This window comes from Salvelinus fontinalis, chromosome 2 (assembly GCF_029448725.1).
Source record: "Salvelinus fontinalis isolate EN_2023a chromosome 2, ASM2944872v1, whole genome shotgun sequence".
Lineage (NCBI taxonomy): Eukaryota > Metazoa > Chordata > Actinopteri > Salmoniformes > Salmonidae > Salvelinus > Salvelinus fontinalis.
In genome coordinates, this window is record NC_074666.1 from 31,683,516 (window position 1) to 31,788,656 (window position 105,141).

A 105,141-nucleotide genomic window follows, 5' to 3' on the forward strand; every position below is an offset into this window, starting at 1 on the left:
TTGCTAACTGGTTGATCGCCTCAAACCATAGTTTTTCAATAAACGTTATTCAAATCCAACCACCGACTGTTTGCTGATTGCTGTTGCTCTAAAACGGAGAAGAAGCGAAGTGAGAGGTTTCACTTTAGCCTAAATCTGTACTAAATAAGCCCAATGCGTTTCTATGGGCTTATTTTGGAACGAAGCTTGTGGACCTTGGCAAATCGATGTAGGCCACTTGACTATCATCATCGTCATCATCATCATCTCGCCCATTGTATCGTAGGCATTAAAAATAGTCTCATGCACTCATTGACAGAATGCGCTCTCAAGCGGTCCAGACGGACAGAAATTCTGGCCATTCAGAGGTGAGAATTAGGTATGACCTAATTTCCTGTTTATGTGCCTGTAGCTTCACGCTAATAAGGATATTTTTGATACCTCCACCCAGAAACGGGGAAGACAAAAAATGTCTACAAAGACATTAATATGAATAGCAAAAGGATATAGCGCTTAAACTGCTTATTTAACTATTTAACGTGTTCTTTATTCAATGAGAACGTATTTTGACAACGGTAACGTTACTGGTACGGAAATCAAAATGCCTTGCAAAATCAGCAGCTGAACAACACTGACAGTCATGAGCACGCGGCAATAAGCAGCACCAAGCATGTTCGGTTTAATAGCTGCGGCAACAGCGTCCTGCCAGAATCGCATAGAGATGCAGAGGTCTCTGAAACTTGAGATCATGTGTTCAACAATGAACTACCGAGGAAGACTGGACCACAATTAAAACTGCTTCCTTTGAATGACCAAATACGAGAATTACAGACCATCATTAGAGACAAGTGAGTAATCTTTTGTCAATACATAATAATACCACAGAGTGCGTGTCTCGCACTGGGTATTGATCTGTATTATTATGCACCAGACGATGACTGTTTGATAATGTGGAAATTACACATTGTATACCAAGTGAATGGCCAATCGACACCATGTTACTATTTATAACTGTCATATTACACTGGACTTATAGTACCTGGACTTATAGTAAAAGTTTGGACACACCTACTCATTCAAGGGTTTTTCTTTATTTTTACAATTTTCTACATTGTAGAATAATAGTGAAGACATCAAAACTATGAAATAACATATGGAATCATGTAGTCACCAAAAAAGTTTTAAACAAATCAAAATATATTTGAGATTTGAGATTCTTCAAAGTAGCCACACTTTGCCTTAATGATAGCTTTGCACACTCTTGGCATTCTCTCAACCACCTTCATGAGGAATGCTTTTCCAGCAGTCTTGAAGGAGTTCCCATATATGCTGAGCACTTGTTGGCTGCTTTTCCTTCACTCTGCGGTCCAACTGATCCCAAACCATCTAATTTGGGTTGAGGTTGGGTGATTGTGGAGGCCAGGTCATCTGATACAGCATTCCATCACTCTTCTTCTTGGTAAAATAGCCCTTAAACAGCCTCGAGGTGTGTTTTGGGTCATTGTCCAACTTTCAAAAAAGATGATCAACTTTCAAAAAAGAAACCTGTAGGCCTATTCGTGGTATCACCTTACAACAGCTTGTTATTCAAAATGGAAACTCAAATTGTGATTATTGCAATCATTTAATGTTCAGTTATCAGTATAGTGTTGATTGTTCTGTAAGGTCTAACATTATTTGTATTAGAAACCTTGTGCTATATAGTTTTTCTTTATTTGTACTATTTTCTGCATTGTAGAATAATAGTGAAGACATCAAAACTATAAATAACACATATGGAATCATGTAGTCACCAAAAAAAGTGTTAAACAAATCAATATATATTTTATATTTGAGATTCTTCAAAGTAGCCACCCTTTGCCTTGATGACAGCTGTGCACACTCTTGGCATTCTCTCAACCAGCTTCATGAGGTAGTCACCTGAAATGCGTTTCAATTAACAGGTGTGCCTTGTTAAGTTAATTTGTGGAATTTCTTTCCTTAATGCATTTGAGCCAATCAGTTGTGTTGTGACAACGTAGGGGTGGTATACAGAAGAGTGCCCAATTTGGTAAAAGACCAAGTCCATATTATGGAAAGAACTGCTCAAATAAGCGAAGAGAAATGACAGTCCATCATTAATTAATGTATCCTCTGCATCAGAGGTAAATGGGTCTTCCTTTCCTGGGGCGGTCCTCATGAGAGCCAGTTTCATCATAGCGCTTGATGGTTTTTACGACTGCACTTGAAGAAACTTTCAAAGTTCTTGAAATGTTCCAGATTGACTGACCTTCATGTCTTAAACTCGAGTTAACTGCACCTCAGATTGCAGCCCAAATAAACGCTTCACAGAGTTCAAGTAACAGACACATCTCAACATCAACTGTTCAGAATAGACTGCGTAAATCTGGCCTTCATGGTCGAATTGCTGCAAAGAAACCACTACTAAAGGACACCAATAAGAAGAAGAGAATTGCTTGTTCCAAGAAACATAAGCAATGAACATTAGATTGGTGGAAATCTGTCCTTTGGTCTGATGAGTCCAAATTTGCGATTTTAAGCTCCAACCGCCGTGTCTTTGTGAGACGCAGAGTAGGTGAACGGATGATCTCCACATGTGGTTCCCACCATGAAGCATGGAGGAGGAGGTGTGATGATGTGGCGGTGCATTGCTGGTGACACTGTCAGTGATTTATTTAGAATTCAAGGCACACCACTTAACCAGAATGGCTACCACAGCATTCTGCAGCGATACGCCATCCCATCTGGTTTGCACTTTGTGGGACTATCATTTGTTTTTCAACAGGACAATGACCCAAAACACACCTCGAGGCAGTTTAAGGGCTATTTTTAGAGTCGTCACTAGTTTTAGAGAAACAGAGTTTAATAGTCACATGTACAGGGTTGCATATGTAGTTACAGGACACAGTGGAATTTCTGAGCTCCAACAATGCAGTACACAGTTAAATAAAACAATAAAAATAATAAAAATAGATCATACACATAATAATATATAGCGATGATAAATGGGAATGTCCATAGGAGGAGCAGAAGAGGGGAGGAAGTCCGGAGGGGGGGTGGGGTGTATCTGACTAGTGGTGGCTATTCAGCAGCCTGATTGTCTGGGCGAAGAAGCTATTGGCCAGTCTTTCAGTTTTTGCCATGATGCTCTTATACTGTCCTGAGTGATGGAAACAGGGATAATATTTATGGCTAGGGTGAAGGCTGTAAAGCCGAAATGTCTGTGTACGCTATGCTATCCCTGATGCAGTAAAAAAAAAAAAAAATTGAATAATGAAGTAAGCTTCAATTGTGCGTTCAGCTGAGCGTACCACCCTCTGTAGCGCCTTGCACTCAGCGGCCGTACCAGGCTGTGATACAGCCTGACATTATGCTCTCGATGGTGCTCCTGTGGAACACTGAGGGCCCTTGGAGACAGGCCGATTTCTTCAGCATCCTGAGGTTGCCTTCTTCACCACAGTGTCCATGTGGTTTGACCATTTCAGCTCCTCGAAGATGTGTACGCCGAGGAACTTGAAGTTTTCGACCGTCTCCATCATGGGCCCATTGATGAGGATAGGGGTGTGCCCAGCCTGGTTCCTCCTGAAGTTCACAATCAGCTCTTTTGTTTTGCTGACATTGAGGAAGAGGTTGTTTCCCTGGCACCATGCCGTGAGAGTGCCTACCTCCTCCCTGTAGGCCATCTCGTTGTTTTTGGTAATCAGGCCTACTACTGTCGTGTCGTCAGCGAACTTGATGGAGTTGGAACTGTGTGAGGCCACGCAGTCGTGTGTATACAGGGAGTACAGGAGGGGACTGAGGACATACCCTTGTGGGGCCCCTTTGTTGAGAATCCGTGTACAGGACGTAATGTCACCACCTGGGGGGCGGCCCGTCAGGATGTCCAGGACCCAGTTGCATAGGGCGGAGTTCAGGGCCGTGAGCTTAGAGGGCACTATGGTATTGAAGGCCGAGCTGTAGTTGATAAACAGCATCCTCACATATGCATTCCTTTTGTCCAGGTGGGTGAGGGTAGTGTGCAGTGCAATGGCGATTGTGTCATTCGTGGATCTGTCAGGGTGGTAGGCAATTGGAGCGGGTCGAGTGTGTCGGTGAGGGAGGAGGTGATGTGGTCTTTGTCTAGCCTCTCGAAGCACTTCATGACTACGGAAGTGAGTGCTGTGGGTCGGTAGTCATTCAGCTCAGTTACTTTACCTTTCTTGGGCACAGGGATGATAATGGACATCCTGAAGCAGGTGGGGATATCAGCCTGTGCTAGAGAGAGATTGAACATGTAAAAAAACAGGGGTTGGGACCAAATAATTTTCCGATAGTTTTGTTTTGAACAGAACCACAATTTTTTTGTTACGTTCCACTGTTTCCCACTGTTACGTTCCAAAGTTCAGAACCGGTTCGAACCCCAAAGAGTACTGGTTTATATTGTTCCTTTCGGTTCCTTTTTTTAACCTGTGAAATCAGTTTTTTTGATTTTGCTCATTAAGATACTTCACCAGTCAGTGTGGATAGAACAGGCAATCTAGTTGTTTACATGTGTGGTGGACAGATAAGGGTAGCCTATGGTGCAAGATGTGACAAACATTTTACGAGTGGAGAGAAAGCGAGAGAAGGTTGAGGAGCAGGCTTGAAGCACTAGGCATCTTGTTATGATATGCATTATCTGAATTAGGTCCACAGAATTATACCAAAGTGATAACTAGGCCTATAGTATCCTTAACTAGCATTGAAAAAGTTCATCCATTCATCTGTAGCTAATGAAAAAAAATCGAGCCCTATTTTCTCATGCTTCTAATGTCAGTAAAGTAGCCTATGCTTCAGAGGGGGGAGGGGCAGGTAGCCTAAACACGCACACACAGTGGCAAAGATTTTCAGCTTGCAGGCAGATGCTGGAGTACCTTTTCGAATGACAGAGTGAGGGCTTTGCATAGTTGCTATGTTGTGTTTTTTGTGGGACTAGAAAAAAATGCCTGGAACGTAAAATAATGTTATTAACCGGTTTACTTTCTTTTAAAATAACGGTTCTGTTCCAGAACAGTATAGATAATTTTCGTTCCCGGTTCCGTTTCTGTTCCTTGGATAAAATTATTTTACTGTTCCCTGAACCAGTTCCAACACCTGACAAAAACACAACAGGCAACTGGTTAAACATGTTCTGAGGGCGCGGCTAGGGATGTTGTCTGGCCTTGCAAGGGCTAACACGTATGTCCTACATGGAGACCGTAACCACGAAGACCTCGTTGTCCTCAGGGGCTCTCTTCGGCTGCTAGTCATCGATGTACTCGAAGCATTAGAAAAAGCTGCTTACATGACACCTTTCTAGATACCCAAATCTCTTTACAGTTTAATAGGAAACTCACCACCCTAACTCCACTTATATACAAAAGTAACTTTGTTTTACATTTTGTGTTTTGAATTAGAGGGTGATGCCTCTGAAATATATGCACTGATTTAGTAGGTAAAGTTATTGAGATTGAACACCTTTTAGAGAGATGGTGAGAGAGACAATTCCTCAGTTTAGGGTTCTTTAATATTAATTGGAAATTAACAATGTTTGAAATTCTGTGCAACGTCACTCAGCTGTGATTATCCAATTAACTGTCCATTTATCCATGCAAGATGTGGTAGTTTTGGTATTCACGCACAGTGATGAATAAATTGGTCAGAAAGGAAATAATGTCCAAAACTGACATTTGTGTTCACAGCAGTACAGTGGTTCTTCTTTCAAAGTTCTAAGCTTATGCTGCGACCGTTAGTGGTAGATGGTGGCATTCTTTCATTGCACCACACTATCACAAGGGGGAGTTGGAACGCTATCGGTAGTCTAAACTGTGGCACAAATTGACTATCTGTTCGTAATTAATGAAAATGTGTTTTCAGTCTGATAGACTTTAATAAATACATGTTAGACTGCTCAAGTTAATCTGCTAATGTTGTGTGTGTTCGATTATTTGGGACATTGTGGTTACAATGAAGAATGTAAACAAAATAAATCATATTCATTTTGAATAATCAGATGTGTGTTGCAAGCTTTATTTTTCCTTGTTTATTTTATCTCCAGCGCCCGCATCACTCTCCGCCTCAAACTGCACCATATATTACATATTGGATCACAAAAAAGTATAACTTTTACATTACCATGTAGTTAACCAATAAAATGGACTGACGGGGATGTGGACATACTCGGTATACATATCCCGAAAGAAAGAAATGATCTCACTCCAATAAATTGTAATAGACAGTTAGCAAAAATAGTATAAAAAATAACGTTCCCAGGGTAAACGGACTATTTCTCAGGTCTAGATCGTAGAATATGCATATAATTTACAGATTAGGATAGAAAACACTCCAAAGTTTCCAAAACTGAGGCGAAAACCGGAGAAAATCTAACCGGGGAAGTGATATTTTTGTAAAAGAATCTGTTTCCTGGCCTGTCTTTCTTCCATTTAAAGGGGTATCAACCAGATTCCTTTTCCAATGGCTTCCTCAGGCTGTGACCAGGCTTTAGACATAGTTTCAGGCTTTTATTGAATTTTTTATTTTGAAAAATGAGCTAGATTTTTCAAAAGTAGTCAGGTGTCCTCTGAATAGTTCCTACGCGCGAGAGGGGAGTTCTCCATTTTCTTTTTCTCTCTTATTGAATAGGTTACGGTCCGGTTGAAATATTATTTATTTTATTTTATTTATTTCACCTTTATTTAACCAGGTAGGCAAATTGAGAACACGTTCTCATTTACAATTGCGACCTGGCCAAGATAAAGCAAAGCAGTTCGACACATACAACCACACATAGTTACACATGGAGTAAAACAAACATACAGTCAATAATACAGTGAAAAATAAGTCTATATACAATATGAGCAAGTGAGGTGAGATAAGGGAGTTGAAGGCAAACAAAATATATATATAAATAAATAAAAATATAAAAAGGCCATGGTGGCGAAGTAAATACAATATAGCAAGTAAAAAAAAGTAAAAAAAGTAGAGATAGTAGAGATAGAAAAAAGTAGAGATAGAAATAATGGGGTGCAAAGGAGCAAAATAAATAAATAAATAAATACAGTAGGTAAAGAGGTAGTTGTTTGGGCTAAATTATAGATGGGCTATGTACAGGTGCAGTAATCTATGAGCTGCTCTGACAGCTGGTGCTTAAAGCTAGTGAGGGAGATAAGTGTTTCCAGTTTCAGAGATTTTTGTAGTTCGTTCCAGTCATTGGCAGCAGAGAACTGGAAGGAGAGGCGGCCAAAGGAAGAATTGGTTTTGGGGGTGACCAGAGAGATATACCTGCTGGAGCGCGTGCTACAGGTAGGTGCTGCTATGGTGACCAGCGAGCTGAGATAAGGGGGGACTTCACCTAGCAGGGTCTTGTAGATGACCTGGAGCCAGTGGGTTTGACGACGAGTATGAAGCGAGGGCCAGCCAACGAGAGTGTACAGGTCGCAGTGGTGGGTAGTATATGGGGCTTTGGTGACAAAACGGATGGCACTGTGATAGACTGCATCCAATTTATTGAGTAGGGTTTTCTAGGCTATTTTGTAAATGACATCACCGAAGTCGAGGATTGGTAGGATGGTCAGTTTATTATCGATTATGTTTGTTAAAAACAACCTGAGGATTGATTATAAAAACATTTGACATGTTTCTACGGCCATTACGGATACTTTTTGGACTGTTCGTAGAACGGAACGAGGCTGTAGTTTTCTGAACATAACGTGCAACCCAAACAGCGTTTTTTTCTTATAAAAAGTAATATTTATCGAACAAAAAGAACATTTGTTGTGTAACTGGGAGTCTCGTGAGTGCAAACATCCGAAGATTATCAAAGGTAAGCGATTAATTTTATTGCTTTTCTGACTTTCGTGACCAAGCTAACCAAGCTAATATAAGGCTAACTGTTCTAGCATTGATTGATACACTCACAAAAGCTTAGATTGCTTTCGTTGCAAAGCATATTATCAAATTCTGACACGATAGGTGGATTAACAACAAGCTAAGCTGTGTTTTGGTATATTTCACTTGTGATTGCATGATTATAAATATTTTTTGTAATATTTTTGAATCTGATACATCTGGGAATTTTTCTTCTGCCTTTCAGCACCGGAACGAGGCTGTAGTTTTCTGAACATAACACGCAACCCAAATGGCGTTTTTTTGTTATAAAAGTAATATTTATCGAACAAAAAGAACATTTATTGTGTAACTGGGAGTCTCGTGAGTGCAAACATCCGAAGATTATCAAAGGTAGGCGATTAATTCTATTGCTTTTCTGACTTTCGTGACCATGCTAATTTGGGGCTAGCTGTTCTAGCATTGATTGATACACTCACAAAAGCTTGGATTTCTTTCTCTGTAAAGCATATTTTCAAAATCTGACACGATGGGTGGATTAACAACAAGCTACGCTGTGTTTTGGTATATTTTACTTGTGATTGCATGATTATAAATATTTTTAGCAACATTTTGCGCCCTGCAATTCAGCGGTTTAGGAAAATGATCCCGTAAAAGGGATCCGTGCACAGAGAAGTTAAGATCCTGTCTATTTGTGGAAAAATCACCCTGCTTAACTCTTTGAATTCAAATTACATATTTCTTCCCCGGTAGATGCTGTGTTTTTGGTTGATGGCCAATATTAAAAACAGTCAAATGCATTTTCTCCGTTTCCCACACGCACTTTAAACATTTGGATAATAAGGCATTTAAAGGCTGACATTGGCTGATTTTAATACTTCTGACAGCCGAAATTCTAATATACACTGCTCAAAAAAATAAAGGGAACACTTAACCTGTTTGGGCTGCAAACCCGATGTCGGAACGAAAATGACAACAGCTGCAGGGCGCGAAATTCAAAATCTATTTTTTAAAAATATTTAACTTTCACACATTAACAAGTCCAATACAGCATTTGAAAGATAAACATCTTGTCAATCCAGCCAACATGTCCGATTTTTTAAATGTTTTACAGAGAAAACACCACATATATTTATGTTAGCTCACCACCAAATACAAAAGTGGACAGACACGTATGATTATGATTATGATGTATGAATTATGATTCAAGTAGCATGCACAAGCCAACCGAAATAACCTAAAACCAACCTAAAGAACCCAGAAAAAACTACCTCAGATGACAGTCCTATAACATGTTACACAATAAATCTATGTTTTGTTCATAAAATGTGCATATTTTAGCTATAAATCAGTTTTACATTGATGCTACCATCATTGCTACAGCATAGCTACAGTCTGAAATCAGACGGGAGTAGCCAGAGAAAATACAGACACCAACGTCAACTACTAATTACACCTCATAAAACATTTCAGAAAAACATATGGTGGATAGCTAATGAAAGACAGATATCGTGTGAATAGAGCCAATATTTCCGATTTTTGAAGTGTTTTACAGCGAAAACACAATATATCGTTATATTAGCTAACAACATAAGCTAGCATACGGCAGCATTGATTCTAGTCAAGCGCTAGCGTAGCACAGTTAGCACAGTTAGCATAGCACAGTTCGACAGATATATGAAAAAGCATCCCAAATTGGGTCCTTATCTTTGTTGATATTCCATCAGAATGTTGTAACGGGGTCCAATGTCCAGTACAGTCTTTAGTTGGGTTCCAGAACGAAATATTTCCCTCTTTGGTTAGCAAGCACCACGGCTGTGCGGCGCTAATCTTTCTGTCTTCAAAAAATTCTTCCAAAACATCACGTCTAAAGTCCAGAATAAATTGCAATAATATAATTAAAGTATATTGAAAAAACATACTTTAGGATGATTTTGTGACATGTATCAAATAATATCGTAGCAAGAGATCATATTCACCATTATCGAGCTTCTTCCAGGAGCCGAGTCCAAATTCTGCGTCCCGCCCGGAAAAAGTGTTTCTACGGTCCTAAGTGTCATGCCCTTTTATAGACAAGGTCTTAAAGAGACACATCGCATTTTGGAAATCTCAATTCGGCTGGGAAAATGGCTGTAAAAATAGTTCTGTTCGACTTAGAGAAATAATTCAAATCTTTTTAGAAACTATAGACTGTTATCTATCCAACAGTAGTAAATATATGCATATTGTAAAATCAAAAATTTCTTAAGAGGCCGTTTGAAAATGTGCACATATTTTCCAGTTTTTTCAATATTCACCCTGCAGCCTGAAGAAGTTAAACAACACAATGTAACTCCAAGTCAATCACACTTCTGTGAAATCAAACTGTCCACTTAGGAAGCAACACTGATTGACAAATTTCACATGCTGTTGTGCAAATGGAATAGACAAAAGGTGGAAATTATAGGGAATTAGCAAGACACCCCCCAAAACAGGAGTGATTCTGCAGGTGGTGACCACAGACCACTTCTCATTCCTATGCTTCCTGGCTGATGTTTTGGTCACTTTTGAATGCTGGCGGTGCTCTCACTCTAGTGGTAGCATGAGACGGAGTCTACAACCCACACAAGTGGCTCAGGTAGTGCAGTTCATCCAGGATGGCACATCAATGCGAACTGTGGCAAAAAGGTTTGCTGTGTCTGTCAGCGTAGTGTCCAGAGCATGCAGGCGCTACCAGGAGACAGGCCAGTACATCAGGCACATTTGTGGCCTGCTGGAGGTCATTTTGCAGGGCGCTGGCAGTGCACCTCCTTGCACAAAGGCGGAGGTAGCGGTCCTGCTGCTGGGTTGTTGCCCTCCTACGGCCTCCTCCACGTCTCCTGATGTACTGGCCTGTCTCCTGGTAGCGCCTGCATGCTCTGGACACTACGCTGACAGACACAGCAAACCTTTTTGCCACAGTTCGCATTGATGGGCCATCCTGGATGAACTGCACTACCTGAGCCACTTGTGTGGGTTGTAGACTCCGTCTCATGCTACCACTAGAGTGAGAGCACCGCCAGCATTCAAAAGTGACCAAAACATCAGCCAGGAAGCATAGGAACTGAGAAGTGGTCTGTGGTCACCACCTGCAGAATCACTCCTGTTTTGGGGGGTGTCTTGCTAATTGCCTATAATTTCCACCTTTTGTCTATTCCATTTGCACAACAGCATGTGAAATTTATTGTCAATCAGTGTTGCTTCCTAAGTGGACAGTTTGATTTCACAGAAGTGTGATTGACTTGGAGTTACATTGTGTTGTTTAAGTGTTCCCTTTATTTTTTTGAGCAGTGTATATATATATATATATATATATATATATATATATATATATATATGAGTAAAGACCAGTAGTTGATTTATTTAAGCAATATTTTTAGCATTTTCCGGCCTACTTTACAATGTTGTAGCCTACACAGGCGAATAGAAGTGTGCGTGACCATAATCCTCAAGCACCTTTTTGCGCTGCTCTGAGACAAGCATGGGGACTGGTCTTATTTTCATCTCCGTTTGGGTATTGGTTAGACTACAATTAGGATGTGGAAATGTTAGGATTATTTTGCTCTTCACTCGCAGTCACTTAGTAGCTACTCCCGACCGGTCCCTAATGGAAACTCTGAGCGTTTCGTTTTTTGTTTTTCTTGGAATAGAAACACCATAATATTAATCAAATTAATTAAGCAAAATTTCTTTAAATCAATCCCATATACTACGTTCTTACAAAAAAAGGTTTTAAATTCTCTAGTACAGCCAATATTAAAAACAGTCAAATGCTTCTCAAAGATGCCCTCTGGTGGTCAAACGAGCACTACAGCATTAATGGCAACAATGGCTGACACTTAAAATAACGTGCCATAGAATTCTGCGGCAGCCTGCAAGCTGTGCTGCAGTAGGACTCAACGTTTAAAGAAAGAACCACTGTAGGTGGCAAGCTGCACTTGGTAATGAACTAAACACTCTACCAGCTTGTGATATCTGTGACGTCATCACTGAGTTCTTAAAGGGACAGGCTTTTTTACACAGCCGCCCCAAATGTCTGCTATGACATTCAAACCAGATGGAAAGTCTGTTCTAGGTGACAGGTTCTTCTGCATTGTCATCAAGGATGGCTGGGAGCTGCACCAGCCGAGCCACTGGTCGTAGCTAAGTCCAACCCTTGACCAGGATAGAAGCAGTCCAAATATGTCCATCAGCTCCGGGGGAAGCCTTCCCAACTGGCCAGAAAGCTTGAGGGAGCTGAGGGTCCACGATGAGAACCACTTGATCCACAGTAAGTTCCCTTCCATCCTTCCTACACTTGTCCTTCCTGTAGACTTGGCAAGTAATAGCGAACGAACTGGGACCAAAAGTGATCGGCAAGGACTTGGCTATGCCTCCAGCGGTGTTTCCCTAGGATGTTACTGGAGTCATACAAAACCTGAGGAAGAGATACATCATAGCGTCCCATGAGTAGGAGGCTCAGTGTGACGGGATCTGGGTCCGTGACATTGGAGGAGATGTTCCCGGGGGGTTTTGCGTTCAAGATTCCCTCTACTTCTGTAAGCACAGTGCAGAGCACGGTTTCAGTGACGATCTGTTCCTTGAGTATGACCTTGAGAGCAGTCTTCAATGATTTCACCTCTCCCACGTTCCACCAAAGTGAGGAGCGCTTGGTGGGTTGAATTGGAATGTTATCCTCTGTCCTTCAGGTGGGGGGGAATTGCTTTGAAGGTCTGTCACAGTTCTCGGTCTCCTCCAACAAAGTTCGTACCACTGTCCGAAAGAAGCTCGATTGGCTTGCCTCGAAGTGCAATTAAGCGTTTTAGAGACATCAGGAAGGCATCGGCATCCAGATTCTCCAAAACATTTAAAGAATTTTTGCCAATTAATAGAAATGAAATACAGAAATATCTAATTTATATAAGTATTCACACCCCAATGTCAATACTTTGTAGAAGCACCTTTGGCAGTGATTGCAGCTGAGTCTTCCTGTGTAAGTCTAACATGCTGACCACACCGCTCACATCGCGTGCGCAAGCATTGCTAAATAAATGTACACATACATGTTATTTAATCATTGCACCCACACTGCTTGCGAGCGTCTGTGTAGCCAGGCGCTAAAATAGAACATTGTTTTGTTGTGACGCTTAACGCGATGCAAGTCCTGCCTCTCCCATCTCCTCATTGGTTTTTAGGAGCATATACCCACGTGGGTGATTGAAAGATGAACTGAGGTCCACACTCCAGGCCAGTCGGTAGTGGTAATGCACCTTAAAGTTGGTTGCCAACCCCCATATGACAAACTTTTACCCTTTTATCTGTGAATTAATTGTCGGAGTAGAGGAGCTTGTGCGTTTCAGGTAAAATAACAACCCAATGTTTATATCCCATGACAAATTAGCTAGCAACAGCAAGCTAGCTGGCTAAATTGCCATAAATGTTTAATGCTTTTTGACCTGTTCCCAAATTAATATAGTCGTTTCAGAGTTTGGTTTAATATTTCAACCTGTTTCCTGATCGTGTCTGGTGTGGGGGACAAAATCAACATGCGTGCGGTCTGGTCAGCATGTACGAGCTTTCCACACCTGGATTGTGCAACATTATTCTTTTCAAAGTTCTTCAAGCGCCGTCAAATTGGTTGTGATCATTGCTAAGGAGGGGAGCAACTGCTGCCCCTCATGATGAGTTCAGATTTTTTTGTGGCCCCCACCCCCCATCAATGTTGCCCATCCCTGTAACTCAGCCACATTCACGGTCTTCTTGTTAAGCAACTCCAGTGTAGATTAGGTCTTGTGTTTTAGGTTATTGTCCTGCTGAAAGGTGAAATTATCTCCCAGTGTCTGGTGGAAAGGATTTTTGCCCGTTCTTAACTCAATTCCGTAAAAGAAAATTACCTGAAAAACTCCCCAGTCCTTAATGAATAGAAGCATACCCATAACATTAGGCAGCTACCACTATGCTTGAAAATATAGAGAGTGGTACTCAGTAATGTGTTGTATTGGATTTGCCCCAAACATAAAACGTAGTATTCAGGACAAAAAGGGAATTGTATATTATATTTTTTAAATATTAGTTTAGTGCCTTGTTACAAACAGGATGCAAGTTTTGGAATATTTCATTCTTTTCACTCTGTCAATTAGGTTAGTATTGTGGAGTAACTACAATGTTGTTGGTCCATCCTCAGTTTTCTCCTATCAGCCATTAAACTATGTAACTGTTTTAAAGTCTCCATTGGCCTCATGGTGAAATCCCTGAGCGGTTTCCTTCCTCTCCGGCAACTGAGTTAGGAAGGACGCCTGTATCTTTGTAGTGACTGGGTGTATTGATGCACCATCCAAAGTGTAATTAAGAACTTCACCATGCTCAAAGGAATATTCAATGTCTGCTTTTATTTTTTTTACCATTTACCAATAGGTGCCCTTCTTTGTGAGGCATTGGAAAACCTCCCTGGTCTTTGTGGTTGACTCTGTCTTTGAAATTCACTGCTCGACTGATGGACCTTACAGATAATTAATTGAATCAATTTTAAATTCAGGATGTATGGCAACAAAATATGGAAAAAGTAAAGGGGTGTGAATACTTTCTGAAGGCACTGTATGAATGAATTACATTTTATTTTGTCAAATAGTCAGTTGGCAACCCATCCCTTATGTGATTAATTGACAAACAAACTTCACAATAATTCACTGTGATAATTCAGTGATAATTCTTCTTCCAGTGTTCTCTGCCGTGTGCATCGCATAAAGAGTGATGTGCACCACGTCATTGCTCACTCTCTCGCTCTGCTTTGTGTGTATTTTTCTAGCTGTCACTCAAAATGGTGAGGAGCTGAAGCTCATTGGTTAGAACTCTAATTGCTAAGGGGCTGGCCCACATTGGGGAAAATGGTGCAGCACAGCTTCCAGAAAAACAGTCGCTTTCAAACTAGAGATTTTGTGAGTGACTCATTTGTATAATGCACACTGTATTGTTTTGACCCACTCTGTTTTTCCACAGATGAGAGTAGTGGTTGAAGAGGGATTCAATCAGCTGCCATACAGCGAGTGTACAGTGACCACTCCCACAGGTTAGACATATTGAGTGAAATTCGTTTGAAATTATAGAAATTGGGCAAATACTATGCATTACTGTAAAATGTCTCACCAAGACTAGAACTGACTATTTTCAATCTCTCTCTCTCTCCCAACTCTTCCTGTTGATGGCGTGAAGTTTGAGAAAGGCAACTGCGGTGTCAGCATTATGAGAAGCGGTAAGACACTGATTATATAGGAGATTAAAGGAAAAATACATCTGAATTGGTCTCTGACTAGAACTCCTGACTGGTAGATTTGCCTATAAGCACCTGACATACATAGCATTATCCAATTACTGTTTGACTTATCAGTTGCTCATCATTACTACGTCTTCTATGAGGTTTCATTTGAATGAACTGCGTGGAATTCAACATCTATCCATTTCTGTGTGTGTGTGTAGGCGAGGCCATGGAGCAGGGACTCAGAGACTGCTGCCGGTCCAACCGTATCGGTAAGATCCTCATCCAGAGTGACGAGGACACTCAGAAGACCAAAGTTTACAACGCCAAGTTCCCCCTAGATATCAACAGGAGGAAAGTCCTCCTAATGTATCCCCTTCTCACTAAGTATGTATCATCATGTCAAGTATGGATCATCAACAGACTCAATACAGTACTAACTCCTCCTCAGGACAAAGAGTTCATGTGAAGTGTCGCTCTGCCCTGGGCCCAAGGAACTGTGCTGTAAAAGTCACTTTTTGAAATGACCAGAAATTAGGACTAAATTGCTCCCGTTAGCAAGGCAATAGTGTAGTAGTCATGGGCATCCCCTGTTTTTATGAAGAACACTTGACAGTGAGACTTTTCCACTTGATTTGCTCTCTGCAACACGATTTCTGTTAAATTACACCTTCCAGCTAAGATAATTGTGGGAAGGTGTCTTTTATTCGGCTCTGAAAATGACCTTGGTAGGTAGCGTGCTTCATATTTTTCAGCATCATTTACCCCAGGCAGATAATTACACGTTTCTGAGGGAAACCATAAAGAGCTCACTGGACGGCAATGAAAATTATGAATAGGCCAAATGAAACCACTGAGAGTGAAGTAATGGTCATCTTTTTGTCCTCTAACTAGCATCCCTCCCTGGGTGGATGAAGACCTGCCTTGAGACAGATCAAAATGACATGTTCTTTTATAGAAAGTATCAGCAGATGAGTCATAGATGATCACTCAAGGCTAGTACTAAGGACAGACTTTTCTTCAAGACTTCATTAATGTTGCCTGTTCCTCAGTCAAGTCACTGTGATGTCTGTCCTGTTTTTATGCTATCTAATATACATATGTTCTGCCTTCAGGTATAGGTAACATATAAAATAAAATTGATTGATTAACACAGTGATTGAGGCTGTGAGAGTTCTGACTGAACATGGTCTCTGGGCCAAACATATCCTCCTGAGCCACTTCTCCACTCCTCACAGTACGCCTCACCTATATAACACTGCCTCACCTATAGTCCCTAGCTTAATATGGAAGTAGACTCCATAAGGTTCAACATTCTAGGGTTTCATACTACACCCTGTTTTCCATTCATTCAGGGCTCTATTTGTAACTGCGCAAGTGTGAAGCGCGTGTTAGTTTGCAATTTCGTCATGCAAAACTGACACAGTGGCATTTTCCAGCCTTAACGCCAGGTTCGGCAATTTACCCGTTTAACATCAGCTTGCTTGCGCTAAGGTGGGAGGGGTGGCCATATTTGAGGCTTGTTTTTAAAGACACCTCAAATATGGCCATCGGGCGAGGGGCACTCTATGAAAATAGGGATGGATAGCCTACTTGAACAAGCCAAATGCAGGCATGTGAATTGTGAATAATTAAGAAGCATTAGAGCAAAAACCCTCCAAAATATTTCAAAGCACTCGCAGTAGACCATTTATACCCCCTTTTATTTATAGGCTACTTTTGGCTAATGGCCAGGACTTAAAGACACACCTATGCGTTGCTGCTAAACCAGTCTTGATTAAGGGGGAGGGCAGACTATGCTTGGCTTTTAATCAAATTAAATGAAATGGGGGGGGAAACCAATAGTATTTTTATGTTTCTAATTACGAGATTCACCAGCACAAAAGGCACACGTCTCCTTCCATGGGCACTGTGCTTTTAAAACTTCTTATTTACGCTGCTTGAAATTGTAACTTTTGTGCTTGTTTTTAAGGACATACCTGCTCAAGCGCAATGCTTTTATCATGTTGCTGTCGGTTGTCATGCACACCTGTCTGTCTTCGTGTGTCTTTGAGACCCTGGGCTATTGTTTCACTGGTATGGTCATCGGGGAAGTATGACGTCTTGAGGCATACATTAAGCAATGTCTATTTTTCATCTATATAGTGGACTGTCAAGCTTAGGTATGGCTCCGACATTCTGCTCGACCATAGATCGGTTGTGGTGGAAAAGACACATTAGCCAGCTTCTCAGTGACTCTTTGGCGGGTAGCAATGTATAACTGCGGTAGCTGATATTTGGGGTCAATTGTGTTTAGCAGCTTTTTGAAGCCAGGCTTCTCCACTGTATAGATCGGGACCATATCTTTTGCTATATGATAGGTCACCGCATCTGTTATCTCCTTCCACCTCAAACTGTTCTTGTCATATGGGATGATGTTTGAAAATTATGCAGCTATGGTATATTTAAGCAATAAGGCCCGAGGCTAAAGGCTGTTCTTATGAACGACACAAAATAAATGTACATGTTATTCAATAATTTCATCCAAACTGCTTGCGAGCGTCTGCGTAACCAGGCACTAAAATGCAGCTTGGTTCTATTTTTTATTCTTGACGCGCCGCAAGTCCCGCCTCTCCCATATCCTCATTAGTTTTTAGGAGCATATACCCACAAGGGTGATTTTAAATCTGAACTGAGGTCCAGACTCCAGCCCAGTTGGTGGTGGTAATGCACCTTAAAGTTGGTTGCCAACTGTCATATAAAGTCAGAAAAAGAAGAAAGAGACTGAAGGAGGAGAGATGACTAAAAACGAACTAAGTATCTGTGGATTAATTGTCGGAGTAGAGGACCTTGTGCATTTCAGGTAAAATATCAACCCAACATTTATATCCCAGGACAAATTAGCTAGCAAAAGCAAGCTTGCTAAATGGCCATGAATGTTTAATGCGTTTCGACCTATTCCAAAATAAATATAGGTGGTTCAAACTTCGTTTTGATATTTCAACCTGCGCGTCCTGATCACATCTGATGTGGATGGACAAAATCAACATGCGCACGATGGCATGCGTGCTCGGTTTAGTCAGCATGTTAGCTGTGCTGCCATATTGCGTAGCAATTGTCTTTCGACACACTTTGCACAGGACATTGGTTTGCTGAACATGTAACTTCTCAAACTTGAACCACTTCCTTATAATAGAACAAACATTGCTACCCTTTTTGGGAATGATTTCATTCTCACGAGAGGCTGAGCTGGCTTCCTCATTGTAGAATGCCTGCCGCTACACTTCATGGGCATGGTTACAACTTGGGGAAAGGCTGTCCAGGATTGTGATTTGTGGACAACTTTTGTGCATGTGTTGTGACACCGTTGGGGCATGGTTCGGTTCACTATGGGTTGACAGAGCAAGATGACGCATTTGCCAATGTTATAACTCAAACCCTCGTAAAAACAACAAAACCTTGATTCTTGCCATACAGCCATTTGGTATATTGCACAAAAACATACAGTACCAGTCAAATATATTGATTTAATTTGAATGTACAGTACCAGTCAAAAGTTTGGACACCTACTTATTCAAGGGTTTTTCTTTATTTTTTACTATTTTCTACATTGTAGAATAATAGTGAAGACATCAAAACTATAAAATAACACATATGGAATCATGTAGTAACCAAAAAGTGTTAAACAAATCAAAATGTATTTTATATTTGAGATTCTTCAAAGTAGCCACCCTTTGCCTCTATGGCAGCGTTGCACACTCTTGGCATTCTCTCAACCACCTTCCTGAGGTAGTCACCTGGAATGCATTTAATTTAACAGGTGTGCCTTGTTAAGTTAATTTGTGGAATTTCTTTCCTTCTTAATGTGTTTGAGACAATCAGTTATGTTGTGACAAAGTAGGGGTGGTATACAGAAGAGTGCCCAATTTGGTAAAAGACCAAGTCCATATTATGGCAAGAACAGCTCAAATAAGCAAAGAGAAAACAAGAGTCCACCATTACTTTAAGACATGAAGGTCAGTCAATACGGAACATTTCAAGAACTTTGAAAGTTTCTTCAAGTGCAGTCGCAAAAACCATCGAGCGTTATGACGAAACTGGCTCTCATGAGGACTACCACAAGAAAGGAAGACCCAGAGTTATCTCTGCCGCAGAGGATAAGTTCAATAGAGTTACCAGCCTCAGAAATTGCAAATAAATGCTTCACTGAGTTCAAGTAACAGACATCTCACCATCAACTGTTCAGAGGAGACTTCATGAATCAGGCCTTCATGGTCGAATTGCTGCAAAGAAACCACTACTAAAGGACACCAATAAGAAGAGACTTTCTTGGGCCAAGAAACACGAGCAATGGACATTAGACCAGTGGAAATCTGTCCTTTGGTCTGCTGGTTCCAACCACCGTGTCTTTGTGAGACGCAGAGTAGGTGAACGGATGATCTCCGCATGTGTGGTTCACACCGTAAAACATGGAGGAGGTGGTGTTTTGGTGTGTGGGTGCTTTACTGGTGACACTGTGATTTGTTTAGAATTCAAGGCACACTTAACCAGCATGGCTACCACAGCATTCTGCAGCGATACGCAATTCCATCTGGTTTGGGCTTAGTGGGACTATCATTTGTTTTTCAACAGGATAATGACCCAACACACCTCCGCTGTGTAAGGGCTATTTTACCAAGAAGAGGAGTGATGAGTGCTGCATCAGATGACCTGGCCTCCACAATCCCCCGACCTCAACCAAATTGAGATGGTTTGGGATGAGCGCTCAGCGTATGTGGGAACTCATTCAAGACTGTTGGAAAAGCATTCCAGGTGAAGCTGGTTGAGATAATGCCAAGCGTGTGCAAAGTTGTCTTCAAGACAAAGGGTGGCTATTTGAAGAACCTCAAATATAAAACAGATTTTGATTTGTTTAACACTTTTTTGGTTACTACATGATTCCATATATGTTATTTCATAGTTTTGATGTCTTTGCTATTATTCTACAATGTAGAAAATAGTCAAAATAAAGAAAAACCCTTGAATGAGTAGGTGTTCTAAAACATTTGACCGGTAGTGTATTTAGCCATTGAGCATGTTCTGATTTGCCAGTGAGGGGCCAAGCATTGACAAAAGCCTTGACACACCCACAACTTGTTTATCAAAACCCAGCCCTTTCGTGCCATCACTAGCTACTGCACCCTTAATTCCAGTTGTGAAAATAGCAATTATTACTGACACACTCCCAAACCTATGACGTTACTGCCAGCGCTAAGATTTACCATGGCATTATGTTTGTTAAAATAGAGCCCTCAACTCTAATGGTTGTGTCCATCATTCAAGAGTTCCCAGAGATCACCATACTGACCACCGAGGTGTACCCTGTGGCTCCCACACACTTTGGCCAGAGGTACTTTGGGACAGACTAGTCAGCCCTCCAGGGCCATTCATTGGGATACGATACTATGAGAACCAACCATTGAATGGTCCCTCTCTCTGTCCGATGTAAATTTGTCCACTTATTTCAAAAGGACTTGTTACCCTGCTGAAGAATGCAGCTTTGCTCTGTACGCCGCCTTAACCTGTGCTCCTCAGTCTGACACAAACAATGCAAAGATTATCCTGGAAACAAGAAAAGCACATTCCATGCAGGTCTTTTAGGAACTAGTCTAGCGAGCTTGCATGTTTTTTTATTTTATTTATTTTATTTCACCTTTATTTAACCAGGTAGGCTAGTTGAGAACAAGTTCTCATTTGCAACTGCGAACTGGCCAAGATAAAGCATAGCAGTGTGAACAGACAACAACACAGAGTTACACATGGAGTAAACAATAAACAAGTCAATAACATGGTAGAAAAAAGAGAATCTATATACAATGTGTGCAAAAGGCATGAGGTAGGCAATAAATCGAATAATTACAATTTAGCAGATTAACACTGGAGTGATAAATCATCAGATGATCATGTGCAAGAAGAGATACTGGTGTGCAAAAGAGCAGAAAAGTAAATAAATAAAAGCAGTATGGGGGTGAGGTAGGTCAATTGGGTGGGTAGTTTACAGATGGACTATGTACAGCTGCAGCGATCAGTTAGCTGCTCGGATAGCAGATTTTTAAAGTTGTTGAGGGAGATAAAAGTCTCCAACTTCAGAGATTTTTGCAATTCGTTCCAGTCGCAGGCAGCAGAGAACTGGAAGGAAAGGCGTCCAAATTAGGTTTTGGCTTTAGGGATGATCAGTGAGATACACCTGCTGGAGCGCGTGCTACGGGTGGGTGTAGCCATCGTGACCAGTGAACTGAGATAAGGCGGCACTTTACCTAGCATAGCCTTGTAGATGACCTGGAGCCAGTGGGTCTGACGACAAACATGTAGCGAGGGCCAGCCGACTAGGGCATACAGGTCGCAGTGGTGGGTCGTATAAGGTGCTTTAGTAACAAAATAGATGGCACTGTGATAAACTGCATCCAGTTTGCTGAGTAGAGTATTGGAAGCTATTTTGTAGATGACATCGCCGAAGTCGAGGATCGGTAGGATAGTCAGTTTTACTAGGGTAAGTTTGGCGGCGTGAGTGAAGGAGGCTTTGTTCCGGAATAGAAAGCCGACTCTAGATTTGATTTTGGATTGGAGATGTTTGATATGAGTCTGGAAGGAGAGTTTGCAGTCTAGCCAGACACCTAGGTACTTATAGATGTCCACATATTCTAGGTCGGAACCGTCCAGGGTGGTGATGCTAGTCGGGCGTGCGGGTGCAGGCAGCTGCTGTACTGCTGCCATTTTATTTATTCAGTTATGGTAGTTCATTCTAGGTTGTTTTCTCTCAACAGAAAGTCTAAAAAAGTCAAATAATTAAAATATATATTTTCAATGTATTCTATTGTCGTCATTATTATTGCCACAAACTGTTTTAATGTATCATAAAACTCAGAAGAAACAAACCACTCGAGAAACGCTGACCAGATTTAAAGTGGAATTTGATGGTATGCACAATTTGGACATTTCAGAGTGGAAAAGTTGAAAAAGAAGCTCAGACATACATTTCCCGTTTGACAAGGAATACACAGATAAAACCCATAGAAATACAACAGTGAATGATTAACTACATTCTGACAAAATTCTTCAGTCTATTGGATGTATTGACAATGCATGCCCCTTTTCTTTCAGAGCAGGTTTGAGGATGGAATATATCATATTTGTAGAGGATCTTCATATACAGTGCTGTGAAAAAGTATATGCCCCCTTCCGGATTTCTTATTTTTTTGCACATTTGGTACACTTAAATGTTTCAGATCATCAAACAAATTTTAATATTACACAAAGATAACCCAAGTAAACACAAAATGCAGTTAAGTGATACTTTTATTTATTAAGGGAAAAAAGCTATCCGAACCTTCATGGCCCTATATGACAAAGTAATTGCCCCCCCCCCTCCCCCCCTTGTTAAATCATGAATTTACTGTGGTTAATCACATTTTTTGGAAAGTTGAGTTCAATTTCACTAGCCACACCGAGGCCTGATTACTGCGAGACCTGTTGAATCAAGAAATCACTTAAATAGAACCTTTCTGACAAAATGAAGTAGGCCAAAAGATCTCAAAAAGCAAGACATCATACCGCGATCCAAAGAAATTCAGGAACAGATAAGAAACAAAGTAATTGACATCTATCAGTCTGGAAAGGGTTACAAAGCCATTTCTAAAGATTTGGGACTCCAGTGAACCATGGTGAGAGCCATTATCCACAAATTGAGAAAATTTGGAAGAGTGGTGAACCTTCCCAGAAGTGGCGGGCCTACCAAAATTACCCCAAGAGCGCAGTGACGACTCATCCAAGATGACACAAAAGAACCCACAACAATATCTAAAGAACTGCAGGCCTCACTTGCCTTAGTTAAGGTTAGTGTTCATGACTCAACCATAAGAAAGAGACTGGGAAAAAATGGCATCCATGGCAGAGTTCCAAGGCGAAAACCACTGCTGACCAAAAATAACATAAAGGCTCGTCTCACTTTTGGCAAAAAACATCTTGATGATCCCCAAGATTTTGGGAAAATATTCTGTGGACTTACGAAGCAAAAGTTGAACTTTTTGGAAGGTGTGCGTCAAGTTACACCTGGCGTAAAAGTAACACAGCATTTCATAAAAAGAACATCATACCAACAGTCATATGGTGGTGGTAGAGTGATGGTCTGGGGCTGCTTTGCTGCTTCAGGACCTAAATGACTTGCTGTGATTGATGGAACCATGAACTCTACTCTCTACCAAAAAATCCTGAAGGAGAATGTCCAGCCATCAGTTCGTGACCTCAAGCTGAAGCGCACTTGGGTTCTGCAGCAGGACAATGATCCAAAACACACCAGCAAGTCCTCCTCTGAATGGCTTAAAAAACCCAAAATTAAGGTTTTGGAGTGGCCTAGTCAAAGTCCGGACTTGAATCCGATTGAGATGCTGTGGCGTGACCTTAAAAAGCCGGTTCATGCTCGAAAACCCTCCAATGTGGCTGAATTAAAACAATTCTGCAAAGAAGAGTGGGCCAAAATTCCTCCACAGCAATGTGAAAGACTCATTGCCAGTTATCGCAAACGCTTGATTGCAGTTGTTGCTGCTGAGGGTGGCACACCCAGTTATTAGGTTTAGGGGGCAATTACTTTTTCACATAGGGCCATGAAGGTTCGGATAGCTTTTTCCCCTTAATAAATAAAATGATCACTTAAACCGCATTGTGTTTACTTGTGTTATCTTTGTGTAATATTTAATTTAGTTTGATGATTTGAAACATTTAAGTGTGACATGTGCAAAAAATAAATCAGCAAGGGGACAAATACTTTTTCATAGCACTGTATGCCTGGCTGAAATTCTGTTGAGACAACACAAACAGAAGTTACTACTAGCTAAGAACTAAAAATAAGTAAAGGTTTTGAACATATTCCTCATCATGCAAATACTTTTTATTTTTAAGTACACTATTTTTAATTACACTGATACAGAGGAGTGAAGTCATCAGATTCTACCTCATGGAATGTCTCTCCCTAGGATGTCGGGGAGGTCTCTTGAGCTGAAATCACGCAATAAATCAAATTAAATGTCAACACGGCAAACACCGACAGAAACAATACCTCTGCTCTGCAAACACATTCACTGGGGCTCTCATGAAAATGTTCAGAAACATAATAATACTAATAAGTGCTCAACGTGATAAACCCTCTGGCCACTAGGTGGCACTGCATCCTTTCTGGTGCACTGGCATGATTTTCAGGCACATTAATTACATTGTGGTGAATGTAATTCTAAAGTGTGTTAAGTGGCAAGGATAGGGAGCATGTTTGATTTCAAACAGTCACCAGTTTATCATGCATTCTGCCAGTGGAATATAGTGAGGGAAAAGGAACCACTATTAATTTGAACAGTCAATCAAATCTAAGAAGATTAATATTGGGAAATATGATTAAATTCCATATCCATGAAGAGCTTAGAGAGCGAAAGCTGTCTTGTCCACAGGCCTTTAGCAAGGCTGCCTGCCTGTCATCATACTAACCAACCTAACCTATTTCCGGACTGCTATGACATGTAGATGACCAATTGGTACACCAGTGAACGAACATGTGTGGTGTCTTGACAATGATTGAGTGAGTACCTCTAATTAGTGCAAATCAATATGTACAGTGGCTTGCGAAAGTATTCACCCCCCTTGGCATTTTTCCTATTTTGTTGCCTTACAACCTGGAATTAGATTAGATTTTTTGGGGTTTGTATCATTTGATTTACACAACATGCCTACGACTTTGAAGATGCAAAATATGTTTTATTGCGAAACTCGGTATCTTGTTAAATACGATGGATAACCCCCGATTTTTACTTGTCCACTGACTTGCCGCAGAAAGAAACCGCGGAAAAAGGTTGCAGACGCACATCCACCAGACGTCACACAAAAGTGTTAAATCAAAATATATTTTATATTTGAGATTCTTCAAAGTAGACACCCTTTGGTTTGATGACAGTTCAGCTGGAATGCTTTTCTAACAGTCTTGAAGGAGTTCCCACATATTCTGAGCACTTGTTGGCTGCTTTTCCTTCACTCTGCAGTCCAACTCATCCCAAACCATCTGTTTTTGTCAAATACTTTATCTGTTTGGAATTACTGCAGTCAATTTGCAGTGTACAAATTATTTAACTATGTTCTGGCCTTCCGACCATCCACTCAAGGAAATATTGGCCCACGGCTGAATGTAATTTGTGACTCATGTCCTACATTATTTGCACACTGGCAGCCTTTAAACTATCAAGAGTTGCATGTGTTCTTAGTGTGGCTCCAGTATTCAAGCCATTTCAATACATCTTTATTTGTCCCCTTAGGGCAAGGGTGGGGGACGTCTGGCCTCCGGGTCTTATACGGCCTTCAAGACCGTTTAATCAGGCCCCGAGCTAATTCCTAAATACATGTTTTATATAAATATATATATAAAAAAGCTATAGACATCGTTTTTCCACAAAAAATTATTTTTACAAATCCATCCACCTCCCCTAAAGCCTTGGCGCTACCAGACAGCTCATCGAGCACCTGTACATCAGAAAAATGGCTACAGTAAAGAAAAGTAAATGCAGAGCGTAACGTTTTCCAAGACAAATTAATATGGAAAGGCAAACCTGTATGCCTAGTTTGTGGGGATGCACTTGCAGTAATGAAAAAGGCAAATTTGGAGTCATTACAGCTCGAAACATGCTAAACTGAATGAGTTGCAAGGACAACTTTTTGTGGATAAAGTCATTGCTCTTCAGCTGGGTTTGGGTGCCCAACAAGCCGCCTTTACAAAACCTCATTTGGATGGGGAAAATGTTATGCAAGCAAGTTGTGGTGAGTGAACTTATCGCAAAGAAACTGAAGCCTCATTCGGAAGGAGAATTTGTAAGAGTCTCCTTGCCACTGGCACAAAACATTGGAGGACTTCGCAAGAAATTGAGTTTCTCTTTGGCATGTGATGAAACAACTGACGTAGAAAATAATGCCCAATTTGCCATTTTTGTGCGTGGAATTACAGCGGAGTTTGACACAAGGGATGAATTGCTGTCTTTGGAAGCCATGCATCACACCACCAGAGGTGAGGACTTGTCTCGGCTATGAGCAAATTTGAGCTACAGTTTGAAAACTTAAGTGGCCTTAATACAGATGGAGCGACAGCCATGGTTGGCTCGAAAAAGGGGTTAACCGTAACACGGAAACCAAACTGGCTGCGCGCGTGCGCTATCGTGCATACATATATTTTGCCCCCTGTTGATAAAACGTTTACTGGAGACAGGAGATCAAGTGGAGACATAGGACATGATGGATATTTGTATAATAAGGCCGATTAATCACATGTAAAAATATCTTAGTAAATCGTGCACCTTCTGTCTGATTCGTATGGAATCGTCAGGAAAGAGGCTCTCTAAACAGTTGTACAGCTTTATATATGCATTGAATGAAGTAGGTTGATCTGGTAGTCTGGCCTTTTGATTGGTCGATCTGGGTCGTGGGTAGTCCTGATCAGGCCTGGTGTCAACGTTCCATTGGTTCTTGAGATAGTTCTTTGTCTTGTGCTCCAACCTTGAATATAGTGTGTGTGTGTGGAGTTGTTTTAACAGAGACTTGTCCATGGGGGAGGGGAGTTGTGTGTGTCTTTGGTTGGTGTCTAATGAGACCAGCATATGTCCAAGGGAAAAGGGGGGTGTGTGTATTTTGTATAAAAGATGGCTTATGTTGAGAAGTTGTTATTACAAGTTTCCAGTATCTATTACAATTTCTTACACCCCCTACACCAAACGCGATCACGACACGCAGGTTAAAATATCAAAACAAACTCTGAACCAATGACATTAACTTGGGGACAGGTCGAAAAGCATTAAACATCTATGGCAATTTAGCTAGTTAGCTTGCACTTGCTAGCTAATTTGTCCTATTTAGCTAGCTTGCTGTTGCTAGCTAATTTGTCCTTGGATATAAACATTGAGTTGTTATTTTACCTGAACTGCACAAGGTCCTCTACTCCGACAAATTAACCCACACATAAAACGGCCAACCGAATCGTTTCTAGTCATCTCTCCTCCTTTCAGGCTTTTTTTTATCGTTGAACTTATATGGTGATCGCATCTAAACTTTCGTAGTATTACCACGACTACCGGCAAAACAGTTCGTCTTTCAATCACCCACGTGGGTATAACCAATGAGGAGATGGTACATGGGTACCTGCTTCTATAAACCAATGAGGAGATGGGAGAGGCAGGACTTTCAGCGCGATCTGCGTCAGAAATAGGAAGGAGTTCTATTTTAGCCCTTGGCAACGCAGACACTCGTTGGCGTGCGCGAGCAGTGTGGGTGCAATAATTGAATAAAATGGATTTCTACATTTATTTTGCGAAGCTCGAGCACGTGACGTGTCCGGTCAGCATGTTAGTGAAAAAAAATAATAAGTTGTCTCAGTCTTGATCCAAGTGATTTAATTGTATGCAACTACATCATACATCAAGAAAGTCTGTGTGCACAGTCGCTGAAGTGGAACAATGTAATGGCAACTGTAGTGTCGACCATCAATTTTATCAAAAGCAAAGGGCTGAACCGCCAGTTTAAGGAGCTACTGAGTGATCTTGAATCGGAGTATGGTGATCTGGTTTACCACTGTGAGGTGCGATGGTTGAGCCGTGGAAACATGCTTGCACGGTGAAGGGGGAAACCTGTTGTGGAACTGAGTGATGACAAGCGGATGTGTGATTTGGCCTTCATGGTGGACATAACCAAGTATCTGTCTGACTTGAACTTCAAACTCCAAAGGCCGAACCAGCTTCTCAGCGATTTGCTGTCAAACATGAAATCGTTCGAAGCTAAATTAAAGCCGTGGCAAGTCCAACTAGAAAGGGGTAACACAGTACATTTTTCTACTCTGCAAGGACAAGAGCCTGAGATTACGTCAGAATATGCTGGTGAGTGTGGAAAGCTCGCAAAAAGAATTTTGTGAGCAGTTTAAGGATGTGAAAAGTAAACTGGAGTTGAACATATTTGCAACCCCGTTTAACGTCAAACCAGCAGATGTGCCGGATGGCCTACAACACGAAGTCATTGAGCTGCAAAGCAATGACAAGCTCAAACCCAGGTACAACAACCGCCCTCTCCTTGAGTTCAATGTACGTTAGCGCTGAGCATTTTCCTGTTCTGAGGAGACATGCGCTTAAATTCGCATCTGTGTTCGGGATGACCTAAACTGACTCTTGCAAAGACTCGATTCCACTCAAAACTGTCTGACACAAACCTGGAAAACCAGCTGCGAGTAGCGTCATCTTCACTGCCAGCTGACATCAAACGCCTCGTCAAAGATAAGCCGTTTCAGCCATCGCAGTAGAGGTGAGTTTGAACAAGTAATCATAACATTATTTACAATACTAATATTTATTTAAATAGGACTAGCACTTTTCAAAATACTCAAGGACACATCATAAAAGTCATATTTAAACTATAAAACCAATGTCAGTGATTAAAGTCACATTAAAACATGAATAAAGCAGAAAATAGCTCATGTTAATAATATGGCCCCCGAATTAATTTATAAATATCCAAATGGCCCTTGATGGCAAAAAGGTTCCCCACCCCTGGCTTAGGGCAGTTACTATAGCCGTGTAACATGGCCTGGGTGATGACAGACAGGAGGAAAATGGGGCGGACGATACTGATGTCTTTCAGTGTCCCAGACTCTTTGCTGATGGCCACGATGGCCCATATGGGGATCTACAGACAACAGGTGGCACCCATGCACACAGCCAGCTCCTTGCCCCAGCGGTATACACATAGGCACCATAGTGCAGCTGGGTGTTGTACATCTCAATGAAGATATAGGTCAGGATGAACAGGGACACAGAAACAGAGAGGTGGGGTGAAACAAAGGCAACAGAAATGAAAACATCAGCAATAAGACTTTGCTCATAAAATACACATATCAGACATACTGAGGGGTGATTGAAAAGAAGCCCATAGAGAACACAGCCGGGGTGAAAGGGGATAGATGTCAGTTTCTTTCAATTATTCACCACTGAGGGTGCAACAATGTGTGGATTTAAGACACAGGGATGCTTTCCCAGAGATATAATGTAAAGGTCAAGGGTCAAATAAATCTACCTGACTCGCCAGTAGGAGAAATGGGGTGCAGAATACTCAGCATGCTTTGAAGTAGAGCAGCACTTTGCGGCACCAGGAAGGACAGAGACAGATCATTGCAATGATGTCCTGGCAAAACTGGTTCACTCATGTGAATATTAAGGAATGCAGACACTTATTAGTCAAAGTATCTGAATAGACTAATGACATACAGTAAGTGTGTGGCATGTCTGAATAGTGGTTAGTATGTGAAATGTAGCATGCAGGGTATGGAGTTAGAGGTGCATGTTGCTGTGTACCATAGAAGAAGGAGATGCCCATGAAGAGGGTAATGAGGCCGAAGCTAGTGGTGAATGAGTCGTTGAGGGTGAACCAGTAAATCCCTCCCCATGGAGAGACGGACACCAGCACTAACACAAACACACCCCTTCCTCACTAATACACACGTGATCAACAGCAGTCCCATTAGACAGAAGCCGAAACACAGAAGTCCCAGGAACAGAGACTTCTCCTTCATGTTAGCTCTGAGCTGTGGGAACTCATCCAGCATGGCCATGGTGATACCCTCCATGTCACCAAACTACAGGGATGAGGGCCAGAGAAACAGGGAGCGGGATGTTATATGTCTGTGTTTGGTGAGTTTAAAGCACTGTGGTTCAATACAGAACAAAACTGTGGTTTACCAGAGTGTCGACCCCCAGCATGAAAAAGAAGAGGATCGACCAAAACACAGAGCCTGGCAGTCAAGCAAGAGGTTCTGAGTATGCCACAAACGCCAAACCGGGACCTGGCGGAAGAACAATAATGAGCTTATATTTGCCATAAAATTACTTTATTGCCATGATAATAACTGGATGTATTGTGATTACCATGTCATAAACATAAATAAATGTATTGTTAAAACAAGAGTGATTTGCTCATTGTGAGCTACCAGTGTCTTCCACCTCTCTAACAGGCACTCCCTTCCTTCAAGCCATGTGACCCAGGATTGAGAATATGGCGAAGCCCACAAAGAGGCTGGTGATGGAGTTCCCTATGGTGATGACCAGACAGTCCCTGAAAGCAGAACAATATTAGAATTGACTCCATTTCCCAGCATGCCTGTAGCCTCATAGTGCATAGAAGAGTACTACTGACCTAATGACATTGTTATCAAACTTATTATAGGAGGCCGTGGAGAGCAGCCCCCCCAACACCAATCCCCAATGAGTAGAAGATTTGGGAGGAGCATCGTTCCACACCTACATGGTAATGGTGACAGATAAGGCATGCTGTTTACTTTGTTGGCCAGCAGCAAGGACCTTGACACACATCATTAAAGGTAGGCACACACACACAAGCACACAGCCTATACTTGAATCTAGATATACCAGCCTGTATCCACTACGGGACATACCTGTGCACTGGTCAGCCGACCCCAGTCAGGGGTCAGGTAGAAGGCTGAAGTGACCCCTCCGGTGTAGCACCTCTGATGATCAAAACGATCAGCACTAAGTCACGTAAACCAGTCACGTAAACCACCTACAAAGTTAGAGTAACAGCTCTTAAGTACATAGCTGTTTTCAACTCTCAACTCTCCCTACCTGCTATTTCGACCTCTGAATGCCCGGCTATGAAAAGCCAAGTGACATTTACTCCTGATGTACTGACCTGTTGCACCCTCTACAACCACTGTGATTATTATTTGACCCTCTTGGTCATCTATGAACGTTCAAACATCTTGGAGAACAATCTGGCCTTAACGGCCATGTCCTGTTATAATCTTCACCCGGCACAGCCAGAAGGGGACTGGCCACCCCTCAGAGCCTGGTTCCTCTAGGTTTCTTCCTAGGTTCCGCCTTTCTAGGGAGTTTTTCCTAGCAACCGTGCTTTTACATCTGCATTGCTTGCTGTTTGGGGTTGTAGGCTGGGGAAACTGGATAATTCAAGCGGAGACATTCCTCATTCGTTTGATTGTTTATACACTGAGCTGATGCACGTATACACGGCATGTAAGGACAGTTCCTACAAACAGCACTATGGCTTTATAATCACTTACTACATCTGGAATGCTGCCAGCCAACACAAGAGGATTCATTGTTCAACTATTGAAGCATCAGCATGTACTAGCTTCACATGGAGAGCTGAAGGAGACACAGTAGACTGACTAAGATGTGTTTGCGGTAGCAGAGGTAGGGAAACCTCCACACGTTCCCCAGTCCCACACAGTAGCCGATACAGGAGAGCAGAAACTCATACTTCCCACCCCACTGCTCTCTACTGAGAATATTTGGGTCTGGTGCGGGTGTAGGGGGCGGGACTCAAACTGTGGCTGGGATGAGGGATTGGTGACATCATGAGTTAAATTAAAACCATTCAGCTGTGCTGGACTCTAGAACAGATATAACACATTTAAAACTGTCAGACAGATCCTATAACGGTGTCATGCCTTGATTTCGAAAAGTATAATTCCATGTCACAAGTGAAGTACTCCCTCTCCATTTGAACTTGTATGAGACACTGGGACTGCACATTGTTTAGGGTTAATACAGTCAGTGACAATGGTAGGAATTGCTATGTAGTCCAGATTAACAGATATGGGTGTGGTTCACACATCAGGAAATGTGAGTGAGTGAGTTGTCAGTGGACCAGTAAAAAGACAGCAAAGAGATTAATTTAGGACAAGAAGTGGAAGTAGGTCTGGTTAAAAATGGTAGTTCAGTTTTTGGAACAGCAAATCGTTTGATTTAGGCCACTACCATCTGCCTCCCTTCGTCAACATCATGACACATTGTAAGTCATACAAGGTGAATAAAGAGTACCCTACAGGTAGTTGATATAAAATGTTTTAAAAAACAAGAGCTGCACACTAGGAGCTCAGATGCAAAAATATTTATGTCCAACGGTGACAGACAAGCTGTCTTCATCAGGGTATAATGACAAACACTGCAGGATGACTCATTTATATAGTGTCAAAAGACACACAGGTGTCTCTAATCATGGCCGGGTGTGGCCTGATATCATTGGTTAATTTTCATATTAAAATAACATACAAAAAACTACTAGGCCACTACCATCTGCCCCCCTTCATTATCAACATCATGACATATTGTATGTCATACAAGGGGAATAAAGAGTACCCTACAGGTAGTTGATATAAAATGGGCTATAATATGTTATGTAAAACTAACATACGAGAGCATAGAACGTTAAATATGTCTTTGAAATAAAAATATCTTTGGATTGTCGATAGTTCCATAGTAATCTATGTGGTTTGGATATTTTCGTCAATGATGATTGAAATGGGCACTTTTGGTAATGACCGGGAAATTACAGTTGAGCACAGGTAGTCTTGCTAACGTCAGCCAAGCTAGAGCGCAGGTGCAGTCATTGAACATTTAAAATATATATATATAAAAAAATAAACACGCCCTCTTTGTACAGACTCACCTTTACCGTTGGTGCACCCAATATCTGTGACTTCGGGACAAGTCTCTGATTGTCCTTGAGTGGACCAGCCCGATTCCAGACTTGAACCCGATCGAACATCTCTGGAGAGACCTGAAAATAGCTGTGCAGCGACGCTCCCCATTCAACCTGGCAAAGCTTGAGAGGATCTGCAGAGAAGAATGGGAGAAACTCCCCAAATGGTAATGACCGGGAAATTACAGTTGAGCACAGGTAGTCTTGCTAACGTCACCCAAGCTAGAGCGCAGGTGCAGTCATTGAACATTTAAAATATATATATATAAAAAAATAAACACGCCCTCTTTGTACAGACTCACCTTTACCGTTGGTGCACCCAATATCTGTGACTTCGGGACAAGTCTCTGATTGTCCTTGAGTGGCCCAGCCCGATTCCAGACTTGAACCCAATCGAACATCTCTGGAGAGACCTGAAAATAGCTGTGCAGCGACGCTCCCCATTCAACCTGACAAAGCTTGAGAGGATCTGCAGAGAATAATGGGAGAAACTCCCCAAATACAGGTGTGCCAAGCTTGTAGCGTCGTACTCGGCTGTAATCGCTGCCAAAGATGCATCAACAAAGTACCGAGTAAAGAGTCTGAATACTTATGTAAATGTGATACTTATGTAAATACTTAATACTTATGTAAAACTGTTTTTGCTTTGTAATTATGGGGTATAGTGTGTAGTTTGAGGGAAAAAACGAATACATTTTACAATAAGGCTGTTACGAAACAAAATGTGGAAAAAGTCAAGGGGTCTTGCGGTCATATGATTTGTAATTATGTTCTGCCCTCTGACCATCTGCTGAAGAAAAAATTGGCCCGCGGCTGAATCTTGTTGATGATCCCTGTTTTACGAGTCTGTAACCTCTTTTGGGGACATCCAGCAGATGAAGATGAAAAGCCCAAGAATGACCTAGCAGCAAACTGTTGAGCCTGAGCTCATGACCAGATAAGACTTGCCTAATCCAAATAGCCCAGGACAGGAAGAGATGGGGAGACATTGTGGAAGATATGCTTATGAAGGTTATAATATATTTATATTAGTACTTTATATTATCAAGTTGTATTGTACCTTCATCATAAAATTACACTGTTCCCAATTCATAGTGTGGATATAATGTTTCGTTTCAAAGGGTTCAACAGGGTATTGAAACAAACAGCAGAGGGTGCTATAGCCTATCTTTCTTTTGCACATGGACTGACTGCCATTTTTAATAAACTGTTCATTTTGTCAAAACAAGGAGGAGCAATGCAGTCACTTTGTGAGTTTTTTTTATTAACCATAACCACATTGTCTATCGTAATATACCCATTTTTTAGATAGAATAACAAATAATCTAACAATTCATGTATTTGCTGTGAAACATTTTAAAGGAGTCTTGTGCAAAGGTGAATACCGGTATATTGTTCAAGAATTTAACTTATTAAAATTGTTTTATGGTCCTCTTACTGTAACATGTCCTCTAAGAAATGTCTCTGAGCATTCATCATCCTTGATCAGTCAGTATTGTAAAGAGTAGGTTGATGATGTAGTCTTATTCAGTGTTTGCCAAACAAAGCCAACCAACCCACAAAGCAAATGACCTAGTTTACGTTTCAAAATATCCCGCCAGATTTTGTTTATGGTGACAGCTGACTGGAACACGGAAACTAAGGAGAACAAGCCGCTGTAATTGGTTTAACCAAAGATTATGGATAAACTGACAAGATACGAATGGGAGTCGTTGTCCACAAAACGGCACGGTGGGTGTCTAGCGCCCGCCTATAATTTCTTTGGATTGGTGGATACATCTCATTATTGTAAACCGTCTGTATTCCATGGAGAGATCCTATCCTACTAGCCTCATGCCATGAATATGCTGCAGAATGTCACGTGTTCTACTTATATCAGTACACTTGTAACAATTTAAGCATTACGAAACTTATTTTTGATCAAATAAACATAACGTAGAAAATAAGCCATTCATTTTTTTGTTGAATAAATTCGACACTCATTGACCTCCATACAACAGCTCCTTGCTTGGTCGACGAAAAAAATACCACTTGCTGGAGGGAGACAGATTTTCCGCCGAGTTGGGCCTCCAAAGATGTTTATAACCAACCATTGTTCTGTGGCCTCGTTCTTCCTCTGATTGGCTACACATTTTGTGCCAAAAGAGTTTGTGGCGGGTTGTTTAAGTTATTCGCGCTTTATCCTCCTCATTTGAAGTCAGCGGCGGTTGCTAGCGTGAAATACTGTGTCATTGTACCGCTACATTCTAAGCTATATACAGTATTAGTGTTATTCTTATATTTCACACTTCCTCTGGAAAGAAAACAACCCTTGTCAACATGCATGTGATAAAGCGAGGTAGGTCCTTTATAGTAGGAAGGATAGCAAGTTAACGTTACTGTACTTGTCATTTGCCTGTGTCTTGATCTCATGTTTCTTCGTACAAGCAAGCTTGAGTATTTTGCTGTAGTTAGTATATACTTTCAAATTAATTACGTTGAATGACTTCGCCTAGTTAGGTTGCTAGCTACTGTCAGCTGGTTGGCTAATCTAGTTTTCTGCGTAACTATAATGCTAACCTAGTTAGCAAAGGTTAGTTAGACAACAACTTTACATGTGTTATATTATAGCTAACAGTAGTTAATACATGTCAGTTATATTGAAAATACTTTTTGAAGACCACGTAACTAATTTAGTTGCTAAGGTAACGTCACGCACCAATTCAGAAATTGAACTGTTACCAAATGTGATTGAACGCGTTAACTAGATCAAGACAGGAATGTTCAGGCTTTGTCAAACTTGGCGCCTAATTGTTTAAACTTTTGTTTAGCTAACCTCTACATATGTAATTTGATTGGAAGTGATTTATTATCCCATCAATTAAGTAGTCATATATACAGTAACTAACATTTTCAAGTATTTCAATTTTGTTACTTTTTCCCCAAACAGCTTTCTGGTTTACAAAACAGGACGTTAGCTGGCTGAACAAACATAAACGCAACATGTAAAGTGTTATAATATAAGGTTCCAGAAAATGTACATATGCACAAACATTTTATTTCTCTCAAATTTTGTGCACAAATGTGTTACCATCCCTGTTAGTTTTGCAGAAGTGTGCAATTGGCATGCTGACTGCAGGAATGTCCACCAGAGTTGTTGCCAGAGAATTGAATGTTCACTTCTCTACCAAAAGCCACCTTCAACGTCGTTTTAAAGGATATGGCAGTACATCCAACTGGCCTCACAACAGCAGACAATGTGTATGGCGTGTGGGTGAGCGGTTTGCCTGTGTCAACGTTGTGAACAAGGTGCCCCATGGTGGGGTTATGGTATGGGCAGGCATAAGCTACTGACAATAAACACAATTGCATTTTATCAATGGCAATTTGAATGCACAGAGGTACCGTGACGAGATCCTGAGGCCCATTTTCGTGCCATTCATCGGCACCATCACCGTGTTTCAGCATGATAATGCACAGCCCCAGCCCCAGGAGATATCGCGCTGCATGAGGCAAATGGTGGTCACACCAGAAACCGACTGGTTTTCTGATCCAGGCCCCTACTTTTATTTTTTTTAGGTATTTGACTTACGAATGCATATTTGTATTCCCAGTCATGTGAAATCCATAGATTAGGGCCTAATGAAGTTATTTCAATTGACTGATTTTCCTTATGAACAGTATCCCAGTAAAATCTTTGAAATTGTTGCATTTTATATATTTTTGTTCTGCATAGACACTAGTCACTAGTTTTAAAGCTTTGGGGAAATATGACTGACATTTACTTCAATGTTCTTTTCCCATGGCACACATTCATGTTATTGAAGTGATTTCTGACTAACACTTCAGTCTTTACATAATTTTCAGATGGGCGCCAAGAGCGTGTCATGTTTGACAAGATTACCTCCCGCATCCAGAAGCTGTGCTATGGACTCAACTCTGACTTTGTCGATCCAGTAAGTTGACATGTTATGTTCAACGTATTTCTATTGTTTGTCAATTGTAGTGTTTTCTGTGTGCACCATAACCCTGTATTCTGCCTGTTACACCTTTCAGACCCAGATCACTATGAAGGTCATCCAAGGTCTGTACAATGGGGTCACCACAGTGGAGCTGGACACGCTGGCTGCAGAGATCGCTGCCACACTCACCACCAAACACCCCGACTATGCCATCCTGGCTGCCCGCATTGCAGTCTCCAACCTGCACAAGGAGACCAAGAAGGTTTTCAGCGGTAAGTCTCTCTCGCACTTGCTCTCTCTCAAACTGTAATTCTTCTGACCTTTGTTCTAAAAGTTATGCATACTGCTCAGTTATCAGGCTCGGTCAAAGTAGCCTATTTTAAGCCACCACATTCACTGGCTCAGATGTCCAACATGCCAGTGAGCTGACAATCTCACTTTGGTTATTAAAAAACATGGTGTGTAAAAGTAATGTCTAAGCCATGGGTGTGTCCTGGGTGTATCTGCTTATTTCATGGAAGAGTGAAAAAAAGCTCTGACCAGATACACATCTTTTGTTCACAAATTGACTTTTATTTTGTCAGGAGGTAAGCAGAGGGGGCGACGGTATATAACAGATCCATGTTTGGAAAGTCGGTTTAATAATATGCTCATTTAGATATTGACTCAAATTCCCTGCACCATATTGCTCAACAATCCTGCCCACAGGCACAATTGAAATTGAATTGTATTTAATTTCTGGCTTCCCACTGACTGTTTTTGTGAAACCCAATACAATTGAAACCAATGCTAGTGTATGTACAGTGCATTCGGAAAGTATTCAGACGCCTTGACTTTTTCAAAATGTTGTTATGTTACAGCCTTGAATGAATACCTTTTTCCCCTTGTCGATCTACAAACAATACCCCATAATGACAAAGTGAAAACAGGTTTTTGGAAATTTTTGCTAAATAAATAAACTGATATACCTTATGTAAATAAGTATTCAGACACTTTGCTACAGTATGTGACTCGGAATTGAGCTCAGGTGCATCCTGTTTCCATTGATCACCATTGATGTTTCTACAACCTGTGGTAAATTCAATTGATTTGACATGATTTGGAAAGACATACACTTGTAAATATAAGGTTCCACAGTTGACAGTGCATGTCAGAGCAAAAACCAAACCATGAGGTCGAAGGAATTGTCTGTAGAGCTCCAAGACATGATTGTGTTGAGGCACATATCTGAGGAAGGGTACCAAAATATTTCTGCAAAATTGAAGGTCCCAAAGAACACATTGGCCACATTCTTAAATGGAAGAAGTTTGGAACCACCAAGACTCTTCCTAGAGCTGGCCGCCTGGCCAAACTGAGCAATCGGGGGAGAAGGGCATTGGTCAGGGAGGTTACCAAGAACCCGATCGTCACTCTTACAGAGCTCCAGAGTTCCTCTGTGGAGATGGGAGAACCTCCCAGAAGGACAACCATCTCTACAGCACTCCACCTATTAGGCCTTTATGGTAGTGGCCAGACTGAAGCAACTCTTCAGTCAAAGGCTCATGACAGCCCGCTTAGAGTTTGCCAAAAGCTATGTAAAGGACTCTCAGACCATGAGAAAACAAGATTAAACTATTTTTCATGAACGCTAAGTGTCACCTCTGGAGGAAACCTGCCACCATCCCTACGGTGAAGTGTGGTGGTGGCAGCATCATGCTGTGGGGATGTTTTTCAGCAGCAGTGACTGGGAGACTAGTCAGGATCGAAGGAAAGATGAACGGAGCAAAGTACAAAGAGATCCTTGATGAAAACCTGTTCCAGAGCACTGAGGACCTCAGACTGGGGCAAAGGTTCACCTTCCAATAGGACAACCACCCTAAGCACATAGCCAAGACAATGCAGGAGTGGCTTCGGGAGAAGTCTCTGAATGTCCTTGAGTGGCCAGGCAAGTTCCCGGACTTGAACCTGTTTGAACATCTCTGGAGAGATATGAAAATAACTGTGCAGTGACACTCCCCATCCAACCTACTTGAGAGGATCTGCAGAGAAGAATGGGAGAAACTCCCCAAATACAGGTGTGCCAAGCTTGTAGCGTCATACTCAGCTGTAATCACTAAGAAAGGTAACTTCAACAATGTACTGAGTAAACAGTCTGAATACTTATGTAAATGTGATATTGTTTTTAATAAAAAAATTGTAATTTAGAAATTTTTTTTTTGTCATTGTGGGGTATTGTGTGTAGATTGAAGGGGGGAAATGATTTCATTTTAGAATAAGGCTGTAATGTAACAACATTTGGAAAAAGTTAAGGGGTCTGAATACTTTCCGAATGCACTGTAAATACACCCGCGTTGCTAGAAGCACCTAAGAGTCCCAATGGCTGAAGTCAGGCCTAGTGCTCAAGTCCTGGTCCAAGTGCTCAAGTCTGAGTCACTGGGTCTGAGTTTAACAACGGAGCAAAGTATATTGGAGCAAAAACATATTATATTGGAGCAAAAACAACGGAGCAAAAATATATTGGTTTACCAACTTTTTATGTTCTTTAGACATTTGGTATTTTGGTTAGGCCTACTGCTGTTTAATTTTTTTGCTTGCTTGTTTGCTGGCTCGATGATCGTCTGTTGCTAGATTTGCGCCTGTATTGATTTGGCAGAAATCTGTCTGTCAACAACTAGTGACGGGATGATTTTTCATGTGAGCATTTCACAATGGTCATAATTGCCTGAAATATGCAATAGCCTATGGAGAAAAAAAAAGTCCCTAATACACGTTCTCACACACATTTTAATACAATGTTAAATAGTTATGTCAAATTTGTACAGGTGTTTTGACGGGATGAAATGTTCTCTAGACTGAATTGGCTATTTCTCCTGTCAGATTGATCAGATTATTATTTGCAATAATTGTAACGGGCTACTTTTTTTTGTGATAACTCACAAATATTTCTATTTTTTTCATGTTTATTCCAAAGTGTGAACTAAAGGGAGACATGGGAAAGTGGGAGCGTAGAGACACTACACATTCAAAGACGGCCTACTTTTCAATACTTATGGGAAGAGACTTTTACTTTTAAACTAAAGAAACAAACTGCTTTATGAAATGTAAAACAATAGTATTAACTAGGCAATGCTAAATAGTAGGCTGGTGGTTACAGGGACGTGAGTTGCTTGCGTAATGTCTCGCCTAAGATTGGTGGCGGAGTGGAGCCTGTCTGCCCACACTCATCGCTTGCGTCTCCGAAGCTCACCTTCTGATATGGGCTGCGTGTGCCGGTGTGGCGCATCAGTCCCATTACTAGCTAGAGAACAACCCTCGCTGCTCTGCGTACCCGGTGCTGCTAATATTCTGCTTATCATAGTAGCCTATCCAGTCCAAGTGCAAATGCAAGTCCGATTCACCAATGGTAGTCAAAAGTCATGAAAATCGAATCTCGAGTTAGTCCTGGGCTTGCGTACTACAGCACTGCAAACTACTTTTATCCGAAAAATCTTTTTAACCATCTTATTTTCTTCGTCAATGCTGTTGCAGATGTGGTGGAGGATCTATACAACTATGTCAACCCGCTAAACAAACAGCACTCTCCCATGGTCGCCAAGGAAACACTCGACATTGTCCTAGAAAACAAGGACCGCCTCAACTCGGCCATTATCTTTGACCGGGACTTCTCCTATAACTTCTTTGGATTCAAGGTCATTTTTACAGTACATGGTTTATGAGCAATAGCAATTTAAGTCAATTCTGCAATGGTAGGAGAGTAAACAAATTTGTATTTTTCTACATAGACACTTGAGCGGTCCTACTTGCTGAAAATTGATGGGAAAGGTGAGTTGCCTCATGGATACATTACCTCCCTGTCAGAAATTACATCTTTTCATGACATGAACATATGCTACATTGGATTAGGGCTCATCACCAGTGGCACCTGGTCAAACAGACACATTATCGGAGCAGCTTTTTTATGTGGAAATATGTAGTTCAGATGAGCTGTATCCGTCATGTTGATCTGTCCTGTTCCTGTGTAGTTGCTGAGCGACCACAGCACATGCTCATGAGGGTGGCAGTTGGGATTCATAAGACTGACATTGATGCTGCCATCGAGACTTACAACCTGCTGTCAGAGAAGTGGTTCACCCACGCTTCCCCCACACTCTTCAACGCTGGCACCAACCGCCCACAGCTGTCTAGGTAAGCGCTTACTAACAGCCATCCTACTATAAGCCATTCCTCAGTGTAATGGCTATGATTACTGAATTATAAACTCAGCAAAAAAAGGAACTTCCCTTTTTCAGGACCCTGTCTTTCAAAGATAATTTGTAAAAATTTAAAATAACTTCACAGATCTTCATTGTAAAGGGTTTAAACACTGTTTCCCATGCTTGTTCAATGAACCATAAACAATGAATGAACATGCACCAGTGGAACGGTTGTTAAGACACTAACAGCTTACAGATGGTAGGCAATTAAGGTCACAGTTCTGAAAAGTTAGGACACTAAAGAGGCCTTTCTACTGTTTCTGAAAAACACCAAAATAAAGATGCCCTGGGTTCCTGCTCATCTGCCTGAACATGCCTTAGGCATGCTGCAAGGAGGCATGAGGACTGCAGATGTGGCCAGGGCAATAAATTGCAATGTCCGTACTGTGAGACGTCTAAGACAGCGCTACAGGGAGACAGGACAGACAGCTGATCGTCCTCGCAGTGGCAGACCACGTGTAACAACATCGGTACATCTGAACATCTCACCTGCAGGACAGGTACAGGATGGCAACAGCTGCCCAAGTTACACCAGGAACTCACAATCCCTCCATCAGTGCTCAGACTGTCTTTAATAGGCTGAGAGAGGCTGGACTGAGGGCTTGTAGGCCTGTAGTAAGGCAGGTCCTCAACAGACATCACCGGCAACAATGTTGCGTATGGGCACAAACTCACCGTAGCTGGACCAGACAGGACTGGCAAAAAGTGCTCTTCACTGACGAGTTGCGGTTTTGTCTCACCAGGGGTGATGGTCGGATTCGCGTTTATCATCGAAGGAATGAGCGTTACACAGAGGCCTGTACTCTGGAGCGGGATCGATTTGGAGGTGGAGGGTCCGTCATAGTCTGGGGCGGTGTGTCACAGTCATCGGACTGAGCTTGTTGTCATTGCAGGCAATCTCAACGCTGTGCGTCACAGAGAAGACCTCCTCCCTCATGTGGTACCCTTCCTGCAGGCTCATTCTGATATGACCCTCCAGCATGACAATGCCACCAGCCATACTGCTTGTTCTGTGCATGATTTCCTGCAAGACCGGAATGTCAGTTCTGCCATGGCCAGCGACGAGCCCGGATCTCAATCCCATTGAGCACGTCTGGGACCTGTTGGATCAGAGGGTGAGGCCTAGGGCCACCCCCCCCCCCCCCCAGAAATGTCCGGGAACTTGCAGGTGCCTTGGTGGAAGAGTGGGGTAACATCTCACAGCAAGAACCGGCAAATCTGGTGCCGTCCATGAGAAGGAGATGCAGTGCTTAATGCAGCTGGTGGCCACACCAGATACTTACTGTTTGATTTTGACCCCCCCCCCTTTGTTCAGGGAAACATGTATGTGACTAACAGAAATTGAATAATGTCTGTGGAACCTGTTCAGTTTGTCTCAATTGTTGAATCTTATGTTCATTCAAATATTTACGCATGTTAAGTTAGCTGAAAGTAAAGTTTAGAAACTATAGACATTGACCGTTCCAGGTGCAAACCAGAAAAGTGCTTGATGTGTTTTATATGGGTTGTCCTTCTTGATTTTCAGCTGTTTCCTGCTGGCCATGAAGGACGACAGCATCGAGGGCATCTACGACACCCTGAAGCAATGTGCCCTAATCTCAAAATCAGCAGGGGGCATCGGAGTGGCAGTCAGCTGCATCAGAGCCACGGGCAGCTACATCGCTGGGGTGAGGATCACACGGTCGCGTTTATAAATAAGACTGCCCCTTGAGGCGTTGCAGTCTGACTGTAAGTGTCGAGCCTGTGTCATGAGGGGCAGAGAATGATGGCTATGTCTACTCCAACGACCCAGAACAGTGGACGATTGATTGCTCCGACATGGTGGGGGAAAGCGTTTTATAAATAATCAAAGATGCCTTTTCATTGTAACGCTTGGCAAGTCTCATTGACTGAGGCTTTTTACATTATTTTTTTTCAGACAAATGGAAATTCCAATGGGCTTGTTCCCATGCTCCGAGTGTACAACAACACAGCACGCTATGTGGACCAGGGAGGCAACAAGGTGAGAATGAAATGAGATTAGCTAGAGGTTGTGTTATTGACTCTGGCTACAGGATGACCTCACAGATGTGCATTAGTGTTCTGCGCAGAGATGACCCACCCTCTACACCCAAGGCTGATGGCTCTGAGAACATGCATTTCAGACTCTGTGGCCTGTGTTTACTGTACATTCATCAGACAGTTAACGCCCGCTCTCATTCCCCTCTCCTCAGAGACCTGGTGCGTTTGCCATGTACTTGGAGCCGTGGCACTTTGATGTGTTTGACTTCTTGGACCTGAAGAAGAACACGGGGAAGGAAGAGCAGAGGGCCAGAGATCTGTTCTACGGCATGTGGATCCCTGATCTCTTTATGAAGAGAGTGGAGAGCAACCAGGTATGCAGCAACATCTGTGTACAAACTGAATTGTTCAAACGAGATATGGAATTTAGTGATAAAGAAAGGAATATGGAATGGTTTTATTTCAATGTGTATCTTCAAGATATCAGTACTCATGGTGTATTGTACCCACAGGACTGGTCCCTGATGTGCCCCAGTGACTGCCCTGGACTGGATGAGTGCTGGGGGGAGGAGTTTGAGAATCTCTATACCAGGTAAGACTGGTGCTCCTGAGCCTGTATAACACAGCTACATACCAGTCTCAGCTTTGTGTGCAGTCTCACTGGTCCTGTCTCACCCCAGGTATGAGCAAGAGGGTTGTGTGAAGCGGGTGGTAAAGGCCCAGCAGGTGTGGCACGCCATCATTGAGTCCCAGACTGAGACGGGCACCCCCTACATGCTCTACAAGGACGCCTGCAACAGGAAAAGTAACCATCAGAACCTGGGAACCATCAAGTCCAGTAACCTCTGTACTGAGATTGTAGAGTACACCAGCCATGATGAGGTGAGGGAAACGGATTACCTAAACGGTTGGAACTACTGAGGCTGTGTCCAAAATGTCACAATATCAACTAGAAATCGACCGATTAATCGGCATGGCCGATTAATTAGGGCCGATTTTCAAGTTTTGATAATAATCGGTCATCTGCATTTTTGGATGCCGATTATATTATATTTCATTCCACGAGGAAATTGTGTGGAAGGCTTGACCACCTGTTACACGAGTGCAGCAAGGAGCCAAGGTAAGTTGATAGCTAGCATTAAACTTATCTTAGAAAAAACAATCAATCTTCACAATCACTAGTTAACTACACATGGTTGATATTACTAGGTTAACTAGCTTGTCCTGCGTTGCATATAATCAATGCGGTTCCTGTTAATTTATCATCGAATCACAGCCTACTTCGCCAAACGGGGGATGATTTAACAAAACACATTCGCGAAAAAAGCATAATCGTTGCACGAATGTACCTAACCATAAACATCAATGCCTTTCTTAAAATCAATACACAGAAGAATATATTTTTAAACCTGCATATTTAGTTTTTTAAAAATCATGTTAACAGGCAATATTAACTCGGGAAATGGTCACTTCTCTTGTGTTCATTGCACGCATAGTCAGGGTATATGCAACAGTTTGGGCCTCCTGGCTCATTGCGAACTAATTTGGCAGAATTTTACATAATTATGACAACATTGAAGGTTGTGCAATGTAACGGCAATATTTAGACTTAGGGTTGCCGCCCGTTCGGTATTTCACTGAAAGAATATACGTTTTGTTTTCAAAATGATAGTTTCCGGATTTTACCATTTATTAATGACTGTGTTTATATTATAATAAAGTCTATGATTTGATAGCACAGTCTGACTGAGCGGTGGTAGGCAGCAGCGGGCTCATAAGCATCCATTCAAGCCTATCAACTCCTGAGATTAGGCTAGCAATACTAAAGTGCCTATTAGAACATCCAATAGTCAAAGGTATATGAAATACAAATGGTATAGAGAAATAGTCGACACGTCATAATTCCTATAATAACTACAACCTAAAACTTCTTAACTGGGAATATTGAACCACCAGCTTTCATATGTTCTGAGCAAGGAACTTAAACGTTAGCTTTTTTACATGGCACATGTTGCACTTTTACTTCTCTAATACTGTTTTTGCATTATTTAAACCAAATTGAGCATGTTTCATTATTTTTTTCAGACTAAATAGATTTTATTTATGTATTATATTAAGTTAAAATAAGTGTTCATTCAGTATTGTTGTAGTTGTCATTATTATATAATATCAACGGCGGTACCGATTTATTGGAGGACCAAAAAAAGCCGATACCGATTAATCGGACAATGCTTTTAAAAAATTATTATATTTTTTTTTTATATGAATATATATATACACACACACACACACAGTTGAAGTTTATATACACCTTAGCCAAATACATTTAAACTCAGTTTTTCACAATTCCTGACATTTAATCCTAGTAAAAATGTCCTGTTTTAGGTCAGTTAGGATCACCACTTTATTTTATGAATGTGAAATGTCAAATTAATAGTAGAGAATGATTTATTTCAGCTTTTATTTTATCACATTCCCAGTGGGTCAGAAGTTTACATACACTCAATTAGTATTTGGTTGCATTGCCTTTACATTGTTTAACTTTGGTCCAACGTTTTGGGTAGCCTTCCACAAGCTTCCCACAATAAGTTGGGTGAATCTTGACCCATTCCTCTTGACAGAGCTGGTGTAACTGGGTCAGGTTTGTAGGCCTCCTTGCTCGTACACACTTTTTCAGTTCTGCCCACAAATGTTCTATATAGGATTAAGGTCAGGGCTTTGTAATGTCCACTCCAATACCTTGACTTTGTTGTCCTTAAGCCATTTTGCCACAACTTTGGAAGTATGCTTGAGGTCATTGTCCATTTGGAAGACCCGTTTGCGACCAAGCTTTAACTTCCTGACTGATGTCTTGAGATGTTGCTTCAGTATATCCACATAATTTTCCTACCTCATGATGCCATCTATTTTGTGAAGTGCACCAGCCCCTCCTGCAGCAATGCACCCCCACAACATGATGCTGCCACCCCCGTGCTTCACGGTTGGGATGGTGTTCTTCGGCTTGCAAGCTTCCCCCTTTTTTCTCCATTATGGCCAAACAGTTATATTTTTGTTTCATCAGACCAGAGGACATTTCTCCAAAAAGTATGATCTTTGTTCCCATGTGCAGTTGCAAACCGTAGTCTGGCTTTTTTATGGCGGTTTTGGAGCAGCGGCTTCTTCCTTGCTGAGCGGCCTTTCAGGTTATGTCGATATAGGACTTGTTTTACTGTGAATATAGATACTTTTGTACCTGTTTCCTCCAGCATCTTCACAAGGTCCTTTGCTGCTGTTCTGGGATTGATTTGCACATTTCGCACCAAAGTACGTTAATCTCTAGGAAACAGAACACGTCTCCTTCATAAGCGGTGTGACGGCTGCGTGGTCCCATGGTGTTTATACTTGCGTACTATTGTTTGTACAGATGAATGAGGTACCTTCATGCATTTGGAAATTGCTCCCAAAGATGAACCAGACTTGTGGAGGTCTACAATGTTTTTTTCTGAAGTCTTGGCTGATTTCTTTTTAATTTCCCATGATATCAAGCAAAGAGGCACTGAGTATGAAGGTAGGCCTTGAAATACATCCACAGGTACACCTCCAATTGACTCAAATTATGTCAATTAGCCTATCAGAAGCTTCTAAAGCCATTACATCCTTTTCTGTAATTTTCCAAGCTGTTTAAAGGCACAGTCAACTTAGTGTATGTAAACTTCTGACCCACTGGAATTGTGATACAGTGCATGATATGTGAAATAATCTGTCTGTAAACAATTGTTGGCAAAAATACTTGTGTCATGCACAAAGTAGATGTCCTAACCGACTTGCGAAAACTAGTTTGTTAACAAGAAATTTGTGGAGTGGTTGAAAAAACACGTTTTTTAATGACTCCAACCTATGTGTATGTGAACTTCCGACTTCAACTGTGTGTATGTGTGTTATGTATATACTTATATATAAAAATCGTCCGATTAATCGGTATCGGCTTTTTTTGGTCCTCCAATCGGTTTCGGTGGTGAAAAATCATATTGTTCAAGCTCTAATATCAACTACCCATTTGCGCTATATTTTTCGTGGCGTCATTACGTCATCTACCTACGTTATATAGGTATGTATGTCATTTTAGCGAATATCTTCTGATATGCTTACGATATATCGAGCATCCCTAATAAATACTGACCGTATTTTCAGACTCATTAAGCATGCCTGTATGCATACCAGTGTTTCCGTTAGGAAAATGTGGCTCCGTATGTTTTGAAAAGTTGACCTATTCTATTGGTCAGCTTGTCGAATGAAATAGCCTATTCCAAACAGACTCTGCGACAGTTGTGGTATGATGGATCGCAAATTCATACAACCAGTAGGCCTAGGCTACATACAAAATGTAACTTTAAAAAGCAATGAGTCTGATGCAACCGATCAGAATGTTTAGCCTAATGTTGATAAACTATTTATTCACTTAAGTGCAGCAATGCGCACAAGGCAGTAGGCTATGCGTGAATGTTTGTTCCATAATGCAATTAGAGGAAAACCTTTCAAAAACGTACACACATGCGAGTGGTTTCATGTGACCAAGATGAAAATAGTCATTAGAAATTTTGAAAAATGGGCGATCTAATATGCAACAACTAGCATGGGCTGCTAATATGACGAGGATTGTGCCTTTGGCTACTGGACAATGAAATACATTTTAGCAAATTTCCACCATGGATATGGTCTGATTTTGGCTACACTACTTTGAAGCAAGGTAAGACATGCCTCATATGTAGTAAAAATGTTCAGTTGTCTGATGAAGCCTGCCTTCGTTGCCTATGCATTTGCTGTTTGAGATGCTGTAGCACCAGCTCTCGCACTGTCTTAAAGATTTTCCGCTCAAAGGCTCTGTATGCGTGTGATAAATAAAATACATAACAAATATACAGAATGTGCGACAATTTTAATTCCACTAATTTCTGCAAATTAACCTATAGACCGATATTCATAACCAGTAAAATATATTTCCATCAATGAATAGGCTCAAAAGCATTATTTCGCAATGTGATTTATATATATTTTTTCTCCTGGACAATTGGCCGGTGCCAATATTATTCATCAGCTTTTTAAAATTATTATTATCCTCAAAAGCTGGCTATTACCGGCTAATGGAAACCTTTAAGAGCTGGAATCCTTCAGTGAATGTCATGTAAAGGTACTAGGTGATGTGTGTATGTATATGATAGAGGGTGCGTGTTGTGTATTTTGTTGGGGCAGCATGTTTGCCTACTTGCCAAATGTGGCCTTAATTCATCACCATGCAGTGTTCAAAGTGGAATTGTTAATCTATTTTGAAAATTCAAATGAACTGGCAGAGTAAACTAAATTGAATATCTGTATATCTAAAAGAAGACCGATTTTTAGTTTGTAACCAAAAAACTAGACATATTGAACCCCGTTTAAAATTATCACTCTTTAAGACTAACTGTTCCAGGCACGAGATGCGCATCACTTCGCAAGTGCAGCTTTTTCATTTGGAAAAATATTCTGTTCTATTTTATTACATGTTTTAAAAAATATATATAAAATAGGTGTCTTGACTAAGGGCTCGTGAAATAAGAGCGTCTTGTCTGGTAAAAGAACAAAACAAGACTATGCCTTTGTACAACAATAGGCTTTTGCATGTAACCGCCACAGTCATGATATAATCAGTTGCTATTACGGTTTCAATCAAATCTTAAATGGCACTTGCTTTTTCTTGAAACAGTGCTTGAGAGGATCTGCAGAGAAGAATGGGAGAAACTCCCCAAATATAGGTGTGCCAAGCTTGTAGCGACATTCCCAAGAAGACTTATGCAAATGTCATATTTTTTATAATTTTGCAAACTTTTCTAAAACCTGTTTTTGTTTTGTCATTATGGGGTATTGTGTGTAGTTTGATGAGAAATATTTAATCCAATTTAGAATAAGGCAATAACATAACAAAATGTGGAAAATGTTAAGGTCAGAATACTTTCCGAATGCACTGTAGATTTTATGTATTTGTTTTGCTCTAGTACTCTGAAAAGAATTATGCGAGTACTCAGTCAAAAATGTAAAATGCCCATCCCTACTATCTATCACCCAAGGCTGATGGCTTTCTGAGAATATCCATACTTAATCCCAAAACATTTTGAATGACATCCTTCGATTTGTATATTGTAGAAAATCAATGTTGATCACACATACCAGCTGTTTTTAAAGTGTGATGCTAATCTATCTGGCTCCTGTTTCTCAATCTCAGGTGGCAGTGTGTAACCTGGCGTCAATCGCCCTCAACATGTACGTCACCCCAGAGAAAACATTTGACTTCAACAAGCTGGCCTATGTCACCAAGGTCATTGTTAGGAACCTCAACAAGATCATCGAGATCAACTACTACCCTGTGATCGAGGTATGGTCTATAATTAAATGTAGTGGTACTAATAATGTTCAGCAAGACAGATGATTCTACAAGTTATGTCTTCATGTTGACCTGTAACTGATTTCCCATGCCGGTTATTCTTTCTAACCAGGCTGAGAACTCCAACAAGCGCCACAGGCCCATTGGTATTGGTGTCCAGGGTCTGGCTGATGCCTTCATTCTGATGCGTTTCCCCTTTGAGAGTGCTGAGGCCCAGAAGCTCAACACTCAGATATTTGAGACCATCTACTACGCTTCCCTGGAGTCCAGCTGTGAGCTGGCTGCTGAGCTTGGTGCCTACCAAACCTACACAGGCTCCCCCGTCAGCAAAGGAGTGAGTACCACCACGCTAAAACCTAACTGGGATGTTAGATATTGTGTGTAGGATTTCTGTTTTTGGCTAACTTGTTAATTTCAGGCCTTCCTGGTTGGTGTCTTGCGCTTAAACTGTTTTTCCTCAGATCCTTCAGTATGACATGTGGGACAAAACCCCAACTGACCTGTGGGACTGGAAACTTCTCAAGGAAAAGATTGCCAAGTAAGTTGTCAACCGTGTCCTCCATTTTACCAATGCAACTACAGTTAGTCTCAACACATACATTACCAACCAAGCCCTCCATGTGGATTTATATGTCCTAGCCTTTGTCTCATCACCACTTCACTCCCCCCCCCCCCCCTTCTCCAGGCATGGTGTCAGGAACAGTTTGCTGCTGGCCCCTATGCCCACGGCCTCCACAGCCCAGATCCTAGGCAACAACGAGTCCATCGAGCCCTACACCAGTAACATCTACACCCGCAGAGTCCTCTCTGGGGAGTTCCAGGTCAGTATCACTCTCTGGGGGTTCCACAGACACTTAGACCTCTGCTGACATACACAGCATACTCAAACACTTGAAGGGTTTGAGTAGGGGGGGTGTGTGAGCGCTAATGTTTTGGTTTTGTGTCACCTGCAGATTGTGAACCCCCACCTGTTGAAGGACCTAACAGAGCGAGGGCTGTGGAACGAGGCGATGAAAAACCAGCTGATTGGTCAGAACGGATCCGTCCAGGTGAGAACCCAGACCCATCACATTACAGCTCTAATCAATGAAGAGCAATTGGAGTGCAATTATGCCCTATTTGACTGAATGTTATGTCATGTGTGACTTTCTGTTAGATTTTAAGTGTTATCCTTTTCAGTAGTCATTGTTCTAATTCCTTTGTTACTTGTCTTTAGGGCATTGCTGAGATCCCAGATGACCTGAAGGAGCTGTATAAGACTGTGTGGGAGATCTCCCAGAAGACTATTCTGAAGATGGCTGCTGACCGCGGTGCCTTCATAGACCAGAGCCAGTCCCTCAACATCCACATCGCTGAGCCCAACTATGGCAAGCTCACCAGCATGCACTTCTACGGCTGGAAGCAGGTGAGTCTACTTTACTATTGAAATCTATAGAACACTACGTGGTCCCAGCCCAGGGCTATCCTCAACCATTGGGCTAAAATGGCTGCTCGAGGCGTTGCAGTCTTACTAAGTGTCGAGACTGTGTCATGGGTGACAGGCCTACATCTACGCCGAGGACCCTGGACAGCTGGCACTTGGAGTGATTGATAACACTTACAAAAGAGACGGGTGGGCTGGCTAGGGAGAATCAAAGCAGTGCTAAATATAAACCGAATGCCGCTGTTCATCAAGATAAAGCATTAACCTCTTTTCTCAGGGTCTGAAGACAGGCATGTACTACCTGAGGACCAAGCCTGCAGCCAACCCCATCCAGTTCACCTTGAACAAGGAGAAGCTGAAAGAGTCTCAGTCGGTTAAGAACGAGGAGGAGATCAAGGAGATCAACAGAGCCGCTATGGTGTGTTCCCTGGAGAACCGTGACGACTGCCTAATGTGTGGCTCTTAGACCGGCCCCTAACTCCTCCTATCCTCGCTCTTAGTTAATTAACCATTGCGGTGGACCACTGAACTCCTCAATATCATTGAACCCCACTCTGATTGTCTTTAGGCCAGTTAATGTCATAGTTATCTGCCCTGATGTCAGATCATAGGCTCACGCTTGGGGTTGATAGATCAGGCTATTATGGTTGTTTTGTGGGCGTGCTACTGTAGCCTAAGTAGTGCTGTACATGGTGCGCTTCTGTCTGCCTTATCACAGATTATTAACTGTAGGCAGTTTTCTATTTATCTTGGGTACACTGTTTGATTTGTATAGAATTCAGTGTTTCATTTTTTTTAAAGTGTGAACTCCATTGTTAATATGTAAATCTAAGGATTTCATCATTTAAATTTCATTCAAGAAGTTAACCTCAATGGTGTATTCTTTGTATTTTACCTGTGTGGTGGGTGCTTTGTAATTAAGTTTTGACATTCATGCAATGTCCTGTTGTACTTATGGTAAAGTATACAGTAGTTCGTTGGCCATTTTAGCATGTAAATCTTGGAAGGGCAAAAAAAACTAGATAACAATACATTTAATTGGACTATAACGGTGCCCACAAACTGTTAGGGGCTATATAAAGCTGCCCCCGCAGCAGTCCCAACATCTTACCACTGCTACACCTAGCTATCAGCGGAGCCTTGTTTGGCAGCGAAACCGTTCATTCAGCCACATTTACTGCCTTTACACAAGTCAGCTATGTTTTTTTTTTATTTTTTATTTTTATTTTTTACAAATGTGGGTTCTACTTACAATTGAGATGTACAAATAATGGCATAAGGGGACAACGATCGGATAAGAGGCTATCCATAATTTCGATTAAGACAATGAACAAGCTAGGATGGACGTAGTCAATCTATTTGCTCAGCACTTTTTGAAATTTACAGCGACAGAACTCAAAACATGGGCCGTTCTTAGTGTTCTCCCTGTGCACCAAGTCAGAACCGTAGGATAAATAAAGGGGACATATAAGTAGACCATAAACTCTTACAATCTTTGATTACATTACTCTAAAACAGGCTATAGGCTACATGTGCACCACCAAGTCTGAACTGTAGGCTAAGGGACCAAATTATTAGGGTGAGAAACATGGGCTACTAACAGCTTACTACACAACATACTGTAGCTAAGAAAGTAATACTATCTCCCTGACATATTACATTTATGCAGCGGTATACAATACATTTTTGGACTCACCTTATTGTACTGTGCTCACTTGAACAGAAAGGTGGCGTGGCGGTCCTTCGTGGGCAAATTGTGTCAAACTTTGTTATAAGTATGGCATTCTCTGGATTTATGGTGCTTTCAAAACAACTGGGAATAAAACAAGGTCGAATCATGGCGTTAGTGGTCTTCAGATCTGAGCTCTAGAAAGAGATTTCCCAGTTCTGAGTTTCCAGTTTTGAAAGCGGCAGGAGTCATGATGGAATGACAGCATGGCCAATGTTGAATGTTTATCCTTATTAAGATTGGAAAAGAGACCCATAAACCCAGACTTGGACCACATCCACTCCACTGAATAGCATGTTAGTGATTGCTGTGCAATGCTTGCAGTTAGCCAATGATTCCTTCCAAACCACTCATTGTTGAATTTGCGATTTCTAACTTGTTTAATGTTTATGGCCGATGAGCACTGATACGTTTTATCTATAATTTCTCTTCATATGACAAGGATTGAAAAGGATTTGCCAGTAGATTGTCGACTTGATTCAAGATGACTGCTAGCTTGCTAGTTAAGATTTTGAAAGTATGATGTTGACATGATCAGTCCAATCAAACCTACTGTAGATATGTAATTTTATCTGTGGCCAATGACCTTGAGCCATCTTGGATGGGCACTTCTAATGTAACTCTGGCAGCACCCAAGGGGCTTGCTTGAATATTCGAGCTCTCCCTGTAGATTTTGCAGTGACGTAGTGTCCCTATGAGTGACAGAACACTGAGCCAATCACGGCGCAACTAGAGAACATTACCAACTCATACGCTCTGTATTTTCCTCTGGCTGCCCACCACCACAGCAGGCACGGTATGCTGAAACACCTGCATTTTGTAGCTGCCTTACTCAAGAAAGCAAAGAGACCATGTTTGTATGCAGCTTCATTAACTCAATATTTTTATTTTATTTTTTGCATTATTTGCAAACTGATATGTGACATGTATTAATGCCAAAATAACATGCGAAACAGGTAACAAGAAAATAAAATGAATTTTTATTATTATTTATTACTCTAGCTAAATGGGTAGGGCTCTGCCCTGAATGACGGCAGTAGTTAAGCAATACCAGTACATGGGCACAAGGTGACTATTTTGTACTTGATAGGCATTGCATTAGGAAGATGGGGCTTCTTTCACTCTGGATCTTCTAATCCTAAATCCAGAATTGTTATGGTGAGTGTTGGGTCCAATCCCAAATGGACCCCTATGCACTTGTGGAGATCTGAGAATTTTTATTGGTATTAGAAATGTAGTGGGGAAATTCTTACACCGGGACACTCAAAGTCAATCGTAAATAAATAATTGTCAGCGTGCTGGAGAGGTTCCAACCAACTCAATGCACCATAGTACACGTCTGTCAGAAGCTCTTCCTGGGTAGACCCAGCAGTTGTCTTCTATACGGCTATAAACGGACAAGTTATATTTGCATGTGATGGGATCAGATTTCTGAACTTTAAATATTATTAATCATTAGTTATGTTAGATACATGAGCGGTGCCATAGGGTTTACACCAGATGGTTATCTGTAGGAGGAATGTTTATGGTGGGTGCAATTAAGCTTGGAATGTGCTAAGTGCAGGGAAAAGGATCACATGTGGCAGCACTGATAAGGGGAGAGAGCCGTGGATTAGTGAGGAAGGGGGTAGCGGTAAGGGAGAAGGAACAGTTTATTGCCTGTATAACAATTTCCTGCCTAGTAATAAAGCTGTAGTGTTTAAAGAGGAGACCACTCAAATTGGGGTATATCTTACCACTGATGGAGATATGTCTTTGTCTGTTCAGCTGTTCGATCCTTTAGGGTGAATAAACTTGGTTTAAGCTTTCATAGTGTCTGTAGAGTTCTTACTCTGATATTTAGAACCTAACACATGATTTAGCATAATTAATTGATCATAACCGTTTTGTTTCATTCATGCGACCGACAAATACTGTTTCATAACATGTGAGTTTGTTCTCAAAACAAGGTTTGGGCGTACTGCCAAATTGCAGCTACTGATAAGAGGATTTGTTCAGTCAACCACTTGCATGAACACAGAAATTGGTTCATAGAACAGCACTTAAATAGAACACAGAAATGAGTGATCAGAGAAGCACAAACATTAAAATTCCCATGACAGAAATATGGCAAAACTTCCACCTAGAATATCAGCGCAAGTTGGAGCTATTACTATATTGCTTACACTAATCAAATCCTCTGATCTTCACATGTGGTTAGGGATCCATTTGGGATTGGGCATTAATTTCTATGACAAACCCCTAACAAAGGTATTCAAATAACTATCAAGCACATGTATTTTTTAATTTTTTAAATGCAGTTTAAAGTGCTTAGCAAAAGTAAAAAGTGAAACCATTTCTAGACAAATATTCAATTAAGAAAAAATATACAACTGGACCTTAGAGACCAATGCAGCAATAAAGATAAACATGGATTAAGTAGATAATGGCTAAGACAACAAAGCACCATAGGTAAAAGAATTGTGAATTGTGTGAGACATTCTACAAGTGAGACTCAACAGAATGTACAGATGGCAGCATCTCCTAGAAATGTATAGTAAGATGCCCTATTGGTTGGAAATTATGTATACATCCGCATATGAAGGCCTATAATAATTTGATACATAGTAGTGCAAGTGCTGATCAAATCTAGGGAGGGTCTAGATGTTTAGCTAGAGCTCCTAGATGGGAACAGTGGGATGATATCACCCCGTCCCTGATGCTACATCAGCCTACTGTGCCACTGGGAGCTAAAGCCAAGGTGGGTTTTTTTCCACAGTAGAGGAACTCCGGTGTTGTGTGAAGCCTGGGGACAGGAGGGAATGTGATGCTCCAGGTGATGAATTAATGAGCTGCTGCGGCAACCTCTGGGGAGAGGAAGGTGTTCTGCAAGCTGAGACCTGCGCATAGCAACATAAAGATACAAACAGACTAACACATCCTGATGAGGGGGCAAGGGGGACTGAGGAAAGATTAATCATCTTTACCAACAGGGAAGAGACTGTCAGAGCTGTATACAGTGCATTCGGAAAGTTTTCAGACCCCTTGACCTTTTACACATTTTGTTTCGTTCCAGCCATATTCTAAAATTGATTAAATCATTTCCCCCTCAAACTACACACAATACGTCATATTTACAAAGCAAAAACTAACTGAAATATCACATTTACATAAGTATTCTGAGCCTTTACTCAGTACTCAGCACCTTTGGCAGCGATTACAGCCTCGAGTCTTCTTGGATATGATATTACAAGCTTGGCACACCTGTATTTGGGGAGTTTCTCCCATTCTTCTCTGCAGATCCTCTCAAGCTCTGTCACATTGTTAGGGGAGCAGTGCTGCACAGCTATTTTCATGTCTCTCCAGAGTTGTTTGATCGGGTTCAAGTCCGGGCTTTGGCTAGGACACTCAAGAACATTCAGCGACTTGTCTTGAAGCCACTCCTGGTGTTGTCTTGGCTGTGTGCTTAAGGTCATTCGTCCTGTTGGAAGGTGAACCTTTGCCCCAGTCTGAGGTCCTGAGCGCTCTGGAGCAGGTTTTCATCAAGGATCTCTGTACTTTGCGCCATTCATCTTTCCCTCCATCCTGACTTACTTACTGACTTTATTGTTCTCGTGGGGAAATTGTGTTGCAGTGTCATGTGGCGTTTAAATACAAAACAAAAATGACAATTCAACTTACTGGCTAGTCTTCCTGCCACTGAAAACATCCCCACAGCATGATGCTGCCACCACCATGCTTCACCGTAGGGATGGTGCGAGGTTTCCTCCAGACGTGACGGTTGGCAGTCTGGCCAATTTACCATAAAGGCCTGATTGGTGAAGTGCTGCAGAGATGGTTGTCTTTCTGGAAGGTTCTGCCATCTCCACAGAGGAGCTCTGTCAGAGTGACCATCGGGTTCTTGGTCACCTCCCTGACCAAGGCCATTCTCCCCCGAATGCTCTAGGTAGAGTTGGTGTTACCAACCTTATTCCATTAAAGGATGATGGAGGCCATTGTGTTCTTGGGGACATTCAATGCTGCAGACATTTTTTGGTCCCCTTCCCCAGATCTGTGCCTCGACCCAATCCTGTCTCGGGCGCTCTATGGTTAATTCGTTCGACCTCATGGCTTGGTTTTTGATCTGACATGCACTGTCAACTGGGATCTTACATAGACAGATGTGTGCCTTTCCAAATTATGTCCAATCAATTTAATTTAACACAGGTGGACTCCAATCAAGTTGAAGAAACATCTCAAGGATGATCAATGGAAACAGGATGCACCTGTGCTCAATTTCGAGTCTCATAGCAAAGGGTCTGAATACTTATGTAAATAAGGTGTTTCTGTTTTTTATTTTTAATACATTTGCAAACATGTCTAAAAACCTATTATGGTGTATTGTGTGTAGATAACGTAACAATGTGGATAAAGTCAAGGGGCCTGAATACTTCCCGAATGCACTGTAGCCAGTCTTCCTGAAATAATTTACTTTATATAATGAACACACAAGGACACAATGTATATTTTGGGTATTTTAATATTGGTTTGAAAAGTTGCATTTAAAGTGAGATAACTTTTTGTAATAAATACTGAACCAAAATCTAAACGCAACATGCAACTATTTCAAGGATTTTACTGAGTTAGAGTTCATATAAGGAAATCAGTCAAAGGAAATAAATTCATTAGGCCCTAATCTATGGATTTCACATGACTGGGCTGGGTGCAGCCATGGGTGGGCCTGGAAGGGCATAAGCCTACCCACTTGGGAGCCAGGCACAGCCAATCAGACTGAGTTTTTCTCCCTCAAAAGGGCTTTATTACAGACAGAAATACTCCTCAGTTTCATCAGTTGTCGGGGTGGCTGGTCTCAGACGATCCCGCAGGTGAAGAAGCCAGATGTGGAGGTCCTGGGCTGGCGTGGTTAAACATGGTCTGCGGTTGTGAGGCTGGTTGGACGTACTGCCAAATTCTATAAAACGATGTTGGAGGCGGCTTATGGTAGAGAAATGAACATTCAACACTTTACATGTTGCGTTTATATTTTTGTTCATTATACATGCCTTCGAATGGTTTGTACCTCCTTTTACAGCAAAATGTTCCTATGCTACCAACTGCAAGTGTATATTGCTGCGTTGATGTAAAGCATCTCCTGTGGTCAACCAATTACTGTACTATGGATTTGACTGAAACAATGCTAACTGGCTGACACCTCTAATCTGGAGATGATGCACTCAGATATGCGGGTCTCATTGGTCCTCCATTGATGGACCCCTCCCCTTCCTGTGAGCCGAAGCCAGTGTCCTGTGAGCTGCTGCTGCCGGACGGGGAAGGAACAACCTTCTCCCCCAGGATATTCACCCCAGCCCTGGCAGTATTCTCAACCACCACCATGCCAGCCTTGGCAGCCTTCTTCTCAGTCACATTCTCCTCCACTGCCCTCCCCTCCCCCTTATCCCACCTCTCTGCCACGTTGATCTTCCCCACCACTCTTTTCTCCTTTAGTTCCATCGCTTTGACCTTCCTCTCTACCTCTTTCACATCTTCCAGTCCCATGTCTACTTTACCTTCATTCCCACATCCTCCCATTTCATTAACTGTTTTGTCACCTCCTACAACTCCTTTGTCCCTGATTGTATTATCCACACTGCTATCTACCTTTTTCCCTTTGTCTTTCACTTCCATCCTTACTTCTGCCTTACCCGGACTGGCCTCTCCCTCCACCCTTTTCTCCACCATCTCATTGGTGCGTGCCTTATTTATCCCCTTCTCCCCCTTCCCGTCACTGTCTCCTCTCCTTTCCATCTTGTGCTCTGTCTCCTTTACCATTTCTTCCACTCTTACCTCTCCTCCATTTTCCATGTTCTGCTCTGACTCCTTCACTACCTCCTCTGCCCTTCTCTCTCCCTTCCTTCCATCAGCTCTCCCCTCCTCCATCTTCACAACATCCATGTCTCCTACCTGCTTCGTCCCCTCTGCTCCATCTAGCCCCACATCCACCTTTACTTCCTGTTTGACCACCATCCCTACATCCTTTGCCTCCTTTTCCATCTCCACTTTTTTGTCTAGTCCCATTGCTGTCCTTCCATCTTTTCCTATCTCCACCTTTCTGTCGTGTTCCACCTCCATCCCTTCGTCACCTAGCATCACCACTGCTCCAGCCTTCTCTTCCGCCACTTTTCCCTGTTGTCCCATCTCCACAGTCACCCGTAGAGGTGTTTGTTTGTTGTCCAGCTTGTTGTCGAACCCCCTGAAGTTGTTCTTGGCTCCCATTATGTATTTCCCCAGGATGGAGGAGCCATCAGTGTTGGGGATGTCTCCTGCAGCCTGGCCAGAGTCCACCAGAACCTGCATGATGGCCTTCATCTCAGCATGCAGCCTGCCCACCACCTTGTTTAGCTCTGTGATCCGATTACCCACATCTGAGAAGGTAAGAACAGACCAAACCAATGACACCGAATGCACCACAATGCTATTTACATACATACAGTACTAAACAGAGTATGCGTGTGTGAGGCCAAGTCAGTACTTCCTCTCTGTTTAACTGACCTTTAACACATAGACATGTCTTAACTGAAGACTTGAAGGCCCTAAGGCTGGGTCAGGAAACATGATGTGTTACCTTTTCTCTTGGTCTCCTCAAACTTCCGACGTTCAGACTCGATGTAGCGCTGCACCAGAGCCCGTATCACCTGCTGGCGATAAGGTATCTGGTTCTCCCCCGACCCTCCACCATCCACCTCCTTCCCGTTCGACTGGACAACGAAGGGAACAGACACATTCTCATTGGTCTGCATTCTGTATGTCAAGGCCATGTCAAATGAGCTGAGGTGGAGATCTTACCATGGAGGTTATGGGGGGATAGTCTGGTGTCGAGTTCAAAGTACAACAGCAGCAGATCTGACGAAAAATACCCCTGGGATAAACATGAAAACAGGAAATATGAGACGAAACTGACCTTTGAGATAGAGGTTGTTCTATTGTAGGTAGAGGAAGTTGGCAGTATAACAGTATAACCTACCGTCGGGCTCTCCAACCCTGTTCCTGGAGAGCAACCGTTATGTAAGTTTTCACTCCAACCCTAATCTAGCACACCTGATTCTAATAATTATCTGGTTGATAAGCTGAACCAGGTTAGTTATAACTGGGGTTGGAGCGAACACTTACAGAAGGGTAGCTCTCTAGGAACTGGGTTGGAGACCCCTGACCTACCGTATGAGGTAGAAAAAGGCCTTAGGTGAGGGGATGATGTTGAAGGGGACAGGCATAGTGAGACCTTCTCGGAAGTAACTCAGATAGAGCTTGGATCGGGCAAATTTCCACTCAACGTCAGCATCATCCTGAGAGAGGACAGGTACAGAAAGCAGCAGTCGACACATTCTAGAATCCCTTCTAAACTTTACTGAGTAATCATAAAGGTCTAGAGTTTGAGCTTTGAAACAGTTTTATCTGCTACAGTGGAATGCAGTTTCTTCCATTCAAAGGCATCTGTCCTGCCCTTGAGGTGGACCAACTGAGAGCCAAGTTTCCTGAGTGCAATCTTTCTCACCTCAATCTTCTGGAAGGAGTTGGTGATCATTGCAATGAGCATGTTGAGCAGCACGATCACAATCACCAGGGTGAAGATGCCGTAAAGGATTCTGCCCACAAACTCTGCAACCACAAACTCGGGCATGTCCACATAGTCCTGGTTGGCCACCCCAAACATGGTCCAGAACAGGAAACGAAAGGTCTCATTAAACCTAAGGAATGGAGTTAGGGTCGGGAGGTTTATGATTGTCATAATGATTTAATAAGATAATTATGGAGCTATGTAGTTAAGTATAGTTTACTTTAAAATATTCTTTACCTTCCAAGATATGGTTGGGTGACATAAGGAACATAGATGTTATTGATACCACAGAGGAATGCAGTTCCAATAATCATCAATATGAACATGAACCTAGGGAGAGAAAAGAAACTCGTATCTACCAACCAACCAATATTGGTTTATTTTGTGAGGAAAGCAGCACAATCACAAACACCTCACAGCATATATTGCACAACATCTCAGTGGACAGCATAGCCTGAGCATTTCATTCTACCTCATCATGTCATCGATCATCTTCCCTATGGAGATCTGGAGTGTACCCAGGGACTCCTGTGCAGGCAGGATGTAGGCCAAGCGGGTGAAGCTCAGCATACTGGTCACTGCAAACAGTACCTCAGCTATGAGCTGGGGGTCCTCCTGATGCCAGTCCTGGCGCACTACAGGGCAGTGGCAAACAATATTAGCCAGTTTACCCAAGGAAACATGAACATGCATTGCAGGATTGGGGTCAATTCCATTTCAATTCAGTCAATTCTGGAACAGGAAGTAAACTGAAATTCCTCTGTTTACTTACTGAATTGAATTGAAATGGAATGGACTCCCATCCTGGTAAAACGTCAACTTCAAATCTAACGCCATGATAATGACCCAAATCCATGTCTCTGGTTGAATAAAGCCTCTTTCTCTCACCAGTCTGGGTGAAGTAGGCACACTCCTCAGTCCCGTCAGGGGCCTGGCACAGGAAGTGACCTTTGAGCATGATGAGGACGCGCAGAGCGAAGGAGGCCAAGTACATGCTGAGCACCATCATATCCATGCAGTTCCACCAGTCCAAGAAGTAGCTCCGCAGACCTTCAATCCACACCTCCTTACATTCATACCAGAAGAACCCTGTAGATGATAGACAGTACAATATGGAGGACTGGTCACTTGACTGATAACTGCTGTATGCCCAATTGGCAATTTCACCATACGACCATAAAGGAAAAACTGTATTTATGTTATTTCAATATTCATAGTAATAACAGAGACTGTGTTAAGGGAGAAATAGCTAACCCACCGACCACCCACACCATGTGGAATGAGCTGTGCAGAATATTCTGCTGACGCGAAGCAAACTGATCTCTGTACAACTCCATGGTGATGGACTCTCCCAACAATGTGATGAGGAACCACATGTAGGAGGCAGAGTGAAGAAGGAACTTTATCACCGGAATCTTCAGTATCTTTCCCACCTGAGAGAAACAGTAGAGTACATACAAAGCCAAAATCAAATACATGAGAAAATGTACCCATACATCTGCAGGCCCAAGACAGACCCACAGAGTCACACAAGGCCCATACAACATCACTACCTTAACAAAACTTGAGGCCATCTGACCTTGGACTTGGGTGCAATCCAGTAGACGAGGCAGAGGAGGGGCATGGTGAAGAAGATCCCCACAGACACCAGCAGCTTCCAGGCCGTCTTGCTGCCTCTCCAGCCAGACAGGTTCCCACACCAAATAGAGGACAGCACCTGCTGGCAGATAGGGTGGGCTACAAACTAGAAAGAGAGAAAGAGCGGCCACAATTCACAAAAGGACATATGGAGAGGAATGCACCTTTCATCTCACTGAACATGTTCAGCAACCCAAATAACATCACTCAGAATCTAGGTCTATGTACAGTATAAAATACCCAGGGATGGTCTTGCCTACTAGCTCTGTATATATTACTGTGGCTCTACCTGTTTTTGGTTGCAGTTGACTGCAAGCCTCAGGCGGGTCAGGTTGGGGATGCCCTCCTCGAAGGCCTGCTGGTCGAGGGCGTCCTGGCTTTCATCTCCACAGCTGTTCAGGATAGTGGTGACCTCACTCTGGTTACGGCACATCCCCAGCAGCTCCACCGCAAACTCCTGGCACAGCTCCTCCAGACCCAAGTACTGAGGCTGGGGGAGCGAGAGAACACAAACAATCACGCAGATAAACAATCTAATAGCACTTCACATTACAGCACAGAATAAAATGGTAATGGTATGGTAACAAGTTATAGTTACTCACAATGAAAAAATGTATTTCCCAGAATAGTTATATTCCTGTTCCAGGGTAATCTCAGTGAACCCAGAACTACATTTGTGCGTCATTTATGTTTACGTAGTCTGTCCACGTGAGATTTGTTCCAGGGTAATACACCACATACTTTGTGCAGAGGGACTATATGGGCATAAGCACAAACAGGATCTAACCTTGAACTCGGGTTCCTTCTTGGAGAGTTTGCGTAGCTCCCTGCTGAGGCCGAAGGCACTGAGCATGGCGTCCTCTGAGGTGATAGACAAGTAGGCCCGGCTGGCAATGCCACGGTAGGTGTTGATGCGAGACAGGGAGAACTTCAGCAGGTCATACTGTCGCCCGTTCCTACACTCTAGACAGGCACAGGAGATCTTGTGTGGCCGTGGGATGATGTGGCCCTTCTGGGTCAGCATGGTGACAATCTCATACAGGTCCTTCTGGCAGGCCAGGGTCAGCGGGGTCACGCCTGGGGCGAACTGCGAGTCGTCGATAGAGTGGTCGAAGATGGCCAGGGAGAAGGATCGCACATCCATCTTGTTGCCCTTCTCCTGGTCCAGGCGGTCGAGGAGCCTCTTCACCACGCGAGGCTGGTTGGTGTCTACGGCAACCAGCAGAGCCTCATGGATCTGGCGAAAGTCAAACTTAATGCCTTGGAGGAGGGCGTCCATGGTGTCCTCGTTGCCCAGGCGGATGGACAGGTTCAGGGCCTCTCTCCACAGCCGGTCCTCTGAGTCATCCAGCTGGCGGATGATACCGTCACCAGTATTCAGCAGGCCACACACCATCACTATGTTCCCCTCCTGGATGGCACTGATCAGCTCCAAAGGGAAGCGCATCTTCTTGTTCACTATCTCCCGCCATTGCTCCGGCTAAAACCACAAGGAGACACAGAGACAGCTTATTGCTTTAATGTCTCCAAATCTAAATAACATTAATCCAAACTAGAACCCTTAGTTGCTACATCAATTTCTTTACGTATAAATTAATGATATATACCCATTGATTCTGGAAGAAAATTACTTATAACTGCCTCATGAGCTTAGTTCAACTATCGTACCCCATCAGAACCATAAATGAGAGCTTGTTTTACTCCTATGTTTGTAAACAACGTAAATGTAAACAATCACTGTATATCTTCAAAACATTGTAAAAACTACACATTTGATATCATGGGTGGTCAGTCCTTACGTGCATAGCTCTGTCTTTACATTTGGGGGTGGTTACATTTCTCCATCCAAATCCCTTAACTTTTTTGCAAAATGGGCGTGGAAAATGCTGTGTTATTGATTCCAATTAAGGATTCTAGCTTTAATTAATACAAATGTTTATTATACAATAGGACACAAATCACAAATAATTTGTCTGCCCTGGGTAGCCTAAATAGTCAGCCTAAATAAGAACATTGACATTCATAAATGGGATTACCAAGCAGGTATTATACAGTAGGACAATAGCATTATAATGCAATTAATAATTTAGCGCCTTGGGTGTGAAAAAAGCACTTTACAAATTAAATGTATTATTATCTGAGCATTTAACAGGAATATATACTACGAGAACATAAGTAGAAAACCTTTAATATTATTATGAGGCCCATCCCTAGATAAAATGGAAAGATATCGCCAAGACCATCAGTGATAATGGTTTCTATTCTAGTACATCTGGTCATATTATTTCCTAATGCTCTTTTCTTTCATTCTTTGCATAAAACAAATATTCACATCTTTTTAATCGTTTGTAGAGCACTTTGGGTTGCAAAGTGCAAATAATGTAAGAAAGGAGCTTTACAATTGAAGTTTAGAGTATTATAAACAAACAAATTCTATTACATAATTGTTTTTATTATGTTAGAATACAGACATTTTTCAATCAATTGCTTAACGTCTTTCTTTTCTATGAAAAGTTTATTTCAAATACACTCACTGTGAGGTTTTCCATGTTTCTTCAGTAAAATTGACAGATAATGGAGTAATTGTCCCTAGTGTGAAGATGACCTCACATTATCGGTGGAAATCCAAGCTCCCTGGTTATTCTTGAGGCTGAGAAGGGTAGACGAGAACGGCAGTGGGGTCCACTGACTGCTGTTTTGGGCTCCGTCAGTGTGCAGAAAATGGATCACTGTGGTCATGTGCTCTCGGCTGACTACAGAGCTTGGTTAGAATGACTCCCCACAAACCAAATAACACATCTCTACTCCCTTGGGACAGGAGCAATTAAAAAGCAACCATTTCAGTGTGTTTCACGCCTGGCTAGGCCCAAACCAGGCAGTGGCCCTTTCCTTCCTTACCAAGCCTCTATTAAAATTAACACTGCAATGCTCCCCAGTGGAAATGCTGCAGGTGAGATGGCTGTTAACTAACAGGTAGCAGCAGTCATTAATGTTCCCTGTGGGAACAAGTTCAGAGTGGTGAAAAAAAACAAGGAGCAGCCAACAAGACAAGATAAATCAACAATGAATTGATCATTCCGATTATGATTGATTACTTCCGAAATAAATGTACTGAACACAGTCTATTGTTGTTTATACTATACAATATGTAATAGGTAATCATTAGCAGACATGTGCAAGCAAGAACAAACTGAGCCTTCAATGAGCTCAGGAGAGAACCAAACACTCAGAGGAGAGTGGGGAATAAAGGTAGGCAGAGAGAGATTATTTTCAACGAGTATATAGCTACAGAACTAGTCAGTAAAATACAAATGTACATACAGTATATTAAAATGATAGCGTATCCACGTTTGCAGCACTGCCCACTAGATAAAAGCAGAAACGTGTAAATATACAATGCAGTCATTCCTAGTCCACCCATATGACATGGGAGTCCACGTGGTCTCCACCTGGATGTGGGACAGAGGGAACCTGAAGGAGCAGAAAGGGCAGTAGTGTTGTCATGATACCAACATTTTTACAAACGATACCGAGTAGTATCGCAAATACCACAGTGAAAAATAAATGATTGGCCTAGCATCCTGTTCGCCCCGTCCCCCGGCCGCTTGTTCGCGTTTTCTAAACGTTCTCAAAAAACCTGGTCACTGAAATGTACACTTCTACCCAATACAACACATTGAATTTAACTTCACACTGTTCAGTTTATAATAGGATACTGCATAGAATGGGTGATTTGCTCATTTCTGCAAAGTCCTACCTGTGATTTGGCTGGAGGAATGGGAGGAAGGAATATACAAGCATAATGATCTGCATGTCATTGTGTCAGTAAAGGGAAAACACTGAATGAAAGCTTTACACTTCAGTTAACACAGACACTCACGCTCCTCCCTTCATCACACACTCCCTCTGTCTACCTTACTTTCATAAACACACACACACCTCTCCCTCTCTCTCTCGTTAGGCACCAATCAGAATTGAAGGAGCGCAATAAATAAATCAAGTTTTTATATAGTTTCTGCTTATATTAGGCCTATATGAATCCTACCTTTGAAGCACATCTCTTGAGTAGCAGACGCTTTGTCTTTCTTCCTGTGCCAATCAAATTTGCCTAAACCTACTGTCAAGTTACCAAATTGTTAGATAGCTAGGTAACATGACTAAACAATGTTGTTTGTTATCAAATCAATAATTAGCGACCCAGGATTAGTTTAAAACGGCCTGAAGCATAGTTTAGGCTAGAGAAAAGCCGTTCTTTGCTGTAAAGCTGCAAGCATCCCTGTCGCAAAGCGGTGCTCCATTTTCCCTCTCTGACACTCAGCTGCTTGACAGTGAACTTGCAAAGTCTACTCAGACTGGTCTGTGCTCTTGGTTATACTAGGCGATGAAATTATACAATGTATCAACATTGCTCGTTTCTCCAATGTAACATGTACAAATCTAACGACTCATCGGGGTCTTGGTCTGCATCGGCGCTCGCCATCATGGCTAAATTATATTTATACTGAACAATAACATAAACGCAACTTGCAACAATTTCAAAGATTTTTCTGAGTTACTGTTCATATAAGGAGATCAGCCAATTTAAATAAATTCATTAGGCCCTAATCTATGGACTTCACATGACTGGGCAGGGGTGCAGCCATGGGTGGGCCTTGGAGTGCATAGGCCGGCCCGCTCATTAGGCAGGATTTAGGCGGCAGATTGATGAGGGCAACATTTTCTGAGCTAAACTGACCAAGAACCACCTCCAACAACAACACGTAAAATCTCACATAATTCATCAAAATCAATGACAATTTCTCTCAACCGATGTCCTATGGGCTTTTTAGGTGAGCACTGATGCCGCCCTTTGATAAGCAGTGCCCACTTTATCAAAGGCAGGGGAGCTGAATATTTTGCTTGTCCATTCCCACCACGCCTCTCCAGGGTGCTCTTGGAGAGATGCACCTCTGCAGCACTCCACCAACGTTCCGTCAAAAATGTATCTAACATAAATAATGTAGCAGATGCAAGATATGGTAGAAAGAGTATGTGGCCTTTTCTGTAGCCTACAGGCTGGAGATAAAATGTATGACAATGTAATCAAACTGACACTTTTTCCATCATGTTGCTCCCATTGTCATGATCAGTGGTTTTGAGTCTGTCAATTTTTGACAAGCTGATCATAGCGAAAAAGAAAATACTGTGTAAAAGCATTGTAAATCAAATCTAATTGTATTTGTCACATGCGCCGAATATAACCGGTGTAGACATTACAGTGAAATGCTTACTTACAACAATGCAGTTAAGAAAAATAAGTGTTAATGTCAACGTCGTGTGTATAGGTGGCAGGGAAGTCAGGCGCAGGAGAGTTAAACGAAGTGTAAATGGAGACTTTTAATAAATGTCCACATGACATGCTTCAAACACGAGAATATACATACATCAAATAAACATGGGTACGAGGACCCGTCACGCACCTATACACCAAGAATAAACACTTGACATAAAACAATCTCTGACAAACACATGAGGGGAAACAGAGGGTTAAATACACAACAGGTAATGAATGGGATTGACAACAGGTGTGTGGGAAGACAAGACAAAACCAATGGAAAATGAAAAATGGATCGATGATGGCTAGAAGGCCGGTGAAGTCGACCGCCGAACACCGCCCGGACAAGGAGAGGCACCGACTTCGGTAGAAGTCGTGACATTACCCCCCCCCCCCCCCCTGACGCGCGGCTCCAGCAGCGCGTCGACACCGGCCTCGGGGACGACCCGGAGGGCGAGGTGCAGGGCGATCCGGATGGAGGCGGTGGAATTCTTTTAACATGGAAGGATCTAAAACGTCCTCCAAGGATCTAAAACGTCCTCCACCGGAACCCAGCATCTCTCCTCCGGCCCGTACCCCTCCCAGTCCACGAGGTACTGAAGGCCTCTCGCCCGACGTCTCGAATCGAAAATGGATCGAACAGAGTACGCCGGGACCCCCTCGATGTCTAGAGGAGGCGGAGGAACTTCACGCACTTCAGCCTCCTGGAGCGGGCCAGCCACCACCGGCCTGAGGAGAGACACATGGAACAAGGGGTTAATACGGTAATTAGTGGGCAGTTGTAACCTATAACATACCTCGTTCACTCTCCTCAGGACTTTAAACGGCCCCACAAACCGCGGACACAGCTTCCGGCAGAGCAGGCGGAGGGGCAGGTTTCGGGTCGAGAGCCAGACCCTGTCCCCTGGTACGAACACCGGGGCCTCACTGCGGCGACGGTCTGCGCCAATTTTCTGGCGCCTTATGGCACGCTGAAGGTGGACGTGGGCTGCCTCCCAGGTTTCATCAGCGTGCCGAAACCAATTGTCCACCGCAGGAGCTTCGGTCTGACTCTGATGCCAAGGAGCCAGAACCGGCTGATACCCCTTTTCAATGTGTATTAGGGTAAGGTTAGTGGAGGAGTGACGTAGCGAGTTCTGGGCCATCTCTGCCCAGGGAACGAACTTCGCCCACTCCCCCGGCCGGTCCTGGCAATAGGACCGCAGAAACCTGCCCACATCCTGGTTAACTCTCTCCACCTGCCCATTACTCTCGGGGTGAAAACCTGAGGTAAGACTAACCGAGATTCCCAGACGTTCCATGAACGCCTTCCAGACCCTTGACGTGAACTGGGGACCCCGATCAGACACTATATCCTCAGGCACCCCATAGTGCCGGAAAACATGTGTAAACAGGGCCTCTGCAGTTTGTAAGGCCGTAGGGAGACCAGGCAAAGGGAGAAGACGACAGGACTTAGAGAACCGATCCACAACGACCAGGATCGTGGTGTAACCCTGTGAAGGTGGAAGATCAGTCAAAAAATCCACTGACAGGTGCGACCACGGCCGTTGAGGAACGGGTAAAGGTAGAAGCTTACCTCTAGGCAGGTGTCTAGGAGCCTTGCACTGGGCGCACACCGAACAGGAGGAAACATAAATCCTCACGTCCTTAGCTAAAGTGGGCCACCAGTAGCTCCCATCAAGACAGCGCATCGTCCGACCTATCCCAGGATGACCAGAGGAGGGTGATGTGTGAGCCCAATAAATCAATCGGTCGCGGACAGCAGACGGAACGTACAGACGACCAGCTGGACACTCAGGAGGAGAGGGCTCTGCACGTGACGCCCGCTCAATGTCCGCGTCCAGCTCCCACACTACCGGCGCCACCAAACACGACTCTGGGAGTATGGGAGTGGGATCCATGGGCCGCTCCTCTGTGTCATACAGCCGAGACAATGCGTCTGCCTTGACGTTCTGGGAGCCTGGTCTGTAAGTAAGCGTAAACACAAAACGAGTGAAAAACATGGCCCACCTTGCCTGGCGAGGATTTAGTCTCTTCGCCTGCCGGATGTACTCCAGGTTGCGGTGATCAGTCCAGATGAGAAAAGGGTGATTAGCCCCCTCAAGCCAATGCCTCCACACCTTCAAGGCTTTTACGACAGCTAACAGCTCTCGGTCCCCTACATCATAGTTTCGCTCCGCCGGGCTGAGCTTCTTCGAAAAGAAAGCACAGGGGCGAAGCTTCAGTGGCACACCTGAACGCTGAGAGAGCACTGCTCCTATCCCAGCTTCGGATGCGTCCACCTCTACTATGAATGGCAAAGAGGGATCCGGATGAGCCAACACAGGCGCCGAGGTAAACAGAGCCTTCAGTTGTCCAAAAGCCCTATTCGCCTCGGCCGACCACTGCAAGCGCACCGGTCCCCCCTTTAGCAGTGAGGTAATGGGAGCTGCAACCTGACCAAAACCCCGGATAAATCTCCGGTAGTAATTGGCAAACCCTAAAAAACGCTGCACCTCCTTTACCGTGGTTGGAGTCGGCCAATTACGCACGGCTGTAATGCGGTCGCTCTACATTTCCACTCCTGAAGTGGAAATCTGATGCCCTAGGAAGGAGATGGATTGTTGGAAGAACAAGCATTTCTCAGCCTTGACATATAGATCATGCTCCAACAGGCGACCAAGCACCCTGCGCACCAGGGACACATGCTCGGCGCGTGTAGCGGAGTATATCAAAATATCATCGATATACACCACTACACCCTGCCCGTGCAGGTCCCTGAAGATCTCATCTACAAATGATTGGAAGACTGATGGAGCATTCATCAACCCATATGGCATGACCAGGTACTCATAATGACCTGAGGTGGTGCTAAATGCCGTCTTCCACTCATCACCCCTCCTAATACGCACCAGATTGTACGCACTCCTGAGATCCAATTTTGTGAAGAAGCGGGCCCCGCGCATTGACTCCATTACTGTATTGATCAAAGGTAGCGGGTAACTATATTTTACCGTGATTTTATTGAGATCTTGATAATCAATGCACGGGCGTAAACCGCCATCCTTCTTCTTCACAAAAAAGAAACTCGAAGAGGCGGGTGAAATGGATGGCTGAATGAACCCCTGACGCAGGGATTCAGAGATATATGTATCCATAGCCACTGTCTCCGCTTGCGACAGGGGATACACGTGACTCCTGGGATATGCAGCGTCTACCAGGAGATCTATCGCACAATCCCCCTGTCGATGGGGTGGTAATTGAGTCGCCTTCTTTTTACAGAAGGCAAGTGCCAAATCGGCATATTCTGGGGGAATGCGCACGGTGGAGACCTGGTCTGGACTTTCCACCGTAGTAGCACCAACGGAAACCCCTACACACCTACCTGAGCACTCTCGCGACCACCCCGTGAGAGCCCTCTGTGGCCAAGAAACAGTGGGGTTATGATAAGTTAACCAGGGTAGGCCTAGCACCACAGAATACGCAGGGGAATCAATAAGGAAAAGACTAATCTTCTCCTTGTGACCCTCCTGCGTTATCATAGACAAAGGTGCGGTGACCTCCCTGATAAACCCTGACCCTATTGGTCGACTATCTAAGGCATGAATAGGGAAAGGCATATCCACAGAAACAATAGGAATCCCTAAACTATGAGCTAAATTTTTATTAATGAAATTCCCAGCCGCGCCTGAATCTACTAGCGCCTTATACTGGGAATGCAGGGAAAAATCCGGAGAAGTGACAGAGACAAACATAAGTGCAGCAGAGGGCTCTGGATGAGTATGGTGCCTACTCACCTGGGGTGATGCCAGAGTGCCCTGCCTGCCTTCTCTATTCCCAGAGGAACCCTGGGCCTACCCACTGGGGAGCCAGGCCCAGCCAATCAGAATGTTTTTACCCACAAAAGGGCTTTATTACAGAAATAAATACTCCTGAGCACCCCCCACCCTCACCTCAGACAATCCCGCAGGTGTAGAAACCGGATGTGAAGGTCCTGGGCTGGCATGGTTACACAGTTGTGAGGCCGGTTGGACATACTGCCAAATTCTCTAAAACGGCATTGGAGGCTGCTTATAGTAAAGAAATGAACATTGAATTCTCTGGCAACAGCTCTGGTGGACATTCCTACAGTCAGCATGCCAATTGCACCCTCCCCCAAAACTTGAGACATCTGTGGCATTGTGTTGTGTGACAAAACTGCACATTTTTAATGTGGCCTTTTATAGTCCCCAGCACGAGGTGCACCTGTTTAGTGATCATGCTGTGCACCTGTTTAATGATCAGCTTCTTGACATGCCACACGTGTCACGTGGATGGATTATCTTGGCAAAGGAGCGACACTCACGAACAGGGATGTAAACAAATTTGTGCACAAAATTTGAGAGAAATAAGCTTTTTGTGCGTCTGAAAATTTTCTGCAATTTTTTATTTCAGCTCATGAAACATGGGACCAACACTTCACATGTTGCGTTGATCTTTTTGTTCAGTGTAAAAAGACTGACGGCGGAATAGACGCGCATGAAGAGCGGACAGAGAGAAGCAGGTGAGTAAAAGCCCAATTATGTATGATCCGAAAATGTGGTCGGAAGGTGTGAATCGCCATAAGCCTCTCAAATTTTGGAGAATAAAATCGATAACCTATGTGGAAGATTAAACTACCAACGGGACATTCAAAACTGTAATATTTTATGCTTCATGGAGTCGTGGCTGAACGACGACACTATCAACATACAGTTGGCTGGTTATACGCTGCACCGGCAGGATAGAACAGCGGCGTCTGGTAAGACAAGGGGCGGCAGACTATGTATTTTAGTAAATAACAGCTGGTGCACAATATCTAAGGAAGTCTTGAGCTATTGCTCGCCTGAGGTAGAGTATCTCATAATAAGCTGTAGACCACACTATCTACCTAGAGAGTTTAAATCTGTATTTTTCATAGTTGTTTACATACCACCACAGACTGAGGCTGGCACTAAGACAGCATTGAATGAGCTGTATTCCACCATAAGCAAACAAGAAAACGTTCACCCAGAGGTGGCGCTCCTAGTAGCCGGGGACTTTAATGCAGGGAAACTTAAATTAGTTTTACCAAATTTCACCCCTCTGGAGACTGAAAATATTTGGCATGGGTCCCCAAATCCTCAAAGTTCTACAGCTGCACCACCGAGAGCATCCTAACCGGTTGCATCACCTCCTGGTATGGCAACTGCTCGGCATCCGACCATAAGGCACTACAGAGGGTAGTGCGTACAGCCCAGTAGATCACTGGGGCCAAGCTTCCTGCCATCCCAGACCTATATATTAGGCGGTGTCAATCCACCACCACTCTCACCTTCTCGGGAATGATGAAGGCCCAAAATATGTCAAAGACTCCAGTCAACCAGGTCATAGATTGTTCTCTCTGCTACCACACAGCAAGCAGTACTGGAGCGCCAAGTCCAGGTCCAAAAGGCTCCTTAACAGCTTCTACCCCCAAACCATAAGATTGCTGAACAATTAATCAAATGGCCACCCGGACTATTTACATTGACACCCCCCCCCCCCCCCCCCCCTTGTTTTTACACTGCTGCTACTCGCTGTTTGTTGTCTATGCATAGTCACTTTACCCCTACCTACATGTACAAATTACCTCTACTATTTTTATTTATTTATTGAACCTTTATTTGAGTAAATTCTTATTTACAATAACGGCCTACCGGAAGGCCAAAGGCCTCCTGCGGGGAGGGGGCTGGGATAAAGAAAATTTAATTAAAATATTGGACAAAATTATTAAGAAATATAAAAACAAATATAATTCTATTAAATAAGTAAAACAAAAATAAAACTGAAAAGTTTATTTTTATTTTTTAAATGGACTAACCTGAACCCACGCACATACAGGGGTAAGGGTACTGAGTTAATATCACCTCATTATTGTTATTTTATTGTGTTACTTTATTTAATTTTTTACTTTAGTGTATTTAGTAAATATTTTCTTAAATGTATTTCTTGATCTGCATTGTTGGTTAAGGGCTTGTAAGTAAGCATTTCCACGGTAAGGTCTACCTGTTGTATTCGCATGTGACAAGTAAAATTTTATTTGATTAACTCATCTATTGAATGCATCTAATTTTGTTTCCTTGGCGCTGTTCAAACTAGCTATGGAAATCTCTAGTGAAAGGACGTCAAGGATGTTTTGTAGCCATTGAGTTATGCTGAGTTTATATGGAGGCTTCCATTTGTTCACTAACATTCTTTTTGCCACAGTCAGTCCCGACAACCACAGTAGTTTCTGGGGTACTGTGAGAGTCAGTGAAGAGTCATTGTTCAACAATAATATATTGGGGAGATAGGGAATGGCGGGACCAACTATGCTTGACACAGACCTGGCAACCTGTGACCAAAAGGTCATCATGCTGGGGCAGTCATGTGCATGCATGTAGGTTCCAATATTTATTTGAGAATACAACAGACAATTTTGAATAGGAGCACGTTTAAATTGGCAGCGTTTCCGCGTAGTCAAATCAAATCTATGAATTAATTTGTAGTTCAGGAGGACTTTGGGATATTGTTCCAGACTCTTTTCCAATCTATATTTTGTTTGTAGTCTTTAAAATCTGCATTCCATACGGTAACTATTCCTATTGGTTTACAGAGGGCTTCTAAAATAGATTGGATGCAAAACCTCCACTGTTTTGGCTACCTAAAAACTCAGTAAGTGGATGGAATGAGAGTGGTTGACTCAATGGGACTCCCTAAATCAAACCATTTCTTAAGTGGGCAGAGCACTAGAGACAAAGCATTTGATTTAAAGTTAGGTAAACCTAGACCCCAAAACCTTTAGGTTGCTGGAGTGTAGTCATTTTAATTCTGGGACGTTTCCCTTTCCATAAAAAAATTCAAAGACTGAACTTTTAATCTTTTCCCAGTACCCTAATGGCGTGGGCAAAATGGCGTGGGCAAAGGAAACATGCTAACAAAGAAAGACATTCATTTTAACTATCGAAATTTGACCTGATAAAAGTTAAATGTTAGATTAAACCATCTGTCAGGATCTGCTGTAATTTCAGTTGTGACTTGTTTATGGTTCTTCAAAAATGTTTATTTAGAGAGTGAAAAATGTCAATGGCCAGGTATTTAAAATTGGTCATAATTGGTATCTTCGGTTCTAAACTCAGCAAAAAAAGAAATGTCCTCTCACTGTCAATTGCGTTTATTTTCAGCAAACTTAACATGTGTAAATATTTGCGTGAACATAACAAAATTCAACAACTGAGACAAACTGAACAAGTTCCACAGACATGTGACTAACAGAAATGGAATAATGTGTCCCTGAACAAAGGGGGGGGGGGGTCAAAATCAAAAGTAACAGTCGGTATCTGGTGTGGCCACCAGCTGCATTAAGTACTGCAGTGCATCTCCTCCTCATGGACTGCACCAGACTTGCTAGTTCTTGCTGTGAGATGTTGCCCCACTCTTCCACCAAGGCACCTGCAAGTTCCCGGACATTTCTGGGGGGAATGGCCCTAGCCCTCACCCTCCGATCCAACAGGTCCCAGACGTGCTCAATGGGATTGAGATCCAGGTTCTTCGCTGGCCATGGCAGAACACTGAGATTCCTGTCTTGCAGGAAATCATGCACAGAACGAGCAATATGGCTGGTGACATTGTCATGTCGGAGGGTCATGTCAGGATGAGCCTGCAGGAAGGGTACCACATGAGGGAGGAGGATGTCTTCCCTGTAACGCACACCGTTGAGATTGCTTGCAATGACAACAAGCTCAGTCCGATGATGCTGTGACACACCGCCCCAGACCACGACGGACCCTCCACCTCCAAATCAATCCCGCTCCAGAGTACAGGCCTTGGTGCAACGCTCATTTCTTCGACGATAAATGTGAATCCGACCATCACCTCTGGTGAGACAAAACCGCGACTCGTCAGTGAAGAGCACTTTTTGCCAGTCCTGTCTGGTCCAGCGACGGTGGGTTTGTGCCCATAGGCAACGTCGTTGCCGGTGATGTCTGTTGAGGACCTGCCTTACTACAGGCCTACAAACCCTCAGTCCAGCCTCTCTCAGCCTATTGAGGACAGTCTGAGCACTGATGGAGGGATTGCGCGTTCCTGGTGTAACTTGGGCAGTTGTTGCCATCCTGTACCTGTCCCGCAGGTGTGATGTTCGGATGTACGGATCCTGTGCAGGTGTTGTTACACGTGGTCTGCCACTGTGAGGACGATCAGCTGTCCATCCTGTCTCCCTGTAGCACTGTCTTAAGCATCTCACAGTACGGACATTGCAATTTATTGCCCTGGCCACATCTGCAGTCCTCATGCCTCCTTGCAGCATGCCTAAGGCACGTTCACGCAGATGAGCAGGGACCCTGGGAGTCTTTCTTTGTGTTTTTCAGAGTCAGTAGAAAGGCCTCTTTAGTGTCCTAACTGTTACCTTAATTGCCTACCGTCTGTAAGCTGTTAGTGTCTTAACGACCGTTCCACAAGTGCAGGTTCATTAATTGTTTATGGTTCATTGAACAAGCATGGGAAACAGTGTTTAAACCCTTTACAATGAAGATCTGTGAAGTTATTTGGATTTTTACAAATTATCTTTGAAAGACAGGGTCCTGAAAAAGGGACATTACTTTTTTTGCTGAGTTTATTTTGATATTTAACATTGCTTTGTTAAGTGTGAGCAGAGATTATTTAGTGAGGTTGATCTTATAACTTGATATACTGCTGAATTGTCTGAATATACTTAACACATTAGGGAGGGATTGCTGTACATTGTCAAGGTACAACAATTTGTAATCTGCATATAATTAGATTTGGTGGCCCGTGTCCTTACTATTTGTCCTATATCTTGGTATTGACGTATTTTTGGAGCTAAAGGCTCCAGGGATACGGTAAATAGGAGGCTGGACGGCCTTGACGAGTTCATCAGGAATCAAGGTAAGAACCAGATGAAGACACGTCGACTCAACAATGTTTTAATATTCCAACAGGGGCAGGGAATAGACAGGTCAAGGCAGGCAGGGGTCAGTAAACTAGAGGTGGGGCAACGGTACCGAACAGCAGGCAGGCTCAGGGTAGGCAGAGGTCAACAATCCAGAGGTGGGGCAAAGGTACAGGTCGGCAGGCAGGCAGAGTGGTCAGGCAGGTGGCTCAGAGTCAGGACAGGCAAGGGTCAAAACCAGGAGGGCGAGAAAAAAGAGACTGGGAAAAGCAGGAGCTGAGAACAAAAACGCTGGTTGACTTGACAAATGAGACGAACTGGCAACAGACAGAGAACACAGGTATAAATATAATGGGCAAGATGGGCGACACCTAGAGGTGGGTGGAGACAATCACATGGACAAGTGAAACAGATCAGGGTGTGACAGAGTTCCCAGTTTCCACTGCTCCAAAGTCCAATGGTGGCGAGCTTTACACCATTTGAGCCGACGCTTGGATTTGTGCATGGTGATCTTGGGCTTGTGGCTGCTCGGCCATGGAAACAAATTTCATGAAGCTCCCGACAAACAGTTATTGTGCTGACGTTGCTTCCAGAGGCAGTTTGGAACTTGGTAGTGAGTGTTGCAACTGAGGACAGACGATTTTTACATGCTACGCCCTTCAGCACTCGCCGGTCCCGTTCTGTGAGCTTGTGTGGCCTACCACTTCGCAGCTTAGCCGTTGTTGCTCTAGACGTTTCCACTTCACAATAACAGCACTTAGAGTTTTCCGGGGCAGCTCTAGCAGGGCAGAAACTTGATGAACTGACTTGATGGAAAGGTGGCATCCTATGACGGTGCCAAGTCACTGAGCTCTTCACTAAGGCCATTCTACTGCCAATATTTGTCTATGGAGTTTGCATGGTTGTGTTTAGATTTTATACATCTGTCAGCAACGGGTGTGGCTGTTTTAGCAGAATCCACTAATTTGAAGGGGTGTCCACATACTTTTGAATATATAATATATGTAGGCGATGTCTCAGATTGTCTGACGCAAATCTACAGTATGTTTGACAACCTGTTTGATCAGGATGAACTATTTTGGATAAAAATGTTTTCAAGACGTTTGGCTAGAATCTGAGGGAGAGAGGCCTATGACTTGAACAGAGAGTTGGGTCTTTACCTTTTTATGTAACAGAGAGATAATTGCAGTATTAATATCTATTGAAAAAAAAACATTTTAATAGATGTTTGCACCATTTCTAATAAAAATCGGGCAAAGTTCAGACCAAAAGGTTAAATATAATTCCTGTGGGATACCATCCCATCTAGTGGATTTACCTTGGTTCATGTCTTTTTAATGCATTGTGCAGTTCATTGAGCATTATAAGTGCATCATCCGAGGAGAATTGCAGTAGATTCAAGTCCTTGAAAAAGGGTCTAATGCTGTCTGAGGTATTTTGTACTTCAGAACTGTATTATTTTTCATATAATTTTTTCAAATTGTAAATTGATTGATGGTGAATCTTAAAAGATTACACCATCATCAGACTGAATGGAAATAATGTCAGCAAGGCTATCATTATTGCGTAATTTACTAGCTAAGAGGAGGCTAGGTCTATTACCGTCCAGATAATCAGTTTGGCTGACTCTATGAATTAGAAATTCATAGAGGAATGTAACATTGATCTGATAATTAATAATTCTGTCTCCTTCTCGGCAGAGAAACTGTTATGCCGTTGACAAATTAGTAAGGATAAAGTGGACTCAAGTTCGGTAATATTTTTTTTTTAAGACTGTTGAGGAGGATAAATGAATGTAAATCAGACCTGAATTGCTTACAGAAATCAACAGGATTGGTGGGTCCCCTGCGAGAAGGTTGAGCTAACGTAGGCTGATGCGATTAGCATGAGGTTGCAAGTAACAAGAACATTTCCCAGGACATAGACATATCTGATATTGGCAGAAAGCTTAAATTCTTATTAATCTAACTGAATTGTCCAATTTACAGTAGCTATTACAGTGAAATAATACCATGCTATTGTTTGAGGAGAGTGCACTGTTTTGAACATAAAGTTATTAATAAACAAATTAGCCACATTTGGGCAGTCTTGATAAAACAGTTTGAACAGAAATACAATGGTTCATTGGATCAGTCTAAAACGTTGCACATACACTGCTGCCCTCTAGTGGCCAAATCAAAATTGCACCTGGGCTGGAATAATACATTATGGCCTTTCTTGCATTTTAAAGATGGTACAAAAATTATTTTATTTTTTTCCCTTTGTATTATCTTTTACCAGATCTAGTGTATATATTTTCCTACATTTCCACAAACTTCAAATTGTTTTCTTTCAAATTGTACCAAGAATATGCATATCCTTGCTTCAGGGCCTGAGCTACAGGCAGTTAGATTTGGGTCATTTTAAGCAAAATTGAAAAAAAGGGGCTTAAAAGAGTGAGATTAAATCTCCACCTTGTGGCATGATTTGGAACATTAGTTATACATTTTGATAATTTCTATAAATTTGCATGATGATCAGACATAGACAACTTCCACCTTCTGAATTAAATGCACTAACTGTGATGAAAGTAATATGTAATTTATCTTTGAAAATAATTGGTGCATAGTGGAGTAAAAAGTATATTCTTTCAGCTGTGGATTATGCACTCTCCATATATCTGCTAGTGCAAAATCAGAGACCATATTGCACAACACTAAATGCCTACTGCTTGCAAAATAAATAAAAATTACTTTAAAAATAATTTTTCTTTGCAGGACAAGGATTGTTCTGACTTTCAAGAATGCCCGAATTGCTTCGCCTTTCTGTTCTGGTTGGCTGGCAAGTTTCACCATCCAATTTTTTCAGATCTACAGGAGTGCAAGTTTCACCATGGCAATATGTTTTCTGGAGAGACAATTGGAAATAGCTGTGCAGCTACACTCCCCATCCAACCTGACAGAGTTTGAGAGGATCTGCAGAGAAGAATGGGAAAAACTCCCCAAATACCGGTGTGCCAAGCTTGTAGCGTCATACCCAAGAAAACCCGAGACTGTAATCGCTGCCAAAGGTGCTTCAAAAAAGTACTGAGTAAAGGGTCTGCATACTTATGTAAATGTGATATTGCAGTTTGATATTTTTTATACATTCGCAAAAATGTCTAAAAAACTGTATTTGCTTACTCATTATGGGGTATGGGGTAAATACATGTACATTGTTTTTTAATAAGGCTGTAACGTTCCAAAATGTGGAAAAAGTCTAAGGGTCTGAATACTTTCCAAGTGCACTGTAGGTGGGAGGGCACACAGGCTGTCGCAATTTGCCTAAATGGGTAATGGAAACACTTCAACCGCTACATATGTATTCGACACTAACGTCATTACGTCCATCTGTTTTTAATCGACACAAGATACTTAAATGGAAACGTACTCTAGCAGACAATTGTCACATCTATCTTCTATGCGAACATTCTAAATGTAAAAAATGTTTAATCACTGGGCAAGTTAATGAAAACAACTACACTGAATGAAAACATAAACGCAACGATTTCTAAGATTTTTCTGAGTTTCAGTCCATATTAGGAAATCAGTCAATTTAAATAAATTCATTAGGCCCTAATATATGGATTTCACATGACTGGGAATACAGATATGCATCTGTTGGTCACAAGATACCTTAAAAAAAGAAAGTAGGTGCTTGGATCAGAAAACCATTCAGTATCTGGTGTGACCACCATTTGCCTCATGCAGCGCAACATCTCCTTTGCATAGATTTGATTGTGGCCTGTGGAATGTTGTCCCACTCCTCTTCAATGGCTGTGCGAAGTTCCTGGATATTGGCAGGAACTGGAACACGCTGTTGTATATGTCAATCCAGAGCATCCCAAACATGCTCAATGGGTGACATGTCTGGTGAGTATGCAGGCCATGGCAGAACTGGGACATTTTCAGCTTCCAGGAATTGTGTACAGATCCTTGCGACATGGGGCTGCGCATTATCATGCTAAAACATAAGGTGATGGCGGTGGATGAATGGCACGACAACGGGCCTCAGGATCTTGTCACTGTATCTCTGTGCATTCAAATTACTATTGATAAAATGCAATTGTGTTCGTTGTCTGTAGCTTATGCCTGCCCATACCATAACCCCACCGCAACCATTGGGCATTCGGTTCACAACGTTGACATCTGCAAACCGCTCCCCCACAGGATGCCATACACGTGGTCTGCGGTTGTGAGGCCGGTTCGAAGTACTGCCAAATTCTGGTAGAGAAATGCTTATGGTAGAGAAATGCACATTCAATTATCATGCAACAGCTCTGGTGGACATTCATGCAGTTAGCATGCCAACTGCACACTCCCTCAACTTGAGACATCTGTGACATTGTGTCGTGTGACAACACTGCACATTTTAGAGTGGCGTTTTATTTTCTCCAGCACAAGGTGCACCTGTGTAATGATCATGATGTTTAATCAGCTTCTTGATATGCCACACCTGTCAGGTGGATGGATTATCTTGGCAAAGGAGAAATGCTCACTAACAAGAATGTAAACAAATTTGTGCACAAAATGAGAGAAATGGGGCACACATTATCCTGTCATTTCTTTCACTGTGTTGTTTTCCACATTTTGTACAGATATGGCATCTAGTGTGACCTGATGTTCAATGTTCCCCTCATGTGAAAATGTGCAGTATTATTTATCTTTGCATACTTTAATAAATTGGTGTTTAATTAATTACATTTGTGGCCAGTTTTCGGTCACAAAGAACCCGTCACTCATTTACAGTGGCCCCCTGTTGAACAACATAATGAAAAAACATTTAAACACAAAGCTGCAAGCAGTCATGGTGGGGTTCAAGCTAGGGTTGTGAAACAGACTTCAATAAATTGGTGTTTAATTAATTACATTTGTGTCCAGTTTCAATCACAAGGCAACTGTCACTAATTTAGTCACCTGTTGGACATCATAATACAAAACCATTTAAACAATATAGCTGTAAGCAGCCATGGCGGGGTTCAAGCTTAATTTAAACTCAACTAGTAATTTACAGCTTAATCTAAATGTAAGTTGTAATTTACAGTTCCTAGGGCTGTGTCACAGCAACATAACACATGGCTACTTAGTTCTGCATTATTTACAGTTGAAGGGGTGTGTTCTTGTTTATTGTCCCCCACTTAATCTCCTTTTTTGGCATAATCCCCCATTTTGCCCCCTTCCTCGACAGAGAAGATTGAGAAGGTTACCAGTCGTTCAATCTTCTCGATCTAACAGTTGGCATAATGGGACAATTCGGAGTACAAAGCATGTCTCATCCCCGGATTGAGGTAAGTTTTCCGAGCCATACCTTGCCCCCGGCTCCGCAGTGTCTTAATCTAAACAGAAAGCCTGTCCGACCCTAGTGCAATTGTAAGCAAGCGGGTTGGATCTGCTGGCTAGTTGACAGTTAAATTCAAGAATTTACCTGTGAAGTGAATGAAACCAAATATTTAATTTTCACTTGGGCCATAGTAAGGTAAAATGAATTGGCTGTCTGTTTATCTAAAATGTCAGACATCTTTAGCTGAACAGTTTCATACTTGTACAGTTTTCCCTCCACCTGAAAACAAATACATACCCCAGAGTCTTCGGGTTGGTTGTTTAGCAACAAAACTGAGGCATATACAACTATGGGGCAAAAACAGGGTTGCCATGTTTGCGGTTTCTCTGAAAATTGGGTTACTTTGAAATTGATGTCTTGGGTGAAAATGTATTGGTCATGGGTTGTGGGTTTTTGGCCTACTTCTATAGTAAGTTGCACTGTGGCCACCATGGCATTTCTCTTTAAAAAATATTATATTTCACTGTGACCTGCTGCTGTTGACTATCAGGCAGTGAGGCAGGCTGTTAATGGCCATGTTTAGTTAATTCAATTGGAAGTTATCAAAGCTCTATTGCAATTGCCGATCAGTTGTTAGAACGTATTAGATTGACGGTAACAGTCAGTCAGATTAGGCTTTAGATAAATAAAAATCAATAAAACTGGCTGTTGTTGACAAGCATATTCAGTACATATACATATTAATATTTAATTCAGTGATTAAAATTACGACCCCATCCTCAGTAGCCTATTCCAGCAGGCTACTGGGAAACATAAGCACTTTTTACCTCGAAATCGCCAAACTATTCATGTTGAATAAATTAGTCTGTTAATTTGAACTAAGCAAATCATTCAGTTTACATCTCACGTACATTTTGCCTAGGCTGCTGTAGACTATCTGAAGATGTACAGTAGGCCTATAAGAGGCTCCATCTATCTAAGCAAACCATGGCAAAGTTGAATTACAATCATAAACCCAGATTTTAGTCTGTAGCCTGCCTATGCCTATTGAAATGACAAGTCAACCTCGGGAAATGGGACATTTGATAACTGTTTGTAGTCTTAAAATTTGGCACATAATAATGGCACAATTGCCAGAAAATAGCCTAACATTGTTTAAAAAAAAGTTTGTTCAAGTGCTTGTTGCTCAGAGATTTTGAGATCCTCTGTCCAACTTTCATGACTCAAACTCTCCAGCCCTTAACTGTGGTATATTGGCAATATATCACAAACCCAGTGCTATTATTATTATTTTTTAATTTTATTGAACCTTATTTAACTAGGCAAATTCTAAACGGGTTACCAATGTATTAGAGCAGTAAAACAATGTTTTGTCATACCGTGGTATACGGTCTGATAGACCACGGCAGTCAGCCAATCTGCATTCAGGGCTCGAACCACCGCAATGTGTCATGCCTAAGAATAGCCCTTAGCCGTGGTATATTGGCCATATACCACACCTCCGTGCCTTATTGCTTAATTAAAAAACGGGTTCAAGCCCTGAATGCTGATTGACTGAAAGCTGTGGTATATCAGACCATTTATCATAGGTATGACAAAAAATATATTTTTATGTTGTTTTTACGTTGTTTATAATAGCAATAAGGCACCCTGGGTGTTTGTGATATTTGACCAATATACCACAGCTAACGGCCTTCGCTTTGCGTCATGCTTAAGAACAGCCGTTAGCCGTGGTCTATTGGCCATATACAATATCCCTCGTGCCTTAGTGCTTAATCAGCAGTCAAACGAGTTAAATCGACATCCATTGATGGAAAATTATCTGGCGGGTAAGCTATATTTAGTCTCCAATTTTTATTGAAAACATAAATACATTTAGGTAATGAGTACTTGTTGTCTCTCAAATACATCCTTACAGTTGTTGGCTAGTTAGTTAGCCATATTAGCAATTGACATGAAATCAGTCAAAATTAGAACATGATGAAACGAGTTTAAACCAGCCACTTACGATTCTCCACATGGCACATTCTTGTCATTCTTGCTAGCAATCTGGCTATCCAGAATCACAATAACACGCTGACTTCTGCCCCATGGAAGCGCGCACATCGTTTCGTGATAACGTCAGCTAACGATGTGCGCCCTTCCATGGGGCTGAAGTCGGCGTGTTATTGTGATTCTGGATAGCCAGATAGAACAATGAGACAGAACAGTTTTGCATTTATTTTGGCATTGTCTACATGTAAAGAAATGATGGAAAGATATTCATAGTTTTATCATTGTTAATATTCTTAATGACTTGTTTTTATGGGAGAATGTGCTAATTGGTTTCCTTAACTATAGTAAGGATACAGAAAAACAATTTTACCTCAAATCTATTTGTGCTAATGGCAAAATGTCATATTCATAAATGTAAATTAACTAATAAAAAAACACTTTTCCATGTTTTCTATGAGGAATTCGAGCAGTACATTAAGACTATTCTACATTCTTCTAATAAGAAAGCTGTTAAAACAATCAATATGTGTGTATCTTTTAAGGTCTTTGTATAATCTGTAATTTGTACCCCCTAGCATATGTTATCATTGTCAGTTTGTATACTTCTTGTATGGTTTTCTCCAAAATATAAATAAAAGAACAACGAGACAGATATTTTACCAGATGTATACACGTGAAGCATCCGGTTGGTGTTTCCAGTCACTTCCAAATATGGTAATATGGTGATGAGCTGAAGCCCAGTGGCCGGCAGTTGAAGAAGATGAAGCGAGATGGATTTTTGCATTTTCTCATCGATGAAAGATTTGATCTCCATGCAGTTTTCTGTTTCCAAAACTAGAATCTGTAACAGAATGGACTGCATTTTGTAGACTTTTACAGTTTAAAAAAATGGCAATTTTTACAAGGAGTGCAAGGGTGAATAGAGTTATTCCCAGTGGTGGAAAAAGTACCCAATACTCATACTTGAGTAAAAGTAAAAATACTTAAATAGAAAATGACTCAAGTAAAAGTCAACCACTAAAATACTCCTTTAGTGAAAGTCTAAAAGTATTTGGTTTTAAATATACTTAAGTATCAAAAGTAAATGTAGGTACTAAAATATACTTAAGTATCAAAAGTAAAAGTACAAATAATTTTAAAAATCCTTATATTAAGCAAACCAGACGGCACAACTGTCTTGTTTTTAAAATGTATGGATAGCCAGGGTCACACGCAGACATCATTTACGAACAACGCATGATGACCAGGGATGTTAAGTACTTTACACCACTGGTTATTCCACACACGCGCTTCTCAGAGTTCCCTAACGGAAATAGGCAAACAAATGCTAGAACACGCCAATAGGATCTGACTAGTTTGTGGTTGGCTCTGCCCATCTCAATTCACGTTTATTCCCACTATGATTCATTCATCTTGGGTTAGTTATAAAAAATCTTTGTCTAACCTGTTTACAAACGGAAAAGAACTCGCGTGCAGTGTTTTGATTGGCCCTCATGTTTTCCAAACCGGAAATGGCATCCGTTCGGAATTGACAGCACTCCCGAAGATGGCGGGGGTGTTTGAGGTGGAGGTTGATGGTGTAGAACACGATCATGGACTCGGACATCACGATGAACAAAATCAGGTTAGGGTACCACATGTGTTACCGTTGTAGAATCCGAAAACAACGAATAGCGTGACTTGTAAGGTGCTCACATTGCGTTGCAGCCAATATGGACAAGACCTGCCTCTTGCACCGGCTAGTAAACGTCACACGATGTTAGCTTTGCTAGTTAACTTCCCAGTTCTCTTCCCTTTTAGTTAGATAGGTAGGATATCATTGAGTGCATTTCTCTATTGGGTGTATTATGAAACCAAGTATATTATAGTGCAGCCAGCTAAAACAAAAACGTACAACTTCAAGGGCCATCATCATCACGCCCTTGTCTTGTACGTGGTAGCTGATAGCTAACGTTAGCTAACTATTTAGCTAGGTTGCTATATAGCCACAGATAGCTAACAAAATTGATCATTCTAGTTTAGCTGCCCCCAATTTGCTGCCTTTGCTTGACAACCCGTTTCCTATTGCAATAGCATCAATGATGTAGCAGTAACTAGTACTCCTTAGATGTCACGCCATGTAATTGCTGATGTGGCAGACAGAGTCAAAGGTCATCTAGTTGACGCATAATCCATCCTCTGTCCTGGTAGCTCGAGCTCTCTAAAAACTGTTTTGGACCAAAGGCTAGTGTTCTCACCATTTAGCTATAATGGACAGAAACCGTGCCTATTCTCTTTGTTGGCCAGCAGGGTTCTTCCCTTTTAGTATTCACATGTCTGTCCACTACCAACATCCTCCCAACCCACATGATCAGAATACAGACTGATTTAAAATGAACATGTTTGATGCAATAATTGTAGTTTGTAGATATATTGTCACTGTTTAATTGAGGTTCTATGTCAATGTATTTATATGTAGATTTCTTACTAATTGATTTAGAAGCATTTGGAATAATTGTGAATGTCTGTTTGGTTTGTTTTCACTTTAGGTCGACTTGTCCCATCTGTCACCGGAGGAGAAGTGGAGGTCAGTCTCTTAACAATGATTCATTCTGACTGCAAATTAGATTTACAGTTGAAGTCGGAAGCTTACATACACCTTAGCCAAATACATTTAAACTCTGTTTTTCACAATTCCTGACATTTAATCCTAGTAAAAATTCATTGTCTTAGGTCAGTTAGGATCACCACTTAATTTTAAGAATGTGAAATGTCAGAATAATAGAGTGATTTTATTACAGCTTTTATTTAATTCATTACATTCCCAGTGGGTCAGAAGTTTGCATACACTCAATTAGTATTTGGTAGCATTGCCTTTAAATTGTTTAACTTGGGTCAAATGTTTCGGGTAGCCTTCAACAAGCTTCCCACATTAAGTTGGGTGATTTTTGGCCCATTCCTCCTGACAGAGCTGGTGTAACTGAGTCAGGTTTGTAGGCCTCCTTTCTTGCACACGCTTTTTCAGTTCTGCATCACACATTTTCTATAGGATTGAGGTCAGGGGTTTGCGATGGCCACGTCAATACCGTGACTTTGTTGCCCTTAAGCCATTTTGCCACAACTTTGTAAGTATGCTTGGGGTCATTGTCTATTTGGAAGACCCATTTGCGACCAAGCTTTAACTTCCTGACTGATGTCTTGAGATGTTACTTCAATATATCCACATCATTATCCTCCCTCATGATGCCATCTATTTTGTGAAGTGCACCAGTTCCTCCTGCAGCAAAGCACCCCCACAACATGATTCTGCCACCCCCGTGCTTCGTGGTTGGGATGGTGTTCTTCGGGTAGCAAGCCTCCCCCTTTTTCCTCCAAACATAACAGTGGTCATTATGGCCAAACAGTTCTATTTTTGTTTCATCAGACCAGAGGACATTTCTCCAAAAAGTACGATCTTTGTCCCCATGTGCAGTTGTAAACCGTAGTCTGGCTTTTTTATGGCGGTTTTGGAGCAGTGACTTCTTCCTTGCTGAGAGGCCTTTCAGATTATGTCGATATAGGACTCGTTTTACTGTGGATATGGATACTTTTGTACCTGTTTCCTCCAGCATCTTCTCAAGGTCCCTTTGTGTTGTTCTGGGATTGATTTGCACATTTCGCACCAAAGTACGTTCATCTCTAGGAGACAGAATGCGTCTCCTTCCTAAGCGGTATGACGGCTGCGTGGTCCCATGGTGTTTATACTTGTGTACTATTGTTTGTACAGATGAATGCGTGGTACCTTCAGGCATTTGGAAATTGCTCCCAAGGATGAACCAGACTTGTGGTCTACAATTCTTTTTCTGAGGTCTTGGCTGATTTCTTTTGATTTCCCTATGATGTCAAGCAAAAAGGCACTGAGTTTGAAGGTAGGCCTTGAAATACATCCACAGGTACACCTCCAATTGACTCAAATTATGTCAATTAGCCTATCAGAAGCTTCTAAAGCCATGACACAATTTTCTGTAATTTTCCAACCTGTTTGAAGGCAAAGTCAACTTAGTGTATGTAAACTTCTGACTCACTGGAATTGTGATACAGTGAGTTATAAGTGAAATAATCTGTCTGTAAACAATTGTTGGAAAAATTACTTGTCATGCACAAAGTAGATGTCCTAACCAATTTTCCAAAACTATAGTTTAACAAGAAATTTGTGGAGTGGTTGAGAAACAAGTTTTAATCACTCCAACCTAAGTGTATGTAAACTTCCGACTTCAACTGTTCGTCACAAAAGTTAAGTCAGGTTCAACATTATCTTGTTTTGATGCAGTCTGATTATTGATATACTGTAGAGCCCTTAGTGTATCAATGTTTTCTACCAATGGAAACTAGTATGAATGTAACTATTATAAGAATCTATCCAGATACTTAGTGATTGATCATATTGGATACCCAGGCCTGAGCACTAGGTTGATTGTAGTATATGTGTGTGTGTGTGTGTCTTCATAGGTTGGAGCATGCCAGGATGCATGCAAAACACAAGGGCCATGAGGCCATGCACGCTGAGATGGTGCTGATCCTCATTGTCACCCTGGTCATCGCCCAGCTGGTCCTTGTGCAATGGAAACAGAGGCACCCCAAGTCCTACAATGTAAGACACACAGACAATATCTCCCACACACTGCACAGTCATGCTCACTCAGATACACAAACACACACTGACTTGCGTGCAGAAGAGGAAATACACAGCATGCCCTGCACACACCTGCAGGCAAATCATACAAATCACAGTTCACGTACTGTACAGACAAAATGTCCACAGACCAGCTTCTTCAACTGTTTTCAGTCTGGTTCTTGGGGTTATTCAGCCTCAAATTGAACTATGAGTGTCTGTGTGCGTCTGTATTTTAAAATGTGTGTTCTCTTCTAGCTGGTGACTCTGTTCCAGATGTGGGTGGTTCCTCTGTACTTCACCACCAAGCTTCACTGGTGGAGGTTCCTTGTCACGTGGTTCATCTTCTCTGTGGTCACTGCATACGTTACCTACCGGGCAACACGTAAGCCACTGGAGTGCACTACGCCTAGGTAAGGCCCCATACACAAGGCCAGGTAGTGTCTACACACACCCATATGACCTGCCAACATGCACGCATTTTGCGTACCAACTACGCAATTCTCTGTTCATGTACGAGATCGGAGTTAAAAGTATGCAGAAATGAAAAGGGCCTTATTTTTTTTTTACGTTTTGGAATCCACTGAGTAAATGTAACACAGACATGTACGGGGTTTGTGTCAACGGATATGGAGATGAATACATTATTCGACGTAGCTACCCGGTGTCTGCCCCTCCTCCTGTTTGTTGTGGTGCTGAGTTTGCCGACTGTCAACTGTACGTAAACACATGGACAAATCCATGTTCGACTTTGTGTTGTGGAAAGGTAAACACTAATCACATGTGCTAGTGAAAGAAATTAAATACAAATACGAAAAATAACTGGTCGCATTTGTGCGTGTGAGATATACATTTAATTCTGCGTCCCGTTCGTTGTATTTTCCACGTAACATTATGAGGATCACGCAACCTGATAGACTGTAACTGTAATTATGATCCACGTCACAAAAAGCATTACAAAAGTATAATCCAAAATAAATATAAACATCTTGACATTAAATGGAGTCTGGAGTTTAGAAGATGAAGAGTGAATGAGTGTTAAACGCTTCTAAAATGCCTTTCCACTAGATTTGAGATTTGATCAATTTCTAAAATCTGAAAGGATGTATGCGCTGCAAAGAAATCCAATAGGCACCTTTACCTCGTCTGAAACACCGGACTCTTCTAGTGAACAGGTTCAGATTCTCTTTCAGGTAGCCTACTTAAGCTTTGTGTAGCCAGTTTGCGGTCTGTGTCGATGCAATCGTTTGTTTTTGTTTTTATGTTTTCAAATTATTTTGCTTTTAGTGTTAATTAGGAACCATGTCTAAAAAGCCAATACTTGTGAGCTGGCCCTAGTGATTGAGCTGGCCCTAGTGATTGAGCTGGCCCTAGTGATTGAGCTGGCCCTAGTGATTGAGCTGGCCCTAGTGATTGAGCTGGCCCTAGTGATTGAGCTGGCCCTAGTGATTGAGCTGGCCCTAGTGATTGAGCTGGCCCTAGTGATTGGCCCTGTTTGAGAGGTGACAAGCGTTCCTCTACTATAGAGACTAAACTTGGGGGCATGTGCTAAGAAAAACATTATAATAATATTACCTCCATTCTACACTGTACATGTAATCTCCAAGAATAAAGCCCCTTTGTGATTAGATCATGTTAGTGACTTTTACCATATGTGTAAATGGAATGCTGTCAAGAAAGTATTTCAACCTGGAAGACTTGATTTGGTACAAATCGTGCGGGGGAAAGAGAACCCCAATTCGGCGAGGGCTATGCGCGCGAGTTGAATCTCCAATTTGCCAATTGTGTCTAGTACTCTAAAAAGTTGGACAGGGTTGGCAGGTCTGGATACCTCATAATATACAGAATGCCTAGGTGATGCATGATGAAATGGTCATGGTAAGAGGTCAAAAGCCTCAAACCCAACCTGTCTTGCAGTAAGTGCTACTTTAGTCAAAGAACGGATCTATGTTTCTTCACATTCACCTCAGCTGAAATATGTTTGAATGTTCATTTGTTTTTGTGGACAGGCTGGTCTACAAATGGTTCCTCCTCCTCTACAAGATAAGCTATGCCACAGGGATAGTGGGCTACTCTGTCGTCATGTTTACACTGTTTGGCATTAACTTGATATTTAGGTAAGTTCTAGTTATTTCTTGGAACAATTGTGTATTTATGGACAATACCAGTGGTTAACAAGGATCATCCTGGTGTAGTTAGTCATTTTATCTCAGAATCCTTTAAATACATTTTGATTTATAGAAGTGGCGCCGGAGCTTTCTTTGAGAAGTTGTAACGTTTTAATCATGTTGATATTGATGTTTATTTTCAGAATAAAGCCAGAGGACGCAATGGATTTTGGTGTGTCCTTGCTGTTCTATGGTCTGTACTATGGTGTCCTGGGTAGGGACTTTGCTGAAATGTGTGCAGACGTAATGGCATCGACAGTGGGGGTAAGTATCCAGGGCCTGTCAAGTTGCTAGTTGTATAACATTATTTGTTGTAAAAGCTGTGAATCTGTCCAGCAACATTACATTGTATCTCTGTCTGTCTCTGTCTTCTCTAGTACTACAGTGCGTCTGGAATGCCCACCAAGCACCTCTCTGACAGTATCTGCGCTGTGTGTGGCCAGCCCATTCTGGTCGACGTCAGCGAGGAGGGAATCATCGAGAACACTTACAGACTATCCTGCAACCATGTGTATCCTTTATCATCTAAGAAATATTCTCTAGATAAATATGCATGTTGGAGCGTGATGTTGTGGTAGAACTGGTTTGTCTGTTGCATAAAAGCTGTAACTGTCAGTCTGTCATGGAAAACGTGGTGTACAAACACAAAAGGGAAATTGACTGAACAAACATGCGCATGAGATCTGACTGTGGAACATCAGTAACACTGTACCATGTACCCATCTCACTTCCTGTTTCTAATAATAATGGTGCCCTATGTCGTCTCCTGTGATGACCACCCTGTACTAGTCTTCCATGAGGTGAATTGTCACATGTTTAATGGCATTTGTGGTTTCTATGTTCAAATTGAGGACATCATATTTGAATAGCTTACTGGTCTGAGCTTACTGATATGGTTATTACAGTGTGCCACAGGGAAGTAGGAAAAAAACGTCCAGTATTTTAACAAGCAGTGAGCTCTGCCTACAGCACTTGACCAGATTTTACCTAAAGTTTCACATTTGGCCATATTTTGCCGTTATTCTCATGTTTTTTTTAGGGTTGAATGCACACACATGTAACACCACCCCTCCACCTTCTACCTGGCTCCTTAACTCTCTCTGCCTCAGATTCCATGAGTTCTGCATACGAGGATGGTGCATCGTGGGAAAGAAGCAGATATGCCCGTACTGTAAAGAGAAGGTGGACCTGAAGAGAATGTTCAGTAACCCGTATCCTTTACTCTTCTGCTCTCATGAGGGTTTGATGTCTAATATGTTCCTCTTTTGTATTGTGTCTGTCTTTTGCTTTCATGTTGCAATTTGTCTCAGTCATCGTGACTCATTATTTCTGTTGGTTAGCACAACAGGGGGTCACACAGTCCAGAGGGTCACACAGTACAGAGGTCGTTAGTTTCACTCTGCTTGTCCATGATGGGAATAGGTTGTGTTACCTATAAATGCTGCAGTATAAGTTACAAGCAGGAAGTTTACGCTGATGTTGTTCATGGGAACTTTGACCTACATTTACATGTGAACACAAACTGGAACAGGACATTATGGGAAGGGTGGCTTTGTTTCCATGGAGACACATTGAGTTATAACCTAGTTCCTGTTAGCGGCTGTAGAAACTGTCAACATTAGTAGCTGCCGCCTCTTCTGCTTTAGAGGTGACACATCGCGTTACCACGGGAAACTACTCAATACACCTCCCAAAGCCTTTCTTGACACCATAGCATACCTATTTAATTTCACACACTTTTAATTAAAACAACACCCTAGGGTGAAGAGATGTTCCTATGGTTTTAAAAAGTGTAGGATATAGTTATTGGAAGATGTTATTGTCCATTCTCCACTATCAAGCCTGATTCTAGTAAGGTCCTGAAAGATATCACAATATGTTATCACAGACTGGATATGTGAATTGGTTTGTAAGCGTTCGGGGGTGGGGTCGTCACTTGTTTATATCTCCTTGACCCATAATATGAAGCTGGGAGAAGCCACATGTCATGTATGGACAACTCCTGGACTGGCTCCGCTACCTTGTTGCTTGGCAACCTGTAATCATTGGACTTGTGCAAGGCATCAACTATATCCTGGGCCTGGAGTGATCTGGGAAAGTGGAGGAGAGGGACACACAAGCCGTATGGAGATGGAAGATACTGCACTGGTCTGACTGAGGGAGACTTGGAGGCCTCACCATGGACTCTACGAACATCTATTATAAACTGTGTCTATACCTGTACTATTTGTATAGATTTATAGGCACATAGTATCTGTATTTAAGATTTATTTGAATTTTACAAGTAATCTGGGTTTAGATGTCGGTTTCATTTTTGTTTAGTCAGTCACAACTAAAACAAATGCAGTGTACATTTCATAGCTTAGTAAAATGGTTCTCTGTTTTTTTCATGGAGATGCTTTTTCCCAAAATAATTTGTCTTAACTTTTCTTGTTGATATTTGTTGGATTCTATGGCAATGAGTGGTTAACACTGCTCAGATGAATGAGTGGACCATTGCAGAGTGACAGTCGTTTTGTGTGTTAAATCTGCGCCTTTTGTTAGTGAAGGTCCTGGTTGAATGTGGCTGCTGGGGGGAGAGTTTCTGGTTCCTCAGGAGCACTAGTCTCCGACAGTGTATCCTATCCTACTACAGTCATATTTTTAAGAAGGGCACTGCTTTCTCCAATATACCCTCCTCACACCTCCCTCAGATGGCCTCTCCTGTCTGTATTCAGCCCAGGTGGCTCTCCAGGAACAGATACTGTAAAAGACACTGTGTGCAAGAAGGTGAATAACATTAGATCATTTCGGTTGTGTTTACTTTCTTGTCATGTTTTTGTTCTGTTAATAAACGTGACACAGCCAAGATCAGGTATAGACATTTACTTAATTTAGACCCGATTTACTAGAATAGCTCATGACCTGGGGCATTTTGTATATACCTTCCTGTATGTCTATTTCTGGGAAAGAAACGTACCAGACCGAAACCACTGAATCAGGATTTGGGGTTGCCCACTGAAATATTGTGTTGTCAGTTCTGTGAGAAAATACAGCATGTTAAAAAAATATTAATCTATTCAACCCCAGTATTTCACATTTGTTAAATGATTCATGTTCATGTGTTAAATGAATCACACGTCATATTATGCTTTGTAGATATAGGATGCATGATAAATATGACTTGATTGTGTCAAAAGCCACCCTATTGAGTCTGCCATAAATAAGCATAACTTACGCACAGGGAATTCCCTCTGTGTGCCAGTGTGCATGTTTATTTAGGGTGGGTGGTTGAAGAGGAAGTGATTGTGTATATATAGTAAGTACATGAAGTGTTAGAACCAGCATTTGTTGACCATCTCACAGCAGTCAGACAGAAGCCCAGTATGAAGTTAACAATTTCTCTCACAGGTAAGCGATCTAACATTCTCACACACACCTTCACTGATGCATGTTGACTATGGGTATATGATTACTTTCTGCCTCATATGTATCTATGTGTCTGTGTGCCTGTTACGCAATGGCTTAGGGTGTGTGCTCTCTTCACTACAGCTTTCATGGGATTTTTCTGGGTCCTGCCCTCAGAGGTCTCTACAGGTGTGTGTCTGTCTATCTGCCTGCCTACATGATTTTTCAACATTTCAAAATGTCTCTAATGTCAATTGTTATTGTCTAGATAACACAGAGGTGCCATCTCCCAGAATTATCCAGCCCATAAGGTCCAAAATAGTAGCTGTTCTAGGTAAGGAATTCTGCTATCTCAGTTTTTATTAAAATGGTAATATCAATCATGGCCATGGATACTCTGAAGTGTTTATAATCACAGAACCCCTAGTCTTCACTGTGATTTAGAACTTGGGTTCTGGGTGTATGGTCTGATATTTATATTCTGGTGTAGATAAGGACCAGTTTTTGGCAAACAGGATGTGCTTGTCATACACAGGAAAGCGGTTGGTTATTGAATGTAAGGCAGACCCAGGCCTTCCTGATGACTTTGCCCTTGTCTACTGGCTGGTCAACGGCACATTCCCAGAGGTGGCTGATGGCAGAGTATCAGAAACAGAAGAGTAAGTACTGGGGTTTGCATCACATGCAGACATTATTGGAAGCTTTGAAACCTATGCCAAACCATGACTCTTACGCGCGTAGAGTAGGCAAAGTGTTCTGTTCAGCTCTTGTACTATATAATATGTGGAAGGAGTGCTGGCTAAGTGTTATAAATGTGTTTGTTTCAGATCAGTTTCTGAGGACGGCAGGGTGTTGCAGAGGAGTCTGGTGTTTAAGAGCGTGACTGCAGAGGACTTCAAGTCCACCTTTACCTGTGTGATAAACAGCCCGGCTGGGCTTGACCAAAGGACTGTCAAACTGATGACCAATCACAAGGCTATATTTCCCCCTCCTTCACCCACTCCCAACACCAAACCGAGGAGAGAACAATGAGAAAAGACATAGGAAAAAGGACCAAAGAAAAACACGCTAGCAAGAGATGAGATGACGGATGGACTTCGTCCACTCATGCATCATCCATAGTTCAGTGAAAAAGACAATGAACACTTACTGACAAAAAGCCCTTCTATTGCTCTATCTAGTGGCAATAGTCAAGTATGGATCTAAATGCAATAATCTTGAGGACTCAAAAGAAACTGACGACTAAGAAAGGATGGATGAAAAAGAATACATTAAAATTGTGACCATACACATTTGTTTAATGAACTGACTCTCACAACTGTAACCTAGGTTAAAGACGATTTAGTTCAAGGGAACTTCTCTTAATCTGCCGTTATTCTTTCACATCTCTGTTAGAAATTGATTAAGTTGTGTTTTATCATGACAAAGCAACACCATACATGTCCTGGAAGTAGGCAGCCATTGCAAATAAGATTTCATCATGTCATTTGTGTAAACCTTGTAAACACATACCAAGCATTGATAAGAGTGCGTTTACATTAGCTCACTATTTATGTAAAGCATCATAATGACAATGTTATATTTTGTGTATAGTCAATACATGTGTAATGGCCTATAAATATACATTTTCAATGGCTTAATTGGTTTCACACATCCCTTTGACTCTTATTTTGACAACCCCTCACTGTAGCCCGGTGACCTCACTGCCTCTCTTAGTAGTATAGTGTACTGATACTGCCACCTTGTGGCTGCTTTTCACATTACAGATTTGTACTTATCCACAGATAGTACTTTTTTGTTACAAAGCAACCCTGAAGTATTCATATGTTTCTTCCCCAATTCCCTTAACCTAACAAAACTCTCTTTGTCTTTATAAATACTGTCATCAGAGTATTACCAGTCAGTGGTTATTCACAAAGTTAGAGCGGCTGTGGCTGGGAGCTTCAGCACCAACCCCTAGCAATTTTAGACAGCACTGCAGGTTGGCGTTCCTTTCAGGGTGGTGGTTTTCTTTGATCTTCTTCTTGATGATGGAGGCTCTCCTCAGAGACAGACGAGCACTTGCTCTTATTGGGTAGGAAGCATTGCAGCTGCTCCTGATTGGCATTCTGGGCCATGCTCAGGAGGAAGTGCAGGTAGACGTCCAGGTTTCCATCGGGGCTCTGCAGGCTCCTCTCTATGACGCTGCGGTGCATGTCCAGCAGACTGGGGTTCTTGAACATGAGTGAGAACTTGCTTTTCAGCGGCTGCTCCAGGATGTTCTTCCCTGTGCACCTCCAGGTGAGGAACACGTAGAGGGCAGCCAGGTATTCCTGGATGGTGGGGTGAATGAAGGTCTGGACCTTCTCCTGGTACATGACAAACTGCTCGATCAGGAACTCATTGCACAGGCCGCTCTTAGTAACAGTCTCAGCGACCTCCACCCCACAGTCTTTCCAGGTGGCCTTGCCAATGACCATCTGGTTCTTCTCAAGCATTGTGAAGGCCAGCTTGCCCAGCTTCATCAGAAAGTCCCTCTCCTCTTCTGGGGTGTGAGAGGCCGAGCCCCTGGCGCCACGCACACGCAGGTGCACCAAGAGCAAGTGGATGTACATCAGGGTCAGCCCCTTGGCGAGCTCTATATCCGGCCCCTTCTCCCAGAACGTGCGCTGGAACAGTCCGCACACCACCCAGCAGAACATGGGCAGATGGCACATGATGTGGAGGGTCTTGCAGGAGGTCAGGTGGGCGATCACCTTATCGGCCTGCGCCGGGTCCTCAAATCTCCTCCTGAAGTACTCCTGTTCGTCAGTGAAGTCGCGCACCTCCAACACCTGGTACACAGCTTCTAGGGGCAGCCGACTGTAGGTGAGTGGGCGGGAGATGATCCAGAGGGAGGAGGGGAGCAGGTTGCCCCTGATCAGGTTGGTCAGCACCACATGCATCATGGCCAGCTCGGTGCTATCACACCAAGTCTCAGTGCGGTGAAAGTCCAGGGGACGTGCATACTCGTCCAGCCCGTCACAGACGAACATGACCTTGCCGTCGCAGCACTTGAAGTTGGGCAGCACCTTGGTCTCAGGGTAGAGGGCGTGGACGATCTCCAGGAGGCAGGTCTTTAGATCCAGCATGAGGTTGAGCTCTTTGAAGGGCAGTGGGAACAGGAAGTAGACACGCTTGTGCTTCCGGTCCTCAGCCCAGTCCATAATGAACTTCTGCACAGCCACAGACTTCCCCACCCTGGCGATGCCGTTGGTGACTATAGACCTGACATGCTTCTCATAGATCACATTGGGGTCAAATATTTGCCTGCAGGTGATCAGCTTCTCCTTGCGATTGGTGGACAGCTTTTCAATGTTTCTGACCTCGTGCTGGATATTAGGCCCAGCGTTGCCTTTGTCTGTTATGTAGAGATCATATAAGATACTGTCAAAGGCCTTATGCTCTCCCTGCTGGGAAAACCCTCATGCATACTGCTATACTTCCTCAGCAGAGTGCGTCTCAGCTGATTACGCACCTCATCTGCACAGAGAAAATAGGGGAAAAGGAGACAAAGGCACAATCTAGTATATTTCCTCCTGTTCAATGGCCATTTCAAATACAGATATGCATGCATCTGTTGGTCACAGCTACCTTAAATAAAAAGGTAGAGACGTGGATCAGAAAACCAGTCAGTATCTGGTGTGACCACCATTTTCCTTATGCAGCGCGACACATCTCCTTTGCATAGAGCTGATCAGGCTGTTGATTGTGGCCTGTGGAATGTTTTCCCTCTCCTCTTCAATGGCTGTGGGAAGTTGCTGGATATTAGCGGGAACTGGAACACATGTCAATCCAGAGCATCCCAAACATGCGCAATAGGTGACATGTCTGGTGAGTATGCAGGCCATGAAAGAACTGGGACATTTTCTCCATGGGACATTTTCAGCTTCCAGGAATTGTGTACAGATCCTTATGACATGGGGCCGTGCATTATCATGCTCAAACATGAGGTGATGGCGGCGGATGAATGGCACAACAATCAATGGGGTTCAGGGTCTCATCACGGTATCTCTGCTCATTCAAATTGCCATCGATAAAATGTAATTGTGTTCGTTGTCCGTAGCTTATGCCTGACCATACCACAACCCCACCGCCACCATGGGGCACTCTGTTCAGAATGTTGACATCCACAAACTGCTCGCCCACAGGACAAGGTGTCTGTGGTTGTGAGGCCGGTTGGACCTACAGCCAAATTCTCCAAAATGACGTTGGAGGCGGTTTATGGTAAATAAATAAACATTAAAATTATCTGGCAACAGCTCTGGTGGATATTTCTGCAGTCAGCATGCTAATTGCCCACTCCCTCAACTTGAGACATCTGTGGCATTATGTTGTACCTTTTATGGTCCACAGCACAAAGTGCACCTGTGTAATGATCATGCTGTTCATTCAGCTTCTTGATATGCCACACCTGTCAGGTGGATGGATTAAGGCAAAATGCTCACTGACAGGGATGTAAACCAATTTGTGTAAAATATTTGAAATAGGCTTTTTTTGCATATGGAACATTTCTGGGATCTTTTATTTCAGCTTATGAAACATAACACCAACACTTTACATGTTGTGTTGATATTTTTGCTCAGTGTATATTACATTCATCAAATGAAATAAAGAAGATGTGCATACTTCTTTTGTAAATGTCCCTGAGGAAATCAGTCAGGCGCTTGAGGCCCATGTCCTTCGACAGGGCCTTGGTGAGCTGCAGGACCACCTCTAGGTCATAACACTCCAGCAACCTGTCCACCAAGTCACCATGTCCATGCCCTGGGGAGGAGCACTGAACGACTCTGGGTAACGCTTCCACAGCGTGATCTTAAACTTCCTCAGATCATCCTTCCCCAGCTTCTCCACTGTCTTCCTGATGGCCTGGGAACCACAGAATTAAATAAAAAGAAGAGAAAAGAGCAATACTCTAACTCATCAACTCAACTCTCAACTTTGGGAACATGTTGACATTTGTGGCTGAACATACAGTACATCAGCCCACCTTGAAGGTGAAGTCTACAGTCAGGGCAGGGTGCCTCTTCTCATCTGGGTTTTTGATCAGCTCTGGTCTTGGAGGAAGTTCCACTGCAGGAAACTTTGAGACCTGGAGAGGTGGTGGGAGATGAAACTACTACACATACTGGCGCATGAGCCTAAACAAAGATATGACCGTTTTGTAAACAAATGGACATACATCCACAAACACCCACATTATATTCCCACTAAACCCAGGAACAAATACTCACATAAACATATACATAATTATACTATAAAAACAGACTTGAACATAGTTTGCATCCTGTCTGTGACTGATCAAACATGGAGGGCTGTTCTTACTTCCTGGTTCTGGTCTCACAGTCATCACTGTCCACAGAGTAGCAGCTGGAGTAAGACTCTGTTCTTTGCTGCTGGACTCTGTACATAGAACATCACATGGACAATAATCGAGCCCTTTTCACATCATGCCTACTAAACACACACCAAATATCAATGATTGAGGATGGATAGTGAAAGGATCAAGACTTGGACAAATAGGAAACATTACTGTTGACACGTGACATGCGCCCTGTACATGGGTCTCGAACCATGGTCTCGGGCCATTGCCCAGGCCCAGGGAGGGTCTCCTTTCAGGCACATAGAAAGCCTCCTCTCCCTCATCAGACACAGAGATACTATTTCTTCCTCATTCAGACACCCCCTCTCCAAATGGAAAACTGACATCTGATATTGTGTCCCCTCCATCATGTTCCATCGTGTCAGCCCCTCACCCTGCCATCCTGGAGAACCTCAGGGGTACAGGTTCAGGGTCACAGTTCAAAGTCTGAAGTCAATGGCTACTTGACCAGTGCCAGACAGCACACACCTGTGGATGTAATAAAAAAATAAACACACACCTGTGGATGAAGGTTAAATATTGACGATAGATGAAATGCATGTAAATGACAGCCTTGTTGCCACTTGTGAGTAGGCCTCTCTTACCATGAAGAAATTCAGAAATACCGACGTTTTCTGTTTCAGGTGAGCTTGTTTGGAAACCACTCTGCTACTAAATGCACTTTTTGTCTCACTTAAGCCGATTCAATTGACTAAAACATCATATTTATTAATTCAAAATACACAACACTAGGAACAAAAATAATAACTCAAATGTCACAGTTCAAATTCTACATATTTGTCTAGACTAGAGACAAGGCCGTACAAAGATTTAGGTCCGACAAAGACGAAACTGTAATAGGTTACGTTCACTTTCAAAGATACCTCCTACTTAGGGTTGCCAGGTCTAGTTGAAATTTCTAGCCCAATGATCTATCAAAACCCGCTCACGAAGCCTGAAAACTAGCCCAACATTTTGTTTTCGCAGCAAGAGAGGAGCTGCCACATTTATTTGATGAACCCTTTTTCCATTAGGTTGTCAAGCATTTTAAGAAGGAAATCAAAGTAATTTATAACGACATAGGCTAAGAAGCAAAATTTTGTTTTCCATCAAAATAGTAATGATTGTGAGCTTAAAAATATGTTGCAAGAGAAAATATAATTTGCCCTTAACTCGCCAGATAATTTTCCGTCAATGGATGTCGAGTTAACTTGTTTTGACTGCTATGATTAAGCAACAAGGCCTGATGAGGTGTGGTATATGGCCAATATACCATGGCTAAGTGTTGTTCTTAGGACACAGCCCTTAGCCGTGGTACAGTGCATTTGGAAAGTATTCAGACCCCTTCCCCACATTTTGCTACGTTACAGAGCAAAAACCAAGCCACGAGGTCGAAGAAATTGAGCCCCGAGACAGGATTGTGTCGAGACACAGATCTGGGGAAGGGTACCAAAAAATGTCTGCAGCTTTGAAGGTCCCCAAGAACACACTGGTCTCCATCATACTTAAATGGAAGAAAGTTGGAACCACCAAGACTCTTCCTAGAGCTGGCCACCTGGCAAAACTGAGCAATCGGGGGAGAAGGGCCTTGCTCAGGGATGTGACCAAGAGCCCGATGGTCACTCTGACAGGGCTCCAGAGTTCCTCTGTGGAGATGGGAGAAACTTCCAGAAGGACAACCATCTCTGCAGCACTCCACCAATCAGGCCTTTATGGTAGAATGGCCAGACGGAAGCCACTCCTCAGTAAAAAGCGCGACAGCACCTAAAGGACTTAGACCATGAGAAACAAGATTATCTGGTCTGATAAAACCAAGATTGAACACTTTGGCCTGAATGCCAAGCGTAACATCTGGAGGAAACCTGGCACCATCCCTACGGTGAAGCATGGTGGTGGCAGCATCATGCTGTGGAGATGTTTTTCAGCGCCAGGGACTGAGAGACTAGTCAGGATCGAGGGAAGGATGAACAGAGCAAAGTACAGAGAGATCCTTGATGAAAACCTGCTTCAGAGCGTTCAGGACCAGACTGGGGCGAAGGTTCACCTTCCAACAGGACAATGACCAAGACAATGAAGGAGTGGCTTCTGGACTAGTCTCTGAATGTCCTTGAGTGGCCCAACCAGAGCCCGGAATTGAACCCGATCGAACATATCTGGAGACCTGATAATAGTTGTGCAGTGACGCTCCCCATCCAACCTGACAGAGCTTGAGAGGACCTGCAGAGAAGAATGGGAGAAACGCCCCAAATACAGGTGTGCCAAGCTTGTAGCGTCATATCCAAGAAGACTGAAGGCTGTAATCGCTGCCAAAGATGCTTCAACAAAGTACTGAGTAAAGGGTCTGAATACTTATGTAAATATATTTTAGTTAAAAAAATATATACATTTGCAAACATTTCTAAAAACCTGTTTTTGCTTTGTCATTTTGGGGTATTGTGTGTAGATTGATGAGGGATTTTTTAAAATACATTTTTGAATAAGGCTGTAATGTATCAAAATGTGGAAAAAGACAAGGTCTGAAAATATTATGAATGCACTATATATTGGCCATATAGGCCTACCACAAACTCCTGAGGTGCCTTATTGACATTATAAATGGGTTACCAATGTAATTGGAACAGTAAAAATACATGTTTTGAAAGATGGACAGAGAATCTCAATCTCTGTACAAGAAACACTTCAAAAAACAAATACTAAGTTATTTTCTGGCAATTTGTGCCATTAACATGTGTGTCCCTTCCACGGGACGGTTGAGCTAACGTAGCCTAATGCGATTTGCATGAAGTTGTAAGTAGCAAGAACATTTCCCAGGACATAGACATATCTGATATTGGCAGAAAGCTTAAATTCTTGTTAATCTATCTGTACTGTCCAATTTACAGTAGCTATTACGGTGAAAGAATACCGTGCTATTGTTTGAGGAAAGTGCACAATTGTGAACAGGAAAAGTTATTAATAAACAAATTAGGCACCTTTGGGCAGTCTTGATTCAAAATGTTTAACGGAATTACAATGGTTCATTGGATCAGTCTTAAACTTTGCACACACACTGCTGCCATCTAGTGGCCAAAATCTAAATTGCACCAGGGCTGGAATAATACATTATGGCCTTTCTCTTGCATTTCAAAATGATGGTACAAAAAAATACAAAAGAACGGTTGGTTTTTTCTTTGTATTATCTTTTACCATATCTATTGTGTTATATTGTCCTTCATTTCTTATACATTTCCACAAACTGAAAAAACGTTTCCTTTCAAATGGTACCAAGAATATGCATATCCTTGCTTCAGGGCCTGAGCTACAGGCAGTCAGATTTTGGTGTCATTTCAGATGTCATTTTAGGCGAAAATTGAAAAAAAGGGGCGGATCCTTAAGAGTACAACCCGTTCTAAATGGCCTATTTGCGAGATTGACTTGTTATTTCAATAGGCAAATCGACATTAGAATGCAGTGTACTTTATTAAGCTACCTCTGAGCGAATGTATCTTAAAGCGCTCTAGTGTGCGGAATGTCGTTTTCCAGTGCTATGTCGCCTTTATATCAGTTCTAGCACGTTAATATGTTTTAAAGAAAAAGGGTTGGTAATATGTCTCCATAATGAACAATATAACGTTAAATAGCCTACATACAAATTGTCACGACTTGTGCGCTGGCTGCTCTGTCTCCGAGCCTGCTGCAGGACTCTCTCAAGACACACGCATAAACTCCCGGCCCTCCCCCTTCCCACCACTCCCTCGGTAACAGCCTGCTCACTGCCTGATAGTCAGCAGCAGCAGGTCACAGTGAATAACTTAGATGTATTTTAAGAGAAATGCCATGGTGGCCGCGGAGCAACTTAAAAGCGCTACATGGTCAATCTTCCGTCTGCATTGGCCGTGCAGCATTTACGGTGACACGGCCTCTGTAGAAGTCAGGGCATTCATACCTCCTGCTCTTAAAAGTAGTGCAGAGCTATTGTGAAGGAAGTTGTTAATTAAGAAAGTCACTTTGTTTTCATACAGGACCTCCCGAACCCCTCCTACCGTCAACCAATCATGCCAACGCAGAGCTATAGGGAGCCCTCCACACTTTTACAAAATTTGGGCTGAGTATGGTAATGAGCGCAATTGCGGCACACTATCCATAAGCGCCTACGACCACATTTTCGGATCAAGCATAAGTTGGCTAAGTAGGCCAAAAACCAGCAACCCGCGACAAATGTTTGCACCCGCGGCATCGTTTTCAAAGTAGCCCAATTTCGGGATAACCGCAACATGGCAACCCTGCTCCTATTTCCATGTTCTTACTGGTCGTAGTTAAAGAGACCACCGAAGGTTAGACCACAGCGTTTCTAAACCTAGAGACGCAACATCGCGAGACTCCTGGGAACGCTTGCGAAACAGACCAGGCCGGGGTTTGGGGTTTGAGAAGTCAATGAGAAAAGTGAAAAAATATTAATTAGTTGTGCATTTTCTCGAAAGCTAAAGGCAGAATCTATATTCGAGTCAATGTCTTAAGTAGTTGAACATGCTATTAAGTCAACCTTGTGAAAGTGACAAACTGACACGTTTTCATTTTCGTTAAAAACAACTTTATATCAAAAGAGTGCCTTTGATTTGACGACATGCGCAGTTTGGCGCGAGACGACCCGATGACGTGATTCTACACATGAGCTGTCTAACCAACGTTGCCATGCCGTCGTCGACAAGTATGATCTGGGATTTATTGGAGAAGCAATTTTAGCCTATCTTCATACTGTACTGTTTTTGGTTAGACCTTCGACATACAAAATGTAGTCTGAATCAATTTCATAGTTTACCAGCGAAGACTGGACCTATCCGAAGACACGTTTGCGACTGCGAGCCGCACAGACTCCTCCACGCGCATCACTGAAGATTGAAGAACAGAGGAAGGTGACACAATCGGTGGCCTATCAACTGTAGCCTAGGGTCGTCACTAGTTACCACAGCCACAAAGTCATCCACCCCAATTTCTTAAAATCGGATTTAAACCTAACCCTAACATAATCCCTTACCTTAACCACACTGCTAACCTAATGCCTAACCCTAACCTTAAATCAAGACCAAAAAGCACATTTTTGTTTTCATAATTTTTTACAATATAACCCATGTTGACTTTGTGGCTGTGGTAACTAGTGTAAACCGCAGGCAAGGGGTTAACTTTATAATGCAGAATGGGGGTTCAATACCCAGGGAGGTCCAGGGGCATGCCCCTGTGAGTTTTTTTATACAAAAAAAATTATGGGTGTGGAATGGTTGTTTCTGGTGAATTCTGAAGGGGAAATGCATCCAAAGCTTTCCTGATAATTTGGTCAATGTATCCCAACCAACTGAAATACCAATAATATCTGTATAAGGGCACAGGGCGAGACCCAGATGCAGTCCAGGAGGTACAGAGTGGCAGGCAGACTTGAGGTCAGGGCAGGCAGGTTCAGAGTCAAGGCAGGAAAGGATCAAAACCGGGAGGACTAGCAAAGAGATAAGAAAAAGCAGGCACACGGAAAAACACACTGGTTGACTTGACAAGACAAACTGCCAACAGACAAACAGGGAACACCGGAATAAATACTCAGGGACTAATGGGGAAAACGGGTGACACCTGGAGGTGGGTGGAGACAATAACAAAGACAGGTGAAACAGATCAGGGCGGGAAATTCTGTATTACTTTAGACTGTTTGTCAACTCTAACAGTTCACCAAAACCCTGCTTTAACTAAAAATGTAAATGTCATAACCTTGTATGTGCTGTAACGAAACTCTAAATCTTCCTCCTCCTCAGACGAGGAGAGGAGAGAGGGATCTGAAGACCAATGTGCAGCGAGGTATGATGCCATAATAAATTTATTTACAAGACGAAAAACGAACACGAACTACACTTGAAATGATACAAAATAACAAACGACGTAGACTGACCTAAACATGAGAACTTACATAGACACGAAGAACGCATGAACAGGAACAGACTACATACACACCGAAACAGTCCCGTGTGGTACGAAATAACATACAGACACGGAAGACAACCACCCACAAACAAACAGTGTGAAAACACCTACCTTAATATGGCTCTCAATCAGAGGAAATGAAAACCACCTGCCTCTAATTGAGAGCCATATCAGGTCACCCTTAAACCAACATAGAAACAGAAAACATAGACTGCCCACCCAAACTCACGTCCTGACCAGCTAACACATACACAAACTAACAGAAAACAGGTCAGGAACGTGACATAACCCCCCCCTCAAGGTGCGTACTCCGAACGCACCACCAAAAGTCTAGGGGAGGGTCTGGGTGGGCATCTGACCACGGTGGTGGCTCCGGCTCCGGACGCTGTCCCAATCCCACCATAATAAATCCCCGCTTCTGTGTCTTCCTCAAGGTGGCGACCCTCGCCACCGACCTTGGACTGGGAACCCTAGACATGGGTCCCGCTGGATTTAGGGGCCGCCCCGGACTGAGGGACGGCAGCTCCGGACTGAGGGACAACACCGGACTGGCTGGCGGATCCTGGCTGGCTGGCTCTGGCGGATCCT

General features: G+C 42.4%; 6 protein-coding genes, 1 long non-coding RNA gene and 1 pseudogene across 11 annotated transcripts in view; 5 read left to right on the forward strand and 3 right to left on the reverse strand.

Moving 5' to 3' along the window:
- The window catches only part of LOC129816710 (uncharacterized), a 4,913-nt gene extending 4,663 nt beyond the window's left edge, over nucleotides 1-250 (reverse strand). The window contains exon 1 of the long non-coding RNA XR_008753598.1: nucleotides 1-250. This exon is cut by the window's left edge and continues 969 nt beyond it. This is a non-coding gene — a long non-coding RNA (uncharacterized LOC129816710).
- Nucleotides 251-15,028: 14,778 nt separating this feature from the next.
- On the forward strand, nucleotides 15,029-16,225 carry LOC129816703 (uracil phosphoribosyltransferase homolog). Its single transcript, XM_055871506.1, has 2 exons — nucleotides 15,029-15,067; nucleotides 15,292-16,225. The coding sequence occupies exons 1-2, from the start codon at nucleotides 15,058-15,060 to the stop codon at nucleotides 15,537-15,539; spliced, it is 258 nt and encodes an 85-aa protein (XP_055727481.1). The 5' UTR covers nucleotides 15,029-15,057; the 3' UTR covers nucleotides 15,540-16,225.
- An 18,196-nt stretch (nucleotides 16,226-34,421) lies between these two features.
- LOC129816713 (ribonucleoside-diphosphate reductase large subunit-like) lies at nucleotides 34,422-54,130 on the forward strand. Of its 2 annotated transcripts, XM_055871527.1 has the most exons (18): nucleotides 34,422-34,940; nucleotides 36,449-36,537; nucleotides 36,638-36,815; nucleotides 40,051-40,211; nucleotides 40,305-40,344; nucleotides 40,545-40,707; nucleotides 42,301-42,442; nucleotides 42,694-42,777; nucleotides 42,989-43,150; nucleotides 43,289-43,368; nucleotides 43,457-43,658; nucleotides 49,012-49,161; nucleotides 49,283-49,504; nucleotides 49,632-49,708; nucleotides 49,856-49,991; nucleotides 50,124-50,219; nucleotides 50,387-50,575; nucleotides 50,871-54,130. In XM_055871527.1, the coding sequence occupies exons 1-18, from the start codon at nucleotides 34,922-34,924 to the stop codon at nucleotides 51,057-51,059; spliced, it is 2,379 nt and encodes a 792-aa protein (XP_055727502.1). In that variant the 5' UTR covers nucleotides 34,422-34,921; the 3' UTR covers nucleotides 51,060-54,130. The 2 variants fall into 2 exon arrangements, with proteins under 2 accessions (XP_055727502.1, XP_055727510.1); XM_055871535.1 differs by lacking the exons at nucleotides 34,422-34,940; nucleotides 36,449-36,537; nucleotides 36,638-36,815; ... (2 more) ...; nucleotides 40,545-40,707; nucleotides 42,301-42,442 and adding an exon at nucleotides 42,494-42,596.
- LOC129833854 (small nucleolar RNA SNORA17) lies at nucleotides 42,475-42,596 on the forward strand (annotated as a pseudogene).
- Nucleotides 54,131-56,862: 2,732 nt separating the features above from the next.
- Nucleotides 56,863-64,079, reverse strand: LOC129866966 (short transient receptor potential channel 2-like). The gene is made up of 13 exons (XM_055940029.1): nucleotides 64,065-64,079; nucleotides 62,318-63,010; nucleotides 61,820-62,020; nucleotides 61,472-61,636; nucleotides 61,151-61,325; nucleotides 60,781-60,981; nucleotides 60,365-60,527; nucleotides 60,130-60,222; nucleotides 59,830-60,022; nucleotides 59,493-59,620; nucleotides 59,124-59,196; nucleotides 58,903-59,035; nucleotides 56,863-58,702 (listed from the first exon to the last, which is right to left on the reverse strand). The coding sequence occupies exons 1-13, from the start codon at nucleotides 64,077-64,079 to the stop codon at nucleotides 57,495-57,497; spliced, it is 3,441 nt and encodes a 1,146-aa protein (XP_055796004.1). The 3' UTR covers nucleotides 56,863-57,494.
- Nucleotides 64,080-84,544: 20,465 nt separating this feature from the next.
- Nucleotides 84,545-92,693, forward strand: LOC129816740 (E3 ubiquitin ligase RNF121-like). Its single transcript, XM_055871564.1, has 9 exons — nucleotides 84,545-84,669; nucleotides 85,574-85,611; nucleotides 87,513-87,654; nucleotides 87,934-88,088; nucleotides 89,685-89,792; nucleotides 89,987-90,107; nucleotides 90,221-90,354; nucleotides 90,953-91,054; nucleotides 91,812-92,693. Exons 1-9 carry the CDS (start codon nucleotides 84,592-84,594, stop codon nucleotides 91,930-91,932), a joined length of 999 nt encoding a protein of 332 aa, XP_055727539.1. The 5' UTR covers nucleotides 84,545-84,591; the 3' UTR covers nucleotides 91,933-92,693.
- A 106-nt stretch (nucleotides 92,694-92,799) lies between these two features.
- Nucleotides 92,800-94,870, forward strand: LOC129816744 (interleukin-18-binding protein-like). 3 transcript variants are annotated; one of them, XM_055871587.1, is made up of 5 exons: nucleotides 92,800-93,233; nucleotides 93,375-93,419; nucleotides 93,499-93,564; nucleotides 93,766-93,889; nucleotides 94,058-94,870. In XM_055871587.1, the coding sequence occupies exons 1-5, from the start codon at nucleotides 93,209-93,211 to the stop codon at nucleotides 94,260-94,262; spliced, it is 465 nt and encodes a 154-aa protein (XP_055727562.1). In that variant the 5' UTR covers nucleotides 92,800-93,208; the 3' UTR covers nucleotides 94,263-94,870. The 3 variants fall into 3 exon arrangements, with proteins under 3 accessions (XP_055727562.1, XP_055727573.1, XP_055727552.1); XM_055871598.1 differs by lacking the exon at nucleotides 93,375-93,419; XM_055871577.1 differs by lacking the exon at nucleotides 92,800-93,233 and having other exon boundaries at nucleotides 93,240-93,419.
- Nucleotides 94,871-94,918: 48 nt separating this feature from the next.
- LOC129816725 (NLR family CARD domain-containing protein 3-like) lies at nucleotides 94,919-102,937 on the reverse strand. 2 transcript variants are annotated; one of them, XM_055871547.1, is made up of 5 exons: nucleotides 99,216-102,937; nucleotides 98,956-99,099; nucleotides 98,574-98,651; nucleotides 98,239-98,340; nucleotides 94,919-98,117 (listed from the first exon to the last, which is right to left on the reverse strand). In XM_055871547.1, the coding sequence occupies exon 5, from the start codon at nucleotides 96,413-96,415 to the stop codon at nucleotides 95,225-95,227; it is 1,191 nt and encodes a 396-aa protein (XP_055727522.1). In that variant the 5' UTR covers nucleotides 96,416-98,117; nucleotides 98,239-98,340; nucleotides 98,574-98,651; nucleotides 98,956-99,099; nucleotides 99,216-102,937; the 3' UTR covers nucleotides 94,919-95,224. The 2 variants fall into 2 exon arrangements, with proteins under 2 accessions (XP_055727522.1, XP_055727528.1); XM_055871553.1 differs by lacking the exons at nucleotides 98,574-98,651; nucleotides 98,956-99,099; nucleotides 99,216-102,937 and having other exon boundaries at nucleotides 98,239-98,567.
- Between the last annotated feature and the right edge of the window lie 2,204 nt (nucleotides 102,938-105,141).

Excerpts from the sequence above, each read along its gene's own strand:
- LOC129816713 (XM_055871527.1), top strand. Across the intron at positions 43,151-43,288 it reads AGAGAGTGGAGAGCAACCAG|GACTGGTCCCTGATGTGCCC; the intron begins GTATGCAGCAAC and ends TTGTACCCACAG. Across the intron at positions 50,220-50,386 it reads GTCAGAACGGATCCGTCCAG|GGCATTGCTGAGATCCCAGA; the intron begins GTGAGAACCCAG and ends ACTTGTCTTTAG.
- LOC129816744 (XM_055871577.1), top strand. The coding sequence starts at position 93,311 with ATGTATCTATGTGTCTGTGTGCCTGTTACGCAATGGCTTAGGGTGTGT. Across the intron at positions 93,420-93,498 it reads GCCCTCAGAGGTCTCTACAG|ATAACACAGAGGTGCCATCT; the intron begins GTGTGTGTCTGT and ends GTTATTGTCTAG. Across the intron at positions 93,890-94,057 it reads AGAGTATCAGAAACAGAAGA|ATCAGTTTCTGAGGACGGCA; the intron begins GTAAGTACTGGG and ends TGTTTGTTTCAG.
- LOC129816740 (XM_055871564.1), top strand. The coding sequence starts at position 84,592 with ATGGCGGGGGTGTTTGAGGTGGAGGTTGATGGTGTAGAACACGATCAT. Across the intron at positions 88,089-89,684 it reads CTGGAGTGCACTACGCCTAG|GCTGGTCTACAAATGGTTCC; the intron begins GTAAGGCCCCAT and ends TTTTGTGGACAG. Across the intron at positions 91,055-91,811 it reads AAGAGAATGTTCAGTAACCC|CTGGGAGAAGCCACATGTCA; the intron begins GTATCCTTTACT and ends CATAATATGAAG.
- LOC129866966 (XM_055940029.1), bottom strand. Across the intron at positions 61,637-61,819 it reads TCAACTGCAACCAAAAACAG|TTTGTAGCCCACCCTATCTG; the intron begins GTAGAGCCACAG and ends CTCTCTTTCTAG. Across the intron at positions 60,023-60,129 it reads ACCCAACCATATCTTGGAAG|GTTTAATGAGACCTTTCGTT; the intron begins GTAAAGAATATT and ends TCCATTCCTTAG.
- LOC129816725 (XM_055871547.1), bottom strand. The coding sequence starts at position 96,415 with ATGGACTGGGCTGAGGACCGGAAGCACAAGCGTGTCTACTTCCTGTTC.